This window comes from Sarcophilus harrisii, chromosome 2 (assembly GCF_902635505.1).
Source record: "Sarcophilus harrisii chromosome 2, mSarHar1.11, whole genome shotgun sequence".
Classification (NCBI taxonomy): Eukaryota; Metazoa; Chordata; class Mammalia; order Dasyuromorphia; family Dasyuridae; genus Sarcophilus; species Sarcophilus harrisii.
Genome location: NC_045427.1, coordinates 130,666,510 through 130,810,688, shown reverse-complemented (window position 1 = coordinate 130,810,688; position 144,179 = coordinate 130,666,510). Strand labels below are relative to the sequence as shown.

At 36.7% G+C, this 144,179-nt stretch overlaps 1 protein-coding gene across 4 annotated transcripts; it reads left to right on the top strand.

Moving 5' to 3' along the window:
* Positions 1–26,673: 26,673 nt before the first annotated feature.
* Positions 26,674–139,311, top strand: SH2D4A (SH2 domain containing 4A). Of its 4 annotated transcripts, none has more exons than XM_031950816.1 (10): positions 26,674–27,317; positions 41,049–41,460; positions 54,861–55,023; positions 55,948–56,116; positions 83,808–83,888; positions 91,880–92,015; positions 94,582–94,792; positions 106,038–106,168; positions 133,895–134,115; positions 135,545–139,311. In XM_031950816.1, exons 2-10 carry the CDS (start codon positions 41,277–41,279, stop codon positions 135,635–135,637), a joined length of 1,389 nt encoding a protein of 462 aa, XP_031806676.1. In that variant the 5' UTR covers positions 26,674–27,317; positions 41,049–41,276; the 3' UTR covers positions 135,638–139,311. The 4 variants fall into 4 exon arrangements, with proteins under 4 accessions (XP_031806676.1, XP_023350507.1, XP_031806675.1 ...); XM_023494739.2 differs by lacking the exon at positions 26,674–27,317 and adding an exon at positions 27,827–27,942 and having other exon boundaries at positions 91,883–92,015; XM_031950815.1 differs by lacking the exon at positions 26,674–27,317 and adding an exon at positions 27,827–27,942.
* Positions 139,312–144,179: the final 4,868 nt, after the last annotated feature.

Genomic DNA, 144,179 nt, shown 5'->3' with positions numbered 1-144,179 from the left:
CAAACTTTTTAAATAGGGGGCCAGTTCACTGTCCCTCAGACTGTTGGAGGACCAGACTATGGTAAAAACAAAAACTTTGTTTTGTGGGCCTTTAAATAAATAAACTTCATAACCCTGAGTGAGGGGGATAATCGTCCTCAGCTGCTGCATCTGGCCCGCGGCCGTAGTTTGAGGACCCCTGTGCTTAGACAGTGTCTCTGGTGAATGAATTTATTAAGCCCTACCACAATGGAGCTCTCACTGTCAGTGAGATTACCTGTTTATAGTATTATAAGGAAAACCAAAACATAAGGGGACTGGAGAGCCAGAAAGTAATGGGGGAATGCTACAATACTGCCAGGGTTGGGAGTTGGTAACAGATAAGTGACATATGAACCACAATCAGGGCAAGAGGCTGAATTCCAAAAATTAAGGTGGTTTGGAGCCTCCAAGAGAATAGATGTACTCATCTAGAAGAGCCCAAGTGCTAGGCAGAAATGATAGAGGAGAAGAAAATGGAGGAGAAATGGAAGAAATAGAGAAGGTGACAAAAGAGCAATGGATAAGAGGAGCTAACATCCCAAAACACACAAAATTCTGCAATGGCGATGTAAAAAAAAAATGAATTCTCCTCTAGCCTCTTATTCTTGTTCCCCGTATTTAAGGATCCTGGAAAAGCTGCTCAGATCCAGTGCAAACTCATCTTGCTCATTTTGATTTATCTGAGAAATCTCAGTGCTGCAGTGCTGGGCTCAGCTGCTGCCATTCATCTGAAAGAGAGCAAGAACCTCTAAGTCAGCTAACTCACAACCCACTCTTTCGCTCCCTTGGCAGCTTTTGAGTCTTTTCAATCTTCAGCCTGGGCTGGTATCCAGCCTCTGTTACTGGTCTGCTGGATGTGGTTTCAGTATTTCAGAAGATGCTGGAGTCTCAAACAAGCACTTACCTATACCTTGGTCCGGGAGTGTGGTCTTTGTACTTAAATGATAAAGTCTGGTCTTTACTAGGAACTGTGATCCTGATGTTCATTACTATGCAGATGGGACTGAGACTTTCATTCTGTTATCAAATTAAAGGGCAAAGGGATGAGAACAAGCATTTATTAATCTGCCATGTGCCAGCACTATACTAAGTGCTTTATAACAAATAGTCTCTTCCATCCCACCAGTTTATATAATAATACCTAGCATTCATAGAGTGTTCTAAGGTTTGCAAAATGCTTCACAAATAATATCTCATTTTATTCTCACAATACCCTTAGGGGTAGATTCTATTTTTATTGTTGTTCAGTCATTTTTCAATTATAACCAGCTCTTCATGACCCCATTTGGGGTTTTCTTGGCAAAGATGCCAGAGTGTTTTGCCATTTCCTTCTCCAGCTCATTTTACACAAGAGGAAACTGATGCAAACAGGATTAAGTGACTTGTCCAGGGTTATACACCTAGTAAGTATTTGAGGTAGAATTGAACTCAGGAAGATGAGTTCTCCTGACTCCAGACCCTATACTCTACCCACTGCACCACCCAGATGCCCAGGTGCTATTATCATCCCCATTTTACAGAAAAGGGAAACTTATGCTCACAGAGACTTTAAAGGGTTGTTATGATGATCAAGAGAGAAAATAAACTTAAAGTTCTTTGAAAACCTCAAGGGGCTATATGAATATTGGATTATTTGGGAAACTAGGAGAATGTAACATCGTGGAAGCCAAGGGAAGTTATCTACTATTAGTACTGCAGAAAGGCCAAGAAGGAGTTAAATAATTTGATTGGCAGAGTGCCTGTCAGCTTATCAAAGAAGGCAGGACAGCTAATTTGTAGAAATGAAAAGGAAACAATAGTCTTGAAGAGGGTGCCAGATTTTCTCCCATTTGGAAGTGGCTGCTTGGTTGCTGTTGTTCCCCTTAGTTTTTAAAGAGGATCAGTGACAATAGAGCAATATCATTTTAAAATTTTATTTATTAGTTTTTGATATTTATTTTTATAAGATTTTGATTTTGATTTTTCTCCCTCTTTCCCCTCCTCCCCAAGACAGCAATCAATCTGATATAGGTTATACATGTGCAGTCATTAAATTTATTTCCACTTTACTCATATTATGAAAGAAGAATTAGAACAAAAAGGAAATACCATGAGAAAGAAACAATAACAACAACAAAAGTGAAAAAAATAGCATACTTCAATCTGCATTCAGATTGTGGATAGCATTTTTCATCATGAGTCTTTTAGAATTGTCTCATATACTTGTGTTGCTGAGAAGAGTAAAGTCTCTCTAAGTAGATCATCCACACAATGTTGCTATTACTGTGTACAATGTTCTCTTGATTCTGCCCATTTTACTCAACATCAGTTTATATAAGTCTTTCCAGGTTTTTCTGAAATTTGTCTGCTGATCATTTTTTATAGAACAATAGTATTCTATGACATTGATATATCAAAATTTCCTCAGATATTCCCCAAATAATGGGTACCCCTTCAATTTCTAGTTGTGAACTGATCCAACCATTCTGGAAAGCAATTTGGAATTATTAATTTGGAAAAAGTACCTTAAAACTATGCATGCCCTTTGACTTGGCAATACCTTCACTAGGTCTGTAGCCTAAAGAGATCATACAAAAGGGGAAAGGACCCCCATGTACAAAAACATTTATAGCACCTCTCTTTGTGATGGCAAAGAACAAAAATAGTTGATACTAGCTAAGAAATGGATCGGTGGAATAGGTTAGCTACACAAGACACAATAGTCAATGACTATAGTAATCTACTGTGTGATAAACCCAAAGATTACAACTTCTGGGATAAGAATTCAGTATTTGACAAACACTGGAGAAAATTGGGAAAACAGTATGGCAGAAACTAGGCACTGACCAACACTTCACATCCTATACCAAGATAAGGTCAAAATGAACACATGACTTAGACATAAAGGATAATAACCATAAGCAAATTAGCAGAGCAAGGAATAGTTTACCTATCAGAACTATGGAGAAGGAAAGAATTTATGACCAAATAGGAAACAGAGAACATTATGAAATGCAAAAGAGATAATTATGATTACATTAAATTAAAAAATATTTTGCACAAAGTCAATGCATCCAAGATTAAAAGAGAAGCAGAAAGCTGGAAAACAATTTTTATAGCCAATGTTTCTGATAAAGGCCTTATTTCTCAACTGTATGAAGAACTGAATCAAATTTAGAAGAATACAAGTCATTCCCCAATTGATAAATGGTCAAAGGATATAAATAGGCAGTTTTCAGATAAAGAAACTAAAGCTATCTGTAGTTGTATGAAAAAATGCTCTAAATCACTATTGATTAGAGAATGCAAATTACTACACACCTATCAGATTGGCTAATATGACAGAAAAGAAAATGATAAATGTTGCAGAGGCTGCAGGAAATTGGAACATTAATACAATGTGAAATGTTAGTCAGTGCTTAGTTTCTGCCATACTATTTTTCCAATTTTCCCCAGTGTTTGTCAAATTCTGAGTTCTTAAACCAGAAGTTGGAATCTTTGGGTTTATCACACAGTAGATTACTATAGCCATTGACTATTGTGTCTTGTGTACCTAACCTATTCCACTGATCCATTTCTTAGCTAGTATCACCTATTTCTGATGATCTTTATAACGGGGTCATGTCTTGACTTAGAAGTGAACTGGATTTAAGTGAGGCAGAGTTGCACAATCATCAGACTCACTTAGCTCTTCCTGAGTCACTGAAGACTGGTGGCAAGATCACAATCAGGATGACTAGGGATGACCTGGGTTGCCGTGGATGACCTGGTGTCTTCTGTATCTGGCCAGCCTGGAGCTAGCATATAGAAGGAAGGACTAGTAGAGCCTTTACTGCTGCCATTTGTAATTGGTCAGCTACGAGATTTGGGGGCTCCTGTCTGCCTTCCTTATTTATCAGTGTGATAGTGTTTACATAGAGATGTGTAGTGATAGAAGTGGATAAGAGGATTCAGTCACAGAATCTGAAAGTCAGAAAGAACCTCAGGGATGATAGAGGGCAATCCATATTCCAAAAGACTCCCTATCATGCATATACATAGCCAACAAATCTTTCCTCACCTTCTCATAACTTTCAAAGGAGAAAGAATTCACTGCCATTCAAAGCTACCCATGGATACTTGGGTACTTTATAACAGCTCTAATTCCAGAAAGTTAGTCTTTTTTTGATATTAAGCTTAAATTTGTCTTTTTGCAGCTTTTATCATAGTTCTGGCTCTGTCCTTTAGGGGTCAAAACCCCCAAATCTAGTCCATCCTCCATATGACAGCCCTTCTAATTTTTGACAATAGCAGTCATGTTCCCCTAGTCCTTCTCCAGGCTAAACCTGTTCCTGTCTGCCTTTCTCTATATTTGTGAATGTGGTGTCTTATGCTTGTGTGTGGTCCCTATTGCAAATTCATGTACTTCATTACGTTGCCTAGTTGCTCCAAAGCCTCAACCCATAGATCAATAGAAGGATTCCATGTTGCTATATCTGCATGACAAGGTTAGTAAAAGTTACCTCTTCAATTGCAATGTCACAGTTTTCCGTATCCCCAGACTCTGGAAGTCCTGACTGGTTAGTGATTTTTTCCATGGTCAGTATGTGTCTGAGGACACATCTTGAACCAAGATCATCCTAATTCTGAACCCAACTCTATCATCTACCTCACGTTGACAAAATTTTAATAAGTTGCCTCCTTATACACCATTCTGCTTCACACTCCAGTTACTTTGAATATTCCTCTTCCAGGTTCTCAATCAGTTATGGAACTTTCCATCACCCCTCTTTGATTTCTCACTTGACTTTTTCCCTGCATTCAAACAAATCTGATTACTGTCCAAAACACATAACATGTTCAGTCTTGCTTTTGGGCTTTCATGCATGCCATTCCCCACTAGCTGAAATGCACTCAGCTCTTCAGTAAACCAAGTTCCTCTTCTTCAAAATCCTATTAAGACACTCCTCCAAGCAGCCTTCCACGATTAACCCTATTTTTATCACATCACCTCCTAAAAGACAGTCTCAATACTTCCACAAATAACCCTTTGAGTATATGGGGTTTTGCTCAGGATATTAAAACAGGGATAATAATAGCACTTACCTCCTAAGGTCATTGTGAGGACCAAATGAGAGAACTGTAAAATGTCCCTGGCATAGTCCCTGGCACATAGTAAGTACTTAATAAATACTTAATAAAGTATAAATACTTAATGAATACTTGTTCCTCTCTCCTTATATCCTTTCTCCCCCACCTTTCATAAAAGGTAACCCTTCACCATGTCAAGGCATCTACATGCATCTTTGATCTTATTCCAGCCCATCTTTCCTAGTAAATTGTCCCCTCTATTGCTCCTGTTTTCTCTCTATTTATCAGTATTTCTCTTTCTACCAGCTGCTTCCCTGTTTCTGACAAACAATTCCATATTTATTCTTTTAAAAACCTTATTTTATTTTACAATCCCTACTAGCTATTGGCCCATTTTCATTTATCCCTAAATTCCTCAAGAAAGCTCTTTACATCCCTATCTCTGCTTCGTTCCCCCTCATTCTCTTCTAAACCTTATTTAGCCTGGCTTCCAACCTCATTCAACTGAAACTGCTGTCTTCAAAGTCACCAATGAACTCTTAATTGCCCACACTAAATCCTTATCCCTCTAGAACTCCCTGTCCTCAACACCACCATTTTTCTGGATTTTCTCAGATTTTTGTGTTAATGTTCTTTTCTGATTATTCTCCTAATTATCTGATTATTCTTTCTCAGTTTCCTTTGATGGATCTTCATTGAGGTCATGCCCATGGCTCATGGGCTAATCTCCTATGATATTATCTCACTCAGTGATCTCATCAACTCCTCATCAGTTCATCATTCGCTCATCAGTTAAGTAATCATCTCCATGGAGATGATTCTCAGACTTATTGTCCAGCTGTAACATCTTGCTCAAGTTCTTATAATGTGTCACAAGGGACATTTGAAGATATCCTTTAGATATCTTAAACTCAAAATAGAATTTATTATTCCCCCCCCCATAATCTCACCTCTCTTCCAAATTTCACTATTACTATTGAAAGCAGCACCATCCCCAGTTAGACAGGTTCATATCCTAAGTGTCATCTCTAATTACTTTCTTGCATTAATGCCACATATTCAATCTTGTCAGATCTTGTCATTTCTACCTTCATAACATCTCTTGTAGATGTTCCCTTCTCTCCACTCCCACAGCCACCCCTGTAAACTCCCATTATCTTATCCCTAGACTAGTGGTGAAATTTTTAAAATCTGTCTGACCTCATCACCTGTCTTAATTTCTTTCTGTGTTGCTCCCTGATTTTTAGGTTATATTGCTTAATATATTTTTTCTATGATGTTACCAATGATTTACACTAAAAATAGCAGAGAACATTTAGGTGAAAATCAGTGGATAGAGAAATGGAAGCAATATTGTTATGGGAGCATATTACATACCACTGGACCACATTTAATAAGATAAATTTTAATATGGAGAAATATAAAATGCTAAATCTATCTTAAAATTGATATCTCAAGTGCAAGATGTAGGGAGGAGGCAGAGTCAAGCAATAGTTGCTGTCAAACCGATCTGAAGTATTTTGTAGACTGTATGCTACATGTGAATCAAAGGTGCAACATGGTGACCAAAAATAATGTGATCATAGACTGCATTAAGAGAGGCACAATAGATAGAACAAGGGCTAGAAGATGGTCCCAGCTTCTGCTCTGGTCAGATCTTATCTAGAAAACTACAGTTAATTCTGGGTCCCGCATTTTAGGAGGGTAGCCATGATGGTGAGTAACTTTGAGAACATTTCAAAGATCGTTTAAATACTTTAATAGAGAAGAAAAGAATTAGGGAACACATGGAATCTACAAATATCTGACAGTTTTGTGACCAGGTGTTAGATCTATTTTATTTTACCCAAGAAGAAAGAACAGGGTGTAGTAATTATAGAGAGACAAACATACACAACAACAACAATATTTTCTAATGAGGGTTACTGAAAAGTGAAAAGAGCTGCTTTGGAAAATAGTGGGTTCCTCCTCACTTATAGCAGAGGTTGAATGATCGCATGCTGGGAACAATTTAAAGTGGATTTCTATGAAAGCATGAGTTATACTAGATTGCTTCTGAAGTCCATTCCAACTCTCCCATTCCATGATTCATCAACATTTAACTTTAATTGTATAAGAGGAAGTCTTAGAGAAAGAAGGAGAATAATATTTTTAACTTCTTCCTTGTTTTTATTTTCATTATAATTTAGGAACTGGTTAATTCTAGCCTGTTTATTTTAGTTACCATTGCAACGAGGCTGTTAGAAGTGACCTAGAGCTGGCCAGTCACTTTCTCATTAATCTGTGCACTGCACCATGAACCTCTCAACAACTTCATGAAAGCTGCCCCTCCTTTCTAATCCAAGTGTTAACAGAGCTTTCAGAGTTCATCTTTAGTATATAATCTTACCTGTTTCTCTTCCCTATAACGCGTTACTAATAGAAATCAGCTCCACCTTATTCACCCCAACTTGAATTTGCTGTTCACCTACTGTGTGTCCATAATTGATTGGAGGGATCAAAAAATGCACAGTGGTCCCTAATACCAAAGAGCTTACAAACTTTGAAACATCTCCAAAGCAAGTAGAAGACATAATATAATTGACCAAATATGTCCTGGTGGTATCAGAAATGAAAATGGGAAAATATTTCATTTTATCTTATTTCCGATTTTCTATGAGTAGTCTGTCTTTAGTTACAAGTTATATTTGCTGCCTTGTTATAGTTCAATCATGTCTGAACTTTTTGTGACTCTGTAGACCACATTGTCCATGGGATTTTTCTGGCAAAGATACTAGAGTGGTTTGCCACTTTCTTATCTATTGGATTAAGGCAAGCGAGGGTTAAGTGACTTACCCAGGGTTACACAGCTAGTAAGTATAAAGATAGTTTACTAGTAAGATCAAATTTGAATTCAGGTCTTCCTGACTCCAGACCCTGCATTCTACCCACTGAGCCATCTAGCTGCCTCCAAGTTTGTTGCCTACCATTTAACAACTCATGATATAGGAGTTTTTACTTTTTTTGAACCATTCAACGAACATATAATTTACCAGGTTTACCAATGATTTAATGAAGGTAGAATATTAAGCTAGTTGGAATTAATTCCAACTAGGCTTACTTCATAGCCTGTGTTGAGTGTTTATGTCCTGTAAGCCCATTTTTAAAAGTTATGTTCAATAACAACTTGAGTAGCACCTTCATTCCAAGGAGATCAAAGAGGTCAGAGGCTCTTAAAGAAAAAAGTCCTTTATCTGATGTCAGTTTAAAACCAGTTGGGCTGCTTTACCTCTGTACAAACTCATTGGCTTGGAAGGTACTTGTTCCAACCAACTGCTCCCATCATTGCCAATTCTGGGGAGTTCTTGCTCTTTTCTGGCCAGAAGAGGAAGTATTCCTGCTAGATGAGTCTAGTTTTCTTCAAAACTTGTGGTTTGATTTACAGAAAAGCAAGAGGAAGGGGGGAAATGCTAGGAAGAGTCAAAGACTTTTTCTAAAGGAAGGGTAGCTGAAAGAGAGAATGTGCCTAAAGGGCTCACCTTGGATTCAGGAAAACCTAGATGCAAGTCTTGCCTCTAACAAATACATGGGCAAGTCACAATCCCCCAGAGCCCCTGGCCAGCTGCTATTGATAAAATCATGGGTACAGACCAAAAAAAGGAGGGAGAGAGAAAGAAAATAAGAAGAGAAGGAAGGAAGGGTAGAAGAAAGAAGGAGTGGAAAGAAGAAGGAATGGAGGAAGGAAGCAATGAAGGAAGAAAAAAGGAAAGGAGGAAGGAAAAAAGGAAAGGAGGAAGGCAGGGAAAAGGGAAGAAAGGAAGAAAGAGGGAGAAAGCAAAGGAAGGAGAGAAAAGGGAAAAAGGAAAGGAAGAGAAAAATAAGTGTTTTAACTGATTTTTCATGAATATAATACATCCATAAAAATCTAGAACTATGTACTCTGTAAATTTTCAGAGTTATATCTAGGCATATAATATAGCTAAGAAGATATTAAGTGTTTGGGGGAGGAACAAAATAAATTTTATAAAGCACTATATATAATCTACATATTATTTCTATGTTGAATATGTGTTTATATATCATAAAGTTTATTTCCCATTGACTTGCAAGGTAAACCTTCAGAGAAAAATTAATGAAATGATTTGTTGATTTGACTTGACATAACATCATTTGAACAAATTTATTTGTTCCAAAAGTGCTCAGAAGAGCCAGGGAAAGCATTAATGTGCTTTGATTTCAGGGGAGAGGATGGAAATCACCTCAGTTTTCACTCCCATCCTTAGTGACTAAACATTCTAGGAAATTATATAGGCTGCTTTGTGGAAGTTACTTATACTACCCACCTTGACCTCTTTACACACATGTATTAGCTGGTAAGTCAGAGCAGAGTTGGGGGAAAGATCCTGGTCTCTTGATCCAAGATCTAATATAAAGTTCTTTGTTCCGTTTTTATAGCTTTTCAAAACCTGGTCCTGCCTACCTTCCCAGTCTTCTTATACTTCACTCCCCTCAAATGATACTGGCCCCTTGCTGTTCCTCAAATAAGAAACCCCATCTGGCAACTCCGAGTTTTTCCCCTGGCTGTCTCCCATGCCTGGAACTATTTTCCCACCCTCATCTCTGCCTCCTGGCTTCCTTCAAATCTCAGCAAAAAACTTCCAGCAAGAAATTTTCCCCAGTCCTCCTTAATTTCCTTAGTGCCTTGGCTCTGAGACTACTCCCAGTTTATGAGAGAGAGAGAGAGAGAGAGAGAGAGAGAGAGAGAGAGAGAGAGAGAGAGATGGATGATGGATGATGGATAGATAGGTGGATAGAAGGATGGATACATAGGTAGGCAATGTATAGATAGATAGGAGAAAATAGATAAATGATATATAAGATATACATGTATATATACATACATGCATGTGTATATGTGTGTGTGTTTTATGTATATATACACATAAGTATGTGTATATATGATCCAGAAAGCTTGCTTGTATATAGTAGTTTTCAGTTTGTCTCCCCATTAGACTATGAGCTTCTTAAGAACTGGGTCTATTTTTTTAATCTTTCTTTAGATCCCCAGCATTTAACATAGTAACTGGCACATGGTGGGTCTCTAGTAAATACTTGCTGAATATCTGACTGATTCCCAATCAAGGTCTTTATCCATTAAACCACACTCCTTCACTAAAACTCTCAAACAACACATTATAACACACAAAAGTTCGTGAAACTTAACAAAATGAACCAGCTATTATTACACAATTTGGGTGGAAGGATCTTGTAATTCATCCAAAATTCTAATCTTTGGAAGTATCGGTATTTTTTCTGGTAACTTTGGAGTAAGGAGATACCTGGATTCAACTGTTGCCTCCTGTATTTAGTTACATCACCACCACTATCTTCGTTCCTCATCTGCAAAATAAGGAAAATACTACTATTTACATCACAAAATGCTTGTGATAAAGTGAAATCATGAATATAAAGCATTTTACAATTTTTAAGTCCCCAAATCTCCACACAGTTTTAAACTATAAAACTTATCTTATATAATTGTTGTTCAGTCATTTTTCACTCCTGTCTGACTTTTTGTGATCCCTTAGGAATTTTCTTGCCAGATCCTGAAAATATTTGTCATTTCCTTCTCCATCTCATTTTATAGAAGTGGAAAATAAGGCAAATAGGGTTAAGTGACTTGCCCAGGATCACAGAGCCAATAAGTGTTTGAAGCTGGATTTGAACTTAGATCTTCCTGACTCCAGATGTGATACACTATTCATTGCATCACCTTGCTGCCCAATTTAATAATTAAGAAATCATTATTATTATTTCTGATTTCAACAGGGCGAGCACTGCCTCCACAAATGCAGTTAACAGTCTCACTATAGCTTCCCATATAAAGAGATCCTCATTATTATTAATAAATGCTATCATTTATTTGGTACCTTCAGGTTTATAAGAAGTATGTGTGTTTGTGTGTATTCTTATTTGATCCTCACAATTCCATGAATTACCATTTACATTTTACAGAGGAGGAAACTGAAGCGGAAAGATTAAGTGACTTGCCTTGGTACGTTGCTAATAAGCATCTAAATCTACATTGGAACTCACATCTTCATGACTGCAAGTCTGGCTGTCTATCAGTGGGTCATCAGCTTGTCTCTATTTTTGCCTAAGTCTTCTCATAAATCCTTCATAGAGGATTGACAAGTTTATTCCCAATATTATGTTCTGAGGAAGAATCCAGTGTTTTGTCACTAATGTATAATTATTGTCGTGATAAATGTTGAACCAGATTTATTAAGATGATTTTTATGAGACAAAAAAAAAAAAAAGATTTAAAAACTGAGTAGAGAGACACACCCTGTTCCTCTGACACAACCAGAATTTCTAGCCCTGTTTCATTCCATACTCAAATCATTAGGTGTTATTCACTCGGGGTGCCTGACTCGCAAAAGGAAATGCAAATGTCAGGGAACTGGGGGGTCAGCCGACGATGGCTTCACACCACGGGGAAGCCCTCCGAGCCCCCTTGGCTGGGGGCAGATGTGTCAGGAATGACTCCTGCTGACCAGACAATCATCATCCAGCCTGAAGGGAGGGGCCGTAGTGTGGTGGTGGCAAGCACCAACTGCTTATAAAGCCTGGAGCTGATCTGGATTCTGCCTTCCAGCCTTAAGACTGCCCCTCACCCCTGCTCATTGAAGGATATTGGGTGGGGTGGGAAAAACCATCATGTCGGGCACCGGACCTGGGAAAGAGAACTGGGTAGAGGTAGAGAGGATGCAAATCGTTTGGGCAGTGGCAGGCTGACTCCAAAGGCAGCAGTCAGGAAGACTGAATTCAAATCTAGACTTTGATATCTACTAACTCTGTGACTCTGGGAAAGTCACAATTTCTGTCTTCCTCCATTTCTTCAACTCTAAAATGGACTCCCATTTTATAAATAATTAAAAAATAAAAGCAGGGTTGTGAGGCTCAAATGAGATAATAATTGTAAAGTATGTAGCCCCATGTCACTCTGGGAAAATAACATTTTCTGTCTGCCTCCATTTCTTCAACTCTAAAATGGATTCCCATTTTATAAATAATTTTAAAAAATAATTAAAATAAAAGCACACCCCTCTCAGAGTTGTGAGGCTCAAATGAGATAATATTTGTAAAGTATGTAGCCTAGTGCCTCGCACATGCTTAATGAATTCTTATTCCCTTCCTCCTTCCGGATTTATTTTTAGCTGTTGTAACTATGTGTGGAATACTTGGCGTAACTTAGCATTGTTGAGATACCTTTGATTCACTTAAAATTCATAGTCAATGACCAATAGCTTCTTAGCTTCTATCATTTGACCTAGAAGGAACCTTAGGAATCATCAGATCTGACCCCCTTTATAACATAAAGAACTTTATATTTATATAAAGAAGTTAAGATCTGATGAAAGGAAATGACTTATTCAATGTCACACAGCAAGGTAGCAGATCTGGGAGCAGATTGTTGGTCTCCTGAGTCCAAGTCCAATAAGTGATCTTCTCCCAGAAGGGGAAAGGCTTCCACTTCCATCTCACAGGTTTGTTTCATGCAAAGGCACACACGGAGCATGGTCAGATATTCCCAGATATGTTGACATAGCCTGGGACAAACAAACATTAACCCTGCCTCTCTACTCTGCAACCTTATGGATCCGTGAAGGAAAAGAACAGAAAAAGGTTTCTAAAAGAAGGTGAGCAAAAATAAATCAGTATTTTCTTCAACTAAAGTCACCAAGTAAACAACTCCCTAAAACTTCACATTTAGAATCAGGGTTGGTACATTACTCTTGAAGCCAACTGATTTTGTCCAAAATCTTTGCCTCCATTCATCCATCCTCCACTCATTGAGAAGGCAATATGATATCAATTATACATGTGAGGTTGCTTCTCTGCTTTAACAGATAGTCTTCCCTTTCTTCCCCAATGCTAGGGGGACAATGCTGCGGAAGTGTTTTTGAACACTATTAGGAACGGACCTTGGCAGACTTACATTTATAAGCTATGACTTGAAGCTATGATCACAAGTCATTCGTTACCTTCTAGTCGCGTACAAGATTATCCTGCTACCCACCACAACCTCATTATCTTTTGGCCAAGTGCTTTTAACCCATTTCTGCTTCAAAGATAACAAATTCTTCTGTCATCTTATAATGATACCACAGAGAAATCAAGAGATTGGGAAAGGAAGATGAACATCAAGCCTATGCCTTTCATAGAATGAGGAGAAGAAACTAGGACTCCTAAGATTTTATTTTTCATTAAACAATACCAACTGGATTGAAAGAAAAGAATGATTTCTTATATTTGTGAAGTGAAACTTGGTTACAATTCACACGTTGCCATGATAACCTTATTGTTTTATCTTAATAAAGCCTCACTACCTCATCTCTGAAAGACAAATCCAAATGGCATGTATCAAAAACTAGCTGCACAGACTAAACACCCTCTGAAAGAAGGTAAATAGAAATTAATGATAAACAGAGTGGTACAAGGTCACAGGAAATTATCTGGTGTAATGCTGCAAAATCTAGAGTGGGAGTAAAATATGCTAGCCTTCTCTTCCAAACATTGATTAAGACATAGTATGTATTGATGAATTTTAGGAGAAATAATCAACTGTGAAGGACTATAGGGAGTATTGAAGAGAGATAAGTAATATTAAAGAGAAAAATTAAAATAAAAGAAGAGGAAAATAGGAGAAAAATGAATTCCTAGAGTATATTTTTAAATAACATGCAAAATTAGAGATTCTTAACAACAAAATGGATGGAAAGGACAATACTAAAAAATAGTCTTGAGATGTGGTATGACAATTTAACTCACTAAAGAGATGACTACCTATCTAGTTTATATTTTGGCTCATATATACCCATTGTTTCAAAATAAAATGGAGGATAACTTCCCCTATATAAGGCTGCAGGAAAGAAATTCTCATTAATAGAAACTCAGAAATAGTTGAAATCATAAATTACAATTGACTTCTAGCTAAAAAGACCTTAAAAGTATTTAGTCCAATTCTCCCATTTTACAAATGAGAAAATTGAGAGTCAGAAAGGCAAAATAATTTGCCCAACATCACAAAGATAGCAAGGGACTTGACTTCCACTCTACTACAATGCCTCAGTTATTTTATATACCTATATAGGATTGCGTAAACATTTTTAGGCAAAAGGAGGTAATGAATGGAGAAACCCTGCTTAGTATGGATAAAAAGAGAATAAATACCTAAATGCAAAGTAGTTTGGGAAGGAGGGCACAAACATTTGGGATCAGAAAAGACTTGAGTAGCATTTTGAAGAGGGAAAGGAATTCTATGCTGTAAAAGTGAAGAGAATGTGCATTCCAAGCATGGGAGGCCAGAGCAAAAACGTGGACATGAGAACTTGAGTGCCATGTTTGAAGAATAGAAAGATAGGTTTTTGGCTGGCTTACAGAGACTAAAAGTGGAGTTATTTGGGGCGATTCAAGAAAAACAGGTTGATGGCAGGATGCTTACCAAAGGAGCTTCTATTTAATTTAATAAGGGAGCCATCAGAGTTTGCTGAGTAGGATAAGTGATGTGTTCTTTCTTTTCCTACACTGAAGTAAAATCACTTTGTCAGAAAATCACTGTATCAGCAGTGTGTAGGACCAACTGTATTGGAGGAAGTCGAGGCAGGAAGACCAACTTGGTTGTTGTTGTAAGAAGTGATGACAGCCTGAACTCAGATGGTAGCTGTGTAACTAGAAAGAAAAGATTGGGTGTGAAAGATGCCATAGTGGTAAAAAGTAGCAAATGATTGGATAGATAGGGTGAAGGAGAATAAGGAATAAATGTTATGAAACTAGAATTCTAGAATAGAGCTTAAACTTTTTTCACTCAAGATCTCATTTTATCTGAGAAATTTTTACGTGGGTACATAGATACATAAAATAAGTATGTAAATCAAACATTTACTGATAATAAATAATAATTTCACAATTGCAAAGACTCCATATAGGATCACAGCCCACAGTGTAAGAAGATTTGGTCTAGAAAAATGGCAATCTGAAATAGGAAAGGATGGTAAAGGGAAGCATTCAGTGAGGAAAAAATTGCTCTTTCCCTTGTCATTCTATTGAGTTTTAAATGTCTCTAGGACATCAGTTTGAAAAGTCTAATAGAGAATTGGTGAACAGATAACATGATTTTAGATAACTAGATTATTGAGGAGTCCTCTAATCTCTTCTCTCCTTTTCTTAGAGTGGAGACTTGACTATGGAATGATGAGAAATCCTCAGAAGTTAGATATTTCATTCTCAGACTTAGATTTAACTCCACAAAGCATGCTAGGGTAAATTTCTAGACTTTTCCCACTAGGATGTTAATTTCTTAGTTGCAGGACTGTTTTCCACTCCCATTACTGTCCCTCCCCACTCACTCCCAGCCCCCCAAATAAAATAAGTAGAGAAGGGGAGAAAGGAAGGAGAAAGAACAAAGGAAAGAAAGAAAATGAATGCATGTTGATTGAAAACTTAAAAAAAAAATTAAGTACTCTCCACTCTTTAGTACCATCTTCTGAAAAGTCAGGAAAATGCTTATTTATTCTCAGGTTTATTTAGTCTTATCATGACAGATGTTTGGTAAGACTACTATATAGTATAAAAGGTAGAGCATTCCTAATTAGAGGGGCATAATTCTGGGTTTAGTCCTTCCATTAATAAAATAGTACTTTTTCTCATAAATCATGTAAGAATAACTTTATTTAGCTCAGGATTTATTGTGAGAATTAAGTGAAATAATTGATATGAAAGTGTTGTACAAAGCCTAACTTTTGCATCTGTTATTTCCCAACAATGATATGTTGATATGACTAGGAAGCATTGAGGAATTGGGGGGAGAAGCTCAGCCTTAAATTGAGAAAGTCTGAGTTTGAGTTTTGCTTCTGATAAATTCTAGCTACATGACTACGGGCACATTATTTAATTTCTCAGAGGCTCAGGCAATTTTGAAAGATTATGAGTTCTAGGTAAATCGCCCCTGGGAAATGAAAGAATTTTCCACACCAAGAATTCCCTATACAGATGAAATCACAAATATAGATTCCACCTTTACTTTCCTCCTTTCAAATAGAAATGGAGAAGCAAAGGAAATAAGCATTTATTAGGTTCCTACTATATGCCATACATCATGTTAAGTGTTTTACAAATATTAAGCATTTGATCTTCAAGAACTCTACTGTTCCCATTTTAGAATTGAGGAAATTGAGACAGAAAGAGGTTAAGTAATTTGCCTAGAGTTACATGGCTAGTATTTGGGGTTGGATTTGAACTTGGATCTTTCTGACTTCAGACCCAGTGCTCTCAGCACCAATCCACCTGGCTGCTCAAATAATGTTAGATGATCAATTTAGGGGATGGGAGGGATTTTAGAGGTTATCTAGTTTAATACTAAAATTTTATCAATGAGGAAAATAAAGATCAAAGAAATCAGGTGATTTGCCACATCTCTCAAAGCTGCTAAGTCACAGAGCTAAGTTTTGAACCCAAGCCCTTTGACATTAAACTCAGGATATTTAACATTTCAGTATCATCCTTTTAACTTCCTAAATTGAACTCAATATTTTTTTAAACTGTATGATAAGTTTCTCTTATCTGGAAGTTTAATTAGAAACCCATTTAGCTAACACAGGACAGCTGCTGAATGTGTAACATAAAAGACAATACTATTCTCATTTTTAAAGCCTTTATTCAACAGAAATTCCACTCCACACAATAAGGACTTTATAAATCGTTTCCTGATGCCAAAGGCATTCTTTCTTTCTCTTTTATGAAGAATTCACTGTCAAGTGAACAGCATATATTTGATATATTTGACTTTCAGTGTTGGAAATCAGATAACAAATCTACTAAAATAAAAGAAAAGGCTAATTAAACAAAGACAATAAAGCTGTTAATTTTTTTTAAAAAAAATCAACTTCACTGTCCTAGATTTTTCTCTGTATTCTTATCTCCATTTCCATTTTCTCTCTGTTTCCCCTTCTCCCTCTTTTGAATTTTTGTCCTACAGCCAGGATTTTCTCTAAATAAATACCCAGCATGAGTTAGTAGGAAGTTATTAAGTCAATATATGCTTCTTATACTTGAAAGGGTACCCAGTATCTTTGAATTCTCCAGGGAGGTTTCAATTTAAACAACTTAGATGTATACTTTAAGAACTTAGTAATGGCCCCATTAGGACCTCCACAATGAACACTGTAAGTATATAATAAATAACTTAGCCTCTGACTAATGCAATCTTGGGGACTAGCCTGCCCACTCACCCAGGGAGTTGTGATTTGTATTCCCTGTTTGTAGCTTTCTTATGGCATCTGTCGTATGCTGTCTTGTCTTATAAGTTACTTTTGCACTTGTCAGAATCCCCAAATTAGATTGTAAGCTCTGGCAGATGGCAACTGAGTAGTCATTTTTATATCTTCTTCAGGCTATTCAGCACCAACAAGAGCCTCTGAGGCACTAGTGTTAAATTAAAATAGAAATGGAAGAGGAGCATTAATCCACACAAAAAGATGCCTTTAAGGACACATTGGCTTAGTTTTATTATATTTTTTATTTATTTTGTTAAATATATCCCAATTACATATTAATCGGATTCTGAGAAGATTTACTGTTGCAAAAACTGATGTTGAGTGATTAGATGGCTTATGTCATAGAGCTGGTAAATATGGGGAAGGATTTGAACTTACTTACATCTTCCAGATTTCATCTGCAATACTCTCAACTTCTGTGGGACATTGCTCTTCATCATCATTGAAAATACTATAGATCCACTGAAATATGGCAGCACCCAAAACTCACTTCTTTCTGAGAGGGACTGATCACATGCAGAGATGTTAGGTTGGTAGGTCCCCAGACCACAATTAGTGACTATCTTCCTAGAGTAGTCTAGAGTACCTCTTATTGGAATAAAGATATAAAGCAGTGGAAAGAGAATAGGATACTAATAGCAGCAGACAAAATAGGCTTTGAGAGAAGAATTCTATCCCAGGACTGTGAAAAAATAAGCAAAAGATTGTCAAGATAATTAAGAAAAAGTTATTATAAAATATTGCCCAAAATATTCTTTTTAAAATGAAAATTATCATGGTGTCATAAAAAAATGAAAAATAAGAACAAGTTCAGTGACTGTTAAGTTTATGTTGTTACACATTTACTAATTTATTCAGCTCTTGTTTAGACTAATTAGATTTGTTTTTGAGATTTATGTTATTGGAATGGGAAATATTAGATATGGAGAAGATAGATATAGAGGAAAAAACAGAGACATGTCTTGGAATTGTTAGTAGCTGAGGGAAGTACCACCAATTGTAGGCCATGTAGAGTCCCCAGAAGGTGCCCTTGGTGGGTAGAAAATGATGAGAAGAGGTAGAAAGAATCTCTGGGACATCCAGAAGCCACTACTAGGGAGGCTGCACTGAACAACCTCTCCCCACCCTTTTTTCCCAGGAAGCAGGGCATCTGGCTGCTTTCTATTTTAAATAACTATTCTTGAGAATTTGGCATCCAAGCAGTCTAATTAAAGGAGAAGGTGGGAGTAGAGTAGGGGTAGTAACCCTTTAGCAAAGAAATAGAGGAGACATGGATAAAAGAGAAGAAGGGAATGGAGAAGGGAATAAGCATTTCTATAGGGCCTTCTATGTGCCAAGCCAAGATAAGTGCTTTTTCACAAAAATTATCTCTCTACAACCGTGTGAAGTAGGTGGTGTTGTTATCTCCTTTTTACAGTTGAGGAAACTCAGGCAAACAGAAAAGTTAAATGACTTGCCCAGGTTCACATAGCTAAGAATTATTGAGGTTGAATTTAAGCCCAGTCTTCTTGATTCCAGGCCCTGTTTTCCATGAACTGCACTCCTTTCCTATTCAGCTGCTTGTCCTGAGGGAGGAGACAAGGCAAAAGACACTGGAATGGTTTGCTATTTCCTTCTCCAATTCATTTTACAGAGGAGGAAACTGAGGCAAACAGGGTTAATGGACTTGCCCAGAGTCATACAGCCTCATGTCTGAGGCTGGATTCTAATCTGGGAAGATGAATCTTCCTAACTCCAGGGAAAGTGCATAATAGTTTAATAATTTCTTTTATACCTTCAAAGTATCATGCTAGAAGAGACTTTATTAAGGATCAGGAATTATTTTATTTTACAGTGGAGCCTTTTAAAGTAAGGCCCCACTGAAGGGAATTAAATTTCTTAAGTCCAAGGCTCGTTTATGTCTCACCAAAAGCAAAACTGAACTAAAGAAGAGGTGGATGTGACAAATAAAGACACATATTAAATACATACATGTTCACGCATATGCACACATATATGTGTACACGTACACATGTAGTATAGATACATGTCTGTCTCTCTATCCATCTATCTATATCATCTATCTGACTTACAAACTGTCAGAGCTACAAACGAACAGCTAGGTGACTCTGGATGGAGCACTGGACCTGGAATGAGGAAGATTCTTCTTCCCAGATTAGAATCTAGGCTCTGTGTGACTCAGGTCTCTGACTCCAGGGCCAACACTGAGCCACCTAACTTTCCTGTGCCCCTTTCCAGCTTTACTCTACTTTTGTTATTGCTGTTCAATTGTTTCCATCACATCCAACTCTTTGTGACCCCACTGGGGTTTTCTTAACAAAGATACTGAAGTGCTTTGCTATTTCCTTCTCCAGCTCATTTTACACATGAGGAAACTGAGGCAAACAGGCTTAAGGGACTTGTTCAGGGTCATCTTATTACTAAGTATTTGAAGCTGGATTTGAGCTTATCTTCCTGATTTACGGTCCAGTGTTCTATTCACTCTGCTACTAGGCCAGCTGTATAACCTCTATTCTCTAAAAGAGAGGATATAGGTTATTTCTTAAATCATGCTGGTCCTTGGGCTGCTGGGCTCCCATAGCATCTCCTTTCCCTTTTTCTACCAGAGAATATGCCATGAAGCAGTCTCCAAACTATTGGCTCTAAAGGGACTGGTCTGCTTGTTCAGATGTCCCTTTTTACCACTAGAACTGCCCAAAGTTCATGACTGTCCATCCAGCTATGGTTTCCATCCTTTCTCTGCCTTCTCTTAGAGAAACCCCACAAGATCCCATTGGGATAGAACATTCCCACCCCTATTCTTGCCATTCTGTCACCCAGATGGGTCTCATCACACACTCCTCAGAAGGGTCCTTCCTTAGAGGACCACATGTATTTTTAGGGTCCTTTTCAACTTCCCATTCTGGGGCAAATTTCCTATCCTTTCCAGATCAAAGTACCAGTAACCTTAGGCTGGTTATGGCTGGGAGTAGATTAAAAATTAAGGAGAAATGATTGCTATGGTCAAGGATTTAAAGGACTCTCACATGGAAAAGCAATTAGAACCCCAACTTATAAATGGCCAAAAGATATTAACATACAATTTTCAGATGATGAAATTAAAGCCATCTATGGTCAAATGAAAAATGCTCTAAATTACTATTGATTAGAGAAATGTAAATTAAAACAACTCTGAGATAGCACTGCACACCTCTCAGATTGGCTATAATTACAGGGAAATATAATGATAAATATTGGAGGGGATGTGGGAAAACTGGGATTCTAATACATTGTTGGTGGAGTTGTGAAATGATCCAACTATTCTGAAGCGCAATCTGGAACCATGCTCAAAGAATTATTAAACTAGGCATACCCTTTGACTCAGCAGTGCCATTACTGGGTCTGTATCCCAAGGAAATCATAATAAGGGAAAAGGACCCATATGTGCAAAAATGTTTGTGGCAGCTCTTTTTATGGTGGCCAAGAATTGGAAAAAGAGTAGATTCCCATTAATTGAAGAATGGCTGAATAAGTTGTGGTTTATGAAGGTAATGGAATATTATTATTGTATAAAAATGATGGACAGATTTTAATAAGACCTAGAAAGATTTACATGAACTGATGCTGAGCAAAACAAGCAGAACCAGGAATACATTGTACACAATAACAACAAGAATGTGCAATGATTGACTGTGAAAAGACCTGGTTCTTCTCAGTGGTTCAGTGATTCAAAGCAAGCCTCACAGACTTTGGATAGAAAATATAATCTGCATCCAAAAAAAAAGGAATTAAAGAACCTGAAAGTAAATCAACACATGCTATATTCACTTCTTTTTTCTGTTGTGTTTTTTAAATCTCTCCCTTTTGCTCTGATTTTTCTCTCCCAGCATGATTCATAAAACAGTGTATGTTAAAACAAATAAAGAAACAATTTTTTTAAAGGAAAAAAAAAAGGGGGGGGGGGAAGCAATTAGAATTCTTTTTTGTAGTGTTCCAGGTGGTTTTCTGAAGATCTCTGGACCAGCCTTCTTAGAGTAATCGCCACAAGATAAAGTCCAAATCAATACTTTATTATCTCCTTCACAATCTAGTTTCCTTGCCTGGGGCTGGGCAGCTTTCTTGGAGGCCTTCTGGAGTCTTGGTTTCAGTGGAGAAATGAAGGAGGACAGGCCTGCCACCATAGTGATGTGAGATGGAATGAATGAATCTGGCTGAGTTTATCCCAGTTTATATGCTCTATTACAATTAGATAAATTCAGTATACTGAGTATAAACCAATCATTACATCACTAGGGAACCATTATTTGTGGTAAGATTAAATCAATCATACTAAAGTGAAAAACTATTAATCACCATGCTAAACTAGATAACCATATTATCAGTTCCACTGAGTTAACACCTTGTAAGAATCCTTGTTTCAGAGTTCTGACCCATAACACTTTTTACTTGATTCCACAAGCTAGAATAAAAATGCCATCTACATGCCTTTTTGCTAGCCAACCCCCATGCCTTTCTCAGTTCAGCCTCAAGGAACTCATTCCCTTTAAGATGGCTCTTCTACATGAAGCTTTTTAAAATCTCCTCAACTGTTGGTGTCTGGCCTCTCAAATTACTTTATGTTTTTCCGTATTTATTCTCTTTAAATCTTTATATATATTTATGTAACAGTCTGTTCTGCCCAGACTTTGGCCACAGATGGTTAAACATCCATCAATTTGTTGTTTCCTTAATAAAGAACAGACTCCTTACTTGGAGGGATAGTTTTTATCCCCAGTACCCATGACAGTGTCAGACATATAAGAGGTTAAAATGTATTTAATAAATAACTAGATTGATTTGGGATTGATCCACGAAAAAAACTTCCTAACAATCAGAACTATATAAAAATGGGATGGGTTGCTCTGAGAGGGAGTCAGTTTCTCCTCATGAAAATTTTTGCACTGAGACTGGATGATGAAATAAACTATTTTAGTATTCCAAATATACATTGGCTCAGTTGCTGGTTAGTATGTATGCTGACCTTAATCATGTGTATAACTGAATTCAATATGAATATAACATCTGATTACATGAAAGAACTTTAAACAGTAAGTTAATAACCCAAGCTCTAATTATCAATTAGCAAACATATATTAAATACCTATTATATGAGAGGCACTGGGCTAAATACTAGGAATATCAAAACAAAGATCCCTGTCCTCAAGGGCCTTAAATTTTATTAAGTAAGAAAACAAGTATATAAATAAGAAGATATAAAATATATTCAAAACAAATAAAAGGTGGAAGAAAAGAATATGCATTTATATAATACCTACTGTGTTATAAACTGTGTCAGGTAGTGTGCTATATGTTTTTATAAATATTTTTACTACTCACCACCATCCTTGGAAGCAGGTGCTATTATTATGTGTTTCCATTTTATAGATGAGAAAACTGAAGTAAACAGAATGTGTTCCCATTTTATAGTTGAGAAAACTGAAGCAAACAGAAGTTAGTTACTTGCCTAGGAAGACAGAGTAAGTAAAACGGAGGCTAGATTTGAACTTGGCTTCCCAGCTCCAGGTCTCTCTAATCTACTCACCAGCTGTCTCCAATATAAGATAATACAAGAAATTTTTGGAAAAAATGTACTTGGACTGTGGGGAATCTGGAAAGTCTTCATGGGTCTTAACAGAAACAAAGTACTATAAGAGATAGATGGGGAAAAGGAAATATGAATGGGTAAGGAAATATAGCCAGAACAAAGGCACAGAAAAAGGAGATAGAATATTTGAGTGAGGTAAGGAAGAATAAGAAGGAAAATTTGGCAGAACTTTTAAATGTAGGAAGAGAAAAATGGATAATAAAACTAGAAAACAGGTTGTTTATTTTATGTTGACATTGGATTTTGGAGGTATAGTCAAGGAGCATTTATTAAATGTCTACTATTTGATGGAGGCAATGAGGTGGACAGTGGATAGAGAGCTGGGCCTGCAGTCAATAGGACCTAAGTTCAAACCCAGCCTCAGATACTGTTTGCCTCAGTTTCCTCATTTGTCAAATGAACTAGAGAAGGAAATGGTAAACCATTCCAGGATCCTTGCCAAGAAAACTCTAAAAGAGTGACACAAAGATTTGGACAATGTTGAAAAACAACTCGTGAGAGACACTGTGCTGATTGATTACTCTGTGAGGAAGATCACAAAGCAAAGGCACTTTCCTTGCTTCTTTTCTGATTTCCAAAGAACAAACACTATTTTATATATATCCGAATATACCATTTCAACTTCCCTCCCATTCTTTTTTTCAATCTTGGGCTACTGGATGGAGGGCCATGTTGAGTAAGTTGGAGGCTACACGAGGAACAACTGAAAGTCATACAAAAAAAACCCAAACTTTATTTTTACCTTTTTTCTCTTAGAGCAATATAAAAGATCTAAAATTACTTACTTTAAAAAATTACCAAAAAATTACAAAAGGATTGGATTACCTCTCCCCACTTAAAAGTGGGTTGTTAGAACATTAAGTAAAAACATTTCTCAATTGGCAAATTGAACCAGTTAAAACTAGGTTTGAACAAGGCCTAGACATTTTTTTGAAGACAACAAATAATCTTTCAATTAGGTGCAAAGAAAGTCTGTACTGAGTGGGTGAAGGACTTGGCCATGTCAAGGAGCTTGTGTAAATACAATTGGCAAATTGAACCAGTTAAAACTAGGTTTGAACAAGGCCTAGACATTTTTTTGAAGACAACAAATAATCTTTCAATTAGGTGCAAAGAAAGTCTGTAGAGTGGGTGAAGGACTTGGCCATGTCAAGGAGCTTGTGTAAATACAGAAGGAAATTCATTCCCTCTGAGTGTGAAGGGTCTGGGAGAGTGGAGGGAGTTGAGACATCAAGAGCTGAGTTGGAAAGAATTGGCAGCAAAAAGGCAATACTTCAAAGGAAAAAGAAAGTAGGACTGAACTCCAGCAGAGTAGGAAGAGAGAGAAAGAGAAAAGGGCTCTTGGCCTTGTAGAACCTTTGAGCACAAAACTTGGGCTTATGCATGAGTTTTACCTTCCTTCTCAAAGACTGAAAGAAGTCCTAAAAAGAGGATGATGATTTTACCAAACACTATCAAATATTTTAAAAAAAATTTTTTTTGCAAGTAATCAAGGGAGAAAATTTAAGTATATATAAAAAGGACCCTATTATACACTCTTTTTCTTCTTTACACAAACATTTATAATAACATGAATTTTTGTTTCAACCACAAAGAGGCCAGGGGTTAGCTAGAGATAAATCTAAGTATAAATTATGGCAGAGAGCCAATCCTCTGCTGGGGGCTTGGAGTGATAGTAATTGTATTCCTAACTTTTTGTTTAAACTCCCTGAAGTGGCAAAGGAAAGAACCATATGGACCCAAGGATGATTGTATTTTCTCAGCCTTAAAATAAGCTAATTATTATAGCAAAGTATTACAAACCTATAAAAATTTTTTAAAACCCATACACAGCTAATACTGTAGTTATGTCTCCTTGAGGGAGCATTGTGGGAATAGGGGAAATGGAATAGAAAGGAGGAAAGAGAGATAGAGGGCAGGAAAGAGAGAAAACCGGCAAGAAAGGGGGAAAGGAGAGAAACAAAGAGGTAGAGAGAGAAATACAGGAAAAAAAGAAGAGAAGAAAAGAAAAGAGAAGAGAATGACTTAGAAAATTTTAAGGTAATCTTATGATTCATTTTGATAGTTGGGTTTTAATGGTCTTTTATTGGACATGTAATGCACCAGGAGTTTTGCAGTCTGCAAAGTTATAGAAGACAGTACTTGCAATCAAAATGTCTAAAAAGTAGTTAAATGAAATATTAAGTATATGCAAAAACTTTCAAGACAGTATGTGAAAAGTAAATCGGTTTGGTTGGATCATAGACTGCATTAAGGAGAGTGATAAACAAGGGGCAGGTTTGAGGAAGGTTGGGAAGAACGTTAAAGGGGAATCTGTAACTGGACCTAGAGCCACCAGGAAGCCACAGAAATTTAGTGAATAAAGGGAATGGCATTCTTACCTACCAGAGGTAACAAATCTAGAGTAGGACTTCAGGGCCAATCTAGTCTAACCTCCTCATTTATGATAAGATTAGAAAACAGAGGTCTAGAGAAAGTAAGGGACTTGTCCGATGTCACACAGATCCTGCAGCATTTGAATCCAGGCTCTTTGACTCTACAAGCAGCACTAGTTTCCATTGTAGCATAAATTAATATGGAATTAGATTGGATAGTGATAATGTTGTGAATTCTCCTCATTGGAAGAGGTCACTAGAAAGCTAGTGACTACTTGTTCAGAGGAGAAACATTCAGGCTTTCATTAAGTATTGGCCTAGATCCCTCTGCTTTCCCTTTAAATTGTGAGATTCTAGGATTTTGATTCTATATTGTCCTATTTTTCGGTTGACTGAACAAGATATAAGAAAATGAAGTGAAACTATTTTCCCAATTGTTTTCTTTTTCTTCACATTGCATCCTTTTTGATTTTTTTTTTTTTTGTTTTATTTTTTTCCTCTCAGTTTTAAGCCTGTCCTTTAATATAATGCCTTTATGGCTTTTGATAATGGAAATTAGAGAGCAGAATAAAAGCAAGTAGTCAACATTTAGGACACTTAGAGCATAACCGAGATGAATGACCTGCTTTTCAATGCCCCCTTGAATGAATCCAAGTTTAGAAAGTTCCTGTTTCGGCCACTACCTTTAACAATGGCACTTAGATATCACATTTTGACGTTTGCAAAGTGTTTTGCAAATATTATATTATTTAAACCTGTCAAGATATTAGGAGACACCCTGTTTTCCAGCGTTAAGACCCAGCAAGCAGACTGTGCCCTGAGCATGGCATAACAACAATCCTTTGCATTTGTCCTCTGGATGATCTCAACCACAGCAAAATCCCAGAATTGTTTCATATAATTATTGCGTTGCTTTGAACAGCACCAGGTGTTCTCTGAGCTCAGACAAGCACCTGCTGTATGCCTGTTCTGCTAGTCCTGCTATAAATCAAACTTGCTTCATTGTTGCTGTTACCCTTGCCCAGCCACTGCTATAAATATTGAGATTTGGCCATACCGCTTTGGGTCCCCCCTCTAGGAAAGGGACCCCCACACACGTGTCTTTGCTTGCAAGCTGTTTCCCTCACTTTAAAATTAAGCTTCTGCATGCTATCTGACCCTCCAGTCTCTTATTGCTCTGTTCCGGTGCCAGCCAATCACAGTTTATTGACCTGTCTGGTCCAGCTGACAATTCTCACTCTCATTTTACTATCACTAGAGTTTTACAAGAAAGGAAACAGGCTAAGAGGCTCCTTAGCGTTTTCTCTCTTAAACAAGCGACTTGTTTAGAGTCACAAAGTTAATCTCTGAAGCAGCATTTGAATTGTCTTCCCGATTCCCAAGCCCCGACTTCTAGCCACTGCCCGGTTGTCCCTAACTTTGATGGAAGCCCTGAGATCTGAATGCATGAAGGACTACCACAGACATAAATGTCTTAGGTACAGGAAACTAGTCGGGCAAGAAACCACATCAGAGAAACCTAAATGAGTGACTGTCCGAGGACACCATTAATTTGTTAGTTTTGGAAGTAAGGGAAAAGTTCCCCCTGCTCCTTTCAGACCCAAAGCACTGAGGCTGCAGCCCTGGGTCGGCGGTGGTTCAAAGGCAGACACCGGGGCTGGGCAGCGCAGAAGCAGCTGTTGCGTGCGCCAGCAGTTTGTGACTTTTCGAGAGACGGGTGGGGCAGCCGAGCTTCAAGTCGTCTGGGTGCGTGCGACCCGGCCTGGGGAGACAGGGAGGGGGTTTTGCTCGTTCAGCTTTTTGAGTTTAATAACAGCGATCCTGCCAAACTCTCCGCCCGCCGCTGTCCCGCCGCTCTTCTCTCCCAAAGTCTCCGTTCCTCGGACAGCGCAGACAGAACGACACCTACGTGTTTGGGCCATGTCTGCTCAGGTGAGCTGGGATTATAGATGAGAGAGAGTCGGAGGGGACTGGGAGATCGGAGAGGGGAGAAAGAGAGGGCAACAAGGGAGGGAGGTGAAGCGATGCGGCGGCGGGCAATGGAGCGTTCTTGGGAACGAGACTAAAAGTTGTGTGCTGGGGCTGGGGGCGGGGAAATGAAGTCGGAAGAGAAGGGGGCCTCGGACTTGATTAGCTTCCTGCCCTTGGCAGAGATCTGGGTGGCACTCGGAGAGGCGAGACGAGAAGGGCGGTGCGAGGGGGAGAAGTCTGGGTCACTTCTCCCCCGCTTCCCCACCTCCATCTTCCGTAGCGCTCCGTGCCCTCGCTCCCCGCCCCCAGGCGCTGGCGCTTAGACTAGCTAGCTCAGGTGTGTGGTGAAAGCCGGGGCAGGATGTGGCTGGCGGACAAGTGTCCGATGTCAGACGGTCGGTGTCTGGTGTCGGCAGCCGCAGGCAGGCAGGCTTTGCGAGCAACAAGTCCGGGAGGACGGGGGCGGGGGAAAGGGGCGGGGAGCGCTCGCCAGAGGTGGATGGAAACTGGGAGGAGAGGTTGGAGAGGACTTCCGAAGCGGTCCGGGATCCAGGCCACAAGGGTGGCTCTGATGTACCTACTCGGGGTTAGTACTGTGTGTGTGTGTGTGTGTGTGTGAGTACGCGCGCGCTTCCGCAGGTACCGGGAGCCAGCGCCGCTCCAAGCAACCTTTCCCAGGACGAGAGTCCCAAATACGGGGAGCAGGGGCGGTGGGATGCACCTTAAAGAAGCGCGCCTACTCCCGCGGCTCGCGGGACGCGCATCCATTCATCCCCTCGTTAGACGCAGCATTTCACTTGCCTCTTATTCCGCTCCCCAGCCCGCTATACATACACACAAGTAACCTTATTCTGTCCTAGCGAGGGGTCGGATTTGCATCGGAGGAACTGGGTTATAGGTTCGAATTCTACAGTGATAAGTCTCAACCCAGCACTTGTGTGAAGTGGAACAAGCTCCTCCTTCTCTCTGGAGCCTCTCCGTTGCCTCATCTGCAAAATGAGTATTTGGGGCTAAATCTCTAAAGATCTTTTCCATCTCCAAATCCTACAACACCTGCTTCCCGCACTTCCCTGGAGCCTCTCAGTTTGCTTCTAGGGAGGGTTCCAAACTCCTCCCGCCTGAAACCCTGTCCCAGACAGAGGCCGGACCTTTGCTGTGCCCCAGTGCCTTGGCACTGACTGTACCCTGGGGCCCCGCAGCCAGCGTGGGCGGCCTAGGGGACGGAGAACTAGTACTTGGCGGTGGGAGACTGGCGGACTGGGCCGCGGGGTCGTGGGCGGCGTTCTTCGGCCTCGGCCAAGCCCCTTGGTGGCCAAAGCTGTGGGCCGACTGCCCAGCAAAGCCCTTGGTCCCCCCGAGGCCTTTCCTAACTCGGGGAGCTGGTGGGGAAGTCATGGCCAGGTGCTCCGCTTGTCCTAGGGGACTGCACTGAGAGGTTCTAGGTCTTCCCTGGGTAGACCCAGCCAGTGTATGACAGGAGAGACCTGAACCAGCTTTTTCCAAGCCCTTGGACGGCTGCCCATCCATAAGCTAGACTTCTTGGATTTAAAGTTGGCACTTTCCCATAGCAGCCAGGTAGGTAGCTACCTGGCTTCTCAGTGTTACAAGCGAAAACTTTTATTAGAAAGAGATGTGTTATAAAGAACTTGTGAAGAAAGATGCTCTTTGCATCCGGAAAAAAACTGATAGTGTGTATGTATGTGTGTGTGTATATATGTATGTATATAAATATGAGTGTATGTATATATATATATGTGTGTGTGTGTGTGTGTATGTTTCCGTCCATCCATATAGACATGTGTCTAGTGGTGGCGGGAGAGAGAAAAAAAGGGAAAAAAGAAATTTTCCAGATATTTTTGTTATATATTTGAAGGCAATAGCAAGTTGTGCATAGTAAATTCATGTGCAATCATCTTTTTATTATATTATGCAATGAAAATGCTTGTTTTATTCCATAATTTTTTTTAAAAAAAAGGCTAAAAAAGAAAAGAAGAAGGGGGAGAGAAGGGAGAAAAAAAGTTGTATGTAATAGAGCTGCAGTTTCAGATACAATCCTTATTTCTTTCAAATGGAAATGTTTGTGGGTGTCTTTCAAAAGCAGAATGACCAAAAAAAAAAAAAAAAAAAAAAAGAGACAGAAAGAGGGTGGGGACGGAGAGTTTGAATTAATGTTTATATCTGTTTTGACTTGGTTTCTGATTTATGAATTGACCCTGATCTTTGGAAAGACCTGTGAGTTCCTGAGTGTGAGTAATGTACTTTCTTCATGAATTACATAGCCAAGAGAAGACTCTTGGTTTAGAATGGTCAGGCTTCAGACACTCAGGCTTGTGCTGGCTGGTCTTGAAACCTTTCCAAATGATCTGCCAAAGCTTAAGCCACATGCTTGTAACATTCCAGGGCCCAGGGTCACCTTCCAGCTCCCTTACTGGAAGCCTTGGCAGAGTACGTCAGTGGGTCACTGTTTATCAGTGGGGAAAAACCTTTGTTAATCACAGATCTGTTTTCTTATTTTTAAACTTTTCTCCTCACCTTAAGTATTTGGTATATACCATGTAAGTTAAATGTTGTTCTACACCTATTTCATAATATCCCAGCATTTTAGAGCAAGAAGCAGTCTTAGATATCATTTAGTTTCACCTCAGCTTGACCAGGTCATTTTGCAGAGGAGGAAAATGAAACTTTGAATTTTCTTGTTGTTTTTCAGTCTTATGTGACACCTCTTTGGGGTTTTCTTGGCAAAGACACTAAAGTGTTTTGCTAATTTTTTTTCCCTCCAGCTCATTTTACAGATGAAGAAACTAAAGTAAATAAGCTTAAGTGATTTGTGCAGGATCATGAAGCTAATAGGTGTCTGAGACTGGATCTGAAATCAGAATGATGAGTCTTCCTGTTTCCTAGTCAAGCAATCCATCTATCCTATGCTGCCTAAAACCTTGAAAGATTTTGTTAAATGACTTGTCTATGGACACAACTCATTAAGTATTTTTAAAATTTTATAGTTGTTCTGTTTGAGGTCATGTATGAGGTCATGAGGTAGGATCAGAGGCAGTGTTCCTTGTCTTACTCTGAGCTACTTTTTCAGATTCCCAGAGCCTACTTCTCACTGTGCCTATCTAGAAGGAGGGTTTAATAAATGTCCTCATTTGACCTTTGAGGAAACTGTGGGCCTGTTAAGTGATTTTTCTAAGGTCACACAACTAGTGAGTGAAACTAAACAGTTTTATAATTGTTCTCTCCTCCTGATTGTCTCATGTCTTATGGAAAAGATAGAGATGACATTTTATTAAGTGGAGAAACTAAGATACACAGAATTCAAGTAATATATCTACAGTCATGGATGGACTTTCTGCAAAAGTTTCTTATACAGACAAAAATCACAGGCTCAAACCCTCCTTATCCTTCCCCCCCTCCCCAGAACCATAAAGGTTTTGATAGATCAAATTTGAATGGAAGGAGTTGATGTAAGAAATAGAATCCCATTCTTAATTATCTTTCAGTCTCTTCTAGCACCAAGGTTAATAAATGTTAAATGAATGAATGAGTGAACAAATGAATGAGTAAGAAGAGAAGATAATTGAAACTGGGACAAGGGAATTTAGAAGTCTGTAGAATTGAGGGAAAAAAGGCAGGTTTCAGAGATATATTCAATAAATAAGACTATATTTTCTGACTATATATATGCATGTGGGGTGAAGCAGTCAGTATGGATATTCTCCTGAAATTTTCACTTCTATGTTCCTGCTGGTTCTCTCTACACATTTCTATCACAAGGTATTTGTTATAAGATTATATATCTAGAGCATTAACAAATTCTAGGGATTAAAAAATCTAACCCCCTAACTTTACAGATTGGGAAACTGAGGCTTGTAGAAATTAAATGACTTGCTTAGGCACATAGCCAGGTAAGATTCAAACCCAGGGCCATTGACTCCAAATCCACCTTTCCAACAATTATGTTGCCTGCTAAATATATTGCTGTCTATGGGCCTTTTTTGCCAGTGGAATGATGAGGTGATGATAATAACAAAACTTTATATTGTACTTTTAATTTTGCAAAACATTTTATATATATTATCTCATTTGATGCTCAAGACAATTCTAGGATATAGGTGTTATTATTATTTTCATTTTACAAATGAGTAAATTGAGGGTCACAGACATTCAGTGATTTGCTCAGGGTCACACAATAAGTTTCTTGGAGAAGATTTGAACTCAGGTCTTCCTGATTCCAGGACCAAGACTCCATGCACTTCACCATTTTAATTGCTAATAATTCTACTAGTAAAAGACAAAGTACATGATTATGGCTTATAGTTTAACCCTCCAGATAAAGTAAAGCATATACCTGTCCCCTTCTCTTAAACATTTGCATAATCATTGACTTAACATGTTTAATATTTAGCCACAGTCTAAAAAACGTCATTGCCTGATCTGTTTGCTTTTAAGGAGTATTTTCTTTCTTTCTTTCTTTCTTTTTTAACTTAGATATATTTTTATTTTCCCTAGTTATATGTAAAACAATTTTTAATATTTGTTTTTAAAACTTTGAGTTCCAGATTCTCTCATTTTTCCCCATCCCCATCCATTAAGAAGGCCCAAGTGAAGTTATGCAAAACATTTCATAAAAGTCATAAAACATAGATTCGCCACCCCAAAAAAGACACAAAATAAAGTTTAAAAAAGTATAGTTCAATAGAACAATCAGTTCTTTCTCTGGGTATGGATAGCTTCTTCTTCTTCTTCTTCTTCTTCTTCTTCTTCTTTTTTTTTGGCTGAAGCCATTGGGATTAAGTGACTTGCCCAAGGTCACACAGCTAGGAAGTGTTAAGTGTCTGAGGCCAGATTTGAACTCAGGTCGTCCCAACTTCAGGGCTGGTGCTCTATCTACTGCACCACCTAGCTGCCCCTGGATAGCATTTTTTATTGTAAGTTTAAGGATTATTTTCAAAAGGAATATTCTGAGATTTGGGGTGCAATATGAGTTGCACCCCAAATTATAGAATATGTCTCCTGGAAATGTGCTTCTTTCTGCTGCTCTTACCAAATTTTTAATTTTCTCTCTTTTGCCAGTTTTCTTATCACTTTCATATTTACCTTTAGAGTCACAATTCTAAGGCTGAAAACAAATAATTATACTAAAGAGCCATTGCATCCAAGTTTTCCAAAGGAACTAAAGCTCTTTATGTTTCATGATAACTAAATATATCAAGGGAATATGATTTTTTTTACCCTTTTGATAGAGTAATTTCATTAGGCAACTCTTGTACAGATGATGGAGAATTGGGCCTAGAGTCTGGAAAATTTGAGTTGAAATCCAGTCTTAGACACTATGTGAACTTGGACAAATCACTTAACCTCGATTTGCCTCAATTTCCTCAATTATAAAATGGGGGTGATAATAGCACTTGCCTTGAAGAGTTGTTTTAAGGATCAAATGAGATAATATTTGTTGTTTTTAATGTACTTAAAATACTTTTTTTCTTCCTTGCCCCTCCTCCCATTCTCTCCATAAATGTCAAAATTTTTACCCCAGTAATTCTTAGTTCTTTCTTTGACTAAAACTCCTTTGGTAGTCTAATAAAAATCTATATACTTCTCAGAAAAACATTTTTAAAAATTTATAATTGAAGGGGATGAACATTTTAGTTAAAAGATTAGTGAAAATAAAGATGTACAGCAGCAAAGCCAAGATGGCCAGGTAGCAGAAGGAAGTATAGCTAAGTTCTAACCCACATTTCTTTAAATTGATTTAGAAAATGTAGCATATTGGTCCTGATTGGAAAATCCAAAGAAAATCATCCCACAGAGAGATTTTCTATCCAAGGTTGCCACAGGTTAACCAACTTAGACAACTGTGGACATTGTGAATAGAATATAGCTAAGAATGAACTTGGAGCTTTCTAATACAGAGGGAGTCTTTGCACCAGGGCAAGAGAAAGAGGCTCCAAAAGTAGTGTAAAAAGCCCCAAACTGGAATAGGATGCAGGAATAATTGCAGCTCTGTCCAGGGTTGACTGAACAGGGACTTGCATTTAGAGGTAGTGTTCCAAGGTAAGAAGTAGTTGTAGATAGCATTGGTTGTGTATCAAGCAGGAAGCAACTGGGAGTTTTTGACTCCAGAAGAAGAGTGGGATCTCATTTCCAACTTCCAGCTTACACTAAAGCCTGCATCATAATAATCCGGGCAGGTATCCCATTCTAAAAGGGTGCATGCAATTCTGTTACCTTCTGTACATGCAGAACCTTCTAGCATGGTTGAATAGAGAGTTTCAGTTTACTGGAAATTCAAACAAAACAAACCCATGGGTGTGTTGCTCAGACCCAAACCCAGGTCAGGAACTTTTAGGATTTTAGGGTTAGGCATTGATCATCCTGCATTGCCTTTTGAATGCAATGCTGATTCTCACCTGAGCAGTCCCTAAGATCATGGAATTATGCAACATTTAATACCTTACAAAGGCAGCAATCCAGACATTCCTCTCAGAAGAGCTTGGACCTAGCATAAAATTCAGAGTCAGGAACTAAGCTGGAAGAATAAGTAAACACAATAGGAATTCCACTCATCCCCTCCCCCAATTATTATAATAATAGGGATACTCAAGATACAAACCTAAAAGAAGAGAATGACTCAAAACATCTACAAGATAAATAAAGAAAAATGCCACTTAACGTCCAGTTCAATTAGAATTTCTGAAAGAAATAAAGCAAGAGTTTTAAAAATAGAATTTAAAATGCTTAATACGTGAAATGAAAGTGCTAGAGGGAAAAATGGAAAAGAAATAAAAATTATGGAAAAAAAAAAAACTAGAAAGAGAATTAACAGTGTGGCCCAAAAAGTACAAAATCAAACTCAAGCAACCAACTACCTACAACTTAGAATGTTACAAATAGAAGATTCATGAAAACAAGAAGAAATATTGAAACAAAGTAAAAAAGACCAAAATATTAGAAAAATGTAAAATATTTCATTGCAAAAATAATTAACCTGGGAAAAGGTAATTTAAGAATCACTGGACTACCTAACCCATGACCCCAAAAAAGAACCAAAATAGAATTCATAAAAAATAATTATACAAATCTTAGAGTACTAGAGGGAAAAATAGAAACAGAAAGAATACATTGGTTGTCTCCCAAAAGAAACTCCCAAATGAAAACTTCTAGGAACACTATAATCAAATTCCAGAATCTGGGTCAAATAAAAATACTGCAAAGAGTCAGAAAGGATTCAAGTCCTGAACTACTATAGTCAGGAGCACACATGGTTTAGCAGCCATAACAATAAAGGGAGCAAAGAATTTGTAATTTGATATTCTAAAAAGTAAAGTATACAGACCTATAATTATGAAAAACTAAGTATAATACTATCAGGATAAAATCAGTATTTAATGACAGAGGGGACTTTCAAATATTTCTAATGAAAAGACCAGAGCTATGTAGAAACTTTGAAGTACTATCACAGTAGTCAAGAGAAACAAAAGGGCAAAAATAAGAGTAATCATAAGAGATTATAAAGAGATAAACTACTAAAATTTTAATATGAATATTACATATATACACATCTATGTATAAAATATATATATGCCCCAGAGCTCTATCATAATCAGGAATCATAGAAAGAGTATAACAGAGTAGTTGGAAGTGATTCTATTATGTTATAATCTTGAAAGAAGAATAGAAAGAGAAGGGGAAAAAAATGCACTAGGAAGGAAAAAAGAAGGATGGAGGGAATTATTTCATATTCAGGATCCACAAAAAGAGGCAATACAAATAAGGAGGAAGTGGCTGATACCTGAACTCTATTTTTATCTAAATTAGTCAAAGTAGCAACCCTCCACCTCTTTTCACCTTCCTCTTTCCCTCCCTTCTCCCCACAGTTGGGTATAACAACCAGAAGGAAAAAAGGATTCAGAATTAATGGAAGGGTAGATTATAGGAAAATAATTGAAGCACACTCCAACTAAAGGATGTGCAAAATATTTTTAGCATCTCTTTTTATGGTGGCTAATAATTGGATACTGAGGAGATATTACTAATGTGGCAATAGTTGAAGAAATTATGGTATATAAATGTGATGAAATATTAGTACACTATTAGATAGTATACTATTAAGGATGACAGAGATAGTTTCAGAGAAACTTGGGAAGTCTTTTATGAACTGCTGCAAAGTGAGGTGATGAATCAGAAGAATGATAATATTATAACTATAAACAACTTTGAAAGTCTCAGAAACTGATCATCAAAATGACTAACCATGATTACAAAGGATTTGTAATGGAAATGCAACTCACTTCCCAATAGAGAGATGATAGATTCAGAGTGCAGAGTGAGCAATTTCTGAATATGGCCAATGCAGGATTTATTTTTTTTTTTGTCAGATCATATATATTTGCAACAAAATACTGTTTTTCTTTTGTTCTTTCCAAACGGGGGAGGGAGTAACAGAAAGAAAAGGAAGGTTGTTGATTTTAAAAGTAATTTAGAAAAAAAAAAGGATATATATTTTTTTCCATTGAGGTTCACAGATCCCCCCAAATTTCTCCACAGAAACTCTCTGCCCAGACTCTAGATTAAGAAGCCCAATTCTATATCACAAAGTTGGTTTTTGATAATTGTTGTGGTAGAAAAGTTATAGCTATCATGTGTATCACTGATATATATATATATATATATATATATTAATTAGATACATGATAAAGCAGAGAGTGAAAAATTAATACTCTAATTATGAAGTTACAAAGAAGGACCATTTTCATATTTAAGTTAACATTTTATAGCACAGATTTAAATCTGGCCCAAAAAGAAATTGGATTTTTGTTTAATTAGATGTTTTTAAAGCTATTTCAAAAGGTAAGATTCAGAATTTTCCTTTGTTCTTTCTAGACTGACATTAGTGAATAATATTATTCAACCCTATTAAAAATCATTAGGTTTTAGTTAATGTCATTTTTATGGTCAGAAATGGTTTCCAAGTTATAGGGCAGATAAGACATTGTCATTTTCGGACAGTGGAGGTCATAATAAGGACAAGAAGATGAGTTAACTCCCTGACTCATCTGCACAGAGCCTCCTTGAATTCCTAGACTATCTTCTGCATTTGACACTTAGTATAACGTCAGTCAATAGCGTTTATTAAGAACCTAATGCGCTGGTCCCACTACAACAAACCCACAAAATTCCTTCTTAAAGAGCACACAATCAATCCAAAGAGACAAGTTGCAAATTACTATGTAAATACAAAATATATGCAGAAGCAGCTAGAGATAATCAAACTGAGGGAAGGCAGCATTAAGAGGGGTGTGGATGGGCAAGGCTTCTTGCATATCTTTGGATGGCTTAGCTGAGAGCAGTTAGGAGACCTCAAAGTTAAAATGTGTGTTCATTCTAGCCTTAGCTTTAAGTAACCATACTTTTTTCCCATTTAGCCTCTTTGTGTCCATTTTCTACATTTAAATATAAGAATAATATATTTTATCTGTTTGATAGACACAAATAAAATAATATATGTGACAATTTTTTTTGGTATGAAAAACCCTAGAAATAGTATTATTACTATAATTTGTAATAGTTGCTATTCCCCTCAGCTTCCTATCCTCACTATAAGTTGGAAGAGCAATATTATATAATAGGGTCCTATAGGATAACCTGGGTTTGTAACTTTCTCTCCTACTTAAATAGGGATTTGACCATGGGCAAGTCATTTAACCACCCTTATTTAACTTCATTTAACCTCAGTTTTCTCATCTGTAAAATAGAAATCATAATATCTAGAGTACCAACCTCAAAGGGAATATTATGAAACTCAAGCAGTATAACACAAAATGTCCCCATAGTTTAAGACTTTGGGGACCTATTGTATACAAAAGAATTCTGTAAATTTTAAAATGCAATATTTGTATCTATTGTTATTATTATTAATATGTCATTGTTGTAAGCAGCCATGTATTTTGAAATCTTGTATCTTCAGCTTTCCTATAAGATCTTTCTAAACAAGAAATAATAGGTTTGGACTTTAGGGTCATCCAAGTTGGCCTTTGTCACAGGTGCCTATATCTTGAAAAGAATTGGAAGTTGGAGAATGGAGATTCTGATTTTTGCTTCTGTTATATAATTTTGGCTTTGTAACTTAGAGTAAAGCAGGTTGTGGTACCTGGGGTTGTCTCCACAGACAAGTTGTCTTTCCAGGATGCCAGTGCTTTGATTCAATTACAAATCCTGGTCAAAAAGCATCCCTTTGAATTCCAATAGGAGATCCAAGCTCTCCCAGCCCTCATTGGGTCTGAGCCAACTTGGGCTCCCCCAACCCCCACTAAGACACTCAATATAATAAGCTTTCATCAACTAAAGTCCTTTGCGTTAGACCTTGGCAGCTCCCTTTGCTGCCAGGACCTTCTGTCCACTGAGAACAGCATTCTTAGTGCAAAGCTCCATTTTCCATAGATCTGCCCGCTGGAATAATATTCTTCTCTAGTGTTGTCTTCTCTTTATCCTCACCTATTTCCCTAAGCAGACTTTATGTCTCTCTGACAGGATTTCTAATCTTACTTCCAATCCCCAAAATAAACCTCTTTTATCAATCTAGGTTTTCAGGTTTGTAAATTCCTTTACAGAGAATCTCTGCGCTGCCAGAAGGGAGTCCCCAAAAGTCCCTAACCTTGAACCAAATCCCAAGGGGGTACAGGGGAGCCAAACCTCTGCATTTGGTTCCCTGAACCCCGAACCTGCCACTAGACCTTATCATTTAACTCCCTGCCCACCAGAAACCCTAATCTCATTTTGGTTCCCTAAATCTAGACCTTATCAAGAGCAAGTAACTGTCATCTCTTGGTCTCTGTTTCCTTATCTGTAAAATGTTGGGGCTGGACAAAATTATTTCTGAGGTTCCTTACAGTTTCAAATCCTGGAATCTTTATAATGAATGAAAAAGACCGTTTGTACCATGCAGATAATGATTCACTTCAGGGACCTGAATATTTCTGAAAAGTTGACGGTTGTTAAGTTTTTTTGGGGGGAGATGTGTACATATTTTGGGGGCATAAACTAAAGTACCTCACCATTTCAAGGACCTTATTTCTAGCTCCAATAGAGAGACAGTGTGACCTAATGGGCAGAGAGTGGGCCTTGAAGTCAGAAAGGCCCATGTTTAAGTTCTGATGCTCACACTTTATTGCAGTGTTATTTTAAGCAAATCATTTAACCTCTCATTGCTCTAGGCAACTCTCACACTGAATTACAGAGAAGGTTCTAGCCTGTATTGAGAAAGGGACTTTCCAACTCAGAAATTTTCTACATACTAACAAAATCACAGTCTCAGTCCTATCCCTAGCAAATCATAAGTTCAAATTTTTCTATGTTGCATATACACTTTAAAGTATATCTTGAAGAGGGATTTTCCTATATATTAAATATTTATTAGGCTGAAGGACAACAGGATTCTGATCAGTGCATCGTTGATAAAAATGCCTTTCATCTTTTCCACTGAAAACTGATAGATTATTGGTGCAGGATGAGGCAGGTGTGATTACAGTTCATTTGTTTTACTTAATTATATTTCTTTGTAACAAAGGAATATTCTTAGGGATAGAAAGTCGTCAGGAATTGACCTTGATATTAAAAAAATTTTTTTTAAATTTTAAACAGAAAATGCTGCAGCAATACAAAGGGAACTTTGGCATGCAGTGGCTTATACAAGAATGTTGTTAAATATGATAGGAAAATTCCAGGAATCACTGACAGATAACTGGTCAAAGAATATAAACATATATTTCTCAAAGGAAAAATTGTGGACAACTAATATCTAACAGACATATGATAGATTGTTCCAAATAATTAATAAGAGAAATATAAATCAATGCCATTTTACACCTATCAAAGGCAAAGGTGACTAAAGATGAGAATTGTGTAGGATAATTTGTGGAAAAGAAGGATATTGATACATTGCTAGTAGAACTGAAATTGGTATAACCATTCTGGAAATCAGTTTGGAATTATGCAAATAAAGTGACTAAAATGTTTATATCATTTAATCCAACTCATTCTACTGCTGGTCATATATACTGAAGGAGTTAAATTTTTTTTTAAAGGCTCTATATATACTATAATATTTACACTAGAAAATACTGTAGTAATTTGTGTGTGTGTGTGTGTGTGTGTGATAGCAAAGAATTAGAAATAAACTTTATGCCCATCAACTGAAGACTAGCAAAACAAATTGTGATATATGAATTCAATGGAATTTTATTCTGACTTAAAAAATAACAAACAGGTTAATACAGAGGTACATGGAAAGACATATAAATTGATACAAAGTTGAAGTAGAGCCATAAAAGCAATATACACAATAATTATAACAATATAAAATGAAAAGGATAACAAAATAGTGTGACACCTGAGTATTATAAAATTATATTGATGGAGCTTGGCCATCTAGAAGAGACATAAATGGACCACATCCCCCCCCCCCCCCCCCCCACACCCTGCAAAAAACAGAGGTCTATGGGGGTAGCTAGATGGCATATGGGATAGAGCACTAGCCCTGAAGTCAGGAGGACCTGAGTTCAAATCCAGACCCAGACACTTCACACTTAACCAGCTTCATGACCCTGGGCAAGACACTTAACCTCATTTGCCTCAGGAAAAAAAAATGGAGGTTTATCTCTACAAGCCTGTGAGCAGGGGGTATAGAACATTGCATATGACCTCAGACTTTTTCCAATATAATTGGTTTGCTTATTTTTTTTCCCCTTTTGCCTTTTTAATTCTTTGTTACAAAGGATACATCTTTGGAAGGAACTGGGAGGAAAAAGAGAAAACTACAGGTGATATAAAAAAATAAAAGGTAACCAAAAAAAACTTATTTTGAAAATTAAAAAAAAAAAACTCTAGAGAAATAGGACTTTTGGCGGCATTCTCCTAAAACGATAATCAAAGATGTAAACTTTTGAAAGGGCTCATCACCAAATCTGTGCTCAGTTAATCTATAGTAACTCAAGTCTGTAGATGACTGATTGTGTAAATAGGAGTGAAAGAGTGAATCAGCGCGAATTACATTTTGTAGTTGCCAAGTCTTTTGAAAACAAAAACAAAAGAATAGAAATGCTTTCCCTAACACCTTTGATATTTTCAACTCCTCCGTGGGTCAGTGTGGAAATTAAACCATTCCATCTATAAATAAAATATGAACATATTTGTTATTTAGTATCACCCCTGAGGAATCAAAATTCTCTCTTACAGTTTAATTTTTATTCCTTCCTCTTTAAGGAGTAAGACAGAGCAACTTTGGGAGTAACTTAAAAGAAACATGCTTTAATGGAACCACAGAAATATTTAGTTGCTTTTAAAATAAATCATTTGGAACTTAGCTCGTTTTATTTTTTTCCTCTAACTTTTTTCTTTAGTAGCCAGCCAAACACTTGACTGGTTTGGCTTTGAATGTTTACTCAGTGAAGAGTAAGCCACACCTCTGTTTAAATTTTTTTTTTTGCCTGGGATCGACTGGCGTGGGGTGAGTTTCTTTGATACAGTATCTCTGGAAATCCAAAGAATAAAGGTAACACTCGCCAAAATTGGCTCCGTTTTCTTTTCCTTGTAGTCCCCGAGCTTTATTTTCTTTACAAACCTGTTTGTAGACTTCCGTAAATTGTAATAATGGGATTGAAGTGGCCCGCCTCCTTTTTTGGTTGTGCTTTGTAGGTCGAATGACGGACACCTTGAACGAGTGGCTGGTCCCTAGCTTCCGAGGGCAGCTTCCCTGACTCAGGGCATCCATCCCTGCCTTGCTGCCGCCCCGGAGAGAGCCCGTCGGACTCACCTGCGCGCTTTGGGGCGTCCCACGAATACCCGCTTGGGAAGAGACCCAGTCTGGAGGCCATTCTCAGGGACTCCTTGCCACCAGGGTAGGGGCGTCGGGGAGCTGCAGCCATGCTGAAGCAGATACTGTCCGACATGTACATCGACCCTGAGCTGTTGGCCGAGCTCAGCGAAGAGCAGAAGCAAATCCTGTTCTTCAAGATGAGGGAGGAGCAGATCCGCAGGTGGAACGAGAGGGAAGCAGCCTTGGAAAAAAAAGAGGCGGGATCTCCGGGGAGACCCAGACCCCAAAAAGGTGAGTTCGGCCCCCCTCGCCGAGTTGGGCGGCGTAGGCTGTCCCCTGAGCGCCTCGCACTTGACTTGTTTTTAACTCTTAGACAAGTCAGGAACACGTTCTGGGCATGCCGGGAGCTATTTCCTGTTGGCTTGGAAATTCCACCGTAGGAACTGGTCTTTATTGCTGTTATTTATTAGCTAGTCTTTCACACTCACATATACACACATACATGCACGGACACACAAAATAGCCTTTCCCCGGGACTGATTTTATACTTTGGGTATAGAGAAGACACTGCCAAAGTCTCTCCTCTGCTTAGATTTTAGGGCCTGGAGACAAAGAATCTGTCTTAATACACAGCCATTCCCCGAGGTTCTTTTCTAAAATGGGGTAGGAGTGGATATACATGAAGTCGCTGACATTTAATTCACCTGATCCATTTCCTCTGTGAATTGAGGGGAACTTCAGGTAACTGGGTTATTTGATCATAGATTCAGATCTGGAAGGGATTTCAAAAGTAATCTAGTTACAGATGAGGTCACCCTTGTATGAAGTAGTTGAATTGGGATTTGAATATGGATCCTTCTTTTCCTACAATACCCAATCGCTGTGGATTTCAAGCTTTGTCAAAATCCTAAATTGGAGGGGTTTTGAGTCTCAGCTGGTCACAAAGGAGGCCAGGCTTCTGAACACAATTTAAAGTCCTAGTCTTACCTAAGGCAAGACCCTATTGGAAATTTTTAAGATGACGCACAGATGCCACCTTCTTTTTACTCTCAAGTCATTGATATCTATATTTTTAGATAACAAAACATTATTGCTGAAATCATGGGCCACATTTTTGTGAATTGTACTAGTGTACAGAAAGTCTTCTCTTAACCCTTCTTAATTCCATTGCTTTTCTTTAATTATTTTTCTATTATCCTGTGTACAGCTTTCTTTTTTTTTTTTTTTTTTTGCATGTATAGATTGAGAAAGATAGATATATACACATATATGTTGGCATGCTGTTCTCCCCCATTAGACTGTAAGCTCTTTGAGGTCAGGGACTGTCATTTGCCCCTTTTTTGTATTTCCAGCTCTTAGCACAGTACTTAGCACATAGCAGACATTTAATAAATAATTTATTGATTTGAACTGTGAGGAAGGGGCTTTATAAAACCTTAATTCATATTTATATGGTGCTTCATATAACAATTTTATAATTATATTGTCTTAAAAATGAACCTCTGATGTTCAGGGATTGTTCCTTATCTCCCTCAGTGTATATAGCATGGTGTTTTCTAAACCCTAGTGAATGGATCTTATTGATTTGACTGGTTCTCCTACATTGTTAAGTAACTTGGTTAAAAAAAAAATAAGAAAGAAAGAAAGAAAACTGATAAGATTACGGACTTCAGAATGGCAGTTACAAATTTCCCTAGTTATTCTACAGGAAACCTTTCCCAATTCTTCTTACTTCTAGTGCCTTTCTTCTGTTGATTATTTTTAATTTATTCTCTTTTTAGCATGCTTTCACACAATGATTTGTTTTTTTTATCACTTCCATTAAACCTCAAACTCTTTGAGATCAGGGACTAGCTTTTACCAGGAAATGTATCCCCAGCATTCAACACAGTGCATAGTAGGCATTTAATAAATGTTTTATTGACCGACTTACTGATTTTTCTGCCCACACAGAGAACAGAAAAAAATTCAGTGTGCCATTCTTACTATGTTTTTCTCTAAAATGAATTTTTTTCAAAAATTGTTTCCTTTTATTTTTGGAGATCAGACAGAAAAACTAAAGCATCCAGAGAATAAGTATTTTTTTTACAAGTTTTACAAATAAATGAGTTACAATGGATTTGAGGGAACCAAAACTTTGTTCATATGATATTGCTTTATTTTTTTTTTTACCAGACCTATGATGTCACTGATATTGGGAATTTCCAGTGAACTTACTTCCTTTACCAACATTCTGCTCATAATTTATAATCTTAGAGAGTTACGTGGGTATATGAGAGGTTAAGTAATTTAACTAGATTTATAGTGTCAGTATATATGTCAGGACTTGAATCTAGATCTTCTGCCTCTGAAGTCAGCTTTTTACCCACTATATCATGCTGTCTCAGTAGTGCCTATAAGACTAGTGTAGGAGGAAATCAGTATTTTTCTTTTCCTGTACAAGTGAACTTTCTAAATCACAGATTTGAATGCCCAAACTTTAAATTTTAGCTAATTTGCTAAGTTGACTAAAGTAGCAGGATATAAGATAAACCCACAAATATAATGTGCAGTGCTATTAGCCACAAACAAGAATAAAAGAAATCTATTACAGAGAGAAAGCACTTAATAATAACAAGTTTTTGGTTAATAACTTAAAAATGCAAGAACTATTACTAAAACAGTAATGATAGAATTAAAGGAATAATGGAAAAAGGAGAGGCATATATATATGTATATATATACATTCATATATTTATTTATGCCTTGGACATTGTTAGGTCAAGGAAACAAGAAAATCTATTAAGTATATCAATACTTCCCAAATTAATGTATAGGTTCAAAGTAATAATAGTCCAAATATCAACAAACTATTCATAGAAGTAGATTAAGTCATAATAGAATTAATACAGAAAAATAGATGAGTAAGAATATTAAGAACTATGAAAAAGCAAACCAGGGAACAGTAAATGACTCTTCAAGATTTAGAGGAAGTGTGATATGGGAGAAAAGGCACAGATCTAGAGTAAGGACAACTACATTTGCTTCCAGGCTGAAATACTTACTGACCGATGATATAGAGGAAGCTCTGAGTCTCAGTGTACTCATTTGTGAAATGGAAACAATATCTTACTATCTGAATTTGTAAACCTCAAAGTGCTTGCCAAGTATAGCAGCTAAATGGCCTAGTGGATAGAACACTAAGCCCAGAGACAAGAAGACCTGAGTTTAAAACCAGCATTTACTGGCTGAATGACTTAAGGCAGATCAGACATAAGGCAAATGAGATAATAATTGTGAAAGCACTTATCACTTTACTGGCACATAATAAACATTATATAAGTAACAGTTGTTATTGTATTGTTATTTTATAAAGGTGACCTTTTAAAAAGTTTGATACTATAAGAAAATTAGAAAAATAGAGATGGAATAGAAAAGAACCTAGTGAAAATATTCTGACATTCAAGATTTATGAAGAATATGTTTGTGTATGTATGTGAGTGCATGTATACATACATAGTAATACATATATGCATGTGTATACATACTTATAGATATACACAAACATATATGTGTGTATATATATATATACGTATGTCTCCATAAAAGTTATACTGCCCAGTGGAGTGTGTCAAAGGATATAAGCAGATAATTTTTTATAGAGAAAACACAAACTACTTGTCAAAACTATATGACAAATTCTTTCACAATCAGAGAAATACAAACCAAAACAAACTTAGGTCCATGCAATACTCAGTAGAATCTCAAGGATAGCAATAGGCAATAAAATTAAATGTTAACATGCCTTTGAAGAAATGTTGGTTAGACTTTAAATTGGTAGATCCTTTTTGAAGAGCAATATTCTATAATAAAATTTAAAAACACTGATTTTGTTCTTTGATGTCTAATATTTTATCCTAAAATACTATTTAAAAGCAAAAAAAGAAAAAATCTACATGTACAAAAAATGGGGGCAGGTAGGTGACACAATGGATAGAGCACGGAGTTTGCAATCAGGAAGGTTCATCTTCATGAGTTCTAATCTAGCCTCAGAAACTTCTTCATTGTAGGATCCCAGACAAGTTACTTAATCCTATTTGCCTCAATATCTTCATTTGTAAAATGAGCTAGAGAAGGAAATGGCAAACCAGTCCAGTGTTTTTACTTAAAAAAACTCCAAACGGACTCATGAAGAGTAGGGTACAACTAAAACAAATGACCACCACCAACAACAAAATATACAAAAATACTTATGATTACTTTTTTTGTAATGGCAAAAAAGCCCCAAACTTGGAAATATATTATACCTGCAATGTTTGGAGAATATATAAATAAATCATGGCATATTAATTTAGCAACATAGTATAGTGGATGGAAAGTCAGCCATATAAAGTGGAATGCCTGGGTTTAAGTTCTCCCCTGACAAATATTTGCTTTGTGACTATGGTCAAATCATTTAAGCTTTCTATGCCCTCAAAGACTAAAAAGTTGCAGGTAAGTTGCTTATCAGTATTAGTAGAGGAAGTTTGCTTATGGGAAGTGTGGTACACTGGGAAAAAGGTCTAGGAGGTTGATGGTAAAATTTCATCTTTAATGATTACTATGTTTATGGCATTAGCCAAGCCATATAATGTCCTTAGCTAGCAAGCTATAGTCGAGGGACATAGAGGAGCAGTGGTGGTATAGTGGCTAGAGTGACATCCTTGCATTCTGGAGGATGAGGATTCAAATCCTACCTTACATATTGATTAGCAGTGTTAACTGGGCAAGTCAATTAATCCCTTTGGGTCTCAAGTTTCCTCATCTGGTTGTACTTGATGGTGACTGGTGGTGATTCTAAGCTCTATAGCTTTAGTGTTGGAGTTTTGAATCTGATGACCTTACATTCAAACTTTTGTTCTTCTTATTACCTGTGTCACGCTGGGTAAGTAACTTCTTTGGGACTCAGTTTCCTCATTTATAAAATAAAAGGGTTGGAATAGGGCACAGTGGATAAAGTAATAGACCTGGAATCGGGAAGATTCATGTTCATGAGTTCAAATCTGACTTCAGATACGTTCTAACTGTGTGACCCTGGGCAAGTCACTTTACCCTGTTTGCTTCAGTTTCCTCATCTATAAAAGGAGAGGGAGTCTCTAGCATATGTCTCTAGTTGAAGATTTATGAAAAACAAGTCAAAGGTAATTTAGACAATCTATGATATACTTCTTAATATTTCTCTATTTGATAAAGGCTAAGAATTTTATTTGCGATTTTATTATTTATGATGCAAGATTATTTTTTGTTGGTGCTGTTACATTTGTTAATTTTTTTAAAAAAAATTTAACTATTGAAGGATATTGGACTTCTATTTGAAAAATACTGAAAAAATGCTTACTCTGGAGCACTTGATAAATAACAAACATTATGCAGGTAGTAAAATTTAATTAGAACTCCACATAGTAAATAAAACCTTATTAGTTCTTGTTTCACCAATTTAAAATTCCCAATAATTCAGCTGCTCAGCATGTGAAAGTTCTGAAACAGACTGTAACCTGCTTATAATTCCTTTTCCTCTCTTAAGTTTGCCTGAAGAACACAGAGGTTAAACATGTGTGACATGATAGTCACACAACTAATAAGTATCTGAGATGGGATTTGAACCCAGTCCACCTCACTTCAAATCCTTCATGCTATTATTCTCTGCTAGGCTTCCTTTCCTGCTACTAAGAAGAAACTTAATTTTCTGCTCTTGATTTTCAAACTAGTGGTTAAAGCAAGGGGATACTTAACCTATTTAAGATATTAAGGACACAAACACAATAAATGTTTAAATCTACTAGATGGTGGTAATTGTAAAGTACCTTTTCTATTTAAAGGTAAACTTGGATGCCCTCTTTGTCAGGGCCCCACAACTTCTGACAATGAGGATCTTATGACTTTTAGGGGGAAAAATACCTGAGAAAGTAGGGAAGGTCTCAGAAAGCTGTCAAGGATTTAAGTGAAGCTGACCTTGAGACATAGCATCATCCTTATATAACCCACTGATATATGCAATATCTGGAACATCTACGTGGCACAGACTCAGTTCTGGAGTCAGGAAGACCTGAGTTCAAATACAACTTCAGATACTTTCTTGACCCTGGGCAAATCACTGAACCCTGTTTGCCTCAGTTTCCTCATCTGTTAAATGAGCTGGAGAAGAAAATGGCAAACCATCTACAGTATCCTTTCCAAGAAAATTCTAAATGAGGTTATGAAGAGTCACACACAACCAACACTCCTGAAGAACAACAATATGCTATACTTCAAGATCTCTTACAGCTGCATATAGTACAGCTCCATACACAAAATTCTCCTCAGGGACATGGGGAAAATACAGTTACAAAGGGAAAGGTACTCAGGTAACCAGACCCTCCTGAGTGCACTTGCTCAGCCACAGGAAAATCTTGGTTGATTTCAAGACATTGTATGCCCTGAAAGTAGTAATTCTTTTTTTTTAATTAAAATTCTCTATAATTGACTTCATCAATCAGAATAATTTCCCTTCTGCTTTTCATCCCTTCACCCTAAATTCATCTGGATTAATTGATAGACCAGGAAAAAGCTTAAATTACTGATCTTGTGTCAAATCCCACAGCACAATGAGATAGTTTGTACAATTCTTTATAAGCCTTAAAGAGCTATGAAGGTCATTGAATTCAGCTTGCTAATTATGCAGTGAGGACACTGAAACTCAGAAGAGTTGTTACTTATTAAATGCCACAGAGATAGTAAATGGGATGGCTAGAATTTGAACTGGTGTCCTTTGATTTTAGATCTAGTAGTCTTTATATTGTGTTAATCCTTTTCTAGCCTATAAATCAGCAAGCATTTTTTTAACACTTATTATGTCCTAGGCAATGTACTATGTGCTAGGGATATAAAGAAAAAGCAAAACTAGTCCTCGCCTTCAAGTAGCTAACTTATCCTTCTGAGGTAGCTTCTTCTTTAATTTGATCAAGAGCTTTAATCAACATTTGTCTTATCTAGAAGTGAGTGGTAAGGAAAAAAAAGCAAACTTATTTCAGGTAATCTCTTAAGTATATTCTGTGCTAAGGAATGCCTCAGATCTAGGACATGAAATTAGTGATGGCGCATCTCAGCCAGGGTTATTATGCTGGGTATATGTTTAAACATTGGCTCTCCAAAACACGACCCACTTTTAAATTTAATCTACATTAACCTACATTATTAATATTTTCTCCATCATTTTCTGAAGTTGACAAGTTAAATGATTCATAGCATTTGTCAGTTCCCTAAGCAAAAATGCTCCTAGGGAAAATTTAGCAATTGACTCTTCCCGAACAGTCTCGAAATGGCATCAAGCTTGAGCCTAGTCACTGGATTTGACTAGTGAGAATTTTTTTCAAGTTTATAGACATTTAATTAAATAGGAAAGTGGTGTACACCAAAGTTGGTCCCTTCCAGTCACCCTTAGTAAGTGTGGCCCAAGATTCCATTGCAGCTTCATTGGTTAGATTCACAGCCTTAGCTAAATTATAAAGTTTCTTTTCTTAGAACCATGTCTAACAGGTAACTGAAGCCTCAGTAAAGCTAGTGCTTTGTAAAATTGTTCCTTTGACTTCTTTGGAGCTATAGTTCTCAAACTTTATTAGTCTCAAGACTCTTTTACTCTCTCAAAAATCATTTTGTATCTCATTTTAAAAATTACAAAGGACCTCAAAGAACTTGTTAAATATGGATTCTATTTATCAATATTTACTATATTAGAAATTAAAATTGAAAACAGATTTTAATAATATTTTATCTTTTCTCAATTTCACATAAAAAATTTTGAGTTCCAAATTCCCTCCCACTGTCCCTCCCTCCCCCTTTCCCTTCCTGAAACAGTAAGCAATTTGATATAGATTATGTATATGCAATGAAGCAGAACACATTTCCATATTAATCATTTTGTGAAAGAAAATACAGACCTCCCCCCCAATGAAAAGAATACACAAAGTGAAAAATAGTATTCTTTTATCTACATTCAGATTCTACCAGTTCTTTCTCTGGATGCAGATAGCCATTTTCTACAATAAGTTCTTCAGAATTGTCTTGGATCATTATTTTGCTGAGTCTAAGTAAGTGATTCACAGCTGATCAAAAGTCTTTTCATAAGAACATAAGGATGATATTTTCTTATTAAAATATCATTCCTAACTAATAATAACAGGTAATTTTTATTACATGCCTTAAAGCTTGCAAAGAGCTTTACAAACTTTTTTTTTTTTTGGCTGAGACAATTGAGGTTAAGTGACTTGTCCAAGGTCACAGCCAGAAAGTTTTAAGTTTCTGAGGCCAGATTTGAACTCAGGTCCTCCTGACTTCAGGAGTAGTGCTCCATCAGCTGCACCACCTAGATGCCCCAATGTTACATACATTAACTCATCTTGAACCTATGAACTTTTCTCAGATGAAAGCCACAGGTAGGGGTGAAGAAGACCACGTGCCTTCTGTACTAGAGACAAGACAAAAGAATAGTATAGGCTTCTGTCTTTAATCCTCAGTATTCCCCAGTAAAAATGGATCCATTTATTTAATAGCTTTTTGGTGAGAGGATAGTAACAATAGCAATCCTTTAAATTTCAGAAATCAGGAAGCAAGAAATATCTTTCTATATTCACAGTCTCAGGACAGGAGGTGAAAAAATGACTAAGGTATTACTATAAGACTGTTTTATAACAAATATGGACCCCACCCTGGCTATCTGTAGGGCAGCTGGGTAGTACAGTGTATAGAGTACATGAACTGGAGTCACAAAGATCTGAGTCAGATCTTTCCTGACACTTAGTAATTGTTTGACTCTGTGCAAGTCACTTAACCATTGCCTCCCTCAGTTTCCTCATCTGTAAAATGGGGATAATAATAGCACCCACCTCCCAGTGCAGTTGTGAGAATCAAATGAGATAATATTTGTAAGGCAATCTGTAAGTCTTAAAGTGCCTCATAAATGCTAACTGTTTTTGTTGTTATTTTCCTTTGGTCTGCTATTTGAGAATTGCATGTGATATGCAAATTGGCTCTAGAAAACAAACCCCAAAGACCTAGTTAGTGTGGACATATGTTAAGTCAGTGTTTGCAGAGCATTCTGTAATGAGCATTTCTATTTGCAAGCTGACCTTAATGAGGTTCACTACAGGGATAGAAATGTGGCTGCTGTCTGCAATGGATCTTATCTCTCCTGCGGAATCTGATACGATCACTTCCATGTCTCAGCTTCAGAGTTCCTGCTCAGTTGTAACTACAATTAGTTCTCAGCCTTAGCCATTTGCTAAGTAATTATTAATGTCCTGCTTCATGTCCTTCCATTCTTTCTGGTGTTGCTCTTTGGCCCCCATCAGAGAATTAGGTTGGATACAGTCAGTCAGTCTATGGGAAGAGTTTGGGGTGTGCAGGGTCAGACTAAATCCATTCATTTATTCATTTATTTTTAGAGCTTTTTATTTTTCCAAATACATGTAAAGATAGTTTTCAACATTTACCTTAGCAAAATCTTGTGTTTCAAATTTTTCTCCCTTTCTTCGTCCCCACTCCCTCCCATAGGCAGTAAACAATCCAATATAGGTTAAACATATGCAATTCTTAATATTTTCATATTTGTCATGCTACACAAGAAAAATCAGATCAAAAGGTGAAAGAAAAAAACGAGCAAACAAACAACAACAAAATGAAAATATTGTGCTTTGATCCACATTCAGTCTTCATAATTCTCTTTGGATGCAAGTGGCTCTTTCCATCACAAGTCTACTGGAATTCAGACTAAATTTAGGTGCACAGAATTGTATATTTAGAATTGATAGGGACATTAGAGGCATCTAGTTCAAACCCTCTCATTTTGCAGATGAGAAAACTGAGGTCAAGGTCACACTGGTAGTGAGTAGCAAAGCTGGCATTTTTCGGTCCTAGATATTCATAGGAAACAGATGGAGTGAGAGATTGAGATGATTAAAAAAAATACTGGCACTGAACTATAAGAGAAACCAGATAAAAAGTGAGGTGAAAAGCAGTTGCCAGATTTCTTTTATTATTATTATTATTAATTAAAGCTTTTTATTTTTTAAAACATATGTTTGGACAATTCTTCAACATTAGCCCTTGCAAAACCTTGTGTTCCAATTCCCCTTTTACCCCCAATCCTTCCCCTAGATGGCAAGTAGTTCAATATATGTTAAATGTTGTAGAAGTATAGGTTAAAGCCAATATATGCATACATATTTATACAATTATCATGCCAGGAAAAGTCGACTCAAACCAGTAAAAAAAAGAGAGAAGCAAAATAAAATGCAAGTAAACAACAACAAAAAGTGAAAATTCTATGTTGTGAACAATATTCAGTTCCCACAGTTCTCTCTCTGGGTGTAGATGGCTCTCTTCATCACTGAACAAATGGAACTGATTTGGTTCATCACATTGTTGAGGAGAGCCACGTCCCTCAGAATTGATCATCGTACAATTTTCTTGTTGCCGAATATAATGATCTCCTGGTTCTGCTCATTTCACTTAGCATCAGTTCTTGTAAGTCTCTCCAGGCCTCTCTACAGTTGCCAGATTCCAAGAACTAGAGTGAATATAGTATTGGACTTAAAATCAAGAAGACCTGGATTCCAATCCTCCCTCATCTACTTAATGATTGTGTCACTACAGACAATCACTTTACCTTCCTGGGCTAAACTACTTTCATCTATAAAATGGAAAAAAATGATTCTGAGAGTAACTATCTCAGAGATTGTTATGTTATGTTATGTTAAATGAAATAAATATACTTAAAGAACTTTGCAAATCTTAAGGTACCAAATGAATATCAATCATATTTTCACATTTATTCAATAATTGTATATTAATCACTTTTATGATTCCATGCATGTTAATGATTATTATGTTATATTTGACTTTTATGTTTGGATTATATACAGAATATTGCAAAAGTCTCAGTGCAGTTTTAAACTTTAGTAGTTTCAAAATAGCATTTAATAACTTAAAAGCAATATTTGTTATTGTTATGAACATTTTGTAGTGTTCTATATATTTTGATTCCTTTGAATCTACACCATCATAATAATGATTATTATTCACTATTTTCCTATTTAGCATTAATCTACATTTTATATTTCATGTCAAATTTTCTGGCTCTTCATATAGTCACAACTATTTTTAGACCTGATCTTTTCCCCTGAAGTATCTTCACCATTTTGAACTTCTCCACATTTTCTCCATTATTCTGAGCCTTCCTTCATTCTCCCTCCAATTCCTTTTTCATTGACAAGTGTAACTACAACTTTTTCCTCTGGAATTCTTTGTTTGCCTTGCAGCAGACACTATGTATTTCAAAGGGCACCTACCTTTTGGAAACATTGACTTAACTGTATTAGCAGTGTGTTCTGAATAGAGGAAATCCTAATCTTACTGAGTGCCTGATCTACTTACCTGTCTTTTGTCTTCTGCTCTTTTTCTTTTTGAAAAGAAAAAAAGAAAAAAATTTAAATATGCCAATTTGTTGTTGTTTAGTCTTTTTTCAGTCATATCCAACTCTCCATGACCTAATTTGGGATTTTCTTGGCAATGATATTCTCCAAGGCAATAATTGGAGAACTGCCTTCTCCAGTTCATGTTACATATAAGGAAACTGAGGCAAGTAGAGTTAGGTGACTTTAGAGATCCTCAGATAAAGAATGAGTTGGTGAGAGACAAATTTTATTAATTGCAAAAAGAATAAACTGCCTAGAGTGGTTTATTAGATATAATGGCTTCTTAAGGTCAAGCAACCCCTTGGAGATTCTTGAAACAGTAATAGGAGCTTGCCAGTGTTAACAGAGAAGTTTGTCATCTTCATTAGATTATGTGTAAGAATTCAGATATTCTTTTTGCTTTATTTTTCCCTTTTCAGTCCCTTACCACTTTTCTAGAACCCTTTCATGAAGTCATTGGCAGCCTTCTTGGATGATAGCATAACTAAGACTTTTATTTATGGAAGAGAAAGTGATTTTTTCTTTTAGATCTTTTTCTCTGAGTGCCTATCTTTAGAGGTTCATTACACGGTACCAGGTATCTATTGCTCACAAAAAAAAAAAAAAAAACAATTCTTAGCTTTAGAGCCTCTTTCCAAAAGTCCCTTAGAGTAAAAGGTTGAAGGAGCTCAGGTGTCTCAGTGGACAAAGTTACATAAGGACACTTCAGCTGGCACACTTCTTTTATTTAATGTGCTGAAGACTTGAGCCTGGTGTAAACTTTGAACCTTTACGGCTTCCTGACCTCTAGAATAATATGCAGTACAGCTAGCGTCCACAGGTATCCCACCCCTTCACGATTCCATGTTATTTGGACTATTCTTTAGGACCCCAGGAATCTAGAACAAGATGGCTAGTTCAGTTTGTTAGAATGCGGTATTAATAATGCTTTGGTTCTATCCAAGCCAGTTAATTGACAGAAATCGTAATTACAATAATAATAACTGGCATTTATATAAGATGCCACAAAAGTCTTTTTTGGGAGTAAGGCTTTTGGAATACCCCATATAGCATTGTAAGGTTGTAAAGCACTTTATAAACATTTTCTCATTTGATTCTTGACTCTGGAAATAGGTACTATTATTATCTCCATTTTACTTATGAGGAAACCAAAATATAGAGGGTTAGTGACTTATCCAGGGTCATACAGCTAGTAAGTGTCTGAGGCCAGATTTGAATGATTTTGAATTTGAAATGATTCTTCATGACTCCAGGCCCTCTGTTTATCTCCTGTGCCACCTACTTGCCCTAATAAGTAGCACCAAAGAGAAAATGAGGGGGGAACATCTTCAGGAAAAGACATGATTCTTTGGGCTTGATACGGAAGGGGTTACCAGTTCTCATTTCAGTTCACTTGTCCTATGTCATCTTGTTTGAGATATTTGACCTCTTCTTACATAAACTTTGCTACCCCCAAAATGAGAATATCAACATGAAGGAAACCCACAGACTATTTTATAAACAAATGCTAATAAATCCGTCTCCTAATAGCTCAGTGCCTGGAACACAGTGTTTAATAAAAGTATAATCTATCATCTGTTTATCATCCCCATCTTTTAGAGGCTGCTAAGTGGTACCATGGTGCACAGAGTATTGGGCCTGAAGCCAGGAAAGCTCCTTTTCTGGGGTTCAAATCCAGTCTCATACATTTATTAGTTGTGTGTCCCTGGGAAAGTCAGACCCTGTTTGCCTCAGTTTTCTCATCTGTAAGATGGGGATAATAATTGCACCCACTTCCAGGGTTATCGTGAGGACCATAATGAGATAGTGTTTATAAAGCATTTAGCACAATGCTTGACACAGAGTAAGCACTCTAAAAATGTTAGTCATTATTATTATTCATTTATCATAGTACCTGGAACATGATACGTACTATATAAACTGTAGCTATTATACTTATCTAACTTTTTTCCCCCATCTATCCTATCTCTATTTATCTAATTTTGCATCTTATACTGAGCAAGTTGAAAACAACAACAAAATAAAGTGTGTTTGTCTTGTCTGATTTTCCATTCCTTTTAAAGAGCCTAGATTATAGGAGCAGGAAATAGCAATAGACACTTGAATATTTACTACTTTAAATAGACATATTCACTATATTATTCAGCAAATATATCTATGAATCTAGTTTTTTTGTTTATTTTTTAGTTTGATGGGTTTTGTGTTTTTGTGTTTTTTTTACAGAGAACAAGAAAACTGTAAGTTGGAAGCTTGGAGCGGATAAAGAAGTCTGGGTATGGGTAATGGGGGAACACCAGCTAGATAAACCTTATGATGTCCTCTGTGATGAGATTATTGCTGAGCGGGCACAGGAGCAGCAAGCAAAGAAAGAAGCAGAAGAGCTCAGGTATGGGATTCCTTACCCTGAGGGAAAGGATGTACGCCCCTTTCAGGTGCTTTATCAGTAAGAGGTGGACAGTTTCAGAGCAGATGAAATGATGCTCTTTGCTCTCACCTGCAGGGGGAGGAGGGGAAAGAGATGAAAAACTCTGACCAGGTCTTGATCAAAGAGGTTTTTAGGGAAGTGTTTTCTAATGCCTGAGACTGCAGAGCATCAGAACGAGCACTTGCTGTTTCCAGTAGGGCACTGTTAACTTTCAAAGGGATTTGTAAGTCCTTGTGCACATAAAGATTGTCCGGTGTGATTTCAGAGATGCAGCAATATTTTCATTTAAAGAGCAAGCCCATAAAAATGAAGCAGAGCAGAAATAGAATATCCAGCACTCGGTGAACGCTGGTCCATGGATCTGCTACCCCATTAGGGTTGTCGCTTTCAGGAGTCTCAGCCCATGAATGCCCAATGAAAGGGAACTCATGTGGAAGATAAGCCAGCAGTAGGGGCTGCTCTTAGGCTCATAATACAACATAGCCTCTGTTGGCTGCACGATGCTGGCCTCCATCTTCCTCCTCATCCCTGCTTCCTGTTGGTATATTGGTTTACTCTGCCAATAACCCTACGTTCAAGCTGGAATTTTGCAAAAGCAAAGATAATGGAGCAGATTTGGGGAGACTCCAGCTCAGTCTCAGAGGGTTGACAATGCTACGCACATTTCCTTTGACTCATAAAAATAACTAGTCCCTTGGTTCCAAAGGAATCATTTATCTTATTAAGGAAGATTGCCTTTTGGCATGAAAGAAGGGTTGCTAAGTTAAACTTTAGACTTGCCAGACATTCACTACATTCAAACATGGACATCCTATTTTGAATAGCCCAGAAGGTTGAAAGGCTGTTTTTTTTTTTAAATTTAATTCCTCTATTGTTTCTTTTCAGAAAAACTCAAGCAAAAGAATCCTCTAAGACTTCTAAACCTCAATCGCTGCATTCTGATTCAAAAGCATTGAAAAATTGGGAGGTTCCCAATGCTTCTAAAAGAATAGACAATGAGGAGTCAGGAACAGAAATTAGAAAAGCTTCAACATCAGAAGAAGAGAAAATTCAGGTGAGTCTTTCCATTCTCTGATGCTAAAAATGACAATTCAGGAAAATGGAGGAAAGCAACCATGGCGTAGCAGATAGAGAACTGGTTGCAGTCAGGAAGACCAGGGTTCAAGTCTCACCCTGAAGTATTGTGACTGAGATGCTGGCAAGTCACATCCTTTCAGCGGCCCTGAGACCCTAAGTTGCAGAAAAATGGATCCAGCAGTTTTCTCTAGAAGTTCACTTTGCCAAAGAAACCACAGGTCTAGACCACAAAAAAGAAAATTACCTTCAGGGTGATCACACAAAATGCTTTGCAGACCTTAAAAATACAAGATAAATAAAGTTGTTGATATTATCATTATCATTATTTTTTTTTGGGGGGGGATTTAAAAAAATTTTTTTTAAGGTTTTTTAAAATTTAATTTTATTTAATTTAATTTTTTTATTTAATAGCCTTTTATTTACAGGTTATATATCATTATCATTATGTAGGACTAGGGTCACATTCTCTTGATTGTAAGGGTTCTTAACTTTCACTTCTTGTTGTTTCTCACTGAAAACAGACATTTTTCCCCTATATGGTGTTTCACTAAGGTCTCTAAATACTACCAGGAAATCTTAATAAATAAATAAAAATTGGGAATTCCTTTATTTTGAAGTTGAGATGAGAATGCAAGTCCTACAGAACATGAAGGCGAGTGGCTTAGCAACTCCCAAATACAGCCTCTGTTGATCTAGTTTGGAGAACAGAATAATAGTGATAACAGGAATGGCAGACGGAAAATAAGCAGTGTCACTGAGGAACCAGTGTCCCAAGGAATGTAGAGTTGAGTGACTCACACCTGAGCTATTAGTAGGAACTGTGATAAATGAAGATTTAAGAGACAGAGCTTCTGGGTAATTAATAATTCAATAATTAGGCTGTCTAGTAGTCAGTAAATTAATGGTCAGTGGTTTCTTCCTATAACCAAAGATCACGCCCCCCCAGCATAGACACTGAATACTTGAAATATCTTTGTAAAAGGGGGTGCCCTTAGCAAGTGAAGATCAACCCTCATTGCTTCACATTTAAAGAGGACACAGGCTAGGAGTCTTCAGCTCCTTCTGCTGAGATCGGGCTTGACCAGGAGACTCAGCTGCCAATGCAATCTAAACAGAGGAATCCATTTCCATCCAGAGCACTCTGGTTGGTTTTTTCCTTCATAAGTGGGTCACCCTGGATTCTAATGGAGGGTTACAAGGACTAGGACTCATTTTCTGAAGGCAAGAACTTGGCTAGACTGGATGCTGTTTACATTATCAACAGAAATAAGGTCTCCTAGTTGGGTGGGGTTAAAACTAAGATCAAGGAGCACTCTCATTAATCAGCCATGTTCTTCAGAGACTGACTCATCTTCTACAGTAATTGGGCCCTAAATGAGGAGATAAAGAGAAAAGGCCTTGCTCCTAATTTAATTATGGGCTATTAATGTAATAAAAAATAATAATTTCTCTCCGAACTTGGAAGCTATGCGGCTTTCCTCCTTATCTCTTTACATTCTGTTTTTGGAAAAACTGTGGATTACAGTTTCAGAGGGCATGAAGGCATTAAGTAAAAAAAGAAAACGGATGTATGAGGTTTTGAAGTAGTTTGGTGGTAGCCTGAGTGATGTGAAAATGAGGGGAAAGCAGTGGTTACGTTGTGCGGTCACACTGGAATTTGGATGTTTCCTGAAAGAAAGAATTGTGGGTCGCGGGTTTAGGATGAGAAAGGTGAGCCTGTGGTAGGAGACAAAGAGGGAGAAAGAGACAGAGAAAGAAAGGAAAGAAGGGAGGGAGAGAGGAAGGAGGAAAAAGGAGGAAGGGAAAAGGGAGGAGGAAAGGGAGCAAGAGGGAGAGAGAAAAGGGAAGGCAGAGAGAAAGAGAGAATGTGTGTGTGTGTGTGTGTGTGTGTCTTAGAGGTGTTGGAAGCCAGCCTTGGTGCTCTGAATGCACAGGATGGAGAGAGAGGGAGAGCAAGTGGATGCTATGTTTTGATTGTTCATTTGGCATGAGAACAGAGGATGAGGAAAGGTACAGGCAGTGCTAGTAGCCAGCGTGAATTTTGCTTATGAAATGAAAGGATCCGTCCGTGTGAGTCTGAAGGCTGTGGGCAGAGCTCTGACTGTGTGTTTTGGGAATGGCTTGAACGGGAAGATGAATGTGAGACTGCCTGACTACGGAGGCTAAGCAAGCCCTCGGTACTCACTATGGAGCTTATTGGGAAGCTGTTTCCATGCACATGGATACTAGGGCATGTATCAGAGCAGAGCAACCCATGATAAAAGGTATTTCAAATTTTGTGCAGCTTATTGGGAATTGCAGGCAACTCATAAGAAGAGTCCTGTTTCAGAAAAAGAATACCTTGGGAAATATGAGGTAACCTAATATTTGTGTTCTAGGTCCTACTATGCTAGACTGGCTAGGTCAGTGGGACCAAACTCAACTAGAAGTGGGGGCCACCAAACTACACATAAGGATCCCTGAGAGCCACATGTTGACTTAACGACGCCACACATTTACATATTTCTTTTTTGATTAATACATTAACATATAAAATTTTGTTAATATTCATTATTTATTTAATATTTATGTATTTTTAATGTATTTACTGTATTTATGTACATATTATGTTAAAATTATGTACATAATTTTGTATTTAAATGCAATAACTGTACATAATTATATATATTTATATGCATAAATACATATGCTTTTGTGTATTTATTAATTACTTAATAATAATTAATATATTAATAAATATATTAACACATTAAAATCAGATAGGAACTACATTTGAATCTGATTATTGCTGAACTCTGGAGTGTTATGATCCACATGTTCAACACCTCCGGCCTAGAAAATCTTCAACAAATTACTTCATCTCTTGGGGTCTCGGTTTCCTTGTTTTTAAAATGAAAGGATTGGGCTAGATTATATCTGTGGTCTCTTCCAGTTCTGGCATTCTGTTTTATATTTTACATAATGTGAAGCTTGAGATTTGAAAACCAAAATGCTATTTGATTCCTGGATTATACATTTAGGAAATGTAATAAAATCTCATTTTATCAAGAATCTAAATATACTGAGGATCAGACTATGTCTACTGCATATAGTGATGCATTGCATTTCTTTGTTAAGTCAAGTTAGCAAACATTTATTAAGTATCTACTATGTGCCAGATACTGTTCTAAGCAATGGGGATATAAAGAAAAGAAAAAGCAAAAATAAAAAAAAAAATTTCCAATCACTGATCTCAAAAAGCTCATCGACTAATTCAGGGAGACAACATGCAAATAAATATGTATGAATAAGGGATTAACAGGAAAAAAGTGGAGATAATATTGAGAGGAAAGCCCTAGATTTAAGGAGGAATGGGAAAGGGATCTTGTAAAAAGTATAAATTAAGTTGGGACCTAAAGAAAGTCAGAAAAGACAGAATATAGAATTAAGAAGGGAGAGAATTCCAGATATAGGAGGAGGGCCTGTGAAAATGCCTAGAATCAGGAGATGGAGAATCACTTTTGAAAAGTGACAAGGCAGCCAATGACATTGAGTTGCCAAGTGCATGGCCAGGAAGGAGCCATATAAGAACACTGGTTCTGAAAGCCTATTACTTTCCATTACCAGAAACCTAAAAATCAACAGTCCATAAGCATCTTCCAGTGGAAAGAAGGAATTCTGCTATATATTATTTTGGTCTTTTCTAATCTGTAGAATGAGGGAGTTGAACAAACTGATCACTGAAGCCTTTCTAGTTCTGGGACCGTGATCTTGGGCTGAAAACTGAATTTATCATTTTCTCTCTGAAATTTAGTTTCCTTTTTGCCTACCCTAAGCTTACTTGAAAATCAAATAATCATTAAGTAATTATTAAGCACCTACAATGTGCCAGGAACTGTGTCAAGGGCTGAGGATCTAAGTAAAATGAATGACAAAGAACTTGTCTTCATTCTAAGGGGATAAAAAGATTAAAAAGGAAATTTGTAAGTATTGCAGGTGCAATTGGGTGGTATAGTGGATAGAGTGCCAGTCCTGTAGTAAGGAAGTCATTTTCTTGTGTTCAAATCTGGTCGCAAACACTTACTAGCAATGTGAGCCTGAGCAAATCACTTAACCCTGTTTGCCTCAGTTTCCTCCTCTGTCAAATGAGCTGGAGAAGGACATGGTAAATCACTGTTATTTTTGACAAGAAAATCCCAAATGGGCTCAAGAAGAGTCAGACATGACTGAAAACAACTGAACAACAAGAAAAGTCGATGCAGATTAATATGTTGAGAATACAAATAAATGTCAAGAACTTAAATACAAGGCAGTCTGAGGGGGTGGACATTAGCAGTTGAGAGGATCAGGAAAGACTTCGTGTAGAAAGAAGGTGATACTTGAGCATTGTCTTAAGAGAAGAGTAGGATTCTTTGAGGCAGATCAGGGAGGCAGAAAGAAGCATATTTCAGGCAAGGGGAACTGAGGTGAGAGACAGCATTTTGTCTGAGGAGCAAAGAGAAAGCCAGTTTGATAGGATCTCTCAGTGCAGGATGGGGAGTGGTGTACAATGATACTGGAAAAATACTTTGGGTTGAATTTTGAATGGCTTTAAAACCTACACAGAGAGATTATATTTGATTTTAGGAAGCCACTGGAGTTGACTGGGAAGGGAAATCAAATGGTTAGAAAGGCATCTAATTAAGGAAAATCATAATGGAGGATAAGAAATGGATTAGAGTGGAGAGAGACAAATTAATTAGGAGGTTGAGGTTGTCATAATAATCCCAGGGCAGCTAGGTGGTACAGTGGGTAGAGTGTCAGTCCTGGAATCAGGAGGACCTGACTTCACATCTGACCTCAGACACTTACCTAACTGTGTGATCTTGGGCAAGTCACTTTATCCTGTTTGCCCCAGTTTCCCCATCTGTAAAATGAATCGGCTAAGAAAATGGCAAACCACTCCAGTGTCTTTTCCAATAAAAACCTAAATGGGCTTATGGAGAGTCAGTCATGACTGAACTGTCTCAACAACAACACAGTAATTTTAAAGAGGTATAAGGGCCTGAACTAAGGTAGTAGCAAGCTGTGTGGGTGAAGAGAAGAGGTCAATGTTGTTATACTTTTGACAAAAATAAGAAAGTTTGGGAAAGAGATGTGTTTGTGTCAGTGGGTGGGAAATAATGAATTCTATCAGCAGCACAAAATGTGTATAGCAATCTCTATGCATACATGGGTTATAAGACTGCATATACAAACTAACATTTGCAACAGGAGAATAAAGGAATAAAACAGAAACTTAAATATACATTAGACTTATCATTGCACCCCTTCAGGAATGTCCTAGGAAGGGCAAACTCCATTTTTTAGAATTCTGTTAAACTGTCAGGTTAAAAAAAAAAGCAGAAGATAAATGCATGCAGGCAAATTTGAGGGAGAGGAAAATATGTGATTGGAGACTTTTAAAAAATGGAGAACCATTCCAACTCTCCTGCCCTACTTCCATTACACATAAATGTCATCATAATTTGGATGTAACATATTGAGACATCTCTCTCCCACTTACTACAGTACTTTTATTTGAATAAAAACCAACATTTTAAGGAATCAAGAAAGGGCTTGAAAAGCAGCACTCTGGGAAACTATCTGGCTTCCTTTAATTCCCAACTAAAATCCCACCTTTTACTGGAAGTCGTCTTCAATTCCTTTTAATTTCTCTCCTTTGCCTGATCCAAAGTAGAAGTGGGGAGACAGTAATTGATTAAACCATGTGGAAAGCAAGAGCAAAATTATTTTGTCATGACAACTCATAGACTGGTCTCAGGTAGAGTGGAGAAGATTTTTGAGATTATTTAAATATTCATCAAAATTTTTATTATTTGTAAATTTACATGTGGATAATCAGTCCATTAATCAATAAATATTTATTGAGTGTCTATCTCTCTGCCAGGCAGTTCCAAGTGTGGGAGTACAAAGAAAGGCAAAAGACAGTTGCTTCTTTCAGGGAACTCACGGTCTGGTGGAGACTACATGAAAACAACTTTGTACAAACTATATATAGGATAAATGGGAAACTCTCAACAGGGGGAAGGCAATAGACATAAAGGGATTTGAGAAAGACTTCCTGTAGAAGATAGATTATAGTGGTACTTGAAGGAAGTCAGAAAAGCAGGAGGTAAAGATAATAAGGGAGAAAATTTTACGCATGAGGGACAGCCAGAGAAAATACCAGATTCTGGAGATGAAGAGTTTTGTCCAAGGAATAGCACTGAGGCAGTGCAACAGATCATAGAGGATACAGGGCATGCAAAGTGCAAGAACAGGGGAAAGGGATGTGTGTGTGTGTGTGTGTGTGTGTGTGTGTGTGTGTGTGTGTATGAGAGAGAGAGAGACAGAGAGACAGACAGAGAGAGAGAGAGACAGAGAGAGAGAAAGACACAGAGAGAGTGAGACAGAGAGAGAGAGAGAGAAAGAGAGAGAGGTTGGAAGTGGGTAGGAGGGAGTAGGTTATAAAGGATTTTAAACACCAAACAGAGGATTTTATATTTGATCCCAGAGTTTATGAGGACTACTGTTGTTTGGTGAGTAGGGGTATGACATGGTCAGACCTGTAATTTAGGAAGCTTTCTGGCAGCTTTGTAATTTTGTGATGAAAGTAGCAGCTTAAGGAAGCTTTGGCAGCTTAAGAATAGATAGGAGTAGGGAGAGTCTTGTGGCAGGGAGACCAGCTAGCAGGTTATTTCAGCGGTCCAGATATGAGATAATAAAGGACTGCCAGATAATGGTGGGGTGATATATGTGAGAAAGATTACAAAGAGAAAATTAACAAGTCTTGAAAACAGATGGGATGGGAGCAGGGGAGTAATGAGAGAGAGAGAGAGAGAGAGAGAGACAGAGAGACAGAGAGACAGAGAGAGACAGAGAGACAGAGAGAGAGACAGAGAGAGAGAGAGAGAGAATAAGGAGTCAAGCATTATGCCTAAGTTGTAAGTTTAAGAGGGAAGATGGCAGTACCCTCAACAGTAACAGGGAATTTAGGAAGAAGGCATGGTTGGGGGCAGTCAGTAATGAATTCAGTTTTGGACATGTTGAGTTTAAGCTGTATCCTGGCACTTGATTTGGAATATCTGGTTGGCAATTGGAGATATGAGACTGGAGGTCAGGAGAGAGAGAATAGAGCTGGATAAGTAGATTTGAAAATCATCATTATAATCCATTGATGATGGAATCCAAGCTCATGAGATCATCAAATAAAATAGTATGAAAGAAGAAGAGCGGAGAGGAGAAGAGAAGGGAGGAAGGGATAGAAGAGAGAGTAAGGGGAGGAGACGTAGATCTGAGTCCTGGGAGAATGTCATGTCCACAATTTTGGGGCATGATCTGATTGAAGATTCAACAAAGGTGATTGCAAAGGGACAGATAGATTAGGAAAAGCATCAGAAATGAGTAGTGCCATGAAAACCTAGAGAAAAGAGAACATCAAAGAAGAGGATGATTGATAGTGTCAGAGACTAAAGGGATCAAGAAGAATAAGTATTAAGAAAAGGGCATTAGATTTAGCAATTAAGACATCATTGCTAATATTAAAAGGGGTGACTGGAATTGAATAATGGCTGAAGTTGGCAGGCAGACTGCAGAAAGTTAAGAGGGCTAGAGGAACAAAAGATACCTGTTGTAAATGGCCTCTCAGGGAGTTTAGCCCTACAGAGGAGAGATGTGAGACATCAGCCAGCAGGGAGAAACAGATCAAGTGAGGCTGGGGGCGACATGTATATGTTTGTAAGCAATGGAGAAGCAGCCGGTAAACCTGGAGTGACCAAAGGTAGATGAGAGTAGGAGTGATAGAGGGGCAATCTGCTGGAGAAGATGGGAGGGAATGGGAACATGTGTGCAAGGACCCCCTCAGGAGCAAAGGGGGCAATAATGGCAGAAGACATATGGATGCTGTGAAATGAAAAGGACAGCAGAAGAGGGAGCTTTGGCAAACGATATCATTCGTTTTCTCAGTAAAATATGAGCAGAGTTTTCTGCTGAGAGGGTGGAGGGTGATGATACATGAGAAACAACCAGGTTTGGACTTCTGTGATGCATGGGGTGCTGAGTTAATGAGAGAAACGTTAAAGGATTGATTTCCTATGGTGAGGACCCAGTCATAAGAGTCTAAATTTGTAGTAGACCCCATCAGCATGGTTAGATTATTTTCTCTTCATTTGTGCAGCAGCAGGTAAAGGAGGGAAGGCAGGAGATGGTGGGAATGATCCAGGGCTGACGCTCAGCAGGGTCAGGTAGGCAATAGGACTAGAGGACAAGGGACTTAAAAGAAGAACACAGTGTTAAATTTGGTATCCTGAGTGTTACTAACACTTTGTTGCTTTATTTCCCTTAAGCCATTATTAATAACAGTGAGTTAAAAGCATTGCTATTTTTAGTTATATAAGTAATAAATTCTCTTATAGTAATATAAAAATAAGACTTTACTTCTTCCCTAAGTAGAATGTAATCTTTAGAAATAGGGATTCAAGAATAGTTATTCTTTCCACATCACAAAGGTTAGGGGAGTGATCTGAAAAATACGTGTAAAAATTTTTGGACCTCCCTTTGTACCAGAGAAGACGTCTGAATTTTTATTTTTTTCTTTTATTGGATGTTCGCAGTATTAAAAAATAAAATATATAATACCATATAATACTGCACACATTTTTTATTCATTTCTGAATTTCTAAACTTTTTCTGTGTCATTTGCTGATCTTTGCATGTCAGTTGAGGCTTCTGGAAAATTGCCCTCAAATACCATTTAATTTCTTTTCTTTTTTTATTTTCAATACTATTTTATTTTCCAAATACATATAAAGATAGTTTTCAATAATAATTTTTATAAGACTTTGTGTTCCAGACTTTTCTCCTTTCTTCCTTTACCCCCCCTCTCCAAGACAGCAAGAAATCTGGTATAGTTTAAATATATTCAGTTTTTTTCAACCCATTTTCATATTTGTCATGTTATGAAGAAAAATTTAATCAAAAGGAAACAAACCACTAGGGAAAAAAATAAACAAACAAAAAGGTGAAAAGAGTATGCTTCAATCCACATTCAATCTTTATAGTTCTGTCTCTGGAATGTAGATAACATTTTTCCCTCTGATTTTTTTTGGAATTTTCTTGAATCATTGCATTGTTGAGAAGATCCAATCTGGTAGGTGTGAAGTGGTACCTCAGAGTTGTCTTAATTTGCATTTCTCTAATCAATAGTGATTTAGAGCATTTTTTCATATGACTATAAATGGCTTTAATTTCTTTGTCTGAAAATTGTCTGTTTCTATCATTTGACCATTTCTCAACTGGGGAATGACTTGTTTTTCTTGAAAATTCAAATCAATTCTCTATATATTTTAGAAATGAGACCTTTAACACTAACTGTAAAATTTTCCCCCCAGATTTCTGTTTCCCTTCTAACCTTGGCTATATTGTTTTGTTTGTGTAAATTTTTTAAAATTTAATGTAATCAAGATTATCCATTTTGCATTTTATGATGTTTTCCACTTCTTCTTTGGTCATAAATTCCTCCCTTCTCCAAAAATCTAACAGGTAGAGTATGCCTTGTTCTTCTTATTTGCATAGTATCACCTTTTTTCTCTAAATCATCAACTCCCATTTAATTTCTTTTGCTGACCCAGTATATATACTCCTCATGGTCTAACACAGTATCTTGTACATAGTAGATACTCATTTATTATTTGCTAAATAAAGTCTCTAAATTATTCTTATTGCAGTTTACTTGCATAATTCATTATGTTGAGTTTTGGGAAAATCTGTTTTCAGGATTTTTAATGGGTTCGTGTTGATTTGGAAGGAGGTATCTAATGGAAGCCCCAAGAATCTGCCTTTGGGATCTTTGTTTATAAATATTTTTATTGGTGATTTAAATGAATCCATAGGAGGTGTGCTTAGCAATTTAACAGAAGACTTAAAACTGGTATGGACAGTTAACTTTTGAGATAACAAGAGTCAGGATACCAAAAGACCCCAATGTGATTGGGCAATAGGACAGATTTAATAAGATTAAATGCATTAGAGGTGAATGCAGAGTCATATATTTGAGTTTACAAAACTAACTTCATACATAGAGGATGGAGGAGCTTTAACTAGATTCTGTGTCTTTAAGATCTGGCAGTTTGGTGAATTGCAAGTTTATACCAATTAAAAAGCTAATTTATTTAGAGGCTACATGAAAAGACACATCATTTCCAGAAGAGTAGAGGTGTCAGGTCTGTTGTATTTTGTCCTGGACTGATCAGGGGACTACAGATTGAAGTAAGTCATTCCTGGACTTGTAAGATTATCTTTCTGCCTTAGTTTCCTCAACTTTTAAGTGAGGATTTTAATGGCACCACCTTGAAGACTTCTTGTAAGGGTTAAATACAATAATATTTGTTGTTTTTTTTTTATTATTATAGTAACTTTTTATTGACAGAATCCATGCCATGGTAATTTTTTTTTTACAACATTATCTCTTGTACTCACTTCTGTTCCGATTTTTCCCTCCCACCCTCCAACCCCTCCCCTAGATAGCAAGCAGTCCTATATATGTTGAATATGTCCTAGTATATCCTAGATACAATGTATGTGTGCAGATCCAAACAATTTTCTTATTGCACAGGGAGAATTGGATTCAGAAGGTAGAAATAACCCGGGAAGAAAAACAAAAATGCAAACAGTTTACATTCATTTCCCAGTGTTTTTTTTCTTTGAGTGTAGCTGCTTCTGTCCATCATTGATAAATACAATAATATTTGTAAAACACTTAACACAGTGCCTGCAGATGCCATAAAAAATACTTATTTCTTTCCCCTTCTTCCTTAGTGTAGTGGCTAGCATATAGTAGGTGCTTAATAAGTGCTAGTTGACAGCCTGGGCATTTCTGCTCACAAATAGATTAAATTTTTATGGCTCCAGAATTTACATTCAACTCTGAGATTCTGTAATTCTGGGTCTAAATAATTTAGTAGATGCAGTCACTCAATATGTATATTCTAGTCAGTACCATAGAGGAGAATTTTGGCAATATTATTCACGTATTATGTCAAAGAGTGCTGAAGCAACTGATTCGCATTGTGCTACTTAGATATATCATAGTATCATAGGACCACAGATCTCTAGAACTGATGGGAATCTCAGAAGCCATCTAATTTGTTCCCTCCTCCCCATTTTATAGATAAGGAAACAGATTCAGGAAAATTAAGTGATTTGCCTAATATCATACAAGTAAAAATGGAATCTAGCTATCATCTTTTAAAATCACTGTGAAAGAAAGAAAAAACCCTAAAAAGACTTCTGATCCTCAGGGAAGAATATTTCACCTTGGGGAGAAAGAAAATAGAAAAAACAGTAGTTCTTTTAGGCACTATACTAAGCACTGGGGATACAAAAAAAGTGAAAAAAACAGTTCTAGCATTTTGTCTGTGTGAGTATTCTCTCCACTAACATACTTCTAGGAGTTTTCCAAAGAGAGCCTACCTAACATTCTGAAGACTCCACTTTGATTTTAGGAGTTTTTCTTATAACATTTGAGTTACTCATCACTCCAGTCATGGAGACAAGTTTAACTTCTTGTGAGGAAACTTCCTTTCCCACTACAGGTCAGCATGTTCTCTTTAATTTACAGTCTTAGAGACTTATTTTGGATGCTAAAAATTAGAGTGATTTGTCCAAAAACAAGAACTCTTATATCTTTAGTCTCAGAAATGAGATCTGAACCCAGGATTTCCTGACTCTGAAGCCAATTCTTTACTCGCTCTACTACAATGCCTCTTAGACAGTGGGACTCAAAGTGTAGTTCAAAGAATTGTTGAGGTCTCTGAAACCCTTTCAGAGGGTATACAGATTCAAAATTATTTTTTATTTCTAATATAGTAAATAGCTATAAATATAACCCATGTGAACAAAAACTCTTTGAACAGATCCTCAATAGTTTTTTTAACAACATGAAGATACTGAGAACAAAAGTTTGAGAACCACTGCTCTTAGATTTTCTGCTTAAAGTTACATTAGTGGGTTTTTTTTTCAAACTTTCAGTGGATTATGTACCTGTCTGTTCATTGTTTAATGAGGATACTGTTTCCCAAATTAGAATTATCATGAGTATCGATCCAACTTTCTCTGACTGGAAATGATGATTTCATTAGAATCTAGCTATCATCTTTTAAAATTAGACTGTTAGCTAGCACTGTGAAAGAAAGAAAAAAACCTGAAGAAGATTCCTGATCCTCAGGGAAGAATATTTCACCTTGGGGAGAAAGAAAATAGAAAAACTAGTAGTTGTGTTAGGCACTATACTAAGCGCTGGAGATACAAAAAAAGTGGAAAAACCAGTATAATGGGGGAAACAAGATATTTGTATAATCTCTCTCTCATATGTGTATGTATATATGTATGTATGTATAAATTGGAGATAACCTCAAGGAGAAGGCACTTCTTTATTTTTTTATTTTTCCTAACGCATGTAAAGATAGTTTTCAACATTCATTTTTGTATGATTTTGCGTTCCAAATTTTTTCTTTCTTCCTCCCTTAACTCTTCCCTCCCCAAGACATCAAGTAATATAATACAGGTTAAACATGTATGATTGAGAAGGTACTTCTTGCAGAAGGTGAGATTTGCAAGAAGCCAGAAAAGCTGGGAGGCAGAGATGAAGGAGAGAATCCCAGGCATGATGGATAGCCAGTGAAAATCCCCCAAGATGGGAGATGGAGTATCTTATTAATTAGTATTTTTCTCACTTTCAATTTTATTAATCTCTCCTTTGATTTTCAGGATTTCTGATTTGGTATTTAATTTGGGGTTTTAATTAGTTCTTTTTCTAGTTTTCTTTTTAGTTGCATGCCCAGTTAATCTTCTCTTTCTCTATTTTATTTATATTAGCATCTAGAGAAATAAAATTTCACCTAAAAACTGCTTTGGCTACATCCCATGAGTTTTGGTCTGTTGTCTCATTATTGTCATTTATTGGATGAAATTATGGATTGTTTCTGTGATTTGTTGTTTGACCTATCCACTCTTTAGGGATAGATTATTTTGTTTCCAATAAATTTTTCTAATCTGTTTTTCCATTGGCCCTTTATTACAAGTAACTTTTATTGTATCATGACCTGAAAAGGATTTAATTTAATATTTTTGCTTTTATGGATTTGAATATGAGGTTTTTAATGCCTTAATCTATGGTCAATTTTTATATAGGTGCCATGTATCACTGAAAAAAAAGGCATATTCCTTTTCCCATTCAATTTTCTACAGAGGGCTATCAAACCTAACTTTTCTAAAATTCTTTTTACCCCCTTAACTTTCTTCTTTAGTTTTGATTGCATTTATCTAGTTGTGAGAGAAGGAGGTTTTGCTGTCTATTTCTACCTGCAACTCATCTTCTCTTCTAAAAATTTGGATGCTTTACCCCTTGTTTAGTATTGATATTACTTTATTATGTGTGGTACCTTTTTGGCAAGATGCAGTTTCTTTCCTTAGAGACAGAGAATATCTTGATAAAAAGGAATAGCAAGCACTGAATTAGATAGTACATGGAAGGCAAAAAAAAAAAAAAAAAAAAGTGGGAGAAGCCTGGAAAGGTAAAAAGGATCAGGTTAGGAAGGGCTTTAAAAGTCAAACAGAGTTGGATTTTTCTTGGTAACAGAATGAAGGTCCCCAAACACTCTGAAAGTGGGCTTGTGATTCTATTCTCTGGAGAGAAATAGAAGAGAGAAAAAAAGAAGTTGATATTCAGTAGAGATGGAAGAAATGGCAGTCTGTATTTTCATTTCAAAGATTATCTCCATTGTGTTTTTCTGGTGACTGGTTGTATGTGGTCTGGGACCTCATTCATCAGCAGGCAGACTTTGTCCTTGTCTGTGAAAGGGCCTTGAGTAAAATTTTATCTGCTGACCCTTAGATGTTTATCTCTAAAGGACTGTACATTTATTTTTTGGGGAAAAAGTGGCCTTCGTAGTAGGCCACACAGCATAAATGTGCAGATAAAAAATTTAGAACACAAACACTGGGATTTACAATCTAAAAAAGACTGCAGTTAGCAGATAAAGAGCCTTGAACTTGTTTCTCCCCTTTCATATCTCCTTAAGACAATGGGACTGGAAAGTGCCCTCAGATTTCTCCTGAGGTGATGGGTTTCAGGAGGTAGGTGGGGAAGTGCCAGAAGATCTGACATTGCTTGTTTAGAAATCAGTTACATAAATGCAAACCTTCTGATAAAACCAAAGAAAAGACATCACTTAAAATGTACTTTTTGTAAAGGAAACCTAAAAGTTTCACTTAATTTTGCAAAGCAGAATCTTCAAACTCTTTTCGTCCCTAATTCCAGATGTATTTCTAAATGGTTTAAGTGTGTTTTTAAGGGACAAATCTAAAGTGTTGTTTTTTGTTTTTGTTTTTTAATCCTGTAGTGAACAAATTCCCAGCTTGGGTCTTCTCTGTCTTTTTTGCTTCATGCAGCAAATATAAACTTACTGTCTACATTAGCATCATTGGTATTGATCTCTTGAGAATAGTCATTTGACTTTATGAAGGAAGAATTGGGACTGAGTTGCTGAGAACCACCCATTTCTCAGAAAGGATAAAGGAGTGTGTTCTGTGACAAGCAGCATGGCAAAGTGGGTAGAGAGCGGACCTCAAATTTAGGAAGACTCAGATTCAAGCCTCTGATGTATACGAGCTGTGTAACCCAGGCAAGTCACTTCAGACAAGTTTCTAAGACTACCATGAGGGTGCCAGCTGACTTCCCTATTCCAGTAAGAGCCAGGTCCTGTTCTTCATTCTCTGTTCTATGGCTCTGTGGATGGGCAGCACAATAGTGGAGAGAAAGGTAGTTTTGGGGTCAGAAAGGCCTAGACACCTCCCCTGCTTCAGACACTTCCTAGCTGTGGATCAAAGGCAAGTCATTCGAACAAAGGCAGATCGCAGCTCTCTGGGAGCCTCAGTTTCTTTGCTGGTATTTTGGGATAATGAACCTTTTCATGCCTACCATATAGGGTACAATGAGGCTCAAGGGAAGGAATGAATATAAAGGAATCTACAAATTAAATTGCTATGTAAGTGTCAGTAATTATAATTAAGAACTCCATTTTGGACACTCTTTCTTCCCTTCTTGCACGGTAGTAGCTAAAGGTTTGGCTTTGTCATTGTTTGGGTTTTCAGGGGGTGTGAGGGATGGAGTGGATTAGTCAGATTACTCTCTGCTCAAATTATATAAGACCAAATTGAGTCCAGTGGACATGCAAGGAGAGATGGCAGTAAGTGATGTAGGTTTGGAGTACTGAAGATGAAGAGGGCAGCATATATAGATTTGGGAGTCATCCACAGAGAAATGGCAAAATCACAATGAAGGTATAGAGAAGAGGACCTAAGAAAAAGGTCTAAGTAGTTCATTTCTCTTTCTCGTCTACTTCTTGCTAACAAAAGCACCCCCTCCCTCCCAACCATTGGAAGACTGAGGCAGGGTTCCTCAGAATCACTCTTGACTCTGCCTCTACCCACCATCTGAGCAGTTGCCACATCTTGTCATTTCTATTTTCACAACAGCTCTTGCTTCTGGCTCTTCCTCTCCACTCATGGAACAACAACCCTACTTCAAGCCTAAATTACTTTTTGCCTAAACTATTATAATTATTATAATTAGTCTCCCTCCTGTCAGAGTTTCCTTCCACAAATGCATCCTCCACACCAGAGACATCAAACATTTGCAACCTGAGGTTTGCAACATTCCTGAATGTCTGACTTCTCATTGAGTTAACTACATAGACTTTATGGCTCATAATCTGGGCAGGTGGGTGGGGAGAGAGATAGGGAAGTATAGAGAGAGACAGAAGTGGAGGGAAAGGGAGAGAGAGAGACAAAAAGACAGAGAGAAACAGAGAAAGAGAGAGAGAGAGAGAGAGAGAGAGAGAGAGAGAGAGAGAGAGAGAGAGAGAAGAGAGAGAGAGGAAAAATATTCAACATAGTTTAAGGATATTTGTCTCTATTCCCTTGGTCCCCACCTCTACCAGACAGCCTCAAGCTTGAGTGTTTCTATCATTATTTGTTGAGGAAAGAAAGATGGCAGCAACATTATAATGTGCTAAACAGAAACACTATAACTAGTTAATGATTCCTTCCTTTCATCCATGGACTATTTCAGAAGGAACCCAACTCTATCAAATCAGACTTTGGAGAGAGAGTTTAGTAGAGTGGGAAGAGCATTAGATTTGGAGATAGAAGACCAGGATTTTCTCCCTAGCTTTGCCACTTTTTACCTGCATGAGCTACAAGGCAGTACAATTCTCTTTTACTTAGTTTCCTCATTTGTAAAATGAAGATGTAGGAGTATATTATTTAAAGGTTCCCTTCCAAAGGTGTCAGTGGGGTATACAGACAGAGATATAACTCTAGAGCTAGTGAAATTTTCTGGGCTACAGGACTGCAGATATAAATGTAATCATCTGGAAAAAAAGGAGTCATTGTTAAAACCTTGGGAGTGAATGAGATTGTCAAGGAAGGGAGTGTATAGAGAGAGAGGAGAAGATGGTCTGTACCTCCTGTCTTATCTTGAGAAGGGATGCTAAACATAAAGATAGGAAGAGCATTTTTGACAGTTGAGCTAAAAATGGGAAGTTTGAGTGAAGTAGATTTGTATTTCTAATTCACACCAGAAAGAAGCCCTGTTGCTTCTTGAATAGACTTATTTCAGTATCATTTCTGTGTGTATCAATGTGTGGGTGCATGTGTGGATGGAGAGGGGAGTTAGTGAGAAGAGTAAAATAAATTGCTCCCCATAATAGATAAAAACACAGAAAGAATTATAAAACTACTTATCAAATCCCAGAGCCTCAGTCAGCGGAGTGCATGATAACCAGATCTTGGGTCATGCAGTTTTGACCTTAAACGGACCATCAAGTATCATCTAACCAGATCCTCCACTTTACAGGTGAGAAAACTGAGATCTCAAGTGCCTTGCCCAGATAGCAAATAGCTGAGCTAAGATTTGAACCTCTAGTTCTAAGCCATAAGATAAACTATTTTCATTAAATAAAATATTTATTTGAGATGATTACATAATGCTAAAATTATGATTTTTGGAAAATGCTACTTTATGAGGCAGCAGGGTAGTACGGTAGGTAGAGTACCAGTCCTGGAGTCAGGAGCACCTGAATTTAAATCCAACCTCAAACACTTATTATCTGTGTGACTCTGGGCAAGCCACTTAATCTCAGTTTCCTCCAAAAAAGAAAATGATGCCTCATAAAAATACAAAGAGGACAATGTATATGAAAGAGTAGCATTATGTTCTTTAGGATGCCAAATTAGAGAATCAGAGAGACTCAGGCTTAGAAGGATTTTTAGACCAACCCATACCTGGCTTAAGAATTCTGTCTACAGATTTCCTGTCAAGTAATAAATTCCATTTGAAGATCTCCACTGAGAGAGACTCACTTGTAGAAGCAAGGGTCATCATAATAGAACTTTAGTAAATGAAGAGGGACAAGATGTTATTGTTAAAAGTCCCAAGGGAAAGTAGAAGGCTCAAACAACTGTCTAAAATCCACCAGGTCATTTTTTAAGGAAGCATGCTGTTTTGAGGTATGTCCTATCAGCATCTTAAAACCCCATCCCAAAGACTTAATATATAATATATATTATATATCTTAATATTATGTTATCTTATATTATTATATATTATATATCTTAATATTATATAATCTTGTTATTATATATTATTGTATATTATATATCTTAATATCATATCTTACATTATTATATATTATATATTAATATTGTATTATCTTGTATTATTGTATATTATATATCATATATCTTAAATTTTTATATATCTTAATTATAAAGCTAAGGAAGGCCCTAGCAATCCATGTTGCTTTTGATGGGTTCCCCTAAGGACAATCAGTGCTCATGATGAGGTGAGGAGAGAGTAGTTACTGAATGAGTGATGCTGAGAGGAGAGAACTGAGAAAGGAGTCGTCCATGAGTGTTAGGAGGGACTGGGAAGGCTGAGTGTGAGGACGGACATCTGAAAGGAAACGGTTCTGTTTGGTGGAGGGGATGCTCCTAGGGGTAGACCCAAGCAGAGGATTCCTGCCCGTCAAGACAGCTGAATAAGCAGTGGGCCTTGGGTCCCAGGGCTAATCCTGTGGTTCAGTAGGCGCTGACCACAGCGCGGCAGACGGGAACATCCAGGCAGCAAAGTCAGGAACCCAAGTTGTTTCCACCTGCAGCAGGGTAGCTTGCATGCTTGTGCATAAATGTGTGTATAAAATGTGCAAACCTCTGTGTGCTTGTGCACGTGTACATGGGGATGGATGTACATATAGGCACAAATATATGTGTGTGCTTATGTATACATATGTGTGTATATATGTACTATGTGTGTATATGTATATGTATATATGTTTAGAATGTGCTTCAAGATTTAACTATATACAGATAAACTACATTCTAGCTGCCATGACTCTTCCACAGCAGTTAGGCAATCACAAAGCAGGAAGAATTCTAGGGGGAGCCTTTCAGGGCTGCTCCTCCGCCACGGTACCCACTGGCCCTCGGCTCTCACCCACGGCTCCAAGAAGCTGCAGCAGCCGCACCCCAGCAGCCCCCCGGCAGACAGACTAACTCCAGACGAGGGGACTAGGGGGTCTCGAATGTATTGGTGATTTGGGGGGGTGTCTGCCCTAGCAAGGGGGACTTCTCCCAGCAGTACAGGCAGATGAGAATGGGTGTTCCAACGGCCGTGAAGGCTGAAACAGAGCTTAGCCCAGTTACCCACTGAGTCTCAGACCACTGCCAGTCGTCCTGACTTCCGTCTTACCCTCTGTGGAAGAGAGAGCCTGGCAAATGCACACCTCTGCCTCACTTAAATCCAGCGCACACGTGAGTCAAGACATCACCCCATAATGTCACTGGTCTTTGAAATCAAAAGACAAACAGTAGCAGCAGTAATCACACATATCTATACCTGTCTGTCTTTCTATCTATCTATCCATGCATCTAATTATCTATCTGTCTGTCTATCTATCCATGCACCTATGTAATATCTATCTATCTATGCATCTGTCTAATTATCTATCTGTCTGTCTGTCTGTCTATACATGCATCTGTTTAATTATCCATGTCTATCTATCTATCTTTCTGTTTGTGTGTCTGTCTGTGTATCTATGTGTTTATCTAGCTATCTTCCAATGCTACTGGGATACTGATTCAAAAGAAATAAGTATAGCCCTTATGGCTGCTTAGTATATCTTGGTGAAGTTGGTACATGTATTGAGGGCTGTGTAAGGAGCTTGAGATAGTCAGGGATATAAAGCTACTTTTTTTAAAATTTACAATGCTTTACATAACTCATGAGAAGCTAATGTTTTATTTGCCTGATATATGTCATTTGCAGGTTCTGCTTCTCATATTTGTGTCAATAATGGCACTTATAAGTTCAAGACTACAAATACTATGTATAAATTTTTTAGAAAATACAATAGTTTTTTATTTTCAAAATATATGCAAAGATAGTTTTCAACATTCACTCCTACTAAGCTTTATGTTCCAAATTTTTCTCCCTCCCTTTCCCTCATCCCTTCCCCTAGACAGCAAGTAACCCAATTTATGTAGACCATGTAATTTTTCTACACATATTTCCACATTTATCATGTACGTCTAAAATTTTATGAGGATTTTTTTGGGGGGAGGGGAGAAGTTGGCTTGTTTTTTGCTTTGTGTGAGTGTGTTGGGCCTTTGTATCTCAACTTATCACTCACTACGTAGTGACTATAGAAGTGAGATTGACTTCTACTCCTGTACTTTGTTATCTCTCTGAAAAGCCTCCATTTCCAAACACTTTAGATGCGTATACTATATATTTTCCTCATGCCCTTTCCATTTGGTGTCAGGGCAGAGAAGCATAGTTGCAAAGCAGATAAGCTGGTGTGCCATGTAGTTAAAATACCATCTATTTAACAAATGTAGACACAAAAAGAAAACTGGTTTCAAAAAAAAATACTATATAAATACATGCCATGTACGGGTTTACTGTTAATTTTAAATTAGTTCCTGCTAAGTGCCATGTGTAGATTGCCAGGAACCATGTACAAGAAGTAGAAGAAAAGGGGAAAAGCTGCCTGAGGATATCTATTGTCCTCGTTTACTTCTCCAGAAAAAAATCTTTATCTGTGGGGAGTTAATATTCTATTGCCAGCAGTAAACTGTGTTTTCCAGTTGTTCCATCCTACTAATCTGCAGTCTTAGGAAAATTACTGTCTTTGTCTTATTTGCATCAAAATTCTCTATAATTGTATCAAAATACAGTCTCATCAGACTCTTGAAGCAAGACCTATAGTAATCAATTTCTTCTTTTATTTTAAACCTGGATATGGTCCAAAATGCTGTGTTTTATTTGACACAGCAAACTCCTTTGTATTGAAATTGGTAGAATGATAGAATGTTATGATTAATGTTTTGGTTAACAGAATACATCATTTCTTACTATAAGTGAATTTCCAGTTTTTAGAGAATTGGAATAAAATTTGTTTAAAATTGAAAATATGTTGAATGTAACTTAATTCCCCTAATCTTTATGGGGAATTATAAATAAATCTCCAAATAAATAAATCCTTATTTGTAGGATGAGAGCTTAGAACAAACATTTTCAGAGCCCCTTTTTGCTATAAATCATAGGATTCTGTGTTTCAGAAGGTATTTTATAAACTTATTTATTAAAAGTAGCCATCCTGAAAGTCAGTTACCATTCTATAGTACCGCAGCTATAGAATGTTTAGAAGATTTATATGAATCTATGTGACATTTTAAGGTTATAAAGTGATTTCCTCACAATTATTTGAGCAAGTTGATGTATACTGGTTCTTGGCCATACCCTCTAAATTGTTTTGCTTGTTTTTAAAAATAAATTCTTTGGAAGGTCAGAAAGAATCACAAACAAGCAGGACAACCTTGAAAGTTACATGTTGAATTTATTACATATCTTTTGAAACAGATATCCATAAGAGAATTTCTTAGTTTTATCTTCAATCCTTTTTTGGGGGAGGCAGCACTGTTGGTATGTATATGGCAATGTTCATTTTATTTGGTGCTTGCTAAATTCAGATAAGATAGTTTTCTAAAATAATAATTAAATCTTTCATAGCAGTTTATCATTTAATCATTCTGACAAAAATATTGTTTGACTTCTAGATTATTGTATATAACTTAGAGTTCACTATAAAAAGCCTTTGGTAGTTAAGGATGTTAGGAAGAAATGACTTGTTTGCATATTGCTTTGGAGATAATTAGAGTCACATTTCTTTCAATTTTCAACTGGGAAATGGCTTGTTTTTAGCTAAATAAGGGAATTTCAGGAGTGTATAGAGGAGGCTGCTGCAAGGATAGATGTAATTTATCAGTTAAGTACTACTACATGAACATCTAATAGTGACTTTAGTACTGTGTATGGTCTGATAGAAAGAGAGACAGACGCAAAAAGACACACATAGAGAGAAAAAGGAGACAGAGAGAGAAACAGAAAGAGAAAGACACAGAGAAAGACATAGAGAGAGACACACAGAGAGAATGCATGCACATGTTGATCTTTGGTTGCCCTGGAGTTGGGGGGGAGGTGATTGTTGGATCTGGAAGGGAAGGTGAAGTCCAACCTCCACATTTTGGAGATGAGGGAACTGAGTCAGTCCCAAAGACAGGAAATGACTTTACCTGAGTTTACCTTATTCAAAAGACAAAGATGGCACCTGTCTGCCCCAAGGAGTTTGTTATCTTGAAGAAGTTCACAGACTAATAGCTGTGTCACACTAACTGTGTGACTATAGGTAAATCAGTTGTACTCTGTTTGCCTCAGTTTTCTCATCTTTAAAATGAGGGTTATAATAACACATGCCCCCCAGGTTCATTGTGAGGATCAAATGAATTAATGCTTGTAAAGTGCTCTATAGCACTCCATAGCAGAACTTCTGGAACATAATGTGATTTTTTTTTCCTATTTAGTCTAACTCTTGGATCCTGTTTGGGTTTTCTTGGCAGATACTGGAGCAGCCTGCCATTTCCTTTTCTATCTCATTTTACAAATAAGGAAACTGAGGTAAACAGGGTCAAGTAATCTGTCTGTGGTCAAGTGTTTGAGTCTGGATTTGAACTCACAAAAATGACTCTTCTGACTCCACGCCCTGCAATCTATGCACTGAGGAGGCTCTTATAATTGTTAACTAATCTTATTAAGAATGTTGCCCACCATCACCTGACAAGTAAATGTTAACTTGAACCCAAGTTTTCTGAAGCTAGCTCTTTATTCATTAGTTCATGCTTTCTCTGTATGTATATATAAATATATGTATGTACATACATATAAGTGTATGTAGAATATACACAACATAAAGACAAGATAGTTGTGCTACAGAGGGCCTTAATCATGGGAGAGGAAGGAAGGGAATCAGGAATGGCAGTATGTGTCTATAGCTCTCAGTTAATATAAATGTTAGGTAGATTTTTTTAAAAATCAGAAAACATATTTTCAGATAAGCTGTCCCTATATCTATCTGTTAGATTAACTATCTAAGGAAAGCATGATAACCAGTTAGAAAGTGAAAAATTTAGTGAGACCTGTTACTCAGATGCATATAAAATGAGAGAAAAAGCCTTTTTGTCAGAATTCATCCTTTGAAGAAACAAGACAAAATAAACAAATTCAAATTGGTTTGCATGCTTTCAGGAGTAGCTGGAGAATTATGAGTTTTTATATGTTTTATATATAAGATCTATATATAGGTCTTAATAAGACCTTCTATTCAGCTTACCAGCCCATTGTTATGACTACATTTAACAAAATCAGAGCATATTATATCTGGAAGAAACATTAGATTGTATGGTCCAACTTCCACAAATTGTCATTGAGGAAACCGAGTGAATCCCAGAGAGAAAAATTGATTTAGCTGGGGTCACTTTATTTAAAACAGCTGCCCCCTGATGCACATCTGTTCATTTCAGTCAATTAATCAATCAACCAATAGCATTTATTAACCGCACTTTTAGTGTGGCCAATGGCAAGTCATTTAACACACCTCTCTATTCCTCAGTTTCCTCATCTATAAAATGAAGGATTTTGTTTTAATGGACTCTGAGGCTCTTTCCAGCCCTAGCTCTGTGATCCTGCAATCCAGGCATGTACCATACAAGTATTTCTTAAGAGCTTATTTGAGCAAAAGTCTGGGGAAACAAAGATATAACAGTCCTTAGGTAGCCAACCTAACCTACTTCCTCTACTGTCTCCCACTGTACCAGCATCTCAAGACTCAGAAAAAGAGCTGTCAAACATGTGGCATTGTTGCATTTGTATGACTGCTAAAAGCCATTCTTAAAAATCATGGGTAAAAAATTAGTGGGCATTAACTTAATGGATAACTTGGAAGTCAGAGATAAACTATGTCTCCAACCAGTTTTAAAAATGCATATAATGAGACCAATCCATCTCTCAAGACAAAGGGTCTACAGGGGAGAGATAATTCTTTTAGTGTAGAATATTAACTGCATCTTTTTATAGCCCAATTTCTTAAATATGTTTGAGCTGTCACATTTATAAGTGTTAAACTTTAAACATTAAATTTTTATAGAAACATAAGACTAAGTCTCCAAAAGAGTTTTCTTACTGTGAGTTCTCCATGCAAATGAAATTAGAGATCCAGAAAAACAATAATATTGCTACTATTACTATTATTATTATTATTATACCAATCAGTACAGATCAAAGTCACAGAAACTGATTAAAGCTAGTTGTTCTGGCATGGTAGTTTGCCTGCAAAATGGTCTAGTGGATTGAGTCCTAGATCTAGTTGAGTCCTGGCATGATGGATAATCTGTATCATGAAGACATGGGTTCAGATTCCATCTTTGATGCTTGCTCACTTTGTAGCCACTGGTTTCTCTTAATTTCTCTGGATCTAGGACTTACTAGCTAAGTAACAGATGATTTTCATCTTGACAGAAGGTAGGGGTAAAGTTTCACATTTGTAAATTAAATCACTAATCCTTCCTTTATTCTGCTATGGCATTTATAGCAAATCTGTCTGCTTTTGACATTTTGGGCTTGTTTTTCACATTTGTAGCATGTTTTAGATGACCTTTCAATGATGGTTCCACATTCTTTTTCTTGCCCTTAGAAATGGTACCAGTCCTAGAAAGGTAATGAGGAGACCTGGATTCTGGCTATCCCTCTAGCATTCATTTATAAAATCTGGCATTAATTTATAAAAATGAGAAAATGAAAGAATAGCAAATAAGATAATATATGTAAAGCCCCTTGCAAACCTTAAAGCTCTCTTTGAATGCCCTTATTATCTTGAAGGCTCTTTTAGTTCAAAATTTTGAGTCCAGGAGAATCAGCAGTATAATGTAATATATAAGCTAGAGCAGAATTGCAATGCGATACTTAAAAGAAAAAATTCCATTCTTGGTCTCTTTGCCCTTCATTTCACAAATAGAAATGTGGTTTGTATTCCCCTGAAAGCATATCAAAAGGGATGTTTAGAGAAAGCACGGGGTTCAGGGTCTTTGTTCTGTCAATGTACAAAGGGACACCTTAACTGTAAAGAGCTCTCCTTCTGGAAGTGTCAGAATAAATCATATTTTTACCTTTGAAAGCTCATCAGTCCAACTCTGGTGTTTTTAAAAATTCTCTGTGGAGCTATGTTTTAACTCAAAATAAAACTTCAGTTCATTATGTAATCATAGGATATTTTAAAGGGTGACTGTAAGCAGGCTGGAGCATGTTACCAGTGATCACTTGTATGTATGAAATAACATGAAAGGTCTCCCTCCATTGTAATAGAATGAATGGAAATGGCAGTGGGTCAGTCATGTAGCAAGAATGGAGGATGATGAATAGATTGACAATGAGGGTATTACATCAATCCCTTCCCAAAGCTAAAGTTCTTATAGGAAAGTCTTTGGGGAGATCCTCTATGCAGTATCTATGCAAGGGTCATAGCATCATAAATCTAGAGCTGGGAGGGATTTCAAAGACCATTTGTACAACCATCTTATTTTATAGATGAGAAAAGCTAAAGTGAAACCAAGGTCACTTATAATAATTATCAGAGGCTAGCTTTGAACTTAAATCCTTGGCAAGAAGTCTGTGGAATAAAAAGGCACGGATTGATTATGATCTGTTCTGTTAGAGGAAGTATCCATAATAATGAGATCATGAACCCACTGAAATACTTTAAGAGATTATTTAGGGAGAATAACATAATATCATTATGTTATTTTCTCCATATGATATATATGTAATAAGAAAATATATTTTCTACTCGCACCACCTTTTTGCCTGAGAAATTTTTATGCAAATCTATATACAGATATTTAAAACAGGTATACAGATCAAAATACTTATTGATAAATCATAATTTCGAGATCCCCACATTCAGTTACATGATCCCATATGGTGTTGGGACATAATTTAAGAAGCTTTGTATTATATAATCTATATCTGTATGTATATATAATCATATATTTTGTTATATTACTATAGAGAAAGTAGTATATGTATATGTATAGTACATATATACTATGTTCTATTCTATGATACATTACTTCTATTAGTACAATACAATATTTTATATATATACATATATAATATAATCATTCTATATGTATCCTTGCCTTCTATAAAAATCTTAATTCAATCATTAAAAAATAATTGTGGTTTGGCTGCTTAACATTAGTTTATTACTTTAGGCTGCTAACACATTTTTAAAGGTGATTAAAGTAGCATACTTATTATAAATTATGGCTTTGTATAACATGGCATAGTGGGTAGAAGGCCAGTCTTGGAGTCAGAAGGAATAATTAAAAGCTCACATTTATATAGCAGTACTCTAAATTTTGCCAAGCACTTTACATTTACGATCTCACCTTGATTCTAACAAGCCTGTGCCATGGGTACCATTATGTACAATTTAAACATCAGAAAATGGAGGTTCACAGAGGCTGTGACTCGGAATCACTCTGCCAATAAATACTTTAGGCAGATTTTTGACACAAGTAACAAATCACCTAAACTCTCAGCAACTTTGAGACTTAAAAATTACTGACAAGTTGCTGGTGGGCATTGGTAAAATATAGAAATTTCTTTAAAGGAAGAAAATCCCAAGTCCAGACCAAAAATATGCATGCAGCATTGCTTAGAGCATGTAAGAGATCCTACTTTATCAACACTAGGAATATTGGGAAGGTGACCAAATGGGCTAATTCAGGGATACCAGAACTGGAAGGGAATCTGAGGTCTCAGCTCTAGGGAGCAGGAGTGATGTAGAATTAGGGTTCCAGGCAGGCAATTATATATTTTAACAATGAAGACAAAGGATAAACCCCTGAGACTTTTTCTAAACTGAAAAAAAGAAATATACTAACTTTGAAGCAAAGCTCCAAGTTTATTATAGAAAATATTAAATGGCTCTCATGGCTGTGCTCAGGTGATGAGGAAGTTAAATCAACAACCTGAACACTGTCCTTTAATAGAAAAACTGAGTGTGGGGCTCACTGAGAGAGAACAGCATATGCTCCAAGCACAATTCAGCCTTGTTGATCATTGTTGGGATCCGACTCCTACATCTCATGGTGGACTCCATTAACCTTCTCCTCAGGCATCTGCAGTTATGTCGCCAACCTTGTCTCCCTCATCACTTCTTTCTCAGTTTTAGTCTGATTTATTTTCCTCTGTATGAGCGCATTCCTTTGCAAAAAATCAGTGTAGCCAATCAGTGTATATTGTTTATTTAAATCAGAGGCTTTTAACCTGAGGTCCACAACCGTAAGGGATCCATGATTTAAAAAAAGAAACCTATTTCAACATAATTGCTTTACTTTGTAATTTGGTGTACTTTATTGTATGCATTTAAAACCATTAATGTGACAAGGGATCCTCAGACTTTACCAAATGGCTAAGGGAGTCCATGACATAAAAAAGGATAAGAATCCCTGATTTATGTGATTCTAAAGATTAGGCTTCTTTCTAGATTCAAGGGAAGACAATTACAGTGTTTGATTTACCATTTAGCTTTGTGATATCACATATCCATATGCGCATACATTTGTTTGAAATATCAACCTTCTCTACCAGTCAGTATAAAGCAGGACCTCCTGCCGCTTGTGGTCTTGGGAATTGTTTTAATGCATTCTATTAAACCTGTCTTGTGTGCCCAGTTGAGGTGGAGGTTCCCCTACACCCATCTCAACACTAATTCATTCTCAGTATAATTCAAATACCCACTTCATACCTTTTGGGGGAACATTGAGAGTGGGTTCAAATCCTGACTGTAACATATACTATTTTTGTGACACTGATCAAGTCATCTAACAGTTTGCTCCTCTGTGAAATGAAAGGATTGGACTAGATGAGGTCCCATTGAGCTCTAGACCTATAATCTTTTAATCTTTTTGAGCTGCTTGTAGGTAATAAAGACTACCCTAATACTATGACTCACTCTGAGTCCCACAATCAATAAGTAACAGATTTGAATACAAGTTTTCTGATCTCAGTGCAGTTCTCTTCCCACAATATTATACTGTACTATTCACTTCCCATGATTGTTAACTTTTGCTAATAATCCCTTGCATATCTCTTTTGAAAGTGGAGTGCTAACTCAAATAACAATAGTAAATCTGGGTCATTAAATCCTTAGTTACCCTCTGGTTCATCAAGAAATATTCAGCAGATGTTGGCAGATTCCATCAATCGTATGAAAACCTATGGATTTCAACAGGTAAGAAAATTCTGAAAAGTTGTAAGTCAAGGAGAAATGATTAATGCCTATCTATAAAGTCATTTTTTTTTTGCATATCAACACATTTGTCTCAGGTGAAATAGAAGCTAAAGGTAAAATCCAAAAGTGGTTCCCAAAAAGCACATTCAACCTTATGAAACAAAGTCCTACAATTGTCACATGGAAGAAATCATTTAAAACGTAGAGACACACCCTGAGTGAAAGAGAGGATTTGTAACAATATGTTTATGCTTTAGAAAATTCTCCAAAAGCAGAAGTTTTCAAACTTGATTTCAACTACTATCACAATAAAAGCTGATAATGTTAAGAAAGATGAAGACATTAATCACATTATACTTAAAGACAATATAGCCATTGACCAGAGTATCACTGTTAAATGATATGCTGGCTAAGAGGTAGAAGAAATAGAATACTAGATTTAGAGTCAGACAGAAGATGTGAGTTTGGATGTTAACTTGGACAATTAATAGCTATTGTGACCCTGGACAGGTTTAACTTGATGCTCAGTTTCTTCACTTGCAAAATTGGAAGAGGAAGGAAATAAACTTTTATATAATACCTATTCTGGGCCAGATCCTGTGCTAATGCTTTACAAATGTCATCTCATTTTATCTTCACAACTGTTCAAAGTAGGTGTTGTTATTGTACCCATTTTACAATTGAGAAAATTAAGGCAAATCCTTGCTCAGGATCCTACAGCTAGTAAGTGTTTTATGGTTAAATCTGATCTTAAGTCTTCCTGATTCCAGGTCCAAAGCTCTACCATCTGTAACAGCTAGCTGCTTCTAATGGAGATATTATGACAATGATAATATATCATATTATCAATATATATCAAATGATAATAATATAAAGTATGTTGTAAATTCTTAAGTCTTATAAAAACATTATTATATGTTATCAAATGACATAATATCAATTTCTAAAAAGAAAGACTAACTGAATTGTAAAAGAACTGATGAAAACATTTAATTATAGGAACTAGATGAATCCCAAAGAAAGATAAAGAAGAATGAAAACATAGAGCTGAACAAATTATTGTAAATGTTAAAGACTGATAGCAACTTTTGAAAGAAAATGTTGACTAGTATATATATATATATATATTTTAGTGCCACATATTGCATTTAAAAATTAGTTTTTGTGCTAAGACATTAAAAAAATCTTAAAGCATCTTTCCTTCCAAAATAGAAATAATAAAAACATACTTTATAGTTATTCTATTGAAATACTAACCAATAAAGTAAATGTGTACAAAAGATATAAATCTAAATGGATTCTAAATGATGACAGCCTGAATAATGAGTGGTGAAAGAAAAAAAGTCATAGAAGTAACAAATATATTAGAGAATATTAACAATGAAACATCATGCTGAAACTAAGTAGTTATTAGCCAAAATATATATATCTTTAAAAACATGTTTACAAGAAAAAGAGAGGATTAATGAGTTGACCATGCAGTTTTTAAAAATTAAAAAGAAACAACCTCTAGCCCTAAGAACAAATGAAGAAACTTTCAAAATAAGAGAGACATTAACAAAAGTGGAAAAAAATACTATAAAATTGTTAAATAAAACTAAGATCTGATATTTTGAAAAGATTAAGAAAATAAATCATAACTAAAATTATATTTTTGTAAAGAAGAAAACTATCCTTTCAGAAATTTTTTAAAAAAATGAACAAAGTGATTCACAACAGAGAAGATTGCCAAAAATTATTAAAAAGTTATATGCTATTAAAGGAATAACAAAACGGAAAAAAATAATAGTCCTATTTCACTAGTGAATATTGATGCAAAGAAATTAAATAAAATCATAGCAAAGAGACAATAGCAGTATATATTTTTAAAAAACAGTATGAACAAGTCAGATGTATACTAGAGATATGAAGATGATTCAACATAAAGAAAACAATATAATTCATTATATTAAAAAGCTGTGTGAATCTGAAATGTAGAAAAGAGTTTTTTTTAAACAAAATTCATTTGTGTATATCAAAATCATAGGTATGGAAGGGCCCTTTAATATCATCAAAAGTGTGTGTGTGTGTGTGTGTGTGTGTGTGTGTGTGTGTGTGTTTGTATGTGTGTGTGTATGAGACACCAAGAATTGTATCACTTGTTTGCCTTAGAAAAATGCTGGAATGTTTCCTAATTCAAATGAGTAAAGCAAGGATGTCTCCTTAGTCAACTTTTAGAACTGACAGTCATGAAAGCTGTGAAAATGCTAGGTACAGCAAGAAACAAAAAGAAAATGAATGAATGGAATAGCAAAACAAACAAACAAAATCCTCAGAAAATGAATGAATTATAAAGGATTTATTATTAAATATTTAATATGTGTCAAGAACTTGGAATACAAAATATGAGCAAAACTAGTTCCTGCTTTCAAAGAACTTATATTCTCATAGGAAGATACATTAGGAAATGATAACCATAAAAATAACATTTCGTTGTAAAAGTTATAGAGATAATGAGGAGAAATCCAGGGGTATAGATCAACACTCTTTATCCAGGAACAATGACAAAGTTAATTTGATCATGTTTCAGAATAGGAGGTAAGGAGCAGAGTTGGCAAAAGAATATAAAAACCAGCAACGAGTTTGGCAAGATGGTATAAAAGATAATTAGAATGCATGGAATAAGAAATTATAAGCATAGATGTCAGCAAAAAGGAGACCAATGAATTTCAATTTGCAGAAAACATGATAATTTATGTAGAAAAACTCGGAGAACAGCAAAGAAATTAATTGAGATGATCAATAGTTTCAATGAAATATTGTACGAAATAAATTTATAACAATCATTAGTATTTCTCTACAGTACCAATATAAATCAAGAGGAGATTCTTGTAACAGAAGTTCCTTTCAAAATAAGAAGATTACATAAAATATCTAAGAATCAGAATACTAAGACCAACTTCAGAAAAAGTAACTACAAACCACTGCTTTAAATAAATATTTTGATAATTGAAGAGTTACTCATTGCTGTGGTTGAGTCTTGTCAGCATTAAAAAAAAATGATACTCTGAATTAATAGGTACAATTAGACTGGATTTCAGGAAAAGCTGCCTAAAAATTAACACTGTTTTCAAGAAGAGGGGAGTTCTTTCTCTGTGGTGATCTTCAAGTAAACTCCAGATACCCATTTGTCAGATTATGTTATAGCTGCAAATTCCATTTATGTTGGGTTGGACTATATAGCCACCAATATCTCTTCCAGTTCTCAAATTCTGTATTTCTATGACATATAAATTTAATATTGTACTAATCATACTATCAAAGAGACAATTTACAAATTTAGATATAATTGCAAAATTCAGTTGAAGAAATAAGAGGGTTAGAATCATAAGGGGAATAAGGAAAATTAGAAATTAGGGAGAAATAGCATTTACAGACATCAAACTCTTTGATAAATTAGTAACCATCAAAACTATTTTCAGCTGGCTAGAAAGCAAGACCTAGAATCAATCTAATGTAGCAGAGCGCTCTTCAGTAAACCAAAGAACATAAACTACTGGGCAAATTGGAAACCAGTTGAACAAAAATTAGATTTAAGCTAGCATCTTGAAACATTTATTACAATAACCTTTAAATGGATTTTTAAATATGGAGGGTCACAAAATAAAAATTTAGAAGTGACTCAAAAAGAATAAATTTCACAATTGTTTTTAGGGGGACTAAATCTTAGCCAAATAAGGATTAGATAGCTCACCAAAGACAAAAGTAAACTGTTTCACGGTGATAAAATTAAAAAGCAATTGTATTAACAAAATCAGTGATATTAGAATAAAAAAGGAATTTGGATTAGGAAACATTTATATCTAATATCATTGAAAGAAGTCTGATTTCTAAATCATATAAGGAATTAACATCAAATACGTAAGGCCAAAACTCAATAGGTAATTGGTCAAAGGATATGAACAATGTTCAGAAGAATTGTAAATTAAAAATTACCACGTAAAAACACTAATCATAAGAGAAGTACAAATGAGAAAAACTATAGGACTCCACCTCACATTCTACAATTTGGTAAAGATGACCAAAAAATAGAATTATCCACTGTTGGAAGGACATGGGAAGACAGGCTTACTGAAATAATGTTGGCCATGAAGTATATCAACCAGTTTGAATCTAATTTTATAATTATGTAAAAAATCCAATCAACACATTTCTATTCTCTAATCTGAGTCGGGCAGCTCTGTGGTGCAGTGGATAGAGCACCAGCCCTGAAGCCAGGAGGACCTGAGTTCAAATTTGGCCTTAGACACTTAATACTTCCTAACTGTATGACCCTGGGCAAGTCACTTAACCCCAATTGCCTCAGCAAAAATGAATAAATGATTTAAAAATAGTAATCTGAGCCTATACCTCATAGAGGAGAAAAAACAGAATATATACATATATTTATATACTATATATCTATATGTATGTACTACATACTGTATGTATCTATATGTATTATATATGTATAATATAAACTATATGTATCAATGTGTATCTATTTATATGTATGTACTATATATGTATCTATATATTATATGTGCTATATACATATACACAAATGAGACTATTCATAGCAGTACTTTTTGTGGTAGCAAAGAAGTGAAAGCAAAGAGGAGATGCCCTTCAATAGGGAATTTGTAGGACAAACTGTTGCATATAAATGTAATAATTTTATTATGCAATAAGAAATTATGAATAAACAGAACCAAAAGAACAATTTATACAATGGCCACAACAACGTAAATGAAAAGGAAGCCAGTCTCTGACCAATTAAAAAATCAGTGTGGTCCTGAAGAACAGAAGGAAACATGTCCTTCCTCACAGTGGGAGGGCTATGGTCCTGAAGAAACATGTCCTTCTTGTGGGAGGACTATGAGGGCAGGATGTTGTATACATTTTAGATATGATCACAATAGGAAGTGATTTTGCTTAATAGTTTTTCTCTATTCCAAAGGAGATTTCAGTTTGGGGTAGTTAGAAGGAATAGTTCAAAAAGTGAATAATAATAGGGATTGTTCTATCTATTGTATTTGCATACCCAGTGTCTACCACGGTGTCTGGAACATATTAGGCACTTAAAAGAGGCTTACTGAAGGGCAAAATTTATTTTTATAATATGTATAAATATGTATACATACATATACATATAAGTATAAATATATACATACCCATATAAAAATATAGGAATAAACATATAGAAATGAATGAACAGGAGTCAATACCCAATAGACAAGGAATCAAATGATACAAACAGTTTTCAAAAGAACTATGAAAGAAAAATCCTCCAAACTAACTACTATTCACAGAAATGAAAACTTAGATAACTGAGAATTTTACATTATATCCATGAAATTAGTACAGATAATAGAGAAAAATCAGTGTTGGAGGAAATGTCAAAAAATAGCCACACTAATACATGAGAAAAGTCCTTAAACCATTCATTACTTTGACCTGGTCCTGGGCATGTACCATAAGAAGGTCAAAGACAGAAACAAAGGTTCAATATATAATAAATATTTATAGCTCTACTTTTTTGTGGTTAAAAAAAATACAAAGTGGGTGCTTATTGATTATAGAAGGGTAGAACAATTTATGGTATGAGAATATCAGTTAGAAAAACTAATGTAGAAAGACATATGTGTAATGACAAAGAGTAAAGTTTGCAGAACTAGGAAAGAGTGAAATACAAGGACAATAATATAAAATAAAGAAAGTCAAACTAAGTAATTATATTGACCAATCTCATTTCCAAAGAACAGATAATAAAAGCCTACTTCTCTCTGAAGAAAGGTGGATATTGTGTTTTCTAATAAAGCAAACAGTCACTGAATTTTGCTTAATTCTTTTCCTTTGTTACAAGGAAGAACTAATGGGGAGAGGTTATATTTGGAAATGACTGGGCTTAAAAATATAAAAATCAATTAAAATTTAATTAAAAGAAAAAAAAAGAGCTGGAGAAAGATCTCTAGCATGTTGGTTAAGATGATCTGTCGAAGGATATGGGATAGTATCTCAGGGGATGAGAAGGCGCTGTTGGATTGTGATTGCAACAGTAAAGGAAGTTCCATGTCATTGAGGTCATTGATTCACACTTGTATTAAAGTATATGTCATCACTCAGAGTAGATCTAGCTTTGATTGCTGCAAATGTTCAGTGGAAAAGTTAAAAATTTAGAAATGAGTAGTTTTATGTGCTCCATTTGATATCTGTAATCAACATTACAATGGAGTTTGATAGAATACCAACATATCCATCTTAAATTGTATTTGGTAACAAATATTTACACTAACATGCCTCACTCATCATATAAAATAAATGTCATCCATTAAAGACTTCTAACAACATATTAAACACACTCACTGGTACGCCCTTTCCTACAGCGGGACAGTTCTTGGAAAAAAAAAAGAATCCTTATGCTAGCATGTAGATACAGAATCGGGAAAGGGTAAGAAATAGAGCTACATTGGGAACCATATGTTCTGTTTTCTGATTCTTAGAGGTGCTTAAGCAAGCTTATTCAATAGAATTATCATTTGTTACTTAAACCTTGTTTTAGAATTTATACTCAGACTATTCCCAGTTCACAAGTACTCCTTTGAGCAATGAATATTAAGTATGGACTTCCTTAAGCACCTTTTAGTTCATTTGGTTAAAGCAAATGTTAGCAAGGTCAAAATCATGGCTTCAGCCCTTGGATGCCTCTATTAAGGCTGCATTATTTATCTGGCCACACACTGCACCCTAATTGCCACTATCTCTCAAGAGGACAAGAGCAAATGAATGGATTGGCCACATCATCCCTGGAATCACAACTAAATGTGCATACCCTACTGATTGTAGGTAGTCTATTCAAGGGCAGAATTTCTTTCTAAAAGTAATTCAGAACTCCATCTGTCAGACTCTGCCAATTGTGCATAATGTGCTACAGCATCTTGAGCCTCCAATTCTGAGATGGCCATGCCCTGCAGATCCAGTAATTGATCCCTGTTCCAGTAGAAAAAGAGTAAAAAGTTTCTGGGTTTCTTGTCTGGGTGCATTATGACTATTTTTGCTGTTCTTATTGCTTTAGCCAACTGTTCCATCTTGGCTCTTAGTTTCATGTGTGATTCCTGACTTCTTCCTGCTGTCTTGTCTTGGTCTTATTTCTCCATCTTAATGTCTAGATTCCCTGCAATCCCTAGATCTGGACTGTTTCTTTCATCCACTGATTATTCCTAACCTTCACCTTGGTTCCTGTTCTTGGCTTATAGCATTGTGTCTTTAATCCATTACTTTAAAGGGATTGAGATAGCATTCTTTAAAAAGAAGGCACTTATTATCTGTGTAGGAAACATAAAGATAAATTATTGATGATAGTGCTTAAAATCCATTTTCCAGAGGAATTAAAATGACTAAGGACTGTACTTCTTTAAAGCCAACATCATAGTCAAAACCAATTCTCATCTATTCTTTATCTGTGAAACTAATTTTATGTTATTTATAATTCACTAAGCAAAGTAAGACAGAATGAGAATCTTTTAAAGAAATATCCAGAGCACAAGAGGAATCAATAAAATCTGTTTGATATCTGTTGTTAGTTTATCAAATAATCACATGCAAATATGACCCTATCTTCAGCAGTATTCATATGCCATCTACACTACACTGGCTGTTAGCCAAGTAATTATGAGATAATTCTTGCATTGCAGATAACAAATTATTGATTTTATCATCTAGTTAGCTTCCTTTGCTTTATGAGATAGTTTTGAATTCCAAAAATCTTTGTTCAAGATATCAAAAGTACTTTAAGTCAGAGTTAAACTGCAGTTAGAATTCATGTTCATGTTTTGCCCCATTCTTTCATGAAAAACTAAAAGAAACATTCCACTTGTGACATAGTATTCTTGTCTTTTATATGTAGGATCTAAGGTATTAGAATCAGTCAACAAGATTGACTATGTGGAGCATATTGTTTTTGTTTTTTAAAGCAGAAGAAAGAAACAATGAGGAAAAAACAAGATGAAGAGTTGAAACAAGTAGAAGAAGAGAGAACCAGACAGATTTATAAGAGTTGGAAAGAAACCCAGAAATCAAACAAGGAAGAACGAGAGTGGCAAGAGTCTTGTAAGTATCTGGAAGTCCAGCTACTAACCTTTTCTCTTTATCAATTCATTCATTAAAATGATTCAACCTTAATCACTGAATAGAAAGGATATAGGAAACAAATTTTAACTTAGAAGTTTTTTTTTTCCTCCTGAGGCAATTAGAGTTAAGTAACTTGCCCAGGGTCACACTGCTAAGTTAGGAAGTGTTAAGTGTTTGAGATCAAATTTGAACTCAGGTCCTCCTGACTACAAGGCTGGTGCTTTATCCACTGCACCACCTAGCTGTCCCTTAATGGGTGGTTTAAAAAACAAAATGATTTCCTTCAAGGCTGAACTCAACTTCTGTCTTTTGTTGTCTCATCCAAAACAGAATAATGTCCTTGAGGCCAAAAGCTGTGGATTATGTCTTTTTTTGTATGTCCAGCACTTACTACAATACCTGGCACATAGAAGATTCTTAATAGAAACATATTGACTGATGAAATTTTAATAAAAAGTTTTCTAGCTGATAATTATAAAGAACTGGAGCTGAATATAGTATACTTATGGGCCCACAACCAAAACAAAACAAGACCCATGCAGATACCCTGTTTACCTAAACCCTGAAAGAATTAAGATTTGAAGTGAAATTTATACTTAGTTCTTTCTAATTCCAACCTGGACTTGGGCCATTGAAGTTATACTATTGGATTATTTTCTTGTAGTACATTAGCCAAAGATAAAGGTGAGAAGTAAAGCATTTATAAAGTAGAAAGTCCTAAATATTATTTGAATTCCATGACAACAAGATTATAATGAACATCTTAGTATACTTAAATACTTTAATGTACCTATAATTGCATCAATGTGGGTTTTCTACTCAGTGCTTACTAAGTACAACTCATTCATACCTTTATGTCCACCCATAAAATCATATAGATTCATATAAAGAAGGCAAAATACACTCAATATGTTGAGGAACTTCTTAACAGTGCTTGAGTACTAGGGCAACACAAATCTATCATTATTCCTTTTTGATATTTTCATTGCTCACTTCTCACCCCCTTTTCCATTCCTACATCCCTTTTGTGATATCTTTTACATCACTTCCTGTAGCACAGTTCACTGTTGACAATACAGTATAAGATCCAAACAATTTTTTTATATGGTGAAATCCCAGAGTGACTAAATAATTTGGACATCATTGTGAGCCCCATCAGCAGAATAAGGATTTGACAAGTAAATTCAGTTTTTAAAAATTCTTAAATCTTTCATTAGGGTTAAAGAAATTTTTCAGTAGGTAAAATAAAGTATTATAAGATGTTATGAAGAATTATATTTTATAAAAGCAAAGTGTGGCCTCAGGATTTCTTTGTATAAATCGGTCTACCTTGAAATTAAATCTGTTTAAAGGGAATTATTTTTATTTACTAGGATGCTTTTTTACTAGGATGCTATTTAAGTTCCATATAGGAACTTAATCTGACAAGTAAGCATTTATTAGGCACTTAGAATAAGTCAGGCATTGTGCTTAATCCTTGGGATTCAAAGAAAGGCAAAAGTTATATAAATCCCTGCTCTCAAGGAGTTCACAATCTAGTGGGGAAACAACATGTAAATAAATAGTTATATAATAAAAGATACATACAGAATAGAAGGAAGGTAATCTTAGAAAGGGAGGCTAACTGGGAAAAGCCTTCTGCAAAAGGCAGTATATGAGCTAAGCTATAAAAGAAACCAGGGATTCTAAGAGATGGACCGAGGAAAAGGGTTCCAGGCATGAGGGACATGCTCTGCAAAAGCATAGAGATCTGGATGAGTGTCATGTGTGAGGAGCGGCAAATAGACCAGTTTAGTTGCATTACTCAGTATGAGGAGGAAGGGGGGGTAAAAGGTAGGATTGGAACAGTTTTTAAGAGGATATATCCATACACCTTTCACCCTGCCCTGAGCCAAAAGCCACTTAGACCTTCCCTGCTGCTTCCTACTTGCCCATGACTCAGTGCTCTATTGCATCCCAAACATTTTTCATGAGGAATGAGACAAATACTTCTAACTCTTGAAATTCTAGAGTAACGATTACACAACGGAATAATTCCTCTGATGGTGACTCATAACCCTTGACTCTGCCAACTCCAGGATATCCTTAACAGAGATGGTGCAATATCTCCTCATTCTTTCCCTGTTACCCAGAAAACTCCATCAGAAATCACACATGAGTCATTGCACCAGAAGTTGGGCAGACTATACATCAGGAAAGAGTCCTGGCTGCTTAGGTTTTTTTTTCTCTTTCACATTTTTATTTTTTTGGTGGGGGGCAATTGGGATGACTTGCCCGGGGTCACACAACTATAAGTGTCTGATGTTGGATTTGAACTCAGGAAGAGGACACTTCCTAACTTCAAGTATGTGCTCTGTCTCCTGCACCATCTAGCTGTCCTTTGGCTGCTTATGTTTTCAGAAGGATTTTAAGAGGGAGGCTTAGGTAACTGTGATTCACTGAATGATGTTTCTTTGTCATGAAGCTTCATGCAGTCATCATGCTGCCCCACTGAGGTGGGTGGATGGGTGAAGGATGAAGGCTAAACTCCTCTTTGTTTTTCTAGTACGGAGATCCAAAGCAGCTGATGAGAAGAGGCGATCTATTGCTAAACAAGCTAGAGACGACTATAAGAGGTTATCCCTGGCTGCACAGAAAGGGAAGGGCAATGATGGAACCCAGAGCTCTCAAAGTGTTACACAGAAACCAAAAAGGCCACCTCTTCCACCCAAACCTCAACTGATCAACCCACTAGGACCCTTTGGAAAACCTCACAGGTGGGTCAGAAGTTACACAGTATTACACAGCATGAGTATTGAAATGAGAAGACAGACAAAACAGATTGAAAAACTGGTTGAGTATGGGACTACCTGCCATCTAGAAAAGGGAGTGGAGGGAAGGAGGGGACAAGTTGGAACAGAAATTTTGCAAGGGTCAATGTTGAAAAATTACTCATGCATATGTTTTGTCAATAAAAAGCTATAATAAAAAAAACTGGCTGAGTCTCTCCCATGAAGAAGGCAAGGATAGTTAGCTGATAGTACAATAAATGTCTTCATTTGGTACAGGAAAGTTCCAGTAAAGAAACTCCCTCTACCAAAGCAGATCATCAAGACTTTTGCAACTCATGGTCCTAAAAAAAGTTGTCTGAGGTGTCATGAAGTTAGAATGTGTCAGAGGTGGGACATAAAACCAAGTTGTTCTGACTCTGAGAATGCCACAAGGCCTTTTTAAAAAATGAAATCACAATCGAAGATAAAATTTAGAAAGTGAAATTCAGTTTTTCCTCTAGTGCTACATCCTTGAATAATCTTGGTGATTTTAATATGGTTTAATATTAACTGCTTTTAATATGGTTAGGATTGATCCTTAATTATCTCAGGACTGGTATAGTTGGGAGAGAGAGTGTGGTCTTTGATGTTCTCTTCCTTTTTATCTCCTGGACATTAATGCCTCTAATCTAAGAATAGTAGAAAACTTGCTTCATCTAAGAAGTGAAGGGAGAAGAGAACTGGAGATAAGAAGTTCTGCATTTCACTGTTCTTCAGTGGCTTATAGTGGAAAAAGCAAATTGATCTTTGATTTTCATAATATAATAGTACATTTTTATAGTACTTCAAAGTGTACAAAAAATCAGTTTCTTTGTGACAATCCTTTGAAAGAGGTAGTTCAAGTATTATCATTCCCACTTTACAGTGAAGAAGCTGAGGTTTAGAAAGTTTAACAGACTTTGCTATAGGTCACACGGATGCTCTTTCTACTACATTGCCTCCTTATAAGCCAAGGCAAAGAGGCAAAAATGATCATAGTAGAAATTCAGGAATGACTGTAAAAATTACTTAGTCCAACTATCTCATTTTACAGAATCACAGAATCTGAGAGTTGGAAGAGACCTCAGCCACCATCTAGTCTGAACCCTTCCTAAAAGGAATCCCTCCCGAGACATAACTGTCAACTAGTCAGTCCCCCTCGTGTTTGAAGACCTCCAAAGAGGGAACCCATGACCTTCGGGGGCAGCCCATTTCACTTTAAAATAGAAGTCTTTTCTGAGAGCGAGCCAAACTTAGCCGCTTTTACCTCTTGTTCCTTCTGATGGATCATCCTCTGAGGAGGGAACAGAACAAATCTAATCCTTTTCTAAACAACAGCCTTTCAAATACTTGAAGACAGCTATCATATCTGCCCTCCCTACCTGACACATCCCCTTAGTTTCCTGCAGTCTCCAGTCCCTTCATCTAATCCTCCTGCAGCTGCATCCAGGTCAGATAAGGAAACAGGTTCAGAGAATGTGTGACTTTACTTCAAATCACACAACTACCAGATCTCTTGAATCTCAGTGTGGTATAGGTGCCACAGTAGATAAAATGTTGAGTCTAATCTCTGCTTCCTTATTGTGTGACCCTGGTTTAGTCATATAATCTCTGCCTGCCTTCATTTGTAAAATGAAGATAAACACAGCATCTCCCTCCCAAGGTTGTCATGAGAATCAAATGAGAGAATATTTTTGAATACAGACCTTAAAGGGTTATGTAAATGCTGGTGGTGATGATGATGTCAGGCTATTTCTATTTACTACTGATATGAATGTATTTTATTAGATAGCAATTTCTCTCCACAGATATGGCGTAGTTAATGATTTGAAAATTTTCCTCTTGGCAATTTTGTGTCTTTTTCTCTGATGCTAGAAAAGTTTAGAGGGTTATGGGGAAAATTATAACTTGCTTTGGCTAACATCTGATGGAAAATGATAGTGATGTCATAGCAGAACTTTCCTATTCCTCTTGTTTTTTAGCTATAAAAGGTTTTTTTTCTCCTGATTATTATTTATTATTTAATTTTTCTCCTGATATTATTTAATGTTTCACATTTTAGCTAGAGTGAGGATAGAGAGCAGTTAGAAATAAAAGATCTAGGAAATGTGGTTTTAAAAAAAAGAGTACTTTAAGAGGGCAGACTTATCAATCAATAAACCATTTATTAAGTGGCTACTATGTGCTAAGCTTTCCATCGTGATTCTGCCCTGATTCATATGTGAGTCACTTTGCTTCCCTGAAGTGGTTTCCTCATCTATAAAAACTGGGAGAAGACATGAAGAAAGTCTCCCTCTTTGTGACCATTAAATATTTCTCTCCTTATTTGAGAAAAAATATAAAAGAATTCTGTAACTTAATGGAAGAAAATTAATATTACGTCTCTATATTTATATTTTTCCTATTGAAAAGCTCTAGTCAATAAGCTGATGAGGGCCTTTACCAGGGTGATGGCAGTGTCAAAGGAGTTAATGGGGCATATTTGAGAGATGCTACAAAGGTAAACTCCAAGAGGCCTTGGCAGCAGTTTTTAGATGAAGGGGATGGGAAAGTGGAGAGTCAAGGATGGCCCTTAAGTCATGAGCTCTGGAGGGTGGGAGGATGGTGACAGCACATCCAGGTTGAGATGTTTAATAGGTAGTTGGAGATACGAGGAGGTCAGCAGAGAGCCCCACATTTCAAGATGGAATTCAGTGATTGACAGCTAAATTCTAACCACAATTTTCAGATTGCTTCATATCACTAGAAGTCTATAGTTAGGGAAATGCCATTTTTTTCCCATGGCCTGGGGAAATAGATGACCAGGATATGGGTATCTTCTGCTTCCCTGTGGACACAATACCCAGAAAGATAAGAACATGTTGTGCATTATTGGGTTGTCATGGCTGACAACTCTCCTGCTTCCAATGTAGATTTTTCACTTAATTAATACAAGTGTTGTCTATACATGATCTTTCATGCAGATCATACTAGGAAAATGGAAGAACACATTTTGGAATGTATCCATTTCCAAAGTTACTTCCAGATCTTAATATGTTATATATTGAGAACACCAAGGATAGTATTTTTTGTTTTATTTTAGACTTAGAATTAGAGATCTAGAAGGGACTTTGAGGGCTATCTACTTCAACTCCTCCATTTTGTAGCCGAAGAAATTGATTCAGAGAGAAGTTAAATTAATTTTCTACAGAAACAAATGTCAGGGCCACATATTTTATCCCAGGTTCTCCAAATATAAATTGTTCTTAGTTCTGCAACATAATTATTTTCATTCATTTAAAAAAAATTATTATTACCCTTTGTTTTTATTTCACAGTCATATCCCCTTAAATATTTCTGATGGGAGCCTTTCTTATAACAAAGGAAAATATTTAGACAAAGCCAACCCCTTCAGCAGTCATTTGCAAGAGCATCTCTTTCCCTTCATATCTTTAGTACTCTGTCTCTCTACTGAGAAGATTAATGTGAGTGTTATAATCTTTTCCACGGTACTGGAATTACTCATTTCAGTTCATCAGATTTTGACTTTTTTAGTGGCTATTGCTTATGCAAGAGTAGTCTTTGTGTAGATTGTTACCTTGGTTTTACTTCCTTCTTTAATTCTTCAGTCAAGCAAATGACAGTCATTTATTAAGCATCTGGTCCAGATACTGGAGATACAAAGAAAAAACAAAATCAATCCTTACCCTCAAGAAGCTTACATTTTAATGGGGGAGGCAACATATACATAAATAAATGGATGCATATATAAGAAATATAAGGTAGAAGGGAGGTAACTTTATAAGTGAAAATACTAACAGTTGAAGGGACTGGGATCAACCTCCTACAGAAGGTGACATTGAGCTGAGTGTTGAAGGAAATCAGGGATTCTAGGAGTTGGAAGTGAGGAAGGAGAAGATTCCAGGCAGGGGATAACAGCCAACCCAAGGACATGGAGATGGGAAGGGGAGTATCACATGTGAACGACAGCATATAGGCACCAGAAGTTCATGGTCTAAACTAACAGGTGAGAAATTCCCATACAAATAACTGACTTTATGCTGGGTGATCCTTATACTGTGTGTCACTTAACCCTGATTGCCTCGCCCAAAAAATACTGACTTTAAAATACCCTCAGGAGTTAGCAAATATACAGTCAGAAGAGTTACCCACTATTGCCTGAAAATAAGACTGAGTCACAAAGATTTAAGGGCAATGTTTGTAATAGATGTCACTCTCTCAGTGTGGAAAGATTAAAAAAAAAAAACTTCCATAAAAGTCTTTTAGAAACTTTCATACATGTTTTCTCACATGAATTCCACATATTTGCAATTCATTATGATGCAATAATATTACATTAATATAGTTTTTGGCCAATTTCTTTTTAAAAACTATTATAACATTCTTTTTAAATTTTGAGTTTCAAATTGTCTTCTCTCTTCTCCTACCCTTAGAGAAGGCAAGCAATATGATATCTATTATGCATATGAAATAATACAAAATATATTCCATATTAGCCAAATTTTTTTAAAAAATAAGAAAAATAAAATGAGAAAAGTATACTTCAATCTACCCTAAGAGTGTTCTCTCTCTGGAGTTGAGTAGCATTTTTTTTTTCATCTTGAGTCCTTTGGAATTACCTTAGATCATTGAATTGATCAGAGTAACAAGTCTTTCACAACTGCTTATCATTGCAACATTGCTGGTATTGTGGACAATGATCTCCTGGTTTTTCTCAAGGATTCTTCTCTTTGTGTTGTATCAGTTCATATGTCACCTTTTTCTTAAACTACTCCATTGTCATCATAATTATATGTTACATCTTATTCAGCCATTCCACAAGTGATATGCATTCTCCCAATTTCCAGTTATTTGCCACCACAAAAAGAGCTGCTATAAATATTTTTATATATATAGAGCCTTTCCCTTTTTCTTTGGTCTCTTTGGGATACAGACTTAATAGCAGTTTTGTTTATTCAAAGGGTATACATGGTTTTATAGCCCTTAGGGCATAGTTCTAAATTGTTTTTCAGAATAGTTAGACTAGTTCACTTCTCTATCAACAGTTTACTAGTGTACCTAATTTTCCCTCCCCTGCAACATTTGTCATTTCTGATAGATGGAGATGTTACCACAGAGTTGTTTTAATTTGCATTTAGATCATTAATTTATAGCATTTTTTATTTGACTAGACACGGCTTTGATTTTTTTCTATAAGTTGCCTGTTTATATTCTTTGATCATTTATTAGTAGGGAAATGGCTCTTATTTTATGAATTTGATGCAATTCTACATTTAGTATATATTTGAAAAATTAGACCTTTATCAGAAGAACTTGATATAAAAAATATTTGATATTACTCTATGGTCTATGGTACCTTTTGGCAAAATGTAGTTTCTTTGGGTTATTTATCTCTTTTAATTAAGTCTGTTTATGCTTTTGCTTTGTCTGAGGTCATGATAACTACCCCTGTCTTTTTTTACTTCAACTGAAGCATATTTGATTCAAAAAAAAATTTATTTTAATTCTGTGTGTCTTTATGTTTCAAGAGTGTCTTTTGTAAACAACATACTGTTGGATTCTGGTTTCTAATTCCTTCTGTTGTTCTCTACCATTTTACGGATGAATTTATCTTATTTATATTCACAGTTGTGATTACTGTGTATTTCCTTCCATCTCATTTTCTTCTGTTTCCTCTATCAGGAATGCTTGAAAGTCTACTATTTAATTAAATACCCATTTGCCTCCTGAGAATTATACTCAGTTTTTGTTGGGTATGTTATCGTTGGTTGCAATACTAGCTCTTGCCTCTGGAACATCATATTCCAAGCCTTTTGCTTCTTTAACATGGAAACTGCTATGTCTTCTGTGATCCCGATGTGGCTCCATGGTATTTGAATTGACCTTTCTCACTGTCTGAAGTATTTTCTCTATGACCTGGAAGCTCTGGAAGTTTTCATTTTGGGGTCTGTTTCAGGAATCAATTGGCAAATTCTTTCAATTTCTATTTTGCCCTCTGGAGCTAAAATATTGGTATAATTTTTCTTGATAATTTCCTGAAATGTGATGTTATCTCTCTTACAGCCGTCATCTTAATAATCTTCATTATCTGAGAAGCTTTCGCATAAAAATGAGAAGTTTCTTCCGTAGAACTTACTACTACTAATATCGAGTGACTCTATGGTTGCCCTCCCCCATACCATACATTTGAGCAAACAGTTGGGTTGACCCAGTAGAATCCTTCTTTAATCATGACATAGGCCCCAGCTCCCTTGTGTACCTCTCTGCCTGGATATGGGACCAAAACTGGGTAATCAGTGCCCCCTGTACTCAGGGCTAGCAAGGAGTCCCTGTAATTTCTTTTTGATTACTTAACTGTCTTTGGGAGAAAAACTTCTAAAGCCCCTGCCACTGCTGTGGCCACTGGTGCTGCCTTCTTCTCGGGTAGACCTCCACCCCAGTGTCAAAGACTTCCTAAGTTTTCTTATGCTGGAAAAGGTCTCGTCCTGAGCTGTTATTGGCCCTGCAACTCAAAATTTTGATTTGAGGCATTATTTTAAAGTTATTTGGAAGGGAATTTTGAAAGAGTTCAGCTAAGTCGCTGCCACTTATCTATCATCTTAGCTCCACCTTTTAAAAACTATTTCCCAATTGGTGGACATCCATATTGCATCCAATTTTTTTACTATTAGAAAGAATACAATGAAAATTTTGTCTTATATTGTAGCTTGCTTTCTAGAAAAGCACTTGAAGATTTGAAAAATTTGGAGCCAAGACAGTTAATATTATGTCTGAAAATAAATTCAGCCTTGCAAATTATCCATAGAACTTTGAAGTCAACTGCTCTCTAATGATTTTTAAGGGACACCTTTTAGACACCAGTAGTACCTTTCAGAGTACCTTTCAAGGCTGTTAAGAATAGCCAGCACCTAAATACACTTGTATTCTCTGCTGTAGTCTTCTTAACCAAGTCAAACACAATATATTCTTTAGCCTCAGGGCATAAAGCTGCCATCTTTAAGGTTATTAGATTATACTGTTATAAGAAAATGTCTATAACCTACAAGAGAAAATTTCAAAGGAAGGACCAAATCCCTTGGTACTCTCAGACTTTTGTATATGTTGAATTTGGTAAAAATATGATCTTCAATGCAAATACCACTGTCAGTCACTTTCATCTTTTCTTTTTCTTTATTATTATTATTATTATATATTCATGGGTCATTTTTCAACATTGACCCTTGCAAACACTTCTGTTCCAACTTTTCCCCTCCTTCCTTCCACCCCCCTCTCCTAGATGGCAGGCACTCCCATACATGTTAAATGTGTTAAAGTATATGTTAAATACAATATATGTGTACATATTTATACAGTTATCTTGTTGCACAAGAAAAATCCACTTCCATCTTTTCAAAAGGCACGTAGTGGCAGTGAGATGTTGTGAAAAGTTGCTTTTGACACACACTGATGATTGAAGGATCCTGGATTGGTCATTTAAACTTTTAGGCCCCCCCCCCCCCCCCAGCCAACTCTCTTAACACTATATACTGCAGAAGAGGTATAAACCTGCATCTGTAAAGGGGATTTCTTTACCTGAGATTTCCTCATACTTTCATCACACATTTAGAGGTATAGTCTCTCAGATGCCATTCTACATTGGTAAAGGAAGTTACTCATCAGGAGTTCCCTACAGTGAAATCTCATGTTTCATCCAATAAAATTTGTGAACCATCTGTATTCTGGCCAGGGAACGTTGTGAATGGCACATTCATTCTAACCTACACATTTTAGGGAGGGCATTGACAAATGGAAATGTATTCAGAGGAGCAGCGTGACCAGAATGTTGAAGGGAATGGAGACCATCCTATGTGAGGACTGATTAAATGAACTAGGAATGGGTAGCTTAGAGAAGAGGAGATTTGGGAAGGATGAGGGTAACATGATTTCTGTCTTCATGAACTCAAAAGAACTGAGATATGGGAGAGGAATTAAGTTTATTTACTTTTACCCAGAGCATAGAAAAATTAACAAAAGTTAGAAGGTGCAAAGAGGTAGACTTAAACCTATTTTTAAAAATATCGCCAACTTCCTAACAATTAAGAGTTGTCCCAAAAATGGGATGGGCTTCCTTGAAAGATACTGAGGTCTCTTTCACTGGAAGTATTAAAGTAAAAGGCTAGCCATTTGTTAGGAATGTGGAAGCGTAGGTTCTTACTCAATGAAGGTTTTAAAGATATATGGGAATAGATGAGATCACTAAAATGAAGAACATGCATTGAATAGGAGATTTTTAGGGGATAAGAATTTGGAATGGGGGTGGGAATGGGATTAGACTCCACTGAGGAGATAAGAGAAATGGCAAGAGATAGGAAAACAAGGAGAGGCCACATTACTAAGCAAGAGAATATTTCAAGAGATATGGATACAATAGTGGACTTGGAGTTAGGAAGACCTGGATTTGGGTTTGAGCTTCAGATATTTTCCAGTGTATGATCTTGAGCAAGTCATTTAAAATCTGTCTGCCTCAGTCTCCTCAGCACCTGCCTCCCTGGGTTGCTGGAGCAGAGTTTTGTAACTTTGTAGCACTCAGCACATTTTTGGCATAAAACAGGTGCTTATTAATAAATTCTTGTTTCTTTCCTTCCTTTTAAGAAGAAAATAATTAATAAGGTTGGAAACTGCAAAGGTCAAAGAAGATGACGATCTGAGAAAAAAATCTTTGAATTTAGGGCTTAGAAGGTAACCTTTAAGACAGTGGTTTTAGTAGAATGCTAAGAGTAAGAATCCACTTATAAGTGATTTAGTGTTAAGTGATAGGAGACAGAAGGAATGAGTGGTACACCTTTGAAGTTTTGGGTTTGTTTGTTTTTTTTAAACAGTTTGCTGGTCAAAGGAAGGAGAAGTTGCATAATAGCTCAATGGGTAAGCGAATCAAGGGAAGGTATTTAAAGTGGCAAAACTGAAATACAAAAACCTGATTGTAGGTTGTGAAAAGGAGACAGTTGAGACAAACAGATTGAAGGCATAGAGATAGTTTTGCTTGTCCAGGGTACAGCCCAGGAAGAGGATAACTGATAGACCACTCAGAAGAGATGAGAAGGCTATGGATGGAGGACACAGTTAGAGGTACTAATCTTGAAAAGAAGAGACTTCCTCCTCTGAGAAATATAAGGGAATGAAAAGAAGATGAGTAAAGATATAAAAAGAAATTTGGATGCGGAGATTAGAGAAATTGCAAGAGTTTACAATGGATGACCTTGATCTTCCCAAATAGAAATTCTTTCTCAATAGAGGTTTTAAAGTGAAGAAGGGATAACTTCTTTGTGGGGACATCGGAGAAGAGATTCTTGGTCATGTATAGATTGGGCAAAATGGTCTCTCAATCCTTTCCAATTCTAATTCTGTTATTTTGAGTTCAAATCATTGGGGTGGTATTTGGAACTTGCAAATAAATACATTTGCAATGGTTACTGCAAAGAATGAAAAATAGATACAAGTGGATGTGAATTAAAAGGATTTCCAGGAAGCATTGAGAGCCCAGATAGTTTTATAGCATTAGTTTACTGGGAGCAATTGCCATCATTATATTACTTTACTCGACAATCTAAGAATAGAAATAGATAGCAAACAGTTGCTATTCAAAGATGAACCTGGATTTCTTGTTTTCTAGTGACCAATTCAAGTGAAGGAAGAGGGACCTAATGCTTAATTGGAAGAATAAGATGAGTAGAGAAAGTGGAGGTCATGATAAGAGTAAAAAAGACCAGGTTTAGTAGAATTGTGGAAGAGGGAGAGGTGGGTTGATAGGATGCAATGAGAGAATGGTATTTTAGCATTTAAAATCTCGGTGATGAACTGTTCAAAATGGTGACAGGATCCAAAGCTTATGGGTGCTGAAATGAGGAATTGATGAGGTATTGGAAATAACAACATGGATAATGACATCATCATAATTGGAGTGTGTGAAGTCATTAAAACAGTAAGGGGATGTCTTAGGAAGTGATGTAACTGAATTTAATAAAGATAATAAATAATTTAATAAAGAGGACAGATTGGGATCAGATCTTATGGAATTCACAAAAGGGAGCATAACAAAAGTTGGCAGCATAATAGTCTAGAAGTAACAGTGAGCAACAAAGATTATGTAAAACACTTCAGAAGCTTCCTTTGAAGATGGAGTTCTAGGGACATGATGTCATCAGAGGATAGTAAGACTTCATTTAATGCAAAGTGGAAAATATGTTTAAGGGAAAGGCAGAGGACACAGTGTGATTGACCTTTATCCTAGTCAGCCTGGCATCAAATATTTACTGAGAATTTGCTATGTGCTGGGCACTTGTGCTAAGCCTTGGCAATACAAAGGCAAGAAAGTATGTTTTCAGAGAGCATACATTTGAATGGAGAATAAATAAGTAGGTATATACAAGATATATCCAGAGTAGCCAGAATGTAAACTTGGATAGGAAGACATTAGCAGTTGGGAGGGCAAGGAAAGGATGTCTGCAGAAAGTGGGATATGAGCTGAGCCTTGAAGGAAAGATGAGAAATAAGGGGCAGGGCATCCAAGGTGTGGGGGACAAGGCAGCAAAGGCAAAGAGAATAGTGATGGAGTGTCATGTTTCAGGAACTCTGTTAGCAACATTTAATTCAATAATTGCTTTGTCCTTTTTGTATAAATCTTCAAATGCCCTTATTTTTGAAGATATCTTTTAACTGAACTTAAACCTTCAAAGTAAAGAAGAGAGAGAAGGGAAGTGAGCCAAAGAGATTAGTGAAAGCAGAGGAAAAAATAGGAAACAGAAGGATGAAAAGTTTGAGGCAAGCTGACTTAATTTGATTTGAATGTTTTGCTTACAAATAGGCTCTCTCCAGGAAACTTATGCTAGAGGCAGTCTCCACATATTAATACTTAATTTCTCAGATTTTAATTGGGAGTTAATGAAGCTCCAAGATAATATTAAAAATGAATTAAAGTCAACCCAGCGGTTGGTCATATCCATGGCTCACTTAAATTTTCATGACATTTTTGTCAGGTGCATTTGTCAAGATGGCTGGAAAGTTGTGGAAAAGGATCTATTTTCTGGTCATAGGGCATAGTAAGGGAAAAAAATATCTTGCTACCTTTGACAGGATAGCTTGGAGTTTTAAATGTATATTGTAACCCTTAAGAAGATATCAATTTTATCTCTAATATTAAGTTTAACTGAAAATATTAATCCTTTGCAAATGACAGAAATCAGGGAGTGAAAAGATCGGTGTCCCACTCAGACCAAGAAAACATCATCACGTGGTTTAAGGAGGAGCAGATCCCACTGAGAGCTGGCTTTGAGAAAAATTCAGACACAATTGCGCCCTGGTTCCATGGTGAGTACTGAAATCCCTATCAGCAGAAGAAACTTGAATCCACAGAGACCATTATTACAGAAAGTGTGCTCTGCAACATGCTGACCAAGAGATTTTCAAAATAATTGTCTATTCAAAGATTAGGCTGGATTTCTTTGTATTCCCTGTTTCCTGGGGACCGATTCATCAGCTCATGAAATTTGTTAGTAAGTAGTGAATAATTTCATAAACCCTGAACATACTGGGTAAATTTGTTGTCCAAACAAATTATCTATGACTGAATGAAAAGATAGATTCACATTGCCTTTCGCAAGCAGTCCCATAAGAGAAAATTCCCTCTCCAAAGAACTGGGATAGTAGAAACAGTGCCAGTCTGGGAGTCATGAGAAGCATTCTCATCCTGGATCTGCCATAAGCTATCTTTATACCTCCTGGCAAATCCTTTCCCTTCCTCGAGTCTCCGTTTTCTCACCTGGAAAAGGTGTTGATTAGGTTTTGTGATTTCTCAGATTCTTTCCATTTTTATGATTCCTAGACTCTGGGTTCTTCCGGGTGGTTGAGGTTGCAACCAGCTGAATCTGCCACCTTGCCAGGAAAGTATCCCCTTAAACACAACTACTGTGTGCAGTCTGGTAAACTCCAAGTTGGGCCAACTCTGCCAGCTCGGCTCATGCTTCGCTGCCCACTCTTTTCGCTGTTTGGGGTTTCAGTGGCAAGGATAGCCAATCTGCTGGTCCAGAAATTCCTTCTCTGAGACTAGCTTGTTGCCTGACCAGCTGTGCACTCAGTTAACCCATTTGTCACAGAGCAACACTTAGTATGTAGTTTTAACAAATATAACTGAAGTTTTATATCTACAGTGATATAAAGACATTGAAGCCTGAGGTTCCAAAAGGAGAGACCATTTTTTTTTCTTTTAAACCAAAGAATTACCTATATTAGAAACTATAAGGTTGCCCATGGCCCCCCCCAGGATTCCCTGCTTTGGAAGCAGCTATGAGCCTTGCTCCCTGAATCCTAGTCCTGCATCCCACACTTACTGGTTGCATGATCTTGGACACGTCACTTCATGCTGCTGAGTCTCAGTTTCTTCTTATGTAAAACAGAATATCACCTACCTGCTATTAGACCACCTAGAGAAAGGTGTTATTGTTTGTCCTTTGTTCTCAAAGACAACCAAGATGTCAGGGAGGTGATACTGGGACATGCAAGTGGATTGGCTTTGAATGAGGAAGAGCTGTGCAAGGTCACCTGCCTCCCTTTCGCCTCAGAGCCAGTGGGCCCAGAGATCAGATACAGATCAGGATGACAAGAGATGGCTCGGGATGAAATGGGAGACTGTGGCCTTTTAAAATAAGTTCTTTAATTTAAAGAAGGTATACTCAGTGATTAAGGGTAAGAAAGAAAGAAATAAAGCAAAGGATAGATTTTCTTACCTAATCAAAATAAATGAGTGAATTATTATTATTATTATTTTTGCCAAGGCAATTGAGCATTAAGTGCTTTGCTAGGAAGTATCTGAGGCTGGATTTGAACTCAGATTTTCCTGAATTCAGGGCCTTTGTGCTCTATCTACTGCTCCATTTAGCTGTCCAATGAGTTTTTTTGTTGTTGTTGTTTTGTTTTGTTTTCTTAAAACGAATCATTCTGGGAGGGGAAGACCCTCAAGGTCTCTGGCCAAAACAACAATGTTACATTCCCTCTGAGCCTAGCGTGGCCAAAACCAAACAAATAAACAAAACCCAAATGATCCTGATTTGGGACCTTTCCTTATAAGACCAAACAATGAGAACCAGAGTGAGAAGTAATATTTATTTTATTTATTTACCTAGAGAAAATAGTTAAATTGTGAAGTCAGACGAGAAATGACAAAAGGTTGAGAAGTGAGAGGAGAGGAAGTAGAAACAATGAGAGTAACATTTCTCTGTGTGTAGCAGAAGATTGTTTCTAATAATTAATAGTGAATTGGCAGTAAATCACAGGTCAAATATGGATTAGGTTTTCCTTTCCTTTGTGGGAACATATTAGGAATTGGGGTTTGAAATTCTGATCAAGGGATGAATTCTTATATCAAGAAGTCTGGTATGTTGGCCCTTGAACATTATATGGTCATCCCATTTGCATGTTTCCATATAGCATCATAGTTTGTTCATTTAAAATAATCCATGAATTTGTCAGTGAAATCCAATTAATTTGGAAGAAGAAGCGGGGAGGCCATTTGTCAAGTATGTCATAAAGGGAAATCATGCTTCAGGTGGGATTGGACTACATGCCCTCTGAGACCCGTTCCAACACTGACACTGATTTCATGTATTCAGTTTTGACTTACCTGAAAGACACATTTCAACCATCAGTTCTATTTGAAATCTCACCTGGAAGCTGTGAAAGCATGATTAAGCCAGGAGCCTAGTGGAAACACACACAATACTGCTTGGAATTTTTGCTGCTCTGGGCTAAAAAACCCCACAAAAAATCAACCCAAGATTCTTGTATTTTACGTATACACATTATATCAATGTACCATTGTAATAGTGTCCTTGTTATTTACTCAAACATTTATCATGTTCATGTTGCCAGAGAAAAAAAGAGCTTGTACCATAAATCATTATCTTCAGTTTGAGTGAGTTAATCAGATTTCACAGGCTTCTACAGAAAAGATGGATCACATCTAAATAATTCATCCTACCTTTAGCACTTACATTTATTCTCTTGCAATACAATTGTTTTTTCTTTGGTGCTTTGAAATTTTAGCTGGTGGTCTTCCTGTATTGATTTATCAGCTTTTTTTTTTTCCTGTCCTTTTTTCTGTGAATTATTTTTTTAAGTTATTAAATTATCTTCTTATCTCAAATAATCCCTTTTTACATTTTAAAATTCTCTTAATTAAGCAGCAATTCCTAATGGCAAAATTTAATCATGTCCTAAAATTTGAATGAAAATGGTATGTTAATAGATAAGTAGATTTTTTTTTCCATTTTTATTTGCTATGACTGGATTGCCCTAGTATAAAAAGAGTAAGTAGTTCAACTCATCTTGTTGTATTTATTGAACAACTTCTCTATCCATATAACCAGACAAGGATCTTTAGTGTACCCAAAGGACTTAATTCAATTCACCTTGTATATTTTGAACACCACCATGTACCAGGTACTATGCTGAGGATAAAACGGAAAAAAAAAAAAAAATTAAATGATGCCAGGCTAAATACTCTACTAGAATTATAAGATGTGATAAAAAGGGATTTTATTTCTGCAAAATAGAACAAAAAATTTTATAAAGTTTAGTTCCACATTTATCATTTTTAATTTTTATTCATTTTTAAGGACAGACAAGTATTTAAATTTCTTCTTTCTCATTCTGTGTCATCTTATACCAGTCATTAACTTCAAAACATCTCATGTCATTTACTTGATATTTCCATCAATAGAAAAATTTCAAAAAAAAAATAACAGAAAAATTTCATTACAGATAAAATCCTGTTTCAACAAATTTGAATGAACAATGGTAGTTATTATTATTATATTAGATATTTTTGAGTCAAATATTGTAGAGGGCTGAAATTCTGAGCACTTAAGGCTAATTACCTATTCCATGTGAGATAATGGTTCTGTAAGCATATACTTAGATGATATGGTGATGTGATGGCTCTCCTTACCACTGGGGCTTGCTAAATGTGTGGTAGTGAGGTAATCGTAGGCAAGGATTGGAGGGCTGAGGGAGAGAGGTTAGGGTCACTCAACTGCAGGATGAGGAAAAAGAGAGGCTGAAGATTCCAGACTCCATAATCCAGGATATATCTTTGGCAAGTTGTGTGGCAGCTTGCCTGCCTCCTTCACTTCTCCCCCTAAAGATCAAGGACTTTGACTGATCTGGATCCTGAGGCCCTCCAGAGAATTAGCCCGGACCATAACAAAATATGATTCAAAATAAATGGATCATATGTTTAACTTATATTGTGCTGGAAGGGGTAGAGGAAGGGTAGAAGAAAAATTTGGAACACAAGGTTTGAATATTGAAAACTATCTTCACATATATTTTGAAAATAAAAAAAAACTTTATTAATGGGGAAAAATAAATGGATCATTTACTTAGTAGACAGAATGTGGTATAGTGTTAGAAAAAACATCAGCTTTTAAGTTGGACTTGGGTTCAAATTCTACCTCTTATACTTGCCATGTGACATTACTTAAGTCATTTAACTTCCCTAGGCTTTGGACTCCTTGTCTAAACAAAAAGAAGTATGAACTAAATTATATCTAAGGTTTCTTTTATTTCTAGAACTAGGATCCTTTGGTTATCTGACTAGGGTTTAGAAATTTCTATGAAAATAATTGTTGTAGGTTTTCTGATTAGGGTTTAGAAATCCCTGTTTTATAAAAATAATTGTTGTAAACTTGAAGAAAGTGACTTTAAGTCAGTATGACAAGATCCACAATATCATCAGTGTTGAGGTTCCCTCCAAGGCAGTTCTCAGATTCTCCTTTTCTTAGTGATAGTCTTCAGTAATAATAATACTTAATATTAATATAGGGTGTAATGTGTTCCAGATTCTGTGCTAAGTATAGCTTTATAATTATCATCTCATTTTATCTTCCCAATAACTCCAGGAGGTAAGTCCTGTAGTCCCCATTTTACAGATAAGGAAACTGAGGCAAATAGTGGTTAAGTGACTTGCCCAGGATTACACAGCTAAGTATATGAGGCTGGATTTGAACTCAGCTCTTCTGTGTTCTATCCACAGCTGCACATGAGGGCTGGATGCTTGAGTTACAACCATTTCCTACTCACATACCATTCATGTTTGAATGCCCTTTACAGAACTATAAGCCATTGTGAAGCAGTTTTTGTAGAGTTGGAGAAAGAAAGCAGAGTGTGTTTTCAGAAAATCTGGGTCTGAAGTAAGTCTCTGCTACTTACTACATGTGTGACTTTGAGAAGGTCACTTCCTCTCGCTACAATTCTCCGGGTAAAGGACATAACCCTTCAGTTTAAATTTGGTTTTTTAATTCTGCCTTCCAAGGGCTTGTGCTGTGCTTGCAGATGGAAGCCTGTGCTTTCTACCTGATGCAGTCAGAGAACAGTTGAGTGTTAAATTGTTAAATCAACCCTACATGTATTCCTGATAGTCTTATGTCCCTCTGTCTGATCATAATCCCTTATCCTTTCATCTCTCCCAGTCCCTCATTCCTTCTCAACCATTTTAAAACATCCTCACTCAACCCAGTTAATCAATTAATTCAATCTTATTGCTTGAATTTGCATTTAAAATTGCATTTTTTTATACAATCTCCTGTGTGCCAAGTGAGAAGCAGGGGGGGTAATAGATAGGAAGCTGGAAAAGTCAGGAGGGCTGGGTTTCAGGTCCTGCCTCCGACCAGTGGCACCGTGGGCACGTCCTTTGCTCTCTCAGTTCTCTGGGCAGCTTTCTTTGAGTGGCAGAGGAAGGGCTGTCCTGCACTGACAGGCAGTTTCCCTATTTGGGTATTATCTATCCCTAGAACAGGTCCTGTCCCTCCCATTCCCGTCCCTTCCTATGTGCTGGTCATTGCATCAGGAATTATCCCAGTGCTTCCCACTTTCCCATTCCATCATCCCAGCTCTAGCTTTCTTTTCCTATAGTCAAAATCTTGAGCCTCTCATTAAACAATTCAACTTTACCCTGTCTTCTGCCTTCGAGTCCTTTAGCCTCTTGTCCTGTTGCTATTCATCTCTTTCCAAACTCTAGTCATGGATTATTCCCTCCATCTTCTTTCTTTGCTCCTAAAATATTTATTTTACCCTGATGAATCATGAGAGTGGAGATCGTGAAAGTCACATTATTGAGCTGTGTTTGCTTCAAATGTTTGTTATATAATCTCACCAGAGCCCCCGCTGCTATACAGCAGTCTTTTTATTCATCCATGATTGAATCTGTATCCCATCCTGCAAAGCATCTGTTCAAATCTTTTCTCCTCATGACACTCACAGTACTCCTCAGTCCCAACAGAAGATTAAAAATCTTCTGTTGAATAAAATAAGGTCGTAGCATTGCAAGCTCCTTCTATTCTACTTCCCAGTTCTACATTTCAAATCACCACACCAGCTTCCCATTCTCTCCTCCTTTGCTGTAGTCTCAAAGGAAAGAGTGGGCTACTCTACCCTCAAAAATATTTGTATCCTTAACTCCATCCTCTCCTGTCTCCTCTGGAAGTTTGCTCCCTTTTTCCTTATTCCCTTTCCCCTTTTTTTTTCTTCCCCTTCCCCTTCCCTTTCTGTTTCCCTTCTCTTTCCCTTTTCTTTACCCTTCCCCTTCCTTTACCATTTCCCCTTCTCTTTCTCTTTTTCCCTTCCTCTTCTGTTCCTCTTTCCATTTCCCTTCTTCCCTTCCATTTCCCTTCTTTTTCCCTTCCCCTTCCTCCTCTTATACCCTCTCCTCCCTTTTCCCTTCTTCTTCCATTTCCCTTCCTCTTCTTTTCCCCTTCCCCTTCCCCTCTACTTTCATTTTCCCCTTCCTTTCCCTTTCCTTCTCTTCTCTATCTTTTTTGTTTAACTCTTAAATTCTTTTTTAAAAGTATTTTTTTGCAATTAGCAAGCCTTTTTTCTGCTAGTTCCCCCAATTAAAAAAAAAAAAGGAAAACCAAACTTTTGTAACAATTATACATAGTTAAGAAAAACAGATTCCTGAATTGGCCATCCACGTTCAAAAATATGTCTTTTTCTGTACCCTGAATTTCTCACCAGTCTCTCAAGATATGGATAACATTCTTCATCATTGGTTTCTTGAAATTATGGTTGCTTGCTGCATTGATCAAAGTTGCTTCTTTAACTTTCAGTCTCTCCTAATACAGTGACAATTTCCTTCCAGCTTCCAAACATATCCAGCAGCTTCCAAATAAATCCTGCCTCCCATCATTATAAAACCTTCACTTTAGCCTAATATATCCCCCTTGCTATTGCTCTATATTTCTTCCCTTTCACAACCAAATTTCTTTTTAAAAAAGCTGTCTTTACTGCTTCTGCTTTCTCACCTCATACTCTCTTCTCAGCTTACAACATTCTGACTTCCATTCTCATCACTCAACTCAAATTGCCTTCTCCAAGATTACCAAGGATTACTTTTTCTTAAAGGCCTTTTTAAACTGAACAATTCTTTCTTTATTATTTTTTCTTTTTAATAATATTTTATTTTTCCAAATACATGCAAAAAATTTTCAACATTCACTTTTGCAAAAACTTGTGCTCCAAATTTTTCTCCTCTCTTCCTCCCACAAGAAAACAAGTAATCTTATATAGGTTAAACACATGAAATTCTTCTAAACATATTTCCATATTCATAATGCTATGGAAAAAAAATCAGATCAAAAAGGAAAAAAAAAACAAGCAAATAAACAACAACAAAACCCAAAAAAGGTAAAAATACTATCCTTTCTCCACATTTAGTCTCTATAGTTCTGGATTTGGATGGTTCTTTCCTTCACAAGTCTATGGGAATTGTTACTGGCCTTTTCTTAATTGACCTCTCTTCAGAATTTGATATTGCTGATAATCCCTTTACTTCTGATCATTTTTCTTCCTGGTACTTTTGTGATACTGTTCTGTGTGACATAATGTAATAAATATGGCATTGGACCTATGATCAAGATGCTCTATGTTTAAATCCTGTATTAGACACTTACTATGAGACTCTAGGCAAGTCCCTTGACCTTTTTAAATCTCCATTTCCTCACATGCAAACTAACGAATTTGGATTTAATGGACTTCAAGGCTTCTTCCATCTCTAAATATACCTGTATAATTGCTCTTTCTCAATCTCTCTTACTGAATTCTCATCTTTCTTTTATCTCCCTTGCCAGGGTACTGTACCCTAGACTCTTTTTTAAAAAAAAATACCCTTTCTCTCCTGATGCTCAGTAGTTCCAATGGAGTCACCTGTCACCACTATGCAAATAACTCTCAAATCTATGTATCTTTTCTCAGTTTTCTGAACTTCAGTGTTCTATCATCATAATTGCATGTGGGACATCTCCAGGGGATGTTCCATGGGTACCTCAAACTCAACCCAAGACAGAACTCATTATTTTTTTTTTTTGCCCAAGCCCCTTTCCTTCTCCTAACTTCTTATTTTTGTGGATGGCATAATTTTCATTCCACTCACCAGTTTCCCAAAACTGAAGTCATTCTCAAGACAATGCCAACCAAGAGGAACAATGGTGTTTCTCTAAGGAGACTGATATGGATGCTCACTGATGTGTAACTCACCAAACAAATTATATTTTTAATGGAAATGTATAGAAAGTAGAAAGCTTTATAGGTATAGCCCCGTCATGTAAAAATTGCTCACAATAAGCTAAGGTAGTGAGGGAAACCATGACCAAGACAAATTTTCTGTTTATTTGCTTTGGGGGACAGGTGCTGATTGAAAGGGATAAGACTTTTGAATGGGGGTAAAAGGGATGGTGTTAAATGACAATAGAGGAAAGGTAGAAGTTCCAATTTTGCTTTTATTTTCTCTACCAAGAAAAATTACCTCTGCATTGGAAAACATAGAACAAAAATGTTTAACCCAGAGTTGACACCCCAAGTAAGTAAAGAGATAGTAAAAGAGCATCATTTTGGCCTTGATGAATTCAAGCCTATGGGCTATGACCTTGGTTATTCAGAGAACTGACAGTTATATTTAGTTGTTGAGATACCATCAGCAGTACTTGAAAACAGAAAACAGTAGAGGAACCACAAAATTGAAGAGCAAATATTTTTTCCCCAATTTTAAAAACAAATAAACAAATAAAAATCTCCCTTCTCAATCTGTATTTCTTCTTAGAATCAACAAAAACCTCCCTTCTCAATCTGTATTTCTTCTTAGAGTCTTTTTATCTCATTTCATTAGTATATCATTTTTGTATAGTAATTTTTGATAATGTCACCTGAAGCAAACCAGCCTCTAACCTGTGAATGAGCAGAGCCAGTTTCATTTCAAAGTGAGGAAAATAGCTTGCAAGGAAGGGGGCAGATAAGACACACGTGCCAGGGCCCTACCCCTAATGGGAGGACACGCTTTAGTGTGGCAAGATCTCATGGCTATGCAGTGAGCTGCAGCCCTGACCTGGGCCAACAGCAACAATGAGACAAATTTGATTCATAGCAGGACTTCATGATCTTGATTGGTGCTTGTCTGAGCTCCGAGAACACCTCATACTGATCCAAGCAATACAATAATTATATGAAATAATTCTGGAACTTTGCTAGGAGTGGGATCAGTTGGTGAGCACAAAGGATTATTGTTGTACCAAGCTCAGAGCACAGCTTTCTTGCTGGGCCTTAGCTCTGGAAAATAGGGTGTTTCGTAATATCTTGAAAACAGTTTATAAGATAACAAAAATATGAATATGCTGACATGCTTTTATATTCATGTTTAATTCTACTAATGAATGTTAGGGATCTTCCTGCCTAGTAGTGACTCAGTTTACCTCCAGCTGTTATAACAAAATCAGGTTATATATTTTGACCTGTTTTAACCCACTTGATGATGGATCGATCTGGCAGGTATATTTCTATATATGATTAATAATATGGACTAATGCGGTTTTAGAGTTTATGGGTAAAGTATCAGAAAATAATCAATGAAATCTTTATTAGGATGAAATTCAGCGAGAATCCACATACAACAGTGTATCTGTTCAATCATTCAAAGAGGAATCATCTTATGTTCCTGTGTAGTAAGCATGACATAGAGGGAGGGGAGGGAAGTGACAAGATTGGAAAAAAGCCACAAGAAGTTAAAAAGACACAGTTCCTGCTAGTAAGGAGCTTCCATATTACCTGAAGAGACATACTATTTTCATGGTGAATACATATGTATATCACCTAGTTGTATAATTACAATTGGCAAATGCACTTATTAAAGCCCTATTTGTACCTCTCTGAAAATGTTAATCCTTTTTTTTTTTTTAAGATTGTTCTTCCTTTCTGACATGTTGAGAAAATGAGAATGTGTTTACTATTCTATTTTACCTTTCCTAATAGAAAGCTTAGCCAACTTTTTTAAAAAAGCAGATTCTTCATTAGTTGACTTTCTTACTGTAATTTTCTGTTGAGTATAAATTAGTCTTTAAACAATCATCATCATCAACTGCTATCACCACCATCATCATAATAGCTGATATTTATGGAGAATTTTATGCTATGTGTCATTAACAAATTACTTCACATAGATCAGGGGTCCTCAAACTTTTTAAATAGGGGGCCAGTTCACTGTCCCTCAGACTGTTGGAGGGCCGGACTATAGTAAAAACAAAAACTTTGTTTTGTGGGCCTTTAAATAAAGAAACTTCATAGGGTGAAGGGGATAATAGTCCTCAGCTGCTGCATCTGGCAGCCGGCTGTAGTTTGAAGACCCCTGACATAGATAATCTCATTTAATTCTCATAGCAATAAGCTATGGTACATAAGTTATTTATTTCTCCATTAGACAGATCAGAACACTGAGACTCAGAGAGGTTCTTAACTTAGCTCACACAACTACTCCGAATGGGAACCAAAGCCTAACTTTTCTGGCTCTTTCTTCCTGGATGCATTTGGTATTTCATCAATGCACTTCTAGAAATGTGATGGGCATTTTATTAACATGTATTTAAAACAATTACAAAAATGATTCTATTCTCTTCTTTTCCCCAAGGACCTTTGTTACCGTCTTAGCAGGTAATTGAGCTTGTCCTTGTCCAAATGCATTAGCATCTGTATTTTATTTTCCTAGCTGCTCAGAACAGATTTTTTTTTTTTTACATTTATGGGGTATCCAGCATATTCCATTATTAAGCTATATTGATTGCTTCTAGTTTTGGCACATCCCTTAAGTTTTTCATTCTCCTCAGGGGTAAATCCTATTAGTTTCTGTGAAAGCAATTATTCTCTGAAACCTGAGCTCTCTGGAGGTAGTGTTCCTTGTGGATTCATATTTCCCTTCTCTTCTTCCACACTTGCAACCCTAGCAATTCCTAGACCTATGGCTAGGTCTCATACAGCATCTAGTTATGGATATTTATGTACATACACATATATTTGTATATAAAACATATAAATACAGTAGCCAATATTAAAGACAAACTGAGTGCCTCTAATTTTCCTTCACCAGTAAATTTGCCCAAGTCAGAACTAATTACTCTCAAACTTATGTATTCATATATATATGTAAATGATACATGTCATGTCTATATGTACACGTATATAAATATTTTATTCACACAGATAAAACAGTAGCTAGTGTAAGAAAGGCATATTGGATGCCTCCCTAATCTTCCTTAACTTATGAATTAGCACAGATCAGAAGTAATAGCTCTCAAACTTATTATAGCTAGATATACACACATGTATGTGCATACAGAGACAGATAAAACCCTAGAATATTTGAATATGTACATACAAACATATATCCATATATGTTTTATGCACACACATGCATGTGTATCTATTTATATATCAGTAGTTATTCATAAGGAAGATATATTGAGTGTCTCCCTAAGAGTTAGCCCAAGGCAGCTGTAATGGTTCTCAAACTTATATAAATAGATATACACATTTATGTATATATGTACATACAGAGACATGCAATGTGTACATACAAATGTACAGATATGTTATATATACATATATACATGTGTGTATATTTGTATATCAATAGTTAGTCTTAAGGAAGACATATTGAGTGCCTCCTTAATTTTTCTTAATCTTTGAATTAGTACAATCAGAAGTAATGTTTCTCAAACACTTTTGACTGAGGACGGGAAACTTCTGGCCACCACACTCTTCAGAAGTCTAGGAAGAATCCTTCATCTTTTAGGGGAGAAAGCAATATAATCAGTTTCAAAATCCTTCAAATCTCTGTATTTGTGAAAACAATAATAACCTTTAGAGCAATGTTTTCTATAGCTCTTAGACCACATTTCTTCACAAAACCCTCATAGGTAGATTATGCAAAATTGCTATGTTTTATATAGATACCTATATGAACATGTAACCCTCTGCCTCCATGATGAAATGCAAATTCCTCAAGGGCCTTTTCACCTTTTTTCCCCCCGTTTTATTCCCAGCACTTAGCAGAGACAAATAATGAATCTTGTCATTTGACTGACTCATTCTTTTTACAGGTGCTGAAGCTAAAATTCAGAAAGGTGATGTGAGCTGTCCTAGGTCACATAGCAAGTAAAGACTAGTCAGAATTTGAACCTAAGTTTTCTGAACCTTGAGTCTAACATTTATCCCTTCCATACCATTATCTATATAATTTCAAAGCCTGTTCTGTCTGAATTTTCAGATGGCTATATAAACTTTGCCTCATTTGTAATGCATTCACTTAAATATGTGATACCTACTTAATATCTTAATGGATAAAGTCTTAGAACTGATGTTGGAAAAACTTGAATTCAGGTCCTGTTTTGGAAACTTATTTGCTGTATGACCATGAGCTAGTGAGCACTTAACCTTTCTTAGCCTCTGTGTCCACCGTTTGCTGTGAAATGAGTTTATTAATATCTATCTCATAAATTTGTTGTGATGCTCAAATAAGATAATGTATTTAAGATATGTATGTGAACTTATTGTTATTTTCAGAAAGCAGAATTATAGAAGCAGGTAGTGAAAATCTTGGTGGTTCCAGGATATGCAACAAAGAGAACTTAGAAGTCAGCTTGGTGATAGGAGTTCTGTGGTACCCCATCAGATACCAGCAATCTGTACTTTTCAGCATGAATACTGCACCTACTGTATTCTGTACCTCCATTTTACCTCCCCCTCCCAGACCTCTGTCTTGAGCCCTCTTTAATTCTCCCTCTATACCATCTCTGCCCAAAAGAGATCCAACAAATGTGTTTCTCTTTCTCAAAGTTCCTCAGATGAAGAAAGTTCCTTGTAGGAATAACATTTATCTTTCCTTTTCATTCTCATTGTATGCACTCATTTATTTAACAAAACTCTATTAAGCTCCTTCACTATGCAAGATACTGTTTGAAGTCCTGGAGGGTAGGGAATAGGGAAACTCATCACCACTCATAGGTTCCATGATTACTTCCATCCAGATGCTTTCCACATCAATATATTCAGCTCTGATCTCTCTCCTGAGTGTCAGTCCCACATGACCGGCTCCTTTGGGCACCTCAAAGTCTGTGATCCATAGACATAGCAAGCTCAGTATCTCCAAAGCAAAGCTCATCTTTCCCCCTAAATCTTATCCTCTTTCCAGTTTCTCTATTACCGTCATGCTGCCCAAGCAAAGTTAAAATGATTGAGAAATATTTAATTAAAAATCAAAAAAAACCAAGATAAATCAAACATTAAAACTAAGTCACTATATGGTCCACAAGGACCCTTATATATAGATTAGCAGTTCCAATTTCTATTTGACACCCTTGTGTCAAAAGCTCCATCATTATCCAGGCTCATGTGGTAACCTCTGTGTCCTCCTCATCAACTCACTCATACTCATCCTGCATATCCAAATCTCACCCTTCCTGTCTTCACAGCATCTTCCATTTGTGTCCATCCATGTCCTCTTCACTTATGCAACCATCACCCTGGTACCGGTGCTCATTACTTCTAGCCTAGAACATTTTACAATGGTATTTTCATTGATCTCTTTGCCTCAAGACACTTCTCGCCCAGTTTCATTTTCAATCAGCTGCAAAAGTGATTTTTCCTAAAGGCTAGTTCTGACTATATCATACACTCACATTCTCAATTTCTCTCTCTCTCTCTCTCTCCCCCTCATATTGACTTAGTTTTAATATTTGATTGTCTTTTCACTGGCTCTTCCCCATCCTGAAATATGTACATATGCCTTAAGTACCCCATTTTGGGGAGTCTTTGCAAGCATTTCATTTCACTTTATTTAGAAGCCAATCAAATAGAACCTGAGACAAACTTGGAGATTTTTATATTTTCATTATCAAACTTAATCAAACTCACTCCAGCTTTGCCACCTCCAGCCCATCCTATACATTATTGCTATACTGGACTTTTTGATTCCCCAGATACGATTATGTTGCTCATGTCCCTGAGAAACTTCAATGGATCCTGGCTGCCTGTTGAATAAATCCAAAATCTTTACTTTGCTTCACCCTATTCCCTTTAATCTACACCATATTCTAACAAATCTGAATTACTCACCATCACCTGAGACTGTCTTAACTTTTCAATCATTAACACCCTTGTCCACATTGCTTATTACATAGAATGACCTCATTTCCTTGCCAATCTCCACCTGTTGACATCATCTATTCTTCAAGATCCAGATCTAATGTCATTTCCTCAATGAAGTGATTTCCTCAGGTGGAAGAGATTTCTTCTTCTCTGATCTTCCAGTTCTTTATAACTCCCTTTATATTCTTGGATTCTGATTTGTGGTTTGTTTTACTATGTGTTCCCATCTTGTCTCGTCAAGAATAGTCATTTTCTTGATTTTTATGTTTCTTCCAGCAGCTTCCAACAGCGCATTATACATATGGTGGGCACTTATATATGTTTATTTAAATGAATGACAAAATAAAATCTAGCACTCTTGTCATCCAACACAAGTTCCTTCCTTTATAATTTTTTCATAGATTTTTTTGCTCCCCAAACCAAACTATACTGAGTACTCTTCCTTTAGGAGATGTAAGAAGGGAATGGGGAGAGAACAAAAGGAATAAGAACACCTCTCCTCAAAAAGGAAGCCCTTAATTAGATTCTTATGGTTCAGAGAGAGCAAGAGCTATTTAAAATCCACTTCTACCCAGAAAAACACTAACAGATGTTGTTTCTCTCTTTTTTTTTCTCAAAGCTCCCCAGATGAGGAGGGAACACTCCTCAGGAAGATAATATTCATATTTATTTTGAAGCTAATTGTATTCATTCATTCATTAGTTTAGGAAAAAAATAGATTGAGCTTCTGGTCTTTACAAGTCTCTTTTTAAATATGAGAGGAGTTTTTAATTGACCCCCCAAAAATGAACCTTTCTTTCAATGATCTTTTGTTCTGTAAGTATAGTAAATAAACTGATGTAGATTCTGAGTAGCATGAGAAGGGTTTGAAGGGAAGATTGGGTTCATTTAAACTAATAATCTTCATGAAGAAGGTGGCCAGAACCTGGGGTGTGACAAGACTGTAAAAGCAGCTTGGAATCCCACTGTGGCAGCCTTTGAATGCCAGTATACTGGGAAGCAGTAGATAAAATGGATTAAAAGAGGAAGATATTAATAATAGCTAGCATTTATGTAATATTTTAAGGTTTACACAGCACTTTTCACATATTATTTCATTTTAGCTTCACAACAACCCTGGGAGGTAGATTCTCTAATTATCCCCATTTTGCAGATGAGAAAACTAAGATAAATAGAGGTTAGCTTAACCCAGGAGAGGAGGGAATTTACTAAGAATAATCCAGCTTGTTATCAGTCTATAAAAACGAACTGCAGATACATTTTAAATATGAAATCTTTGCCCAATAATTGATGGGCTTCTGGAAGGAAGTGAACCCCATTCATGTTGATATTCTCATTATATATAAAACTAGAAGATTTGAAAATATTGTACTTAAAGTGGAAGGAAAATCCACAAGTTCAGAGAGCTGAATAGAGGAGTTTGGAGAGTTTGTTTGATCATGTTACCAAAGGGAGAAAGGGGCATCATGTTGTAGGAACATGTGCTAATCTCCCCTCATTGTGCCTGTGGTGAGTGGAAGTACCATCTTGTCAAAGAGGAAGAAGCTGATAAATTCTATGAAAAATTTGACAGTATTTTCCAAACCAAATCAAATTTCTCAGTGACCACTGACTTTATTATAAAGGAGAGCATTGGAAGATATGAAAAATAAATTTAAAAATAAGGTTTTGGATTTAGAAATAGGATTCCTGTGTATCATTAATTTTTTGATAAAGAGTCAGAATATACTGGACATGTTGAGTACCAGTTATCTGCTTCCTTTCCCATCCCTTACCCCCCAACAAAAATTCCAAACAGATTCTTTTGGCAGCAGGAAACAGCTGCTAACTTATATGGGAATAATTTCAGAATCAGCTTTCTGTGTGCAGTTAAGGACATTAACTGCTTACAGTCAAAATCAACTCCAAACTAGGGGGAAAGGGTTAGAGATTAAAAGAAGACTTCAATACTTTGATAGTTTCATAATTACATCAATGCTAATACTTTCACAAATAATGCCTATGCAAAAGTTAGTGTACTTAATTAGAGAACTGCAACCTAACCTTCCATGTACTGAAATGTATGACTAGAGGGAGAAGGAGAGGAAAAAGGGAAGGGAAAGGAAAGGAAAGGAGAGAGAGAGAGAGAGAGAGAGAGAGAGAGAGAGAGAGAGAGAGAGAGAGAGAGAGAGAGAGAGAGATGGGGAGACAGAACAGAGAAAGACAGAGACAGACAGAGGGAGAGAGGAAGAGAAAGCCAGAGAGATAGAGATCAAGAGACTGAGAAACCAAGAGAGAAGACATAGATACAGGGACAGAGGGAGGGGAAGAAGAAAAAAAAAAAAGGAAGGAAAAGGAGGAAGGGAAGAATTGAAGTCCACATTAAAGAGAAAAAGGTAATATATATCTTGCCTTTAGGAATTACAGAAACTGAGCATTGGAAGGGAACTCAGCAACCATTTAGTCCAATCCATAAGGAGTGTTTCTCAGATTAGAGATCATGACTCACAGAGATATCTTTTGGGAAAGGCCTTTGGACTTAGGTGTAGTTCATTAGTATAAGATCCTCCTGTAACTGATTCTAGGGAATCCTTTCATCTTCCAGCTTTCAGAATCTATGAGTCTTGTAATCTACAGCTCTTACTAATGGGACAGCGCTCAAAGCTATAATCAGAGACTATTTCATTCAACCCCCTCAATAACCTGGGGTTACTTCTATTATATCATGATGTCTCCCAAAGGGCCATCACTGTCGCTTAGCTTCCCTATTATGGCTCCCTTAGAGATTCTGAGCTCTTTCAATGAAACTTTAGTTCTGGTTGTTCCCTCTTGTTGCCAAAGCAGTGTCTCCAAGGCTGTCTCCCCATACATGTCTTTGTGTTAGCCACACTCCAGATCAGGTCTCATTAGCCTATAGCAGTCCAAACATAGTCCAAAGAGGTTCCAAGGATGCTTGGACTTCACAAGAGTTTCAAAGGGAGAAAGGAACACAAATATCTGATTGCTTGATACAGCTGCTGTTCATCACCATATGGAGATGATGAGCATCCTTTGGCTTTTACCCAGATGTTGTATCAAAGAACCATTAATACTGCCCTAATTTCTCAATACCCAACCTCCTTTCCTTCAAGGCTTTCCTCATCCCCCTTTATCACTATATTTTCATCTCTCTAGTTCTTTGTTTTTTTTCCTCTCCTCTACTTAATTTCCACTTCAGTAGACCAACAGGAGGTAATGGAAAAAATATTGTATCAGATTCAAGCAACTGAGTTAGTTCTACTCTCAGTTCTAATATTTACTTGTTGTGTAATTCTGATTCAGTCACTTACTGCCTTGGTTTCATCCTCTGTAAAATGGAAGAAATGAAACTTGTACTATCTACCTTGCTAAGTTGTGAAGAAAATACTTTGTGAACCTTAAATTGCTTCAAAATAGTAACTTATTCTTTGAGTTTTCATGTCATTCACAAATAATGTCAAAGACAATAAAATTTGAGAATAATCAATGTAGAAAAGATCATTGAAAGATGAGCACTCTAATGCATTATTAATGGTGCTGTTAACTGATCTCTTGGAAATTATGAGAAAAAAGTGACTAAAATGTACATTTTTTAACCACCAGATTCTACCACTATATCCAGGGAGATCAGTTATAAAATAAAGGATCCATACATACCAAATTATTTAATGTAACACATGTTGGAATAGCAAAGAAAGAGAAGCAAAGTGAATGCCCATTGATTGGGAAATGACTAAATGAGTTGTACATGAATGTAATGGAACTTTACTATGCTATAATAAAAAATGAAGAGGATGAATGTAAAGGAGCATAGTAGGTCTTATATGAATTGATATAAAATAAGCAGAGCTGGGGAACAATGTACTGTATACATTGCTACAATATAATGGAAAGAACTGTAACAGAGCAATCAAACTTTAAAATTATGAAATTATGGCCAAGAATAGTTTTATTGGTCTCTTCCCACCTCCACCCCTTTTTAATTTGTTAAATTAATTTGTTAAATTTAATAAATTAAAAAGGGGAGAAGGAAATAAGTTGTTCCATGAAAGGGTCTCTCTCTCTCTCTCTCTCTCTCTCTCTCTCTCTCTCTCTCTCTCTCTCTCTCTCTCTCTCTTTCTCTTTCTCTCTCTCTCTCTCAGTTGTTGCTGGTAAGATTCTTGCCAGAGTTCTCCCTAATAAGCTAATAAGCATGGTTCTGGTTTGGAGAGATTGATGATGCTCTTGAGCTTCTCCAGTTGCCAGTGGAGTGAAATAGGGCTGCATGCTCGCTCCTGCACTTTTTAGCCCAATACTTTTAGCAATGTCAAATGCCTTCACTGAGGACAAAAATGCATCAAGGGAGCTACCATGCCAGTGGTAAATTATTTAACTTGAAAAGGCTACAGGTCAAGACTAAGGTGGAGAAGGACTGATGTACAATTTTTATTCACCAATGGTTATATACTCAATGCAGCCTCCAAATGAAGCTGAGATGAACAAAGTATGAAATGATTCTCTACTTTTGCCCTGACAACACCAGGAAAACAGGTCCTTCCTCAGTCAGCACTCCACATTCATATGTGGAACCATCAGTTACAGCAAATGGAGAAATGTTCAATGTTACAGATAAGCTCCCTTACCTGGACAGTATGCATCCAGACATAGGTGATGAGGCTGGCACCCACACACTGATAGAGCTAGTTTAGTATTTGGGAGACCCTTCAGGAAAGTGTGGGAGGGAAGAGGTATTAGACTGACTACCAGACTGAAGGTCTCCTGAGCCGTTCTGTTGATGTCATTGTTGTATACTGTGAAACCATGCTAGGAAACGGAAGTCTCTTCCATTTGAATCTGAAGATCTCCTGGCAGGAGAAGGTACCAGACATCGAAGTCCTTTTTTGGGCTTAAACTGCCAAGCATTCAAACCCTATTGTAGAGAGAATGGACTGGTCATATTTGTTTGTTTATTTGTTTTTTAATTATAGCTTTTTATTTACAAGATATATGCATGGGTAATTTTTCAACACTGACCCTGGCAAAAACTTCTGTTCCAACTTTTCCCCTCCTTTCCCCCACCCCCTCCCCTAGGTGCCAGGTAGTCCCATACATATTAAACATGTTAAAGTATATGTTAAATACAATATATGTATACATATTTATACAGTTATCTTGCTACACAAGAAAAATCGGATTTTGAAAGAAGATAAAAAATAAGCTGGGAAGAAAAACAAAAATGCAAGCAAATAATAACAGAAAGAATGGAAATGCTGTGTCGGTCCACATTCATTTCCCATTGTTCTTTCTCTGGGTGTAGCTGGTTCTGTTCATCACTGAACAATTGGAACTGATTTAGATCCTCTCATTGCCAAAGATGGCCACTTCCATCAGAATTGATCGTCATATAGTATTGTTGTTGAAGTGTATAATGATCTGGTTCTGCTCATTTCACTCAGAATCAGTTCATGTAAGTCTCTCCAATGGGCTGGTCATGTTGCTTAAATGCCACATGTATATTTGCCTAAAAAATAATAGTCTTTTGGGACTACGGAGACCTCACACAAGGCAGACAGTCACAGAGCACTCAAAAGAAGTCATACAAGGACACTCTCAAGGTCCTTCTGAAGAACTCTGGTACCAGTTGTGAGACATGGGAGACTGGCACAGGATGGTGAGCTTCCATCAAAGAAGGCACTGTGCTCTATGAGTAGCTCAAAAGAAACCAAATGTTAATTCGGTCCATTTTTGTGTGACCTGGGAAGGAGTCTTCTGAGCAGCTATAATAGAATATACTGTTTCTTGACCCCTGACATGATAATGTCATTTTGGTCCTCTTTGATTATGAAGGACAACAACAATACATTACCATGGGGCAACCAGGTGGCATATTGGGTAGGGCACCAGCCCCAGAGTCAGGAGAAACTCAAAGCCAGCCTCAGACACTTACTAGCTGTGCAATCCTGCACAAATCACAACTCCAGTTGCCTCAAGAACAAACAAATACATTGCCACGATGTAAATGGCAAGAATAACAGAGCAATCAAACCTGAAAGCTATGAAATTATAATGACCAAGCATAGTTTTGTCAATCTTTTCTGATCCCACTCCCCAACCTTTTTCTTTTGTTTTATTTTTATAATAACAGGTTTTTATTTTGGAAAAAATACATGCAAAGATAATTTTCAACATTCACTCTTGCAAAAGCTTGTGTTCCAATTTTTTCTCCTTTCCTTCCTCCCTCCCTCTAGACAGCAATATAATCCAATATAGTAATCCAATATAGGTTAAATGTGTACATTTCTTCTATATATTTTTCCATATTTGTCATGTCAAGAAAAATCAGATCAAAAGGGGAAAAATGAGAAAGAAAAAACAAGCAAGCCAACAACAGCAACAAAGGTGAAAAAATTATGTTGTGATCCATAGTCCCCACAACCTCTCTCTGGATGCAGGTGGCTCTCTCCATCACAAGTCTTTTGGAACTGGCTTGCATTACCTCATTGTTGAAAAGAGCTACATCCTTCAGAATTGATCATCACATAATCTTGTTGCCATGTATAATGCTCATTTCACTTGGCATCAATTCATATGTAAGTCTCTCCAGGCCTTCCTGAAATCAGCCTGCCGATCATTTCTTAAAGAATAATAATATTACATTATATTCCATCCCCAACTTTTTAAAAACTCAATGTTATAAGGGATGATTCTCTGAGGGAGGCTAGGAAGAAAGATACACTGGAAAATGTAGAGGTCAGAAAAGCAAAAGATATCTGTAAATTTTATTTTAAAAATAATGAGCAATTGTTAAAGATAAACTATAGTTCTTAAAGACCTGTTCATTTTTAAACAGTACAAATAAAAAAATACCTTTTCTTTCTCCCTTATCCACTTATTTATTTATTTAATTTAAATTATTTATTTATATTTAAATCTATTTTATTTAAATATTTAAAATCTGTATTTAAAATCTATAAGTGTTTTTGTTGGAGGTAGACATGAAGTTGAAGAATAGAATGTTATTATTGCCTGCTTTGTTTGGGGGTGCAAAGCTTTGATTGCTGTTATAGAGGGACAGAGTTTCAGAGTCTGCACAAGAAGAATCTGTTGGTAATGAATGTTTCAAAGTATTTTCCAAACTCTACAAATAAATAATTTCTAGCCCAGATTTTTACTTAGTTTTTGGAAGCTCCATTTACATACTAATCTAATTCAAGTCTTTAGAGTAGGCATATTTGTGAAAAGCTGTGTGTACATTTTGTTGTAAATCAAATTATATTTTAATTTAACTTATCTCTATAAAGGCATCCTTTTTTATAATGTAAAAAATAAGGCTCCACATATACATGCATTTATATCTTTTAAATTTAAAAACAATTTAAACATTTTAAAAACGAATTTCCTTTAAACCCTTTTCCTCTCCTCTGTCTTTCCCATGCCCCAACTCCCAAATAAAATATTCCCAAACTGTTCATAATCTTTAACTCAGTAATATTACTGTTATGTCTATACTCTAAAACAATCAAAGAGGAGGGAAAGACTCATATGTACAAAGATTTTTATAAAAATCCCAATATAACTTTTTAAATGTGTGTGTGCATATGAATGCAGTTGTAGATGCTTAAAATGGGATTTCCTTAGAGACATCAAATTATCCAAAGACTCACAGTTCTGAAATCTTTGAAATTGTCTTTGCAATCACTGACCACACTGTCAAATCATTATTGATGATTAACCATAAAATTATGATTCAAATATAGTAAAAGACTTTATAGCACCAGCTGACAGATATGCACATGTATTATAACCTAATCATATTTGATTTGATGACTTGCTTCTAAGGAGACTCTGACCTTTCACTTGGTTTATTATTATGTTATATTGTTTTTTTCATTACAATTTTCATCTTAAGATCCAAAAAAATTGTCAAATAGGACCCTTTGCTTTATTTATAGAAATAATGAGGAATATCATATTTATGGGAATCTTTCCCTTCATCAGATTTTTGCTTTTTATCCATTATCTGTTGTTCTGTCCATTTTGTTGTGTTTGAAAGAGCCCCAAACTGGGCAGCAGATCTGGAGCTGAATCCCTGGGCTATAGCAAATCACTTAATCTCCATAGAGCTCAGTTTTTTCCAATTATGTGCTTCCATGCTTAGAGAGTAACTTTCTAAAGTTTCACAGAATCCAAAGCTCGATCTTTTGCCTTTTTTAAGATTTGGGGCTCTTGGTTAAAATCTCTGTCATTTTTCTATCCCTTCTCTCCCATTTTAGTGAGATATAAGGTATATTAAATACTTTTTCTCACACACACATACAAAGTTTAATACAAGAAGTTTATATCCAGCTCCAGAAAAAAGAAGAAAGGAAATAAGATCGTTGGGTTGTCACGTAGCTAAGCCATAAGGCATAATATCTCATGTCTTGCTCTGCCAAAGAGGAGGAAAGCAAGGTAGAAGCATTGGGTCTGAGACTGATACAAGAGGCTAACCTTGTCACCATTTGCCAGCTCAGTCCAGAAAACACATTTCTTGGATCCAACGTGGCAAACTATTCCAGGTTCAAATTTCAATTTCTGATGCTCAGTTTCCTCATTTGTTAGATGAAGTTGCATTAAATGGCCCCTGAGGGTCTTTCCATCTCTGCAGCTGTGATCCTAGGATACCAGGAAGAGCCCCAGAGGAGGATCAAGTTCTGAAAAAACACAGTCCCTATTCCCGTATTTCTTAGTGTCTACATAAGCTTAACTAACTATAAAACAGGATGTGACATAATTCCACTGAAATGGTACCCTGGCCAAGGCACTTAAATGCTCCCCACCTCAATTTCCTCAGCTATAAAATGGGAATAATACTAACAGTAACCCTACTTCTTGGGGTTGTTGTAAAGATCAAGTAAGAGTATATTTGTAAGTGATTAGTACAGTCCTTGGCTCATAGTAGGTGCTTTAATAAGACTTGTTTCCTGACTTCTTTCCAGGAGGAAAACACCATTATTTCCTGGGAAGGGACATGGAGACAGAATAAGAGTTAAAGAATACAGTGACATTTGGTTTGGCTTTTAAGGATGAGGAGGAATTCAGTAGGGAACAAGGTACAGTGATCTAAGTATTGGGAACAGAGCAAAAGTAGTCAGGCAGAAAAACCTAAGTCATGCTTGGGATCCATCCAGGAGTCTGGTCTGGACCACACTGAATGCACTGGAGAGGAATATTTTGAAATAAGGCTGGACTGAAAGGCCTTGAATGTCAAGCCAAGAAGTTTAGACTTCATCTAGCAGTAAAATATCTATTTGAGCAAAATATCCAATTATCCCTTTCAAATTGCAGGGTCTCAGGGGCCAGTGCCCTGTGATCTGGAACATCTGTGTAAAAACTTTGACTCTTCCTTTGTACGGGAGAAGTCTGATTTTTTTTTTTTTTCTTTTACAGGGTATTTATAGTACCTTATTGTAAAACTTGCATTTAAGCTCTGTGCCATCTTCTGGCTTTCACATATCATCTGTGGCTTCTGCAAAACTCCCCCAAATTCCCATTTAATTTCTTAAGCGGACCCATGATACGTCGATATAGCAATGTGGAAAGGATAACTGTATTAGGCTTAAAGCATTGCACTTGTGTAGGAGATCTGCTTCTGTTCCTCCATCTCTGCACCCTCCTTATTCTGGAAGGTCATTCTGTCTCTACAGCCTCCTATTCTCTTGGAATCTTTTTTTATGTTCTACAATACTTTTATTTATTTTTAAATATTTCCCAATTAATTTAATTTATTCAATTTATTCAAATTTTTCAATAATAATAATTGTATTCTTGTTCAGGTGCTATTCAAGAGCGTAGAAGAGCATCAAATTTGACCTGTCTGCCCTAGGATAGTGATTTTCTTTCTTATTCTTTGTTCTAAGGATTTCTTTTCTCTTGGAATCTTTTTTAATGGAAGTTCCCAAACTAGCCATGCTTCCTTCTTTACTCCTCCCTTCCCTCTCTTTTCATCCCTTTCATGTGTTGCCTCTGCCGTCAGAAATGCATATTTGTATCCCCAGTGCTTAGCACAGTGACTTGTGTGTAAAAGCACTTAATAAATGTTTCTTAACCACAATGGAAGCACAAAGAAGAGGAAAAGAACAGGTAACATCCAACACTTTTTACCACTCCCTGAATTTTTCTTAACTATAAGAGGAAATGATTCTTCCTGACTCTTCATCCCTTTTCCAAACATTTCTCTTCTCTAGAAAGAAAGGAATAAGCATTTTTAAAGTGCCTACTATGGCCAAGCAAGAATTTATTAAGTGCCTACTGTGGGCCAAGCACCATGTTTTACAAATATTATAGACACCATTATAATTCCAATTTACTTTAAAAGAAAATGAGACAGACAAAAAAATGAAGTGGCTTATAATGGTCATACGACAAGGAAAAGACTTAGGTCAAATTTGAATTTAGCTAACTGTGTCACCTAGCTGTCCTAAGTTGGGATATGATACTCCAAGTATATGGTACTGGATCTGGAGCTGAGGAGCCTTGGTTCATATTCCAGCTTTGCTATGTGATATTGGGCAAATCACTTCATCTCTCTGTACCTCAGTTCTTCACCTGCAAAATGAGGGGTTTGGATGAGGTGACCTCTGAAGCCTCTCCCTATTCTATTGTCATGATCCTATGACTGGGGTTAAGGTGGATATGAAAAAGTAGTGTCTGCTATTGCTTTCCCATATGTCTGTGCGGCTTCTGCCCCAAAAGTAGCCTTACTTATTTACTGACAATATGTGGCCATCACAGAGGTTTGGGGAACTGACCCATAACCCATAGCAAGTTCTTATCTTTCTTCCTCTCCTTGAGCTTTCCTATTCCCTGAGACACAATATTGAAATCAGCCCAGTTAATAATCTCACAAAAGTAAATGTTAGTGGTACAATACAGTATCTGTAACTAATGAAATAATTGAATTGGGCTCCATTTGATTTCCAAATGCTCAGACTTCATGAAGGATCATAAATATATTCAGTTTGGTGGTGGGAGTCAGGGAATAGAAGCAGGTCCTGTTTTCCTCTTGCAATTAATAACCTGATGACAAGAAGAGAAATGGAATTTGCTTTTCTGTTTTACATCTAACAGCCTTTCTCTATATGGACTGCTTGATCAGTCAAGTACAATTGCCAATTAAGAGGGGACTATTTTACCAGGGATGGTGATTACTTTGAAAAATATTAACAGTAGCCTAGGAAAGAAGCCTGGAAATGTCAACAGGGGCTATGGGTAGTAGGTATAGGGTGAAGGAAGAGTTTTCTTTATGCTAGAAATGTGCATTCTCCAAACAAATTGGAACCTGGAATAATTCAGTGCCTTTGGCCGCCTTGTCTGTAGAACTTTACTGTAGTGTCTGTGTATGGATTAAATCTATAGAATGATGATGAGAATTAGAAGAGAGAATGGGGAGAAGAAGCCAAAATGAAACCTTGAGGAGAAGGCTGATCAGAAATAGGCAGATATCTGAATTACCGAGAGAGAAAATCAACAATTTCACAACTTCTAAGAGTAATAAGATCTTGGAATATTTTGAGTGGTAGAAAATGCAGTAGGACTATTAGGCAAATTTGGTTGCAGTTTTTGCCTTGTCGCCAGATCAACTTCTTGCCAGTTACTGTGAACAAGTCGCTAAATATCTCTAGGTCTCAGTTTCCTCATCCCTAAAATGAGGGGTTTTGCCCTGTTCTCATTTTAACAAACTAACATGCAAAGATGATTATGTGCAATGACTGTTTTCAAGCAATCAACAAACACTTTAAAAATTCTATTTTATTATATTTTGATTATTTATATTATTTCCAAATTCTTCCCCCCATTTTCCCTCCCCCACTTAAAAGACAAGAAAAACAAATTTTACAAACGTGTTTGTATATATGTATAATCAAACAAAACAAATTCTAGCAATTAGCCAAATCTCACAATACACACACACACACACACACACACACACACACACTTGAATCCACCCTCTAAGTCCATCAGCTCTATCTGAAGGTGGTTGGCAGGTTTCATATTCCACACCTGGCTTTATTGTGCTTCACATTGCTAAATTGAAGGTTGGTGACAAGCCTGTATCAGGCAAATCTATTGGCCCCATTTCCCCAAAAGCCTGGACTCACATTGGGTTTCTCTCACATTTTGGTGATTCTCTCAAAATTTCAAACTTTTTCATTATCCTTATTGTGTGATGGTGACCCGTGGTCACTATCTTTGGTGTTTGTTATTGTTTTTGTGATCTTTGATGTTGTTATTGTAATTGTTTTGAGGGGTCATGAGCTGCACCTGTATAAGACTACAAACTTAATCAATAAATGCTATATGTGTTCTGAGTGCTCCAACTATCTGCTGGTTCCTGTCTTTCTCCCTCTCCTTGGGCCTCCCTATTCCCTGAGCCACAGCAATATTGAAATTAGACCAGTTAATAACTCTGCAATGACATCTAAGTGTTCAAGTGAAAGGAAGAGTTTATCTATATGGCAAACTTCATTATTGGCCAAAGCCACCCCAACCTTCAGCAACCACCGCCCTGATCAGTCAGCAGCCATCACCATGGAGGCAAGACCCTCCACCAGCAAAAAAAAATACTACTCACTGAAGGCTCAGATAATGGTTAGCATTTTTTAGCAATAAAGTATTATTTAATTAACATATGTACATCTTTTTCAGATATAATATACACTTAATAGACTATAGTACAGTGTAAATATAGCTTTTATATGCATTAAGAAACAAAAAAAATTAATGTAATATGCTTTATTGCAATATTCACTTTCTTGCAGTGGTCTGGAGAAGAACTCACAATATCTCAAGGTTTGCCTGTAATAGCTAGACTCTAGATCCAGTATACCATTTGACTGCCTCAGTGTGCCATGGATCCTTTGGGAGGGTGATTGGTCATTTGTGTTGATTAGAGTTACAAACTCTTTCAAAGTTAATTATCTCTAACAACAAGCACTTATTGGGCATTTTACCATATGCCCGGCAGTATGCTGACAATACAAAGACAGTGTTCATTGTAAGCAGTAGTAGAAATTGTAGTTTACTCTCCTGTACAGGTTGAACATTTCATATTTCTTATGTATATAGTACATTTGCTTAGAAACTCTTTTTCTTTTAAAAAATGCAAGTAGGAAAGACAGCTTAGAAAATAACATGTTGGAATTGTCATATATTTGGAGGAACAAATAGTTTTTCCATGGAGTAGATTTACAGCATTTATGAACAATTTCCTTTTTCTCTTTATATATAAACATGCTCACCTTTGTTGTCTGGGGAATTCAGAGTATTGTTGTTGTTGTTGTTGTTTTTAAGAAAATGGAATTTTTATAAAGGAAAGCTCATAGATAGGAAAAAAATTATCTTTTCTCCGTTATCACAAATATAGAGTATTAATGAGATAATGATTTTTTCTCTGCATTTCAGTGAAGGATTAATGAAAGAGTGGGGGGATTAAAGTTGCCTTGTTTTTGTCTGAAACTCAATTGATCTATTCTGTTCACAGGGGTGGGAAAGAATTTTGGTGGTGGTGGTTTTTTTTTTCCATTCTAAGATACCCATTTTGTTTTATTTTCTCTCCCACAGGAATTCTTACTCTTAAAAAAGCAAACGAACTCTTGAGTACAAAAGTACCCGGAAGTTTTCTGATCCGAGTCAGTGAAAAGATAAAAGGCTACGCTCTGTCTTACCTCTCAAAGGATGGCACTAAACACTTCCTAATAGATGCTTCTACTGACTCCTACAGCTTCCTAGGAGTGGACCAACTGCAGCACTCCACTCTGGCAGATTTGGTGGCTTATCACAAGGTAAGCCTTTCTGTATTTATTTCCTTTCAAAATAATCTAGGCCATTCAGTGGCGGAGATTCTCAGCTAAGACTTCATGGAGGAAAAGGCATCTGACCTTTGATTTGAAGAAGGTGTGGGGTGGAAGAGGGGAGTAAGGGAGTGGACTAGAAGGGCAGATAAATAGTGTAGGGCCTGAAGGCAGGAAAACTCATCTTCCTAAGTCCAAATCTGACCTGATACTGGGTGTGTGACCCTGGGCAAGTCACTTAACCCTGTCTGCCTCAGCTTCCTCAACTGTAAAATAACTGAAGAAGGAAATGGCAGTTCCAGTATCTTTGCCAAGAAAACCCCAAATGGTGTCCCAAAGAGTCAGATATGACTGAGACGACTGAACAACAACAATAAAGGGTGTCTAGGAACAGAAATGAGAAAGCCACCAGAGAATATGGAACAGCAAAGGGCAAGGAGATGGAACGCCATGTATAGGGAACAATTTAATTAGAATGGAGATGGTATGAAAGACACTTGATGTGAAATAAGACTGCAAAGAGAGGTGGGAGCCTGATTATGAAGGGCTTCAGGTGCAGAATTTACTCTTAGAAGCAATAAGGAGACACTGAAGAGTTTTGAAAAGAGGAATGACATGATTGGATACGTAGATTTGCAATTGGCAACTGTGGAAGATAGGTTGAAGAGAAGAGAGATCAGAAGACTAATTAGGAGACCAAGAGAGAGGTGATATGGGCTTGAATTAAGCTGGTATCATAAACCATAATATGTAGCTTTAGCATAAAAATCCCTGAACTCTGATTGTGCTCTCTTCCCCAATCAGAACTCTTAATTTCCTTTGGTGTAAATGAAAAAAAATATTCTTCTTCTGTCCTGTCTTAAAAACAAAAAAACAAAACAAAAAACAAAAAAAAAAAAAAACTGCAGGAATATCCTATTGAGGGCAAAAGATAGAGGGAGCCTAACAGAATAGGTCTCTATGAAATAGCAGTAGAGTAGTGTCAAACCCCTGAGGACAGAGTCTTTAAAAAGAGAGAGCTTAATCATGAAAGCTAAGCATTTTCCATTTAAAAGACTATCTATCTATCCATCCGTCCATCTATCTGTCTGTCTGGCTCTATACATATGTATATATATTTGATACACACATTTTATCTGTGTTATATGTGGATGTATATATTGAGTGATAGATTAGTTAATTGATTTTTAGATGAGAAAACCTTAAAGACTAAGATAATTATGGGAAGGACAAATGGAAATTGAAATCCTTTTGGAAACCTCATCTTTTGCATGGACCGTGAATTCTGTGTTCACACAGTGTAATCTGTCAGATGATTGGTTTTCAGTCTAGGGGGCAGGTATATGTCCGCATGCACACACATACACACACACACACACACACACAAACACCCAGCTGAACGTTGTGCTTCTGTTTACAGGAGGAACCCATCACTTCCCTAGGAAAAGAGCTGCTGCTCTACCCCTGTGGCCAGCAGGAGCATCCGCCTGACTACCTGAATCTCTTTGAGTGACACTCCCGCCGGTTTTTGTTCTGCAAACTGTAGCTGAGCCTTTCTCGGAAGGAGCCTGCTAAAGCTCAGAATGTGGCATTTCTTCACTCTGCAGAAATGATCCTGATGTTGCTAGAAGAATCTCTGTTCAGTCCAAACTCTAAAGACTTGTGTCAATGGGAACGTCCTCTTGTTACTTATGTTCTCAAAGGAAGACGATGTCCCAAGTTCAGGAAAGCAGCTATACAGGGAGACACAGCTTTACTGGATTACATGAAGGAAAGCACAGAGGAGTTAAAGGGAATAAGAGATCTTTCCAAAACCAAAATGATTACATGATATGGCTCTTCTTTGCAACTCTAAAGCCTCCAGGGTTCTGCACTGATGCTTGCTACAATTCAAATTGCTTTAATAATAATAAAGGCAGGCGGTGTGGTACTTTGGACAGCAGGATAAGTTTGTGAAAAGCCCAGGTTCAAATACTGCTTCTGAAACACAGAAGCTCTGAAGCCACGGATAAGTCAGCAAGCCCCACAGTGCCCAGGTAGCTCTGGAAGGCTAGATGAGTTGCCCTCTGTATTTCTGGAGAGACTTTTCATACCAGGAGTTCCCTAGCAAGTTGAAACCTGGGGGGTGGAGGAGGGAGAAGGGTAAAGAGGAAAGCTTACTTTAGTTACTATGGCTTTTTGAATTGGAGGAAAGAGAAATGGGAAGTTGAAAGACAAAAATTTAAATTATTGGAATATTTCACCTCATTTGTAAATTTGCAGGAATCCCAGGCACATGACTTAAAGTCTCTGAACCTCAGCTTTTCCATCTTCAAAATGGAAACGAAAAGAAATATCTGCCCTGTTGACCTCACAGGGTTGCAATAAGGATCAAATGAGATAATTGGAGTGGAAGCATTTTTGAAAAGTATAAAGCCTTAAGATGTGTAGTATATATTACACATACACACACACACACACACACACACACACACACACACATTTGGCACATAGGATAGAACAATATGTTTGTGCATGAATATGAATAATTCTCTTATCCTGACACAGGTCACTATTCATGAATCAATCTTTCTGTTAATAAAGGTGATTTCTTTTAGCTTCACAAAATAATTAGATTCATAAATACTCAGGGAGACAAACTTCTCATCTTTCCCCTTCCTTTGGCCAGCTTTGCTCCTTACAGGGGTAGCCTCCGTTGCCAGGGCCCTGGGCAGATTGGATCCCAACTGGAGAGGAGGCTTCCCAGGGTCACAGAAAATTGGAGCAAGGACCGCAGAGACCATCTAGTTCAACCCACAATGCAACAAGAATCCCCCTACAGCATAGTCAACAAATCATCATCCAGATTTTGCTTTGAAAAACAGTGAGGAAAACGCCATTAACTTGCCAGGCAGACAGGCAATGCAGTGGGTAGGATATCTCAGAGAACACCTGAGTTCAAATCCAGCCCTGCCCACTTATTAACTGTATGACTCGGGCAAAATACTAAACTTTTTACCTCAGTTTCCTCATGTTAAATAGAGTTAACAATCACCCTTCCCTCCCAGGGTTATCATAAGGATTGAATGAGATACTTGTAAAGCATTTAGCACAGAACTGGGCACAGAGTAAACAGTAAATGAGTGTTAGTTATTATTATCAGCCTCTTTAATGCAGCCCATTCCACTTTTTTGGATGGCTTGTTTTTATCATTTTCTTCTTTTATCACACATAGAACTAATTTTTTGCCATTTCCAGCTTCTCCTTCAAGTTCTCCACCAAGTCTCTGCCAAGACTAAACAAAACAAGTCTATTTTCATTTCCATTCGATGGTCTTTCAAATACTTTGAAAAGTCTAGCAGGTCTCCCCCAAGTCTCCCAGCTGAACATCTTCAGTTCTCTGAATCAGGCTCCCTACGGTCCAGATTGCAGGCCCCTTCACCATCCATGTCGCCCTGCTCTGGAGGCTTATCAGCATCCTCCCTTTCTGTCACTTCTAATAATTCCTTCATTGACAATTGAAAATTAATAGCTACCTCAAAATCAGAATCATGGATTTAAAGGAGTAGTAGAGATCGTGGAATCTCACCCCCTCTTTTTGAAGAGGCTTGCCGAAGGTCACACAGGTCACCTATCCTTGGATTCTTTTCAAAGAGCCTCTTTGTACCAGTCACATGGCTTGTCATTTGTGGAGGGATCAGTTGTATAATTTTTTTGGTGTGTTTTTTTTTGTTTTTTGTTTTTTTTAGTTGGGAAGATGGTGTTAGTATTTATTTGTTTTCAGCAGAGAAAGTTTTCAATTATATAAAATTCACTATGTAATTTCCCCTAAATCCTTCCACATGTTTTAAAGAAATTCAAACTATTGCATTATTTTCTCATCTTCCATTCCTGAATGCAATATTATGTATGATTGTGTGGTATTGCAGAGAGAGCGATGGACTGATGGCCACCGTTCAGCTTCATGGCACTGAGAAAATTCTTTATCCTCTCCAGGTTTCAGCATATTCATCTTTAAAGCGAGGAGTTGTGCTGGATGACCCTGAAGACCATCTCTAGCTCTAACATTTTATGATCCTATAGCTGTTACTTAATAGAAAAAAATAAGTAAATCCATAACCTCTGTACAAATATTTTGTACTTTCATAAAATAAGACAGCAATACCTTCTCCCAGAGACCTTTCCAAGGAGATTTGTGTGATCATAAGGAAAGGTAGCACCAATAACAAGAGCCGGTAGGCTATATACTGTTGGGAGAAATGCACCGTGACTTAAACTGAATTAGTCTAAGTCAGAATTCAATCAGTTTTCTGCAGTATGGTAGCTATTGTCATTCAGAAGAATGGGCAGAGAGTTGGGAAGAATGGGATACTTGCCAAGCATCCATTGACATGGTTGTGATTGGACTTCATCATAAGGCATTTTAGGGCTCTTTGTGTACAGCAATAGACAAAGCATTTGGAGGAGGGGAGCAAAAGAATCCTATACAGGACCTGGATTCTAATCTTTTTCTAACAAAAATCTGTTTTACCTATGGGCAATCATTTCACCTTTTTAGGTCTCAATTTCCCCATGCAGTTTGGTAAACCAGTAGAAGAACCTAATGAGAAATGGAACCAAATACATTATATGCATGTGAATCTTTCTAGAGATTCATTTGTGATGTACTTAAGGGGTGTGTATATATTTTACATAAACATTTCAAATATATGTGTATGTGTTTATAAATAAATTACACACATGTAAATATCATTGTGCAGAAGTATTTTTTGACTGACAACTATTTCAAGTCCATAAGATTCATTTGGAAAAAATCTATATTGTTGTGATTTTTTGTTTTTACATAATTTTCATTTCTGAATTGGAATGTATCCCTAAATTCTTCTCTACCTGGCAAGTCATCACTTGTAAAAGAACAAAAAATAAAAGGAAAAAGTGCTCAAAAAAAGACAAGTTTGACAACTTGTGCAGCTCCTACTTCTGTGAAAGAGGGAAGGAGGGAGATATGTCATCTAAGTTCTTTGGGGCAGAGCTTGGTCATGCTAATGACAGCATTCTATTTAGTCTCCTCATTCCATAAGAGTCTGTAATAGAGTTATATTTTTTAAAAATCATCTTCGTGTATGTACTACTTGAAGAAAAGCTTTTAACCACAAACATTCAGTTAATCATATAAATTAATGTATTGTTAATAGTGTCTTATTTTTTCCAAATACATGTAAAGATATTTTTCAACATTTGTTTTTGTAAAACTCTGTGTTCTAATTTTTTTTCTCCCTCCTTCTCTTTCCTCTCAACTCCCCAAGGCAGCAAGTAATCTGATATAGATTAAATATGTACAACCCTTTTAAACATATTTCCATATTTTTCATATTGTGCAAGAAAAATCAGACCAAAAGGAAAAAGAAGCATGAGAATGAGAAAAACAAACAAAACAAAAAGGTGATAATATTATGCTTCAATCCACATTCAGTCTTCATAGTTCTCTCTGGACATGATTGGCATTTTAGATCCCAAGTCGATTAGAATTAAATAGAAATATTTAAGCAATTGCTTTAAAAAAAAAAAACCTAAAACTGCTAAATGATTAAGATTTTTAAAAGTGAGACAGTCCCTGCTCTTGAGGGGTTCACATAGTAATTGGGGGAGACAGCATATGTAGGAGGGTCCAAGGGGTTCCTAGGATATAAGTCAGATGGCAATAACTGAGGGAATCTGACAGGAAAGGCAGTAAATTTCGGAGGACCTTATAATACGACCACATTTTGGAATAAGGAGTCTTGAGTTCAAATCTTGCCTCAGATACTGGCTAACTATGATACTGGGCAAGTCGCTTAGCTTCTGCTTCAGTAATACCATCTACCTCATGGGATTGTTGTGAGAATAAAATGAGATAAAGTGCTTTGTAAAAGTACTTTTAATATTAGTAGTAGCTGGGAAGATGATAAGGCTGGGGATGCTCTGTTTTACCAGAAAGACCATAGTCAGTGACTCCCTTCTCTTCTAGATATAAACATCTGGAACAGATGTTGGGGCTGAAGGGGCTCAGCCAAACATCCTCGAGAAGGTTGAGAAGGAAAGGTATCCCTGAGCACCTCCCAATGCAATCTGGATTATTTTATGACTAGAGTCAATCAAGATTATTATCCTGACTGAAAATGAGGGCATAATGTTCTTGTTGGACCGCCCCAAGAAACTGCATGAAAATTCCTGAGGGGCCAGTTTGATGGAATTAGCAATGCTGAGAATTGGGGGGGGCAGTTTTTCTAGTGATCTCCAGTTTTTGTTGTAGTGATTTGTGGGAATGTGTAGATCTCGAGAGGGAGAAAAATAACTCTGAGTCAGTGTAGATAGTCAATAACTTTATCCAGAAGTCACAAATTCAATGGAGGAGCATTGAAATAATGCCCTTCAGCTACCATAAGTTTCCATTTTTTGAAAACAGTCTGTAAGCAGAAATATTAATAACATCAATGTAAAATGACCTGAAGCCACAGTAGTAGAGATAAGCCCTTAAAGAAAACCCAACTCAGCCCCAAAACAAGAGGGCCTCTGAAAGAAAAACACAATATTAGAAGTGCTCAAAATAGCACAAACTCCTTATGACAAGGTGATATCCCTTTGTGTATTGTCAGAATATGGAGACTTCATGTGGGATCTGAGCGACTGATATTAGCCTATCCTGTATGTTTAATTCCTTTTGGGAAACCCAACATGCTCAGGGGCCAACCGATTTTACTTTTCCACTTAATCAGTTATTTACTTGAGTCTCATTTTTTCTGTCCATGAAATAGGAAGATTAACTTAATTTCTGAAATCCTCTCAGTTCTGATCTGATTCTTCACCCTCAGTCCTCTCTACTTCAGTTAGGTATGCTTTTGTGCCTTAATTTTGCTTACTCTCTGACCAAGGCCTAAAGGTCAAAAGAGGCATAAAAGGAGACTTCTCTCACCAAATAGGAATAGAGACCAATGATCGAGGACAGATTTTTTTTTTTTAATGAGAGAACTTGAGCACAAAAGCCAAAAGATTTTCAGTTCAAGGAACTATGTACATCAGAGAAAATTTTTTAAAAAATAAGAAATCCTTAAAAGCCAAAGTAATTGTGGGAAAGTCAAGCGTAAGTCCATCTGAATTTAAACCACTTGTATTTCTATCTAGCTGGCCAGACCCTCTACAGCCCTTTATCTAACCAGATTCTCTAGGCTTTGCTTTTCTCAATTTTTAATCCTGCTAATCCCACAGACCTGAAAACCATCATGAATGGTTGCTTTAGCCTTGAATTACACTGGCAGGGCCAGGAATGTCTAGGTTAAGTCCTTAAAAGGAAAATGAGAAAGAGAAAAATAATGAAAAGTATGGGAGAGTAAAACAGGAAACAAAATAAGGAGGATGCCACAGTGTCCTTGGGACCCTGAGATGTGATTCCAGAACTGGGTTCCAGTCCCAACTACCACTGACTCTCTGAGTCTTCATTTTTCATAGCTACAAAGTGACAGGGGTAGGATTGGTTGATCTTTAAAACTCTTTCTAGATCCAAAAGTTCTTGAGTCTGTGAGGAAAAGAAATAAAAAAGGAAGGCAGATGCTTAGGAGTACTTAAATGTCACCAATTCAGATTGCTCACTTCTTGGCTGGACCCTCAGAGGTTAATTACTGTGGTCCATGGAAAGGGCAGATGCTGAGTTGCATATTGAGATTTTTAGCCTTTTATTTTTTAAAGCCCTGGTGCTTATTTTGTCATCCTGTGACTTTGGTCTTGGTCATCTGAACTTTTGGGCAATTCAGTTTAAAAGAGTGATATCATCTATCATACAGCTATTGTGATGAACTGTAAGAAGTAAAAATAACCTGTCTTATATAACCCTATAATGGAGAGCCCAATAACATTGCAGCTAGGGTGGGGCAATGGATAGAGTCTGAAAGATGTGAGTTCAAATCCTATCTCAGATACTCTGGGCACGTCACTTAACCACAAAATGGGAATAACAACATCCCCAACTCGGAGGGTTGTTGTGAGGAGCAAATGAGATCCTATTTCTAAAAGTGTTTCTATAGTGCCTGGAAAACAGTAGGTATTGCTAGCTGACTGACTGTCCTAAAAAGAACATGCCAAATAGTGGCTCTATGTTTAATTTTTCATTATGCCTCTGACTTCTCTAATCAAAACACTTTTCTTCTATTTTCATTATCTTCAATTAATAGAATGAAGGCTCCTTGGGGACAGGAGCTAAGGCAGCGCTCTGTTTTCTTTTTTTGCACATTTTTTCAATAGTATTTTATTTTCTAAATACATGTAAAGATAATTTTCAATATTCATTTTTGTAAGACTGTGTTCCAGCTTTTTCTTTCTCCTTCCTTTTTACCTACCCCCTCCCCATCTCGTGGTTTTCTACACTCTACAATGTACAGTGTCTGGCAGAAAATACAAGTTTTATAAATTCTTTTCCATTCTTTAGCATCTGAAAAGACCAAACATGTGAACTGGGAGAGAAAGGAGCTTATCAGTTAACTCTGTAAATTTAGATCACTATTGGTTTTATTTTAATTTTTCCAAACAAATCAGGCAAAGAAGCTCAGGAAAAAAAAGACAGTCAAGTTGAACTTCTACAGACATACAGTATTAAAACCAAGCAAGCAAGCATTTATTTATTAAGTGCCTCCTAGGAACCAGCCACTAGTGGGAAAAATATCAAGAGCCAAACTCCTTGGTCCGGAGGAAGAGTACATTGTAGTGGAAAAAGTTGAAGCCTTCGCTCCTGGAGTTCAAATCCTGGCTCTGCCATTCCGTACTTAGCATAGTGCCTAAGTAAATGCTTAATAAATGTTTACTGGCTGAATAAGTGGGGGATCTTGGGTAAGTGTCTTTTTTAAAAACAAAATTTAATAGTATTTTATTTTTCGCAAATACTTGCAAAGATAGTTTTCTACATTCACCTTTGCAAAATCTGTCTTCCAAATTGTTCTCCCTCTTCTCCCCCTTTTCCCTTCCCTCCTCCTCCCTCTCCCCTCCCCAAGATAGTGAGCAATCTGGTATAGATTAAATGCATTCAGTTCTTCTGAACATATTGCCACATTTGTCATGCTATGCAAGAAAAATTAGATCCACGGGGGGAAATGGGAAAGAAAACAAAAAACAAGCAAACAAACAAACAACAATAATAACAAAAAAGGTGAAAATCCTATGCTTTGATCCACATTCAGTCTCCCTAGTTCTTTCTGTGGATGCATCTGGAATGGGCAGATGTCTTAATATAGGTTGAATAAGGTTCAAGATCTCAAGGTACAGTTCAAAGAAATGCAAAACCAAGAAGAAAGAGTCAGCAGAGACAATGCTCTCCATTGGCAATCAGAGAGGATGGAACTGGTCTGATGGACAGCCTCAGCTGGAAGAAGGGACCCAAACTAGCAAAGACCAGTGGATTTTCATAGAGTTCTTTTCTTAGTCAAGCAGATCCATGCATCAAAGGGGAGGAGGAAAGGAAGGAGCTTGGATCTGGGGGAATCCTGGGGAATCCTGTGGGATCTGTATGTAGACCTTGAGGGGAGCAGGAGTCTGCATCCTTTACACAGACCTTACTTTTACAGAGAAACTTGGGATTTGAGCTTAAAAGCTTACAGGAGTCCTTACAAAAAGGCACTTTATTCTTCTAGGACTTTTCTAGATCCCATTTCCCTCATCTGTAAATTGAAATGGTTAGAGCAGGTAACCTCAGAGGTCCCATCTAAGTTCTCAAGCTATGATCCTATAATGAAAATGAAATGCGTTTTTCATTTAGCAACTGGACATTTTAAAACAGCTCAAATTTCCATCCCACAGAGGACCTCTGGACAGAATGCTGTAGTAGGCAATCTTCTAAAAGTTTCCATTATGAAAGTTGTAAATCTCAAATGGTTAAGAGGTTAAGATTGGCCCCTAATCTTTTGAGACCATCATAAGGATATACTCCCAATTGCTCTTACTAGACAAGTACACTTTAACTGAACACATATTTATAAATTACCACTAGGTACAAGGCACTATGGATGATATGCAGAAGAGTAAGTCACATTCTCTGTCATGGGGAGCTTATGGAA

Bases quoted from the DNA above. Each gene is read 5' to 3' on its own strand.
- SH2D4A (XM_031950816.1), top strand. From the start codon at position 41,277: ATGCTGAAGCAGATACTGTCCGACATGTACATCGACCCTGAGCTGTTG. The intron at 55,024-55,947 runs GTATGGGATTCC...GTTTCTTTTCAG, and splicing joins AAAGAAGCAGAAGAGCTCAG to AAAAACTCAAGCAAAAGAAT. The intron at 92,016-94,581 runs GTAAGTATCTGG...TTGTTTTTCTAG, and splicing joins ACGAGAGTGGCAAGAGTCTT to TACGGAGATCCAAAGCAGCT.